The sequence below is a fragment of the Carcharhinus amblyrhynchos genome, unplaced genomic scaffold (assembly GCF_965287045.1).
Source record: "Carcharhinus amblyrhynchos unplaced genomic scaffold, sCarAmb.v2.hapA scaffold_45, whole genome shotgun sequence".
NCBI lineage: Eukaryota > Metazoa > Chordata > Chondrichthyes > Carcharhiniformes > Carcharhinidae > Carcharhinus > Carcharhinus amblyrhynchos.
The window spans coordinates 422,200-530,037 of NW_027649786.1; the positions used below are offsets into that span (position 1 = coordinate 422,200).

The 107,838-nt window shown below is 45.4% G+C and overlaps 2 protein-coding genes across 2 annotated transcripts; one reads left to right on the forward strand and one right to left on the reverse strand.

Moving 5' to 3' along the window:
- Positions 1-20,729: 20,729 nt before the first annotated feature.
- On the reverse strand, positions 20,730-68,656 carry LOC145337285 (zinc-binding protein A33-like). Its single transcript, XM_080182077.1, has 7 exons — positions 67,995-68,656; positions 67,809-67,904; positions 67,483-67,716; positions 64,896-64,918; positions 64,683-64,798; positions 43,677-43,688; positions 20,730-21,301 (listed from the first exon to the last, which is right to left on the reverse strand). Exons 1-7 carry the CDS (start codon positions 68,403-68,405, stop codon positions 20,730-20,732), a joined length of 1,464 nt encoding a protein of 487 aa, XP_080038203.1. The 5' UTR covers positions 68,406-68,656.
- Positions 68,657-82,687: 14,031 nt separating this feature from the next.
- On the forward strand, positions 82,688-107,080 carry LOC145337282 (zinc-binding protein A33-like). Its single transcript, XM_080182074.1, has 6 exons — positions 82,688-83,062; positions 95,901-95,996; positions 97,537-97,770; positions 100,416-100,438; positions 102,562-102,677; positions 106,503-107,080. The coding sequence occupies exons 1-6, from the start codon at positions 82,688-82,690 to the stop codon at positions 107,078-107,080; spliced, it is 1,422 nt and encodes a 473-aa protein (XP_080038200.1).
- Positions 107,081-107,838: the final 758 nt, after the last annotated feature.

Below are 107,838 nucleotides of genomic sequence, written 5' to 3' on the forward strand. Positions count from 1 at the left end.
CAGCAAGACATCTTTACTCCTATACTCAAATCCTCTTGTTATGAAGGCCACCATTGCCATTAGCTTTCCTCACCGCTTGCTGTACCTGCATGCCAACATTCAGTGACTGTTCCACCATAACACCCAGGTCACGATACACTCACCCTTTTCCTAAAATGCCACCATTCAGATAACAATCTTCCTTCCTGTTTTTACCACCAAAATGGGTAATATCACATTTATCTATAATACATTACATTTGCCAAGTATTTGCTCACTCAGTCAGCCTGTCCAAGTCACCCTGCAGCTTCTTAGCATCCTCTTCACAGCAAACACTATCAGCCAGGTGAGGCTCATTTGCAAATTTGGAGATAATGCATTCAATTCTTTTGTCTAAATCATTAATGTATATTGTGAACAGCTGGGGTCTCAGCACTGAACCCTGTGGTATCCCACTAGTCGCTGCCTGCCACTCTGAAAAGGACCCATTTATTTCCACTCTCTGCTTCCTGTCTGCCAGCCAGTTCTCTATTTATGTCAATACATTACCCCCCAATGCCATAAACTTTAATTATGCTTAATAATCTCTTGTGTGGGACCTTGCCAAAAGCCTTTTGAAAGTCCAGACATACAACATCCACTGGTGCACCTTTGTCCACTCTACTAGTCACATCCTCAAAAATTCCAGTAGATTTGTCAAGCGCAATTTCCCTTTGATATCTCCATGCTGACTTGCACTGATGCTATCACTGCTTTCCAAATGCTCAGTTATTATTACATCCTTAATAATTGACTCCAGCATTTTCCACGCTACCAGTCCCATTTTCTCTCCCTCCTTTTTGAAAAAGTGAGGTTACATTAGCTATCCTCCAACCAATTGGAGCCCTTCCAGTGTCTATAGAATGCTGGAAAATGATCACCAATGCATCCATTATTTCTTGGACCATTTCTTTAGTATTCTGGGATGCACAGCATCAGGCCCTAGGCACTTATTGGGTTTTAATCCCAGCAATTTCCCCAATGCAATTTCCTGACTAATAAGGATTTCCTTCAGTTTTTCCTTAATGCTAGACCCTTTGTCTTCTCATATTTCTGGAAGGTTATTTGTGTCCTCTTTAGTGAAAATATTCTCAAAGTATTTGTTCAGCTGGTTTGCCATCTCCTCATTGCCCATTATGAATTAACCTGATTCTAACTGTAAGGGACTTACATTTGTTTTCACCAGTCTTATTCTCTTCACATATCTATTGACGCTTTTGCTGTCAGTTTTTATGTTTGCTGTAAGCTTACTCTGTATTCTATTTTCCCTTTCCGAATTAAACCCTTTGTCCTCCTCTGCTGAATTTTAAATTTTCCCAGTCCTGGGATTTGCTGCTCTTTCTGGCCAACTCATGGGAATTGCCAGGAATTCCAGTATTACTGAAATCTGCTCCAACCTGAGGGTTACATTTCTGGGATCACTCTGACTGTCCAATGTGGTGAGAGTTGAGCAGGGACTGGGTCCACATTCTGTTTTATTTTTACAGTTTACAATATTAATCCTGGAGGTGTTGATACGTACATAAGAAATACATAGTTACATGAACAAGAGGCCATTTGGGCGGCAGGTTGGCACAGTGGTGAACACTACTGCCTCACCACCTGGTACCCAGGTTCAATTCCCAGCTTGAGTCACTGTCTGCGTGGAGTTTGCACATTCACCCTGTGTGTGGGTTCCCTCCAGGTGCTCTGGTTTCCCCGCACAGTCCAAAAGACGTGCTGGTTAGGTGCATTGGCCATGTTAAATTCTCTCTCAGTGTTCCCAAACAGGCGCTGGAGTGTGGCGATTAGGGGATTTTCACAGTAATTTCATTGCAGTGTTAAAGTAAGCCTACTTGTGACACTAACGAATAAATGAGGTTCCTTGTCGCTCCACCATTTAACAAATTCTAATAGTTCTCAATCCACATCCCACCTCCCACAATATCAACATGCCCCCTTGCTCACCAAGAATCTATCAACCTCTGCCTTAAAAGTATCCAAGACTTTGCTTCCATCGCCTTTTCAGGAAGAGAGTTCCAAAGACAACCCTCTGAGCAAATACATTTTGCCTTATCTCCATTTTAAATAGGCAATCCTTATTTTAAAATAGTGACCCCCCCTCCCTCCCATCTCTGCTCCCTGCCCCTCCCCCATAGTTCTAGTTTCCCCCACAAGAAGAAACATGTTCTCCATATTCACCCTGTCAAAACCCCTCAGGATCTTATATGGCCAATCAAATGATATCTTATTCTTCCAAACTCCAGCAGATACAAACCTGGTCTGTCCAACATTTCTCCATAAGGCAACCTCCCCATTCCAGGAATTGGTCTCATAAAACCTATCTGAACTACTTCCAATGCATTTACATACTTAAATAAGGTGACGCGTACTGTACACAGTACTACAGATGTAATCTCATTATTGCTCTATACAACTGAAGCCTAACCTCTCTACTTTGGGATTCAATTTCCCTCACAGTAAACAATAACATTCTATTTGCTTTCCTAATTATTTGCTGTCCCTGTGTATTAGCCTATTGTGATTCATGCACAAAGACACCAAGATCCCTCTGCACCTAGGAGCACTACAATTTCTCACCATTTAAATAATTTTTTTATTCTTCCTGCTAAGACGAACAAATTCACATTTTCCAACATTATACACCATTTGCTGGATCTTTGCCCACTCACTGAACCATCAATATCTTTTTGTAGCCTCTTTATGTCCTCTTCACAACTTACTTTCCGACCTATCTTTGTGTCATCAGCAAATTTGGCAACTATCCTATCTACCTCTTCATACAATTTATACAAACTGTAAACAATTGAGGTCACAGCATTGATCCCTGTGACATTACTTGTTGCAAACCTAAAAAAGACCTATTTATGCCTACTCTATGATGTCTGTTAGACAAACAATCTTCTATCTGGCCAACGTTACCCCTATAACATGAGCTTTTATTTTTTTGTAATAATTTTTGGTGTTGCACAATATTAAGTCCACATCCACAGCTCCTTCCTCAAAAAACTCTGGTAAGTCGGTTAAACAACATTTCACTTTCACACAGCCATGTTGACTCTGGCTGATTATGTTGAACTGATCCAAATGCCCTGCTATAACTTTTTTTAACAATACCTTCTATCATTTTCCCAATGACAGTTGGTAAGCTAGCTGGTCTGTAGTTTCCCCTTTCTGTCTTCCTCCTTTGTTTTAATAGAGTTATATTTGCAAAATTAAAACCAAGACAACAACTATCTCAGTAGCCACTTCTTTTAAGATTCTCGGATGAAGTCTATTAAAACCCAAGCTCCGGTCAGCACATCGATCAAAGATTTACTCAGTACCACTTCTCTGGTGACTGCAGTTTTCCTGACTTCCTTTCTCCATTCCATTTCCAGGTTTACAGGATTCTGGAATGTTACTTCTATCTTTTGTAATGAAGACCAATACAAACTATCTGTTCGATTCACTTGCCATCTCCTTGTTTTCAATTATTAATTCTCCATTTTATATAGGATTAACACTCACTTGTTAACTACTTCCATTTTTAAACATTGATAAAATTTAGAACATAAGAACATAAGAAATAGGAGCAGGAGTGGGCCATCTAGCCCTTCGAGCCTGCCCCGCCATTCAGTAAGATCATGGCTGATCTGTCGTGGCTCAGTTCCACATTCCCGCCCTCTCCCCATAACCCTTAATCCCCTCTCTTATCAAAAACCCATCAACCCGCGTCTTAAAAATATTTAACGAGGTAGCCTTCACCACTTCAACGGGCAGAGAATTCCAGAGATTCACCACCCTTTGAGTGAAGAAGTTCTTCCTCAACTCCGTTCTAAACCGCCCCCCCTTTATCTTGAGGCTGTGCCCCCTAGTCCTACTGTCCTTTCTGAGCGGGAAGAGTCTCTCCACCTCTATCCTATCCATCCCATTCATCATCTTATACGTCTCAATGAGATCTCCCCTCATTCTTCTAAACACTAATGAGTACAAGCCTAGTTTATTCAGCCTCTCCTCATAGCTCAATCCCCTCAACTCCAGCATCAGCCTAGTAAACCTCCTCTGCACTCCCTCCAAGGCAAAATATCCTTGCGTAAGTATGGCGACCAAAACTGCACACAGTACTCCAGCTGAGGCCTCACCAATGCCCTATATAGCCGCAGCAAGACCTCCCTACTTTTATATTCAATCCCCCTCGCTATGAAGGCCAGCATCCCATTAGCCTTCCTGACCACCTGCTGCACCTGCAGGCTGGGTTTTTGCGACTCATGCACAAGGACCCCGAGGTCCCTCTGCACCGTCGCCTGCTACAGTTTTTCGCCACGTAAGTAATAGTCCTTCCTACCATTATTCCTACCAAAGTGGACCACCTCACACTTGCCAACATTAACTTCCATTTGCCAGTTCCTGGCCCATTCACCCAGCCTATCTCGATCCTTCTGCAGACTCTCCACACCCTCCGCGCAATTTGCCACTCCACCAATCTTGGTGTCATCAGCAAATTTTGACACCATACACTCGGTTCCCTCCTCCAGATCATCTATATAAATGGTAAATAGCTGAGGCCCCAGCACCGACCCCTGGGGCACTCCACTAGTCACCAACCGCCAATCCGAATAGCACCCATTGACCCCCACTCTCTGCCCCCTATTTGACAACCAATCCTCTATCCACGCTAACACCCTACCCCCAACTCCATGCCCCCTTACCTTCTGCAATAACCTCTTGTGAGGTACCTTGTCAAACGCCTTCTGAAAATCAAGAAAGACCACATCCACCGGCTTTCCTCTATCCACCGCCCCAGACACATCCTCATAGAACTCCAATAAATTTGTCAGACGCGGCTTCCCCTTAACGAAACCGTGCTGCGTCTGCTCTATCAAGCAATTCCCCTCACGATGCCTCGCTATTTCCTCCTTGATGACGGATTCGAACATTTTACCTACCACAGACGTTAAACTAACCGGCCTATAATTCCCTGCCTTTTGCCTGGCACCCTTGCTATATTTTTGGCTAATTCTGACTAGTTTTCTCTTGTACTCTAATTTTTCCTTCCTTATTAATCTTTTAGTGTTCCTTTGCTGCCCCTTATATTCTGTCCAGTCTTCTGATGTTTCCCCTGTCTTTGCACAATTATTTGTTTTTTCCTTAAGTCTCATTCCGCCTTTAACCTTTCTAGTTAACCATGTACGTTGGGCCTTTCGTTTGTAGTTTTTCTTACTAGTTGAAGTGTATCTATTATGTGTATTCTGAAATATCCTGATAAATGTTTGCTACTGCATCTCTATTGATCTGTCACTTAACCTAATTTGCCAGTTCACTTGAGCCAGCTCAGTTTTCATGTCGCATAATTTCCCTTACTTCAGTTTCAAAAACATAGTCTCAGGCCCACTGCTCTCTCCTTCAAACTGAATGTAAAATTGCGTTCACTGTTATCTAGAGATACCTTCACTGTGAGATCGTTAATTACTTCCATCTCCCTACACAATGCCGGATCTAATATAGCCTGCTCTTTGGTTGTTTCCAGAATATATTCCAACTATCCTGAAAACATTCACTAGACTACCTTTGCCCATCTGACCTTTCCCTTCTATATATAAATTAAAATCTCCCATAATTATTGCCATGCCTTTCTGACAAGTTCTAATTTTTTTTATGCTCGATCCTATGAAGTGGTTACTGTTACGCAATCTGTACATGTGACTTCTTGCCTTTACCATTTTTCAACTCTGCACAAATCACATTCTGGTTTCCTGAATGTTGGTCATCTTTCTCTATTGTGCTAATATCATTATTAACTCACACAGCCATCCCTTTATCTTTTCCTCTCTTCCTGCCCTTCATGAATATTCCATCCCCTTCAATATTTAGGTTTCAATTCATGTTCTTCTGCAACCATGTCTCCATAATGGCTATCAAATCATCTTTACTTCTCTAATAAAATAAACGCAAAATACTGTGGATGCTGGAATCTGGAACAAAAACAGAAAAATGCTGGAAAATCTCAGCAGCTCTGACAGCATCTGTGGAGACACAGTAGAGCCAGCATTTTGAGTCTAAATAACCGTTCGACAGAACATCTTTATTTCTATGTGTGCTCCCAGTTCACTTGTCCTGTTTGGAATGCTACATGCATTCAGATACAGAACTTTTAATTTTATGCTTTCATTCTTTTTTATAATCTTTATTCTCATCTGTTGATTTACTATAGGATTTGATCTATATATTGCTTCATGGTTTTTATTTCCAATAACAATACCTTTCACTTCTGCCTTGTCTCTACTCTGCAGTTGCTCCCACTGTTTAGTGGCCACAGTGTCAAACCCTGATTCCTTTCCTGGATAATGGGGAAAAGACATTCGTTTAGGGAGAGTGGTATATTCCCTCAGGATAACTGAGGAAATAAACCTTGGTGACACTTTCAGGGAGTGGGTTACAAGCCAGTGCTTGTTCTCCATGCCCACAGTGAACACAGCTAACTCCATATCACCCTGTAACTTCTCTCCTCTCAGCATGGATAAACAAGGCTTCATTCCCAGGCTTTCTGCCCAATCTTATTCATGATCGTGAGTTGGATATACAAGGTGGAAGTACATCGGGAGAAAGCTATATTGTGGAAAAGGCAAGATTCTGTGAGGAAGGAAAGGTCGTAGTTGGGATGAGGGAGGTAAAATGGATGAACTGTCTCTTACTGAATTCAGGAAAGTATTGCAGGTTTTTGGAGGCAGTGCTTCAGCCCAGGATCCATGAGTTACTGCTGTTGGAGAAGCTGAAATATTCAGGTGACTTGTTGAAGGCCTTTTAGAAGTTGAATCTGGTGAATGAATAACACTTTAATTCCATTGAAGGTTGTATTTAACTGGGATGTTAAACAACAGATTGGTACTAAAACCTAGTCTGGTTGATATCTGATTCACAACATAAAGATATGAGTTATAAAGCAGACAAATGAACATATATGAGCTTTACCAGGGTTGAAGGTATCGAGCATTTCTCTCCACACTCTGTACTGCAAAGAGCTGAAGAATTTTTCAGTAGCTGGGGTGGCATATTATAATCCTCCTGAATCCTGTAAATGTCAAAGAGTTGGTTAGAAATTGACTTTTCTCGTTATTTTATCAAATTGCGCAGAGTTCCAGCAAAGACGATTCCCGACCTCCTTTTCCTGTCAGCTTCCTCCTGAAATAAATAAAACACGTGGCTGAGTTGACAGAGGCTGATTGTCTCTATCCAAACAGCAATACTAAAATACATATTCTTAAAAACTGCTGAGAATTTCTCATTTCCATTGCAGCAGACACCAGACAGAAAGATGATTTAAATGTAGGATAGAGGACAACCTGTGAAATGCAAACACGTTACAAGAATGTTATCAGAGCTGATAGATTGGAACTATTGGAAGGTTTGAACAGACTGCCTTCTCTCCTCGAGAAATGGGATTACTGGGAGGTGATGCAGTCAAGTTTTGCATCAAGGGACAGATTGGTTGACACTGACCAAGGCAGTAGAATTTGTTACGGGAGTGAGGTGGGGTGGGGGGGTTGGGGGGGATGGTGGTGGTGGTGGGGCCACCAGTTCTGGACCACTCATGAAACACACATGGAATAACGCCCGGCTGACTTTTAGGACCGAGCTGATAGTTTATAGGCCGATGTTCTCAGCACCTTGCTGTGTGACGGAATCAGGGACAACTTAACAGCCAGCAGGAAAAGAAGCTCAACGATTTCCATCTTCACTGTCTGCGGTGTAACCTGACTGGACAAAATGGTAAATGTGGTCTTCCTCCCAAAGGCAGAGCTTCGAAGTTTGTTACTGCTCGTGAAGCAGAGGTGGTTTAATTGGCTAGAACACACCCACATGATGGAAGTCAGTCATATACACAAGGACTTCCTGTACGCTGAGCTCGCTGGAGGGAGACAACCAGTCAGATGTCTAATAACGATAATGAACAAATATTCTTCTTCTCACTCAGATGCGTCTTTTTCATGTCAGAAAGTCCATTTGTTGTTGTTTATCATCAGATGACTCTTTAGAGAGACAGTAGCATATTATCATTGGTAATCTACAGGCCCAGGTTCTTGTTTTGGACAAAGGTTTAAATCAAACCACAGCAGATGGTGCAGTTTAAATTCAGTCAATAAAATCGAGAATTGAAAAGCTAATTTCAACGATAATGACCATGAAATATGATCAATTGCTATAAAAACCCATTTGGTTTATTAATGTCCTTTAGGGAAGAATATCTGTCACACTTATCAGTGTTGTAAAAATCAGTCTGTTTTAACCCTTATACGGTGGACAAATAACTTTGAGTAGACGTCTTATTGTACAAACAATATTTATTTAAACCCACACAATCAATAATCACCCACCCGACCAACAATAAGTTCACTTACAGAAAATACCAGAATTCAAGTACAATACAAGACCTTGACTTAACTTTGCGTGACTGACAAGTCCCCAAACAGATATTGGCCTTTATCTCTGCACTGGTCTTGGTAGTTGTCTGCGTAGTCTGGTCCTTTAGTCTGGTGTGGCACTCTGGCTCTGATCTTCTTTCTTTCCTTCCTTCTCAGGTGTGGTGGCTCTCCGTCGTTGTAGCTTGTTCGTGGGGTCAGAGAGAGAGATTCCTGGTTGTGCAGCATCCTTTATACCCCGTTTGGTTTCATGCCCTTTTTTTGGCCATTGCCAATCAATCGATCAGGACTTGATCACCCTGATCGATAAGAGTCCAATCAGGTGCTACCACACCGATCTCTGGGTGTGTTCCCGGCGGCCATGCCTGTAGGTGTTGTAGGCACATAGGTCACAAACCTTCCTCCTAAATAAGGATTCACGGTGCCTTTACGTCTGGCACACAACCCAGTGTGACCAGAAAGTCTCTTTCATCCTGGAGATGGCCCATATCCTGTGTATTCACTCATCAGGGTTGCAGCCTGTTTGTCTGTCTTTAAACTGCAGCCTGTCAGTTTAGTTTCTTGCCCAGTTGTCCCAGAGTGCTTTACAAAACACCATTTTAGATGGCCTGTTTGGCTACACCAGGTTTGGCCTACATGTGACTCCAGACCCACAGCGATGTCTTAACTGCCCTCTGAAAAGGTCCAGCAAGCCACTCAGTTCAGGGCAATTAAGGATGGACAATAAATGCTGGCCTTGCAAATGATGCTCATATCCCAGAAAAGAACAAATAAGGGAGAAGGAACCTGAAACAAAGCCTTACTCACCTCACAGTGGAATGGATTCCCTTCCAGTGTGTCTTTGTGGATCTTGTACACATTTCTGTGGGAAAATTCTTCTTCACAAAGTTTCTCCTAGCAATGGATAATTCTATGTGCATTCACAAGGCTGGTGAATGGTGTTAAGGAAAATGCTCATTTGGGAAGCTGTTGTAGACATGATGGGCTGAATGGTCTCCTGTGCTATAACAATTCTGTGATTCTACGATTTAGCTATTTGAAAGGTAATTTTCCTTTTGTGACAGTATATTCATGCAGTACCTCACTCAGGAAAAGGCTATTCCATGTGTCAAACCGATAATAAGGCTATTCCATGTGTCAAACTGATTTAACTTCAGAGCCTTGCTCATATCATCGATGTTCAATGAGAAGATAATGGAGTCGTTCAGCTACCAGACCCCAGAGAAACACATTGAGCATCAAGTGGTGGGTGGATCCTCATGCATATGACACCAACGGGGAGCAGCTCTCGGAAGGTGGGAGGTCTCCATGTAACCAGTTCAGCTTCACTGAGGTGGGATTTGCTTCAGAAATTCAGGATCTCCTCCATGCACTGGTAAGGATGCAGCAAATGTGTGGGTTGGAAAGGAGGGCCTAAGAGTGGGTAAAGCTGGGATGGGGCTGATGAAGGTGTTGAGGATGGCGTTAAAGCTGGAGGAGGGTGAAGGTATTGGGGGGAAAGCTGAGAGATTGGGGGGCAGGAGTGACAGGAGGAAGGAATATTGTGTTTCTCCAAATACGTAGTCATGTTTCCAGATTTTGGGGCACAGGAATTCACATTCCGGTTTTCTGGCTGGCATGGGCACTGAGTGTCAATTTGGGGAAATCATTCCTAAGTGTTTAGAGAGCAGGCAGCTCAAAGTGTGAGCAGTGGAGCCTAATGTCCACCTCCAGGAAGTTCTGCTCCTTTCTTTGACGTGACTTCCCTTTGTCTCTGTTCCCTGCTCACCTTCCATTGCCATCTCTGACGCCTCTTGTGTTTGATCAGGTTTGTGTCCATCAATCTCAGATCCAGCAGATTCAATAGGAACTTTCAAAAGAAAATTGGATCAATACCCGAGAAGGGACAGGGGAGTGAAATTATTGGATAGCTCTTTCAAAGAGCTAGAACAGACACAGTGGGTTGAATGGCCTCTTTTTCTGTTGTATGACTCTCCAGTTCTATAAATAGAATGGGGAGGCCTGCGGAACATTAATTGATTGGACAGTAGAGCACTGAGTGAGAATTAAAATTTCTGATCAGATTTGGGTCAGTTTAGTGATGTCGATCAGAGCTCCAAACCACTGGTGACTTTATTCCTACTCTCCCTCCCAGTGGAGTAGCACGGTCTTTGTAATGTGTGCGCAGTGAGTTAAGGAGGTGACTCAAGGCACAGATTGGTTGTAAGTACCTGGCATCTGAGTCATTGGGTTTCATCATTTGACTGATCAGCTTCTTCTCTGCTGCCATCAGATGTTTGAATGGATCTACCTTATCTTAATCTGATCTTTCTCTACACCTTAGCTATGACTGTAACATTATATTCTTTATTCTTTCTTTACTTCTCCCCTATATACTCTGAATGGGATGTTTTGTCTGCATTGCATGTAAGAAACAATACTTTTCACTGTGTCCCAATACATGTGACAATAATAAATTTAAAAGGTGATATAAAATAGGAGGAGGCCATTCAGCCCTTCAAGCCTGGTCCGCCATTCATTACGATAGAAACATGGAGACTAGAAGCAGGAGGAGGCCATTCAGCCCTTCGAGCCTGCTCCACCATTCATTTCGATCATGGCTGATCATCGAATTCAATTTCGTGATTCCCCCCTCCCCCCAGATCTCTTGATCCCTTTTGCTCCAAGAGAGACATCTCTTGCCGAAGAATCCATCAAAGGTGCCAAAAGAGAGTAATGGACCAAGCTGGAGTCCCAGGCTAGCCACACATACTCCCACCGATTATGGCAAGGGTTGCAAGACATAACAGGCTACAAGATACAGGCATGTAAAATTGCTGGTTCCAATGCACCCCTTCCCGATGAGCTTGGCGCGTTGAATGCCCGTTTCGAGTAAGAGGTCAGTGAGAGCGTGTCCTCCACCTCAGAAGCCTCAGATGAACCCACATCCGATATCAGAGCAGCCTTCTCGAAGGTCAACCCATGGAAAGTGACTGCCCCAGATGGGGTATGATGAGGAGATGCCGGTGTTGGGCTGCGGTAGGCACAGTAAGAAGTCTCACAACACCAGGTTAAAGTCCAAAAGGTTTATAGCTGAATGTACAGGGCTATCAAGTGTTTAGGAAGGATAGGCAGGAGGAAAGAGGGGGTGGCGTAGCTCTGCTGATTAAGGATAGCATCAAGGTGGTAGCAAGGGATGATATTGGAGCCAAAGAGCAGAAAGTGGAATCGTTGTGGGTGGAGATTAGGAACAGCAAAGGGAGGAAGACGCTGGTGGGTGTCGTCTATAGGCCCCCGAATAATGATCTGGAGGTGGGGCGGGCTGTTAACGCGCAAATAAGTGCGGCGTGCAGGAATGGGACGGCCGTAGTTATGGGGGATTTCAATCTGCATATTGATTGGTCGACCCATGTTGGATGCGGTGGGCTCGAGGAGGAGTTCTTGGAATGCTGCCGGGATAATTTCCTTGAACAGTGTGTTGGAGCCGACGAGGGAGTGAGCTATCTTGGATCTGGTGCTATGTAATGAGGCAGGTAGAATTAGGGACCTTGAGGTATTGAATGGCGGGGCAGGCTCGAAGGGCTAGATGGCCTACTCCTGCTCCTATTTCTTATATATGTTCTTATATTTGGCAGCACAAGCTTTTGGAGCGCTGCCCCTTCATCAGGTGAGTGGGAGTTGTGTTCACATATAGGGTATATATAGACACAAATTCAATTTACAAGATAATGGTTGGAATGTGAGTCTTTAAAGGTAATCAAGTCTTAAAGGTACAGACAGTGTGAATGGAGAGAGGACCAAGCATAAGTTAGAGAGATGTGTATTGTCTCCAGCCAGGACAGTTAGTGAGATTTTGCAAGCTCAGGCAAGTCATGGGGGTTACAGATAGTGTGACATGAACCCAAGACGAGGTATCCAGATGAGCACTCAGATCCTGCGCAGACCAGCTGGTGGAGTTTTTACACGCATTTTCAACCTATCTACTTCAAGGAGACAGCCATCATTCCTGTACCAAAGAAAAGCCAGACAGCTTAATGACTATCACCCTGTGGCTCTGACATCCATCACTGAGAAAGGTTATTCATGCCCAGATTCAATTCTGGCCTCCCAGAATGCCTGGATCCACTAGAGTTCACCTTCTGCTGCTACAGATCCACAGCGATGCCATCTCCCTGGCCCTGCACTCAACCCTGGAACACCTCGGTAACAAAGACATCTGTGTCAGACTCCTATTTATTGACTGCAGCTCATCTTTCAACACGTTATTCTTATGAAACACATCTCCAAACTCTGTGGCCTGGGGCTCAGTTCCTCTCTCTGCAACTGGATTCTGAACTTCCTAACCCACAGACTGCAATCAGTAAGGAGAGGCAACAACACCTCCTCCATGACCATCCTCAACACCGATGCCCCACAAGGCTGTGACCTCAGGCTCAGGAGGGATTCCTCATGTTAGTGTCGTCGGCCCAACCATCTCCAGCTGCTCCACCATCGCTGTGCTGATGATTACTCCAGTGTTCAGTTTCATTTGTAACCTCATAGATACTGAAACAGTCTGTTTCAGCCCAAGGCCTGGGCTGATAGGAGCAAATAACTTCTGTGCCACACAAGTTCCAGGCAATGATCATCTCCAACACTATAGAATCTAACCATCCCCTCTTTAATCACAGTACAATCACTGAAACTTCCACTGTCAATATCTTGGAGTTTACTACTTACCAGAAACTGAACTGGCCCAGCATATAAATACTGTGGTGACACGATAAGATCAGAGACTGGCAATTCACCAAGGCACGTTTGACAACATCAGGACAGCAAATATCTCAGTTCCTGGACATCACTGCAGGAGTTCTTCAGGATAGTGGCCTAGACAGCAATATGTTCTGTCTACAAGATGCACTGCAGGAACTCACCAATTCCAAACTCACCGTCATTACAGTTTTGAAGGTAAAAAGTACCAGATGAATCCCTCCCTCTCCCCGACCCCCACCCCGACCTTTGAGGGGGAAAGCTCACTGGTGGTGATTTAACCTGACAATCACCACACCTTAGGTGAGGGGCTAGGATGAGAAGGCAGGCCTTCAAAAATAACCTCAACCAGTATGGAAATTGAACCCATGCTGTTGGCATTACTGTGCACAATGAACCAGCTGTCCAGCCAACTGAGCTAACTGACCTCCAATTATCTTGGCCTATCCCCATGAGAGCAGCAGATACCTGTTAAAACCATCACCTGGAGGTTCCTCAAGGTCTCCTGTAATTCAAAGAACAAAGAAAATTACAGCACAGGAACAGGCCCTTCGGCCCTCCAAGCCTGCACCGACCATGCTGCCTGACTTAACTAAAACCCTCTATTCCCATCCTATTCATGTACTTGTCAAGACACCCCTTAAAAGTCGCTACTGTATCCACTTCCACTACCTCCCCCAGCAATGAGTTCCAGGAACCCACCACTCTCTGTGTAAAAAAAATCTGCCTCATACATCTCCTTTAAACCTTGCCTCTTGCACCTTAAACCAAAGCCCCCTTGACTCTTCCACCCTGGGAAAAAGCTTCTGACAATCCATTCTGTCCATGCCTCTCATAATCTTGTCGACTTCTATCAGGTCTCCCCTCAACCTCCGTCGCTCCAGTGAGAACAAACCAAGTTTCTCCAACCTCTCCTCATAGCTAATGCCCTCCATACCAGGCAACATCCTGGTAAATCTTTTCTGTATCCTCCAAAGCCTCCACATTCTTCTGGTAATGTGGGTGACCAGAATTGAACACTATATTCCAAGTGCGGCCTAAGTAAGATCCTATAAAACTGCAACATGACTTGCCAATTTTTAAACTCAATGCCCTGGCAGATGAAGGCAAGCATGCTGTATGCCTTCAAATACTGGATTTGTGGAGATATTTATTCAATGTCACAGAACCTGGCCAGTATTGTCAAGAACTATGTAAACAAGTAATAGATAAGACTTGATTGTAGAGATATTAGATATTACCAGCTTAATACTTGTGGATATCAAAAACCTACCCAGTGTCCAAACATGGTCGAGCCTCCCCCTGATGGGTTAGTTAGGATTGGGAAAGCTAAAACTTTATTACATGATGTGACAATGGTGTCTCTCGGGGTAACCAACAATACTTACAGAATTGCTCCTGAATCACAGATATGAGATATACTGGGTGATATTGGGGGATTGTTTGGGAGTGCAAACTTGGTATTTAATTCAGTACAACTGTCTGAACTGAATGGCTATTCCTCCTGGGTTGTCACGGAAAGGAATGACAGTGTGGAGGCTATAGAACCGAGAATGCACTCACTGCCACAGATCTACAGGGTGATGGACTCATAAAAACATTGAATCAGGTAACTGAAGGGTTAACTAAGACCACTGGGGCCTCAGTCAAAGGGTGGATGAAGGGTGAGATTCTTGCCAGAGATCTGATAGATGAGGTTAGATCTGAAACTAAAGATTTGAGATTTGGAACCAGTCCTCAACCTTGATTTGAACTCCGTGATTTGGTCTGGTTACTTGAAGGGTACAAATTTAAAGGCTGAATGTCAAAGCCTTCAACAATTAATAATCTTTCCTCCCTTGTTGTGCTAACAAAGAGCTTGTGTTCAGTCAAAATCCAGACCAACATTCACAGAAGACAACAACATCTGGAAGAACAAAACTGATCGTTATGTGGCAAAATCCTGGCCAGGTTTCGGATGCAAGTGGAAATCAGCCTCAATTTCAGTAACGGATAGAGAGTATTTATGCATTGCAGGTATTGACTAGTTTCTAAGTAGCAAAAAATAAAGAAACAAAAACAAAAATGCACGAAAATCTCAGTGGGTCTGACAGATCTGTGGAGAGAGTTAGAGCGAACATTTCGAGTCTGGATGAACCTGTGTTAGAGACCAGAATAAAGAAAGTTGTGTTTAAACATTTAAAGTCGACTTAGTGTCTTCATTCGCTATTAGAGGTTAAAACACACAGGTTTGAAGAACAAAGTAAACTAAATATCTTGTGTCTCTCCTTCCTTCATTTACTCCCTGCTTCAGTCAGTCAAACCACCCAGTCCCATCCTCCATCTCTTCCCCTGTTTCCCAGTCTGTAGCTGGGATTTCTTCTCCGTTTCCATTTCTCACTCTGCTCCCACACTTGACTCCAACGCCTGTTTTGTGAGCGGTGATCAGAGTGACCATTCAGCCCAGAGTGTTGAACTTTCCCTTGCAGTTCATTGTAGTGCCGATTTCAGCCAGAAGATGGTGATGTCGACCTGTTCAAAGATAGTAAAGTTTAACGGTGCAATGTCGCCTCCTGCTGCTGGATACCTGGTACTGGCAGCAATCCCAAAAACACAAAATGCTGAAACACTCGGCTGATCAGACAGTTCAGCAGCACCTTTCTTCACAACTGAAAGAGAATTAGATCAGAAAGAAAGGAGGGAAAATAAATTTCCCAATTCCATGTTCCTGTCACACACCGAGTCCCTATTGGGAAATTCCACACTGCCAGTCTGGACAATGTTCAAAAAAGCCCAGGTTGGGAGAGTGAAATTCCCCAGTTTGGGATCTTGCTGTGTGTCAAGAGGCGAATTCAAAAATCTGGGCCTGTTTTCCGAGTACAGAAAAGATAAGAAAATTCTCCTGGATTAATAACTGGGGGATTGGTGGATAGTTAGAATGTGAGAATGAAAGTGAAATCAGACAGAGCAACACCACCTCCCTCTGACTAAGAATGGTATAAAGTCTGACAAAACACCAGGTTTTTATCCAACCGATTTATTTGAGAATAGACTCACAAGGTTTCGGGGCTTTTTGGTTCGCCCCAAAAGCTTGTGAGTTGGACTGAAACCTGGTGTTGTCAGACTTTTTACTGTGTTTACGCCAGTCCAACGCCAGCAGACCCACATTAAGAATGGTATTGCAGCAATCAAATTAGATTTTTAAAATCCATGCAGCAGCTCCACCTAATGGCTTCTGGTGATACTGCAATAACATGTTTCCTTGTTCAAGTGTTGCAACAACATTATTTGTCAACAAAATAGTAAATCTAAAACCACAAACTGTCTATGGATTTATTTTTAACCCAGTAATTTCTCAGAATCCTTATGTGCCCCAGGGATCTGTTCTAGGACCCTTGCTGTCTGTCATTTTCATAAATGACCGAGATGAGGAAGTGGAGGGATGGGTAAGTAAGTTCGCTGATGACACGAAGGTCGGTGGTGTGGATGGTCTGGAAGGATGTCAAAAGTTGCAGCAGGACATAAATAGGCTGCAGGACTGGGCGGAGAAGTGGCAGATGGACTTCAACGCGGATAAATGTGTAGTCGTCCATTTTGGCAGAACCAACGGGATGAACGAGTACACTCTCAAGGGCAGGAGTCTTAGTAGTGTTGAAGAGCAGAAGGATCTTGGGGTCCGGGTCCACAGGACTCTTAAATTGGCCTCGCAGGTGGAGGATGTGGTCAAGAAGGCGTATGGTGTACTGGCCTTCATTAATCGAGGGATTGAGTTTAGGAATCGGGAGGTAATGCTGCAAATTTATAAGACCCTTGTCAGGCCTCATTTGGAGGACTGTGCACAGTTCTGGTCGCCTCACTATAGGAAAGACGTAGAAGCTATTGAAAGGGTACAGAGGAGATTTACAAGGATGTTGCCTGGGCTGGGAGGCATGCCTTATGAAGTTAGGTTGAGGGAGCTGGGACTCTTTTCCCTGGAGAGACGAAGGTTGAGAGGCGACCTGATAGAAGTTTATAAAATGTTGAGAGGAATAGATAGGGTGGATTCTCAGAGGCTATTTCCCCGGGTTGAAATGGTCGCTACGAGAGGACACAGATTTAAGGTGCGGGGAGGAAAGTACAGAAGTGATGTTAGGGGTAAGTTTTTCACTCAGAGGGTGGTGAGTGAATGGAATCGGCTGCCGTCAGTGGTGGTGGAGGCGAACTCGCTGGGGTCTTTTAAAAGACTTCTGGATGAGTATATGGGGTTGAATGAGATTGGGGGTTATAGATAGGTCTATAGATTGGTAGGTGTTGATGTGATCGGCGCAACTCGTGGGCCGAAGTGCCTGTTTGTGCTGTAGTGCTCTATGTTCTATCTCCCCTGGTCTTTTTCCATCTCCCCTGCTCTTTCTCCCTTTTCTCCATCTCCCCTAGTCTTTCTCCACCTTCTCCATCTCCCCTAGTCTTTCTCCTTTTTCTCCATCTCCCCTAGTCTTTCTCCACCTTCTCCATCTCCCCTGGTCCTTCTCCATCTCCCCTGCTCTTTCTCCCTTTTCTCCATCTCCCCTGCTCTTTCTCCATCTCCCCTGCTCTTTCTCCCTTTTCTCCATCTCCCCTGCTCTTTCTCCATCTCCCCTGCTCTTTCTCCCTTTTCTCCATCTCCCCTGGTCTTTCTCCATCTCCCCTGCTCTTTCTCCCTTTTCTCCATTTCCCCTGGTCTTTCTCCATCTCCCCTGCTCTTTCTCCATCTCCCCTAGTCTTTCTCCATCTCTTTCTCCACCTTCTCCACCTCCCTTGGACTTTCTCCACCTTCTCCATCTCACCCAGTCTTTCGCATCTTCTCAGTCTTCCCTGGTTTTTCTCCACCTTCTCCATCTCCCCTGATATTCTACCATCTTCTCCATCTCTTCTGACCTTTTCCCATCTTCTCCATCTTACCTGGTATTCTGCAATCTTCTCCCTCTCACCTGGTATTCCTCCACCTTCACCATCTCTCCTGATCTTCTACCATCTTCTCCATCTCCCCTGGACTTTTTCCATCTTCACCATCTTTCCTGCTCTTCCTCTATGTTAAGTTTACCTTGTGTCAATCACTTGTTTGAACTTTCTAACCAATATATGCAGGGCAGGTACCCAAAATGTCAGGCTGGTCACACCATCAAACTCTTTCTCCTGATCCAGGTGGGATTGGTCAGGGTGGATCCTGTGGGCCAGCACAGTGCCAAGGTGAGCAGACATGGTCCTGACAAAGATCCTGTAGTCCGTGCTGAGGGAGACTGGGCACCACTTCATAAACAGGAGGAGATCGTCCCTCTTGGGCAGGAGGACAATAATGGAAAGGAACATTTCTCCGGTCACAAGATTTTCCCTCAGGACCCGTGTGTAATCTCCCCGGCCACCCCCCAGGACATCCCAGAACCTGCTCTATGGTCAGCTTGTCCAGCCCCGGGGACTTGCCCCTCGAGAGCTGGTCAGGGACACTGGTCAGCTCAGTCAGGCTAAGGGGTACCCTCTGCACTGACCCTCAACAGATCCTCCCACAAACCTCTGTCAGCATCATCACTGGACAGATCCAGAAAGAAGAGAGCTCGGGAGTAGGCTGGGGCCTCAACACTGATACTCTCCGATTCAAGACCAGGGATCCGTCATCGTGCAGCAGCCCCAGGAGCTGCTTACGGAGTCGCTGCCTTTTTTCCAGTGAGTAGAAGATGGGGAGACAAGGTCCAGGTTCTGAAGGAACCGGATCTGTGATCTCACAAACACATCACAGAATTCGATAACCTGCTGCTCTCTCAGAGCGCTGTTCTTCTCTCCGTACACCTTCCACGGGGCCGGATCCTTGTTGTGGGGCTTCTAGGATGCTTTGCTCGTTAATGTCGTTATAATCACCATTCCCCTTAAGTAGCCAGACAAAGTCACAGAATGGTTCAAAATGATTTATTGAAGACTATAGCAATTGGACCCTCTTTCAACGATAAAGGCGAGACAGAGTTCAGAATTTAGAAATACACAAGCAGTTATAGTTTCAAATTTGATTACAAGTAATTAACATATACCAATCAATGTACAGGCGTTATCTCTATCCACTCACAGTTATAAATTAAGGTTACATCATTCATAAGATACAGATATTGAAACAAATCACAATCACATTACGCTTGCTTAATTGTAATATCCAATCAGAGTTAAGTTTTGATTGTAGGTTATTGTTCCAACTATCTTTGGACACTCCAGCTGTGTCTGACTGTGAGAACACAAATCAATCCTCCCATTCCAAATGTCTGCTTCAATGGCCTCTCCCAGACAAAGGCATCTTCCTCCCCTTCTGTTTATATGAAAGGTCTGTAACTCAGACACTCGGCCTTTGCCTGGCAATAGCAGCTTACTATCCTGATATGCATGTCTCTGCTGTTAAACTGTGTGCAGGCTTTTTTGTGGTTTAACCTTTCACTTGATAGTTATTAATATGGCTGCTATTCACTTCTATAATTATTAGTATGGGTACTACTCCCCCTCAGTCCTCAACTCAGAGTGAACTCCAGGTCGAGCACCTCCTGCTCCCACCCCTCGATCCTGGTCTTCTGTCCCCTCATTGAACCCCTCACAGTCTCCCAACAGAAGATGTGAACCTTCTGCGAGACGTCAGCTCCAACCATCGGTTGAGGGTCAGCTGGACTTTGCCACGAGCTGTCAGCTCGGAATTCCCAGAATTCCCTGAGGGAGATGAGGGGGAGTCCCCCACTGATGATGGACTCTAAATCCTCCTCGGTGCCCTCCACTAAGTCCCAGTCCTCCTCAGTCTTCTCACTATCAGTGACCACCAGCCCTCACCCCAGTCATACCAGCCTCTGTCACCATCCCACCCCCAGGATCGAGGGCAGAGAGCCCCTCCCTGGGCTGCTCTGGAGGTTCTGGGTCAGAGAGTGACAGTGGTTCTGGGCTCCGCTCCACCTCAGGCACCGGGTCACACAGTGACTGAGGGAAAAGCTCTAACCCCAGAATAAGCAACCCCAGGTTTAAAATCAGAGATGGAGAATGGGGGCTTTCCCCCTTCCCCACCCCCCCAACCGAGTGACCCAGTGTGTGGGGCCTTCCCCTCCCCCACCCAGTGACCCAGTGCGTGGGGCCTTCCCCTCCCCCACCCAGTGACCCAGTGTGTGGCACCTTCCCCTCCCCCACCCAGTGACCCAGTGTGTGGGGCCTTCCCCTCCCCCACCCAGTGACCCAGTGCGTGGGGCCTTCCCCTCCCCCACCCAGTGACCCAGTGTGTGGGGTCTTTTTAATCGATTCCTCGATCAGGCCGAGCAGGTCCTGGGGGATATCAGCCCGTGTCCGGGTGGGATCAGCCTCATCGACCTCGCCCGTCCCAGCCTCCAGTGTGTCCGACTTGGTGACGAGTGACTGGATTATATCGAGTGGATCCTCCGGCCCTCCCTCAGGCAGGGGTCCTCACACATCCCCGGGAGGTACAGGCCGGACCGGAGGAATCCGCCTCACCCTCCCGAGGAATGGACGGCCCCCCCGCTGACAGTGTGTGATAATGGGAGGGGGGCAGGATCTGCGAAGGACCCCAACCCCTCTTCCACAGAGGAACAAACCCCCTCCCCCACCGACATGAAACTGTCTTTATTTGGATGAAGGGTTAAAACCCTCATCCTCCTGGATTGTTACTGTCCGGGGACAGATTTTCAGGGGTTCTGTGTTTTTACCCCCAGCAGTGTTACATGGACTGAAGAAAGGATAGAGTTTCTCAGTGAATGTACCAGTGAAAGTGTAGATATGGGACTTGTTATCCGGGTTATAAAAGGACACCTTCCCTCCCTCATAATCCAGACAGACTCGAATCTTTCTCGGATTCACACTCAGATATAAACGTTTCAATGGTTCCTCACAAGCCCAGTATTTATTCCCCTCTCTCAGTCTCATTGCCCAGTATCCGTTATCTGGATTCAGGGTGATTTTCCCTTTCCTGTTGATGGATTCCTTGACCACACCCACATCCCACTTTGTCTTGTTTCCCACCTCCACCTCCCAGGAATGTTTTCCTGATGTGAATCCCTCTGATCCCAGGACATTGACACAGGAATCAAATCTCTCCGGATTGTCGGGGAGCTGCTGCCGTTTCCCGGTGTGTCTCACGGTGCTCAGGTCCTCAGACAGGAGAAGTTCAGGATGGGCTGTATTAGGGTCGAAGGTGACTGGAGCTGGGAACAGATGGACACGGATAAAATGTTAGTCAGACTCACTGTAACTTTCACAGCCGGTTAGTGATTGGGAAAATCAGCAATGATCCAGAATTAGAAATTCATCCCCCGGGGAAGAGTTTAAACAGCGCACAGGGGAAAGGGGAAGACACTGCCCGGGGGGAAGGTTTTACCCGGACACCACACCCTGCAGTGAGGCTGAGGAAACCCCGTTACAGAGAGAGAGAGAAATGGAGACCGGCTGGGGGCGGAGCCACGGTAAGGGGCGGGGCTACTCGGGGGCGGGTGCAGGCTGGGGGCAGGGCCTCAATGGGGGGGCGTGGCATGGTCAGGGGCGGGTCAATGCTGGGGGTGGGGCCGGAGCCGGAGGGAGTCAGGGGGCGGGGGTCAGATTGGGGGCGGGGCCAGGCTGGGGGCGGGGTCAGATTGGGGGCGGGGCCAGGCTGGGGGCGGGGTCAGATTGGGGGCGGGGCCAGACCCCAGGAGAACTGAATGAGGGATCTGTAAAAACGATGGAAGAGAAACAGAGAGAGAGACAGAGAGAGACAGAGAGACAGAGACAGACAGAGAGAGACAGAGTGGGAGACAGAGTGGGAGACAGAGAGAGAGAGAGACAGAGAGAGAGACAGAGAGAGACAGACAGAGAGAGATGGAGTGAAGGCAACATCAGGTTGTTACAGAAACAAGCAGCCACACTTGGACCGTGCTGAATACAAGAGACGGATTAAAGAGCGAGAGAGTCAAGTCAATGGTGGTTTAGTCTGTGCCGTGTCCCCGGGGCTGGTTGGAGAAGTGAGTGTTCCTCAGTTTGAGGGATAGTGAGTTAGAAACCGGACAGTCCGGCAGCCCCTGTTAGAAGCCCCTGATCCACCAAAACCTGTGGCTCCCCTTGTACAGCGGAGGGAAACTCCAGTCACTGATGACGGGGCCCCACCGAGGGGGCAGCGAGAGGGGAAGCGCTTTAAACCCGGGGAAAAGCAGATCATCCCGACCTGTTTCAATTGTGGGGGAAGTGGACAGTTTGTCCGAGAGTGGAGGAAACCAATGAAGGGCCAGAGTCAGGGGACTCGGAGTCAAGAGACACCCGAGACAAACACCCCGAGTTTCCAGAAATCCCACAGATGAATGAAATGGTGTCAGCACGAAAACACTCCCCAGGGTCAGGTCCATGTGGCCCAGGGAGAGGGTGTCCTGGGAAATTCAGCAGGAAGGGACTGTACCCAGCCTGAGTATCCTTGTCCACTCAGGTATGATGAGTGTGATAGACAATGTGTAGATATTATAGTGGAGGGAGAGAAAGGTAGTTGAGACAGGAGTGTCTAACACGGGAGTAGATTCACCCTCTCCTATGATCAACAGGAGGATCCATTATATTGGGAAGATTTACAGCTGATACAGGGGCTGGAGCGATATCCAAACCCTAAGGTTTTAGGGTGGGACCCCCTCCAGACAAAGTGGACATGGGTTTTAGTGAGATGGCGGCCATCGGGGTGCCGGATCGGCGATCAGAGGCCGGGTCCGGTCATCGGGAGGCCAACAGATACCGGGTCTGACCATCAGGCAACCGGGGGAGGTGAGGGGGGGGATGCGCTTGTCAACCAATCTCCCGGCAGACTGAGAAATCAGTGCATGTGCACTCGCCCCACCAACGGAAATCCCTTGACTCTGTGATACACTCAGTGCCGGAAATTCATTCAACTAAACTCGCCCAAAAAACAGATGGGAAAATCTCCCGTGTTCCCACCTGTTGGGAGCTTAGTTTTTGGGGAAAATCATCCCGCCCCGTGTCCCAGCCGCAAAACCAACAGACTTTCCTTAAGGTCGTGGAGAAAGAGCTGGAAAAGGCAGTAGCCTCTCTAGTGGAACAGGGAGTATTGGGACTGAGATGACAAATGTGAAAAGGCTTTCATTAAACTGAAAATGGACTTGCAGACTGGCCCAGCTCTGGGAGCTGTGGACCCCGACAAGGACTTTTATCTGGAAGCTGCAGCCACTGACATCAGTTTCAGTGAAGTCCTTCTGCAGGAAACAAACAGTCACTTGTGACCAGGAACCGATGTGAGCAGAGTCCCAGCAGACCTGGAAAAGGGATTTTCCACCTGTGAGGGACATCTGTTAGTGAGCTGTTGGACAGTGAAACATTTTACTGTTTTCACCCACACCCAGTCTCTTACATTACTGACCCACCACAATCCAATCCAACTATTGTTAGACACAAAAACCACAGAAGGAACAGGATCTAGTGTCAGAATAACCAGCTGGACTTTACTGCAATGTGGGAAAAACATTAAGGTAAACAGAATGGATGACCCGAAACTCACAGCTCATCTCAACTATCCGGGAGAAGCTCATACGAAAGGCATTTAGATTTTGTTTTCAGTGTGTGTGTGTGTGTGTGAGAATGGATGGAAAGTTTCTGTCTGCAGAATGAAAGTCTGTCTCCAGAAAATTCTCTGTGTGTTGGCAGTATACACCCTGCTCTGCACAGCTATAAGTCATTAACTCTTTCTTTCATTTCCTTTAATGCTGCCAATTTAAAATTTGTTATTTTTCAGAGCTTGAATTTAGTTTTGCTGTTGTGAAATGTACCAGAGAGTTTGTTTTTATAAAAGATAAGCTTCAGTTGTGAAGCTTTGAAGATATTCGGTCAAAATTCAGTTTTGAATTTCTCAGAACACTTTGCTTTCATTGCATTCACGGTGTTTATATAAAGAAAACTGCGACCGTTTATGACAGATATCAGATTAAAGACATTTCTGACTTTCTCCAAATGAGGTTCAGTGATAAACATCAGAAACTGAAAACCGGCTGAAGGGAGAGAGAGGATGAAGGAGATATTGGAAAGATTCTGTCCCCTTCTTCATGTTAAAGACTGTCAGGATGTTGTTATATTGTTACTTTATTCCAAAATGATTTTGATTCTCATTGTTTGACCGGAGCAAGGCAGAGAGGAGCGATGTGTGGCTGGAGTAAAAAGGGGAAGGGATTGACTTTTTTCCTTACTTTATCGCGGGGTTTCTTTTTCCGCTGGTTTAAGTGAAAAGCGGAAGTAGGCCAGCCGCGGGGTGACCTGGGAAAGATTTTAAAACTTTTTTTAAGCACGCGGGAGGTTTAAAAAGCAGGCCGCACTATCCAGCGGGCAGCATCGTTAGCGGACAGTGGAGTGAGCAGATAGCAGAGTGAGGGCTGAAGGGCTTTGGTTCAATGGGCTTAGGCAGAAACGGGTGAGGCAGGGTAGGTTTAGTTCTTAGTTAAACTTAAAAACTAAGTAAATAAAATAAGGATGGAGGGTCAGGTGATGTGTTGTTCCTGCATGATGTGGGAGCTGGCGGACCCCATTGTGGTTCCCAGTGAGCATGTCTGCAGTAAGTGTTGGTTGCGTGAGGAACTCCGGCTCAGGGTTGATGAGCTGGATTCTGAGCTTCGGACACTGCGACACATCAGGGAGGGGGAGAGTTACCTGGACGCTGTGTTTCAGGAAGCAGTCACACCCCTTAGACTAAATAACTTGAATTCAGCCAGTGGTCAGGGACAAGAGGGTGTGGCTGCGAATGAGGCAGGTAGAGGGATCCAGGAGGTAGAGTTCCAGGAAACTCAGTCCCTGAACCTGTCCAACAGGTTTGAGATTCTTGCTGTCTGTGTGGACAGGAACGGGGACTGCAGGGAGGATGAGCAAACTGACCACAGCATCGTGGTACAGGGAGCCGTTCAAGTGGGGGGAGAAAAAAGAAATGTAGTTGTAATTGGGGATAGTATAGTTCGGGGCATTGACACAGTTCTCTGTGACCAGGATCGAGAATCCCGAAGGTTGTGTTGCTTGCCTGGTGCTTGGGTTCAGGATATCTCATCTGGGCTGCAGAGGAACTTGGAGTGGGAGGGTAAAAATCCAGTTGTGGTCCACATAGGTACCAACGACACAGGTAGAACAGGAACAGAGGTTCTACTGAGGGAATATGAAAAGCAAGGAGCAAAATTAAAAAGCAGAACCAAAATGGTAATAATCTCTGGATTGCTACCTGAGCCACGAGCGAATTGGCACAAGGTCAATAAGATTAAGGAGGTAAATACGTGGCTCAAAGATTGGTGTGGGAGGAATGGGTTTGAATTCATGGGACATTGGCACCAGTACTGGGGAAGAGGGGACCTGTTCCGATGGGATGGTCTTCATCTGAATCGTGCTGGGACCAGAGTCCTGGCGAATCGTATAACTAGGGCTGTAGATAAGGCTTTAAACTAAATAGTGGGGGGGAGAGTTCAGTTGTTTGGAGAATTAGAAAATCAAAGGTAAAGGAGAGGGTAGGAATGCAGGTTAATGATGAGGACTTTCAACTAGTTAAAGGAGCCGAGGGCTCAGGAGAGGTTTGTAAAGTTTCCAGAGCACGTAGTAGAACAGAGAGTATAGAAGGTGGCAGGAATCTAACCTCAGGCAGAGTCAAAAAGGTGACAGGCATGAGAAGGGAGGTGTCAACACAGTGCAGGGAGATGGTCTGGGGAAGAATAACCAGTCTGTGACAGGAAGGGACAGAGCGTGCAAACAAAGGAATGCACTAACAAATCGGGTCCAGGTAAGAAAGACTAACATAAAGACACTTTACCTGAATGTACGCAGCATTCGAAACAAAGTGAATGAGTTGACAGCACAAATCAGTGGCCATTACGAAACATGGTTGCAGGGTGACCAGGACTGGGAATCCAGGGGTATCAGACAATTCGGAAGGACAGACAGGAAGGAAAAGGAGGTGGGGTAGCTCTGTTAATTAAGGATAACATCAGGGCAGCAGTGAGAGACGATATAAGCTCTAAGGAGCAAAATGTGGAATCAGTGTGGGTGAAGATAAGGAATAGTAAGGGGAAAAAGTCACTGGTGGACGTAGTGTATAATCCCCAAATAATAACTTCAAGGTGGGGCGGGCTATAAACAAACAAATAACAGATGCATGTAAAAATGGAACAGCAACAATCATGGGGGATTTTAACCTCCATGTTGGTTGGTCAACTCAAGTCAGATGCGGTGGACTTGAGGAAGAGTTCTTAGAATGCTGTCGCGATAGTTTCCTCGAACAGTATGTTACAGAACTTACGAGGGAGCAAGCTATCTTGGATCTGGTCCTGTGTAATGAGACAGGTAAAATTAATGATCTCCTTGTGAGGGATCCTCTTGGAATGAGTGATCACAATATTTCTAATTCAGATGGAGGGTGAGAAAGTAGCGTCCCAAACCAGTGTCCTCTGCTTGAACAAGGGGGATTACAATAGGATGAGGGCGGAGTTGGCTAATGTAGACTGGGAACACAGACTAATTGGTGGGACAGTTGAGGAACAGTGGAGGATTTTTAAGGAGATTTTTCTCAGTAGCTAGCAAAAATATATTCCAGTGAAAAAGGAATGTATAAAAAGGGATAACCAGCCATGGATAACTAAGGAAATAAAGGAAAGTATCAAATTAAAAACCAATGCATACAGAGTGGCCAAAATTAGTGGGGAACTAGAAGATTGGGAAAGCTTTAAAAAACAACAAAGAACTACTAATCAATAAAGAAAGGAAAGATAGATTATGAAAGGAAAGTAGCACAAAATATAAAAACTGATAGTAAAAGGTTTTACAAATATATAAAACGGAAAAGAGTGGCTAAAGTAAATGTTGGTCCCTTAGAAGACGAGATTTAATAATGGGAAACGAGGAAATGGCCGAGGCCTTAAAGAAGTTTTTTGTATCGGTCTTCACAGCGGAGGACACAAATAACATACCAATAATTGATGGTCATGGGACTGTAGGGAGGTGAGGACCTTAAAACAATCACTATTACTAAAGAGGTAGTGCTCGGTAGGCTAATGGGACAAAAGGTAGACAAGTCCCCTGGTCTGGATGGAATGCATCCCAGGGTATTAAAAGAAATGGCAGAAGTAATAGCAAATGCATGAGTTGTAATTTATCAAAATTCACTGGACTCTGGGGAGGTGCCAGCTGATTGGAAAACAGCGAATGTAACGCCACTGTTTAAAAAAGGAGGTAGACAAAAGGCAGGTAACTACAGGCGGGTTAGCTTAACATCTGTAGTTGGGGAAATGCTGGAATCTATCATTAAGGCAGAAATAGCAGGACACCTGGAAAAAAATGGTTCAATCAAGCAGACGCAGCATGGATTCATGAAGGGAAAGTCATGTTTGAGTAATTTACTGGAATTTTTTGAGGATATAACGAGTGCAGTTGACTGAGGGAAACCGGTGAACGTGGTGTAGTTAGATTTCCAGAAGGCATTCGATAAGGTGCCTCATAAAAGGTTGCTGCATAAGATAAAGGTACACGGAGTTGGGGGTAAAGTGTTAGCGTGGATTGAGGATCGGCTATCTACCAGAAAGCAGAGAGTTGGAATAAATAGGTGCTTTTCTGGTTGGCAGTGACTAGTGGCATTCCGCAGGGATCAGTGCTGGGGCCTCAACTATTTACCATATACACAGACAATCTGGAGGAGGGGACCGAGTGTAGGGTAACAAAGTTTGCAAATGATACAAAGATGAGTGGGAAAGCAAATTGCGTGGAAGACACAAAGTCTGCAGAGAGATTTGGATAGGCTAAGTGAGTGGGCAAGGATCTGGCAGACGGAGTATAATGTTGGTAAGTGTGAGGTTATCCACTTTGGAAGGAATAATCGTAAAATGGACTATTATTTAAATAGTGAAAAATTACAACATGCTACTGTGCAGAGGGACCTGGGGGTCCTTGTGCATGAATCATAAAAACTCAGTTTGCAGGTGCAGCAGGTGATCAAGAAGGCGAATGGAATTTTGGCCTTTATCTCGAGGGGGATAGAATATAAAAGCAGGGAGGTCATGCTGCAGCTGTACAGGGCACTGGTGAGGCCGCACTTTGAGTATTGTGTATAATTTTGGTCCCCTTATTTAAGAAAGGATATATTAGCTTTGCAGAGAGTAAAGAGAAGGTTCACCAGGTTGATTCCGGAGATGAGGGTGTTAGCTTATGTGGAGAGATTGAGTAGTCTGGGCTTGTACTCTTTGGAGTTTAGAAGGTTCAGGGGAGATCTTATAGAGACATATAAGATAATGAAGGGGCTAGACAGGGTAGAAGCAATGAGGTTATTTCCACTTACAATGGAAACAAGACCTAGGGGACATAGCCTCAAAATACAGGGGAGTTAATTTAGAACAGAGTTGAGGAGGAACTTCTTCTCTCAGAGGGTAGTGAATCTTTGGAATTCTCTGCCCAGTGAAGCAGTAAGAACATAAGAAATAGGAGCAGGAGTAGGCCATCTGGCCCCTCGAGCCTGCCCCGCCATTCAATAAGATCATGGCTGATCTGTCGTGGCTCAGTTCCACTTTCCCGCCCTCTCCCCATAACCCTTAATCCCCTCTCTTATCAAAAACCCATCAACCCGCTTCTTAAAAATATTTAGCGAGGCAGCCTCCACCACTTCAACGGGCAGAGAATTCCAGATATTCACCACCCTTTGAGTGAAGAAGTTCCTCCTCAACTCCGTTCTAAACCGCCCCCCCTTTATCTTGAGGCTGTGCCCCCTAGTCCTACTGTCTTTTTTGAGCGGGAAGAGTCTCTCCACCTCTATCCTATCCATCCCATTCATCATCTTATACGTCTCAATGAGATCTCCCCTCATTCTTCTAAACTCTAACGAGTACAAGCCTAGTTTATTCAGCCTCTCCTCATAGCTCAACCCCCTCAACTCCGGTATCAGCCTAGTAAACCTCCTCTGCACTCCCTCCAAGGCCAAAATATCCTTGCGCAGGTGCGGCGCCCAAAACTGCACACAGTACTCCAGCTGCGGCCTCACCAATGCCCTATACAGCTGCAGCAAGACCTCCCTACTTTTATATTCAATCCCCCTCGCTATGAAGGCCAGCATCCCATTCGCCTTCCTGACTACCTGCTGCACCTGCAGGCTGGGTTTTTGCGACTCATGCACAAGGACCCCGAGGTCCCTCTGCACCGTCACCTGCTGCAGTTTTTCGCCACGTAAGTAATAGTCCTTCCTACCATTCTTCCTACCAAAGTGGACCACCTCACACTTGCCAACATTAAATTCCATTTGCCATTTCCTGGCCCATTCGCCCAGCCTATCTAGATCCTTCTGCAGACTCTCCACACCCTCCGCACAATTTGCCTTTCCCCCAATCTTGGTGTCATCAGCAAATTTCGACACCCTACACTCGGTTCCCTCCTCCAGATCATCTATATAAATGGTAAATAGCTGAGGCCCCAGCACCGACCCCTGGGGCACTCCACTAGTCACCAACCGCCAATCCGAATAGCACCCATTGACCCCCACTCTCTGCCTCCTATTTGACAACCAATCCTCTATCCACGCTAACACCCTACCCCCAACTCCATGTCCTCTGACCTTCTGCAGTAACCTCTTGTGAGGTACCTTATCAAACGCCTTCTGAAAATCCAGAAAGACCACATCCACCGGCTCTCCTCTATCCACCGCCCTAGACACATCCTCATAGAACTCCAGTAGAGGCTACCTCGTTAAATGTATTTAAGTCACAGACAGATTTTTATCCAATAAGGGATTTAAGGGTTATGGGGAGCAGGTGGGTAAGTGGAACTGAACCCACTATCAGAACAGCCATGATCTTACTGAATGGCAGAGCAGGCTCAAGGGGCTAGATGGCCTACTCCTGCTTCTATTTCTGATGTTCTTATATTTTAACACCTCGGTAAACATGCTTATCCAGAATACCACGTCACTCACTACTGTCTGACAGTCAGTGTACCAAAGTGACAGTGACACACACAGAGATCAGGAGAAATACACTTTTAAACTCAAATATTGGAGCTGAGACAAAGTGTAATTCTTTCAGATTCTGTGAACCATAAGATGGCAGCCAGAGTGTGTGAGTAAAACTCAATCAGTATAAACAAAATGAATGTTGAATTAGATTGAGAAAAATCAACTTGAATTCATAGCAGAGAGAACAAACTGACTGAAGTGCAGGAGAATGAAATGATTACTGCCACAGCAATGAGCTCACAGCTTCAGATCAGGATGAAATGGGAGGCTGATGATGTTGTTGGAGACCTTTGTGAAATTTTGTTTTGTGCAGATTGACATGCAGTAAGTTTCTAAAAGACACTATAGTGAAGAGGAAAGGGTCAGCTACATCCTTTATGGGCAGGACAGAAAGGATTCATCTTCCCAGCAACTGGAAGATGAGTGAGGAGTTCCCCGTCTGTCATTGCTACTGTATGGCTCATTGATTCTGTACATAGTCTACACTGGGTTAATGGGCATTGAAGGGCCATTGAGTTCACATGGGTGGATGGGAGGAGTGACTTGGCATTGAGAAGGCGTATGGTGCACTGGCCTTCATTAATCGAGGGATTGAGTTTAGGAGTCGGGAGGTAATGCTGCAACTTTATAAGACCCTAGTCAGGCCTCATTTGGAGGACTGTGCACAGTTCTGGTCGCCTCACTATAGGAAAGACGTAGAAGCTATTGAAAGGGTACAGAGGAGATTTACAAGGATGTTGCCTGGACTGGGAGGCATCCCTAATGAAGTTAGGTTGAGGGAGCTGGGACTCTTTTCCCTGGAGAGACGAAGGTTGAGAGGCGACCTGATAGAAGCTTATAAAATGTTGAGAGGAATAGATAGGGTGGATTCTCAGAGGCTATTTCCCAGGGCTGAAATGGTCACTACGAGAGGACACAGATTTAAGGTGCGGGGAGGAAAGTACAGAAGTGATGTTAGGGTTAAGTTTTTCACTCAGAGGGTGGTGAGTGAATGGAATCGGGTGCCGTCAGTGGTACAAAGAACAAAGAACAACCCAGCACGGGAAACAGGCCCTTCAGCCCAACGAGCCCGCGCCGCCGCATCACCCTACACCTATTCTACCCTGCGTGTCTACGAATGGAACCTCTAACTTAGCCAGATTCAGGGGAGAATAGTGCCAATTTGGTAAAACCAATCAGCCTAAGAGCGCATCTTTGGGGTGTGGGAGGAAACCGGAGCGCCTGGAGGGTGGTGGAGGCGAACTCGCTGGGGTCTTTTAAAAGACTTCTGGATGAGTATATGGGGTTTAATGGGATTGGGGGTTATAGATAGGTCTATGGATTGGTAGGTGTTGATGTGATCAGCACAACTCGTGGGCCGAAGGGCCTGTTTGTGCTGTAGTGTTCTATGTTCTATGTTCCATGAGATGGAATGGAGTGATGGGGGGAAATGATGGGTGCATGGAAGGAGCATGGGGACACAGCGGAGAACTTTTCACCTTAAAAACAATTCAGCACTCATCTTCAGCCAAAGTCAAACCAATGGATTCACCAATGTGAATTTCAAATCTTGAGGTGAACCTGTTGATAATTTCTGAATGAGACTGAGAAACGTGGCCAGAAAATGTAAATTCAGAGAAAGCGATGAAAGTTGGGAGATCAGCTCATTTGCGATTCTACACAGCCTGATGTATAAAAAGATCTGATTAGAAAGAACAAGTTCAGAATATCAGAGACTGTAGATATTGCCAGAGTACATGGAAACAGGAGCAGAGATATGAAGACGCTGACTATCCAAACAGCTGGTATTCAGTTAAATTACGGGAAAGGCAGCAGTGAAACATTTACAAAAGGTTGCAAACCAGACAGAAAGATAAGAGCTGTGAATGTCCACATGAGTTCACTGGCAGAAGGAAATGTCCCACCTGAGGATCAAACTGCGGACTTTGTAGAAAGCCCAAATCACTGGGTAAAGATGCACAGAATAAATTAAGAGATTGGTAAAGTTACTAGACACAGAGCAACAGGGGAACTGAGAAGAAACTAAAACATTGATTTGATGCTGGGATTCCTGCCCCATTCACAGCATCCCCCCGCCCAACCCCCAGGCCCCCCAATTCTTTGCTGATACAAGATAAGGTTGCGAGTTGCATCTTGCCAGATCCATTGTGGAGTCAGGCATCTCATAGCCCTCCCTAATTTTTGTTGAGTTGGGCCAGTCTCTCCATTACTTATGGTCCACGGCCCCTGTTACAGTCAGGATTTGGGGACAGATAAAGTAAAAGAGTCTTAGCTGTGCCCCCATGATCCTTCCATGCACCCACCATTCACCCCTCACTCCATTCCATCTCAGTGCCAACTCACTCCTCCCATCCACCCATGTGAACTCAATGGCCCTTCAATGCCCATTAACCCAGTGTAGACTATGTACAGAATCAGTGAGCCATACAGTAGCAATGACATTAGTGGAACTGCTCAGAAATAAAACACCTATTCACTAATCGTCTTTTCAAAAAATATTATGGTTTCTACAGTCCAAGTGGTTGAGAGCCCAGACTCTCAAAAGGATTATCTCAGTGGGGTTCTGTTTTCCCACCTGGACAAAAAGGTTGACTTTTCTTGATTGACATCCTTAAGTGGTTACAATAAATTATTCTTTCAGTGATTGTGTTCATTTGCACAATTTAAGAGGTGCTGAAGCTGTTGTGTTTGATTCTTTACTGGCCTGTCTGAAGCCTTTATATACTGTTATGAAAACAATAATATTTTTTCAAAAGAAGATTTGTGAATGTGTGTTTTGTGTTAGCAACTCCACACATGCCATTGTTATTATCTGTCTCATCAATTCAGTACATATTGTACACTCTGTGGATGGGTACACAGGGCTATAAAGTAACATAAGTTGGTATAGGACCTCGGAGCAGGAGTAGGCCATTCAGCCCTTCGAGCCTCCTCCATCATTCAACAACATTCTCACTGATCTGATTGTGGTCTCAACTCTACTTTCATGTCTGTATCCCCACCCCCATAATGACTCCCTTGTCAATCAGAAATCTATCAAATTCAGCTTAGAATAAATTCAATGACCCAGCCTCCAATGCATTCTGGAAAAAATAATACAGACGACTGACTCTCAGAAAAATAATCTCCTTATCTCGATTTTAAAAGAGAGACCTCTCATTTTTGGAAGTTTGCAAGGTGTTGCCTATGGAACCTTGCTGAGTTTCTGCAGTGCATCTTGTAGATGGTAAACTTGGCTGAAATTTGTTTGTTGGTGGTGGAGGGAGTGAGTGTTTGCAGATTGGATTCCAATTAAACTGGAGGGGGATAGAATATAAAAGCAGGGAGGTCTTGCTGCAACTGTACAGGGCACTGGTGAGGCCACAGCTGGAGTACTGTGTGCAGTTTTGGTCGCCGCACTTGCGCAAGGATATTTTGGCCTTGAAAGGAGTGCAGAGGAGGTTCACTTAGGCTGATACCGGAGTTGAGGGGGTTGAACTATGAAGAGAGGTTGAATCGACTGGGTTTGTACTCGTTGGAGTTTAGAAGGATGAGGGGGGATCTTATAGAGACGTATAAGATAATGAAGGGGATGGATAGGGTAAAGGTAGAGAGATTCTTCCCGCTCAGAAAGGACAGCAGGACTAGAGGACACAGCCTCAAGATAAGGAGCGGACAGTTTAGAACGGAGTTGAGGAGGAACTTCTTCACTCAAAGGGTGGTGAATCTCTGGAATTTTTAAGACGCGGGTTGATAGGTTTTTGATAGGCAAGGGGATTAAGGGTTATGGGGAGAGAGCGGGAATGTGGAACTGAGCCACTTCAGATCAGCCATGATCTTATTGAATGGCGGGGCAGGCTCGAAGGGCCAGATGGCCTACTCCTGCTCCTATTTCTTATGTTCTTATGATGTTTAATATGCAAGTCATCCTGTGTTGCAGTTTCACCAGGATGACACCTCACTTTCAGGTATGCCTGGAGCTGCGACAGGCAGGTTGATGAGGGTGAGGTTAATAAGTTTTTCCCTTTTGTTGGTTCCCTCACCACCTGTCCCAGTCTAGCAGCTATGCCCCTTAGGACCAGGCTAGCCTGGACTGTGGTGGTACCACAGAGCCACTTGGTGATGGACATTGAAGAGCCCACCCAGAGTACATTTTGCCCCTTGCCACTTTCAGTGCTACCCCAAGTGGTGTTCAACATGGGGGAGTACTGATTCACCAGCTGAGAGGGGTGGGCTGGGGTGGTACATTTGGAGCACAAGTTTCCTTGCACAAGAGATTTTCTTTCCTGTGTGTGACCTGATGCTATGAGACGACATGGGGCTCAGAGTCAATGTTGAGGATTGTCAGTGCAAATTCCTCCTGAATGTGTTACCTTTGCCGGGTCTGTCCTGCCAGTGGAACAGGACATGCCCAGGGATGGTGATTGTATTTTAAATTAATTTATGGGAAGAGGACGTCACTGGCTGGGACAGCATTTGTGGCCCATCTTTAACTGCCCTTGAACTGAGTGGCTTGCTTGGCCATTTTGGAGAGGCAGTTAAGAGCCAACTACATTGCTATGGCTCTGGAGTCACATGTAGGCCAGAGCGGGTAAGGACGGCAGATCTCTTTCCCTTAAGGACAGTAGTGAACCAAATGGGTTTTTACAAGAATCGACAATGATTTCATGGTCATCGTTCGACTTTTAATTCCAGATTTTTTGTTTGAATTTAAATATCACTCTCTGCCATGGTTTGAACCCAGATCCCCCTGGGTTTCTGGATTACCAGTCCTGTGATAATGTCACTACACCACTGCCTCCCCAGTGTCTGGGACATTGTCAGTAACGTATGGTTCCATGAGTATGACTGTTGCTTAACCAGTCTGTGAGACAGCTCTCACAATTTTCACACTAATCCCAGATGTTTGTGAGGACTTTGCAGGGTTGACAGCGTTGTCATTTCGGGTGCCCAGTCGATGCTGGGTAATCCGTCCAGTTTCAAAGCTTTGAAACTTTTTTTTTTAAGCAGTTTTATCTAACAGAGCGGTTTGCTCGCCTACTTCAGAGGGCAGGGTAGTTACAGGTCAGTGGAGTGAGAAGGGAGCAGAGTGAACTGTAAGGGCTTTGGCTCACAGGGCTTGGGCGAAAAGGGCAAGGTAAGTTTAAATTCTTTGGGTTTAGAATACACTCGGTGACTGAGATGGAGGGAAATGTGATGTGCTGTTTCTGTATGATGTGGGAGCTGGTGGACCCCAAGGTCCTTCCCAGTGACCATGTCTGCAGTAAGTGCTGGTTGCTTGAAGAGCTCCAGCTCAAAGTAGACAAGCTGAACTCTGAGCTTCAGACACTGAGGCTCATCAGGGAGGGGGAGTGTAACCTGGATAATGGGTTACAAGAGAAAGTCTCACCCTCTAAACTGATAAACTCAGAGTCAGGAACAAGAGGGGGTTGCTGAGGGGAGGAAGGAGGGGGGTTGCTGAGGGGAGGAAGGAGGGGGGGGACCCAAAAGCCTCAGCCCCTGAATCTGCACAACAGGTTTGAGATTCTTGCTCCCAGTGTGGACAAGAACGAGGACTGCAAGGTGGACGAGCAAACTGCCCACAGTACAGTGGTGCAGACAGAGGTCAAAGCAGAAGAAGTAAAGAGGAATGTAGTGGTAATTGGGGATAGTGTAGTTAGGAGCATAGACACAGTCCTTTGTGACAATGATAAAGAATACCGAAGGGTGTGTTGTCTGCCTGGTGCTCGGGTCCAGGATGTCTCAGCTGGGCTGCAGAAGAACCTGGAGTGGGAGGGTGAGAATCCGGTCGTCATGGTTCATGTGGGTGCCAATGACACAGGCAAAATAGGAACTAAGGATCTGCAGAGGGAGTATGATAATCTGGGAACCAAATTAAAAAGCAGAACCGACAAGGTGGTTATCTGTGGATTACTACCTGAACCACGCACAAATTGGCGCAGGGTAAATAGGATTAAGGAGATGAATTTGTGGCTCAAGGATTGGTTTGGGAGGAATGGGTTTGAATTTAGGGGGCTTTGGCACCAGTATTGGGGCAGGTGGGACTTGTTCAGATGGGATGGTCTTCGTCCGAATCATGCTGGGACCACAGTCTTGGTGAATCGTATAACTAGGACTGCAGAGAGGGCTTTAAACTAATTGGGGGAGGTGGCGGGGCGGGGGGGGGGGGGGATTACAAAATCTAAAGGGGAGGGTACGGGAGCAGGTAAATGTTGAGGATGTTCCGCTAATTAAAGGAGTAAGGGGCGTGAGAGAGAGGTTAGTAACGTTTCTATAAATAAGGTCCAGATAAAGGCTGGTATAAAGACACTTTACCTGAATGCACGAAGCATTCAGAACAAAGTCAATGAGCTGATGGCGCAAATCAGCACAAATGGATATGAGGTAGTGGCCATTACGGAAACGTGGTTGCAGGGTGACAGGGACTGGGAACTGAATATCCAGGGGTATCAGGTGTTTAGGAAGGATAGACAGGAGGATAAAGGAGGTGGGGTAGCTCTGTTAATAAAGGATAATATCAGGGCGGTAGTAAGGGAAGATATAGGCTCCAAAGAGCAAAACGTGGAATCGTTGTGGGTGGAGATACGGAATAGTAAGGAGAGGAAGACACTGGTGGGTGTGGTCTATAGGCCCCCAAATAACGACTTTGAGGTGGAGCGGGCTATAAACAAACAAATAATTGATGCGTGCAGAAACAGAGCGGCTATAATTATGGGGGATTTTAATCTGCACGTTGATTGGATGACCCAAGTCGGACGTGGTGGGCTTGAGGAAGAGTTCTTGGAACGCTGTTGGGATAGTTTCCTTGAATGGTTTGTTACAGAACCTACGAGGGAATGAGCTATCTTAGATCTGGTACTGTGTAACAAGGCAGGTAGAATTAGGGATCTTCTTGTGAGGGATCCTCTTGGGACGAGTGATCATAGTATGGTTGAATTTCTGATGCAGATGGAGGATGAGAAAGTAGGGTCCCAAACCTGTATCCTCTGTTTGAACAGAGGGGAATATGATAGGATGAGAGCGGAATTGGTGAATGTAGATTGGGGACACAGATTGGTTGGTAGGACGGCTGAGGAACAGTGGAAGATTTTTAAGGAGATCTTTTTCAGTTCTCAGCAAAAATATATTCAGATGGTAAAGAAGGACTGCAGGAGAAGGGATAAACAGCCGTGGTTATCGAAGGAAATAAAGGAGAGCATTAAATTAAAAGTCAATGCGTACAGATTGGCTAAAAATAGTGGGTGATTAGAAGATTGGGAAAGATTTAAAAAACAACAAAGAATGACTGAGAAAGCGATAAAGAAAGGAAAGATAGTATATGAAGCTAAACTAGCTCTAAAAATATAATAAAAAAGATAGTGAAAGTTTTTACAAATATATAAAGAGGAGACTGGCTAGAGTGAATGTTGGACCCTTGGAGGACAAGAGGGGGGGATTTAGCGGTGGGTGATGAGGAAATGGCTGAGGCTTTAAATAAGTTTTTTTGTGTCGGTCTTCACGGAGGAGGACACAAATAGCTTGCCGGATATTAAAGGATGGTAGGAGATAAGGTCCTTAATGTGATTACTGTCACTAGAGAGGTAGTGCTTGATAGACTAATGGGACTGAAGGTAGACAAGTCCCCGGGACCGGATGGAATGCATCCCAGGGTTCTGAAAGAAATGGCAGAGGTGATACGGATGCCTTAGTAATTATTTATCAAAATTCACTAGACTCCGGGGAAGTGCCAGAAGATTGGAAAATGGCTAATGTTACACTGCTGTTTAAAAAAAGGTAGCAGACAAAAGGCAGGGAATTATAGGCCAGTTAGTTTAAAGTCCATAGTTGGAAAAATGCTAGAATCCGTCATCAAAGAAGAATTAGCGAGGCACCTAGAAAAGAACGGTTTGATCAAGCAGACGCAGCACGGATTCGTGAAGGGGAAGTCGTGTTTAACGAATTTATTGGATTTCTATGAGGATGTGACTAGTGCGGTAGACAGAGGGGAACTGGTGGATGTGGTGTTTTTAGATTTCCAAAAGGCGTTTGTTGAGGTGCCTCACAAAAGTTGCTGCAAAAGGTTAGGGTGCACGGAGTTGGGGGTAAGGTGTTAGCGTGGATAGAGGATTGGCTGTCTAATAGGAAGCAGACAGTTGGAATCAATGGGTGCTATTCTGGTTGGCAGTTGGTGACTAGTGGAGTGCCACAGGGATTGGTGCTGGGGCCTTAACTGTTTACCATTTACATAGATGATCTGGAGGAGGGGGCTGAGTGTAGGGGAACGAAATTTGCTGATGGCACGAAGATGAGTGGAAAAGCAAATTGCGTGGAAGCGCGGAAAGTCTGCAGAGAGATCTGGATAGGCTGAGTTACTAATTCTCACTGAGTGAGTGGGCGAGGACCTGGCAGATGGAGTATAATGTTAGCAAATATGAGGTTATCCACTTTGGTAGAAATAATAGTAGGAGGGATTATTATTTAAAAGGCGAAAAGCTGCAGCATGCTACGGTGCAGAGGGACCTGGGGGTCCTTGTGCATGAATCGCAAAAACCCAGTCTGCAGGTGCAGCAGATGATCAAGAAGGCGAATGGAATGTTGGCCTTTATAGCGAGGGGGATAGAATATAAAAGTAGGGAGATCTTGCTGCAACTGTAGAGGGCACTGGTGAGGCCGCAGCTGGAGTACTGTGTGCAGTTTTGGTCGCCGCATTTGCGGAAGGATATATTGGCCTTGGAGGGAGTGCAGAGAAGGTTCACTAGGCTGATACCGGAGATGAGGGGGTTAGCTTTTGAGGAGAGATTGAATCGACTGGGTCTGTACTCGTTGGAGTTTAGAAGGCTGAGGGGGGATCTTATAGAGACATAAGATAATCAAGGGGATAGATAGGGTAGAGGTAGAGAGATTCTTCCCACTTAGAAAGGATAGCAGAACTAGAGGGCACAGCCTCAAAATAAGCGGGGGCTGGCGGGGGAGCAGTTTAGAACGGAGTTGAGGAGGAACTTCTTCACTCAAAGGGTGGTGAGTCTCTGGAATTCTCTGCCTGTTGAAGTGGTGGAGGCGATTTCGCTAAATATATTTAAGTCACGGGTAGATAGGTTTCTGATAGACAAGGGAATTAAGGGTTATGGGGAGAAAGCGGGAAAGTGGAACTGACCCACTTCAGATCAGCCATGATCTTGTTGAATGGCGGAGCAGGCTCAAGGGCACAGATGGCCTACTCCTGCTCCTATTTCTTATGATCTTATGTTCTATAAAATAAAAAACAGAAAAATACAGAGAAAAGCAAAGGATCACAATATGCTTCAAAATGTTGGTAAATGTAATGGAATAGTGTTCTGAACAAACAAACATACGGATTAGGAACAGGAGGCCATTCAGCCCCTCGAACTTGCTCTGCTATTCAATAAGATCATTGCTGATCTGATTATGGTCTCAGCTCCACATTCCTGCCCACCCACCCCCGATAATCTTTGTTTTGCTTTGCTGAGTTACAGAGAGAGATTAAATGGGTTAGGACTTTATTCCCTCGAGCATAGAAGAATGAGGGGAGATTTGATAGAGGTGTATAAGATTTTGATGGGTATAGACAGACTGAATGCAAACAGGCTTTTTCCACTGAGGCTGGGGGAGCTAAAAACCAGAGGGCATAGATTAAGGGTGAAAGGAGAAAAGTTTAAAGGGAATATTAGTGGGGGCTTCTTCATGCAGAGAGTGGTGGGAGTGTGGAATGAGCTGCCGGATAAAGTAAATGTGGGGTCACTTTTAACATTCAAGAAAAACTTGGACAGGTACATGGATGAGAGGGGTGTGGAGGGATATGGTCCAAGTGCAGGTCAGTGGGACTCAGCAAAAAAATGGTTTGGCACAGACAAGAAGGGCCAAAAAGGTCTGTTTCTGAGCTGTAAATTTTCTATGGTTCTTTGGTTCTAGTGAAGAATCTAACATTGCCTTCAAAATATTCAATGATCTTGTCTCCTCTGTGCTCTGGGGGAGAGAAAATAACTCCTCATTCCAGTTGAAATGGGAAACCCCCTATTTTTAAACTGTGTCACCGAGTTCCAGTCTCTCCCACAAGGGGAAACATCCTTTCAGCATCCACCCTGTTTCCTTTAAATTACAACATTGGACATGGAAGCTGCATCATTCAGAACAAGTTAATGTCTGTCCCACTGCTCTCCCATTGTAACTAATTCTTTTTCCATTTCATATGGGAGAGAATTCAAACAAACTAAAATGTGGAATTGGATCTCAAAACAACAATTAAAAGTTCTGAAATTCAATGCAAAATGAATTTCACTTGTTTGGTCTCACTGAAACTGTGGCCTTTATGTTAGATCTTTACTGAAGACAATTTTCCAGCTTTTTTTTATTGATTTGTGGGTCATGGGCATCGCTGGCTGGCCAGCATTTATTGACCATCTGTATATAAAAGCAAATTACTGTGGATGCTGGAATCTGAAAACCAAAAGAGAAAATGCTGGAAAATCTCAGCAGGTCAGGAAGCATCTGGAAGGAGTATGGATGCTGCCAGACCTGCTGAGATTTTCCAGCATTTTCTCTTTTGGTTTCGTTGTCCATCTCTAGTCACCTTGAGAAGGTGGTGGTGAGCTGCCTTTTTGAATTGCTGCAGTCCATGTGCTGTGGGTTGCCGTTAGGGAGGGAATTCCAGGATTTTGACCCAATGACATATTTCCAAGTCAGAATGGTAAGTGGCTTAGAGGGGAACTTGCATGTGGTGGTGTTCCCATTTATCTACTGCCCTTGTCCTTCGAGATGGAAGTGGTCGTGGGTTTTGAAGGTGCTGTCTAAAGATCTTTGGTGAATTGCTGCAATATGTCTTGTAGATAGTACACACTGATGTTACTGAGCGTTGGTGATAGAGGGATTGAATGTTCGTAGATGTGGTGCCAATCAAGCAGGCTGCTTTGTCCTGGATGATGTCAAGCTATTTGAGTGTTGTTGGAGCAGGTCATCCTGGCAAGTGGGGAGTGTTCCATCACACTCCTGAGTTGTGCCTTGTAGATGGTGGATACGCACTGGGGAGTCAGGAGGTGAGTTACTCACCGCAGTATTTCGAGCCTCTGACCTGCTGTTGTAGCCATTGTGTTTATGTGGTGAGTCCAGTTCAGTTTCTGTCAATGGTAACCCCAAGGATGTTGACAGTGGGGGATTCAGTGATGGTTACACCATTGAATGTCAAGGGGCAGTGGTTAGAGTGTCTTTTATTGGTGGTGATCATTGCCTGGCATTTGTGTGGCACTTACTTGCCATTTACCAGCCCAAGCCCAGATCTTGTCGCATTTGAACATGGTCTGCTTCAGTATCTGGGGAGTCACGAATGGTGCTGAACATTGTGAAATCATTGGCAAACATCCCTACTTCTGATCTTATGATGTAGGGAAGGTAATTGATGAAGAAGCTGAAGATTGTTGGGCCTGGTCTGGTTTATTTTTTAAGCTGTCAGTTTTTTGAAACAGTTTCAGGTTTTGCATTGATTTATTCTTTCTTATTGTGTTTTACAATAATAAAGGTCTTACCTTCACATTCACAAATTCGCTTCCACTCTGAAAACACAAACAAATTAGACAGGAATTAATTCACTCTGTCCGAAATGTTCTTTCTCTCAGTCTTTCTCCATGACTTAATCTGTAAATAACGTCATAGCAAGTGTTTTACAGACATTTTAAATGCAGTTGATACAGGAACACAAGAAATAGGAGCAGGACTAGACCAGGTGGCCTGTTGAAACTGCTCTGCCATTCAGTATGATCACGGATAATCTTAGGTTTTGAAATCCATTATCCCCTCCTCTCCATACTCCTTAATTCCCTGAGAAACTATAAATCTATCTATCCCAGCCTAAAAAGTTCTCAAATGAAGCACTACAACCTCTGGGATTGAGAATTACAAAGATTCAGAACTCTGAGTGAAGAAATTTCTTCTCATCTCAGTCCTAAATGATCGGCCCCTTATCCTGAGACTGTGCCCCTTCATTTTTGTTTCCGCTGGTTGCGGAATCTATCTCTCAGTATCCACCCTATCAAATCCCTTCAGAATTCTGTAGGTCCTCCTCATGGACCTCCTGTGGCTTTACTCATTTTAAAGTGGAAGTTAGGTTTGCCCAGATGGCCCCATCAGGGACCAAACACAAGAGTTTTGCCTGATGGGAGTGCCGGTCACAGATTCTTCCATAAATGAAACTTCATTGACAAATTGTGGGCAGCTTGTGTCCAAATTTCACCATCAGCCCATTCAGCTCGGCAGTGCTCCCGTGCCTGAGCTCTGAATGTGAGAATCTGAAATATACTGTTCAGAATGACAGGTGAAATAGACTGTGTAAATATAACACCGAGGCCTTGAGGAAAACTGTTCACTTGTTGGAGTGAGGAGGTTTCTGAGTGTTGGGAACATTCGGGGTAACCCAATGCAGAGTCAGTATCTGATAGTATTCGGGATTGCTCGGATGTGTCTGTGTTCTGTCGCAGCGTCTTGTCAGAGTTCAGTTGAACCAATCTTAAAGGATTCTCAGGATCAGCCTGAATAGTTTTGGAGTCCGAATTAGACCTGTCATTGGGATTAGCAGGAAATAGTTACACAATAGCTCCTTAAACGGATGAAACAAGGCACAGGTCTGCTCTTGTTTCAATGTTTTGTTGGATATCCTATTGTAGTTTCTGTACCAGAGGAGACTCCCTGATAAATCAGGATAGCTGCCTGTGTTAAGAAATATCTGAGCTTAGCTGACAGAGTCAATGCACTATCACCATCCAGAGAATCTGGAAGTAAATGTGTTTGACAGTAAATATCCTCAGGAAATGAGTCTAACCAACACTGCACTAATCCATCAATCCCACCCTCCCAGAGGGAGAAATACTCAAAGGGTGTAATTCAACACCATGATATTGTATCCTGGTCTTGAGGTGCTTGAAGCTGATCATTTATTACTGAATGTTTTAAGGCAGATATGTAAAGGCAAGAACAACTAATAATGTCAAATCGGATTGCGGAGGTGGGGGGGGGCGGGGAATGGGGGGTGTTGAGGGAGCTCTGAGGACGTAACAAGGTTGTGGACACAAGGTATCGATGAAAACAGGTGGCGTAATTCTCACCTCCAAACTAGTCTGAAACTTCCCCATCTTCCCACTGTGTTAACAGATCCCAGCAATCTCCAATAACAACGACTACTCTGAACATTGTCAAATCTCCTCCCAGTCTGGCGAATGTCAGAGCATCTTTTCTGTAGCTTCTCGTTACCCACCCCCAAACTTCCAGAACCTGGGACTGTCTCAGTGATCACAGATCCCTAGTCCCCAGGTGAAGAATACAGCAAGACACAGACTTCCATCCCAAATCCTTGGACCCCACTCCTTGACCCTTCATCACGGGTCTTGTCATTATTCTCAGAACCTTCCTTGGAACTTTTCAAAATTCTGCATCTGGAGACTGGATCCCATGCTGTCCCAGACACTCTCCTTAGTGCCCTCCAACCCAGTGATACCTCAATGCCAATTAGTCAATGTCCCTGGTCTTATTTGACAAAACACCTTGATCCTATTACAGTTCTGAATAACAATGATAAGCCCTCGGAGATTTGTTAATTAATACATAACAGTTTATGTAAAATACTTTCATTCTGATTCAACAAGAAGCTTCCACTGATCTACAAAATAAAAGGGAATTTAGTAAAATATTTTACTTGTCTGATTATCATTGTCTGATTAAACATTGTCCCATTCCTCAGTTTTATAATGCTTTGAATACTGTTTTCAATCAAAATCAAACCTTATAATAATTTCTGAGCAATTATACAAGGCAAGGTAAAGTCACCATGTCTCAGATGACCAGAGCCTCAAATGGGAGTGCTGACTGGTGGTGAGTTTAGCCTGAGGATAGCCGTACCTCAGGTGAGGGGTAAGGTTGAGAAGGCAGACCTTCATGAATAACCTCAGCCAGTACGGACAGTGAACCCACACTGTTGGCTTTGTTCTGTGTCATGAACCAGCCATCCAGCCAACTGAGCTAAACTACCTTTATTCAGTACTTTTGACATCCTCAAGATGTTCCTGAATGTTTTACTGATAATTTATGCACAGAAATGTTCCACAAATAACAATCAATAATTAAGATTGTCAGACTTTTGAATGGACCTACCTTATATTAAGTTGATCTTTCTCTATACCCTAGCTATGACTGTACCACCACATTCTGCACTCTCTCCTTCTCTCTGAGCCATATGCTTTGTCTGTATAGTGCACAAGGAATATACTTTTCACTGTATACTAATATATGTGACAGTAATAAATCAAAGATGATACAGTTTAGTGATGTTGCTTCAGAATTAACTATTGACCAAGACATTGAGCAGAAACGCTCCATTCCTTTCCAAAATAGTGCTTGATCTATTTAGCACTCACCCAAGAGGGTGGATGGAGCCTCAGTTAAACATCTGAAAAGGATGGATTCTCAGACAGTACATGTGCATGAGCATGAATAAAACAAAGGTTTTGCAGCCATTTTTGCATATTGATGATTCATTTTTTTCTTAAAGGGAGAGGTCTGATGCTAAAGGAAATATATTTTAGTCATATTTCTTGTGCAGGGTTTGTTCCAATCATTCAGAGCCATTTTATCCGGATCCAGCAGCACTATATTGATATTGCAGCAGCATAATTGATCTTAATTGCTACAATCTTTGTTCTAATCTAGACTAATGCAGGGTTCTGTTATTTTGTGTTTTCTGCTGAGATATTTCTGAGTCGAGCTTGATTGACAGGAAAGATCATATGACTGGGTACAGCTGGGCTTTCAGAGAACTCAAGGCAGTCTGCATTTTGGAATCTTTAGAGAGAGATCACTTTCTCTGTATCTCTTGCTCTCTGAGGTCTGGAGACTGGAATCTGCTAAGAAATTAGTCTCTTTCTCTGAGATTCTACTGTCTGTGGTGGAACTTTCTCTGAAAGTTGCGACATGAGAATTATAAGACAGAAGTTTGTATGGATCACTCTCCACAAGTGGCAAAAGGTTGGAAATCTAGTACCTATATACATAGCTTTGGTTTCAGTGCTAACTCGTTCTAAAGAAGGGATTTATATCTATGTGGGAAATTGTTAAATTGGAACAAAATAGATAGCTAGCAGTAAAGAATTATACTTTGTCATGTTTTGGTATTTTAATTTGTAAAAGTTATGCTAATTCCCTTTGTTATGTTCCAACTGTGTTCTTAAATAAAGTTTGATAAAAGCTTACTAGTGGATCACTTGAATCATACCTGGTGTGAAGCATCCTATGCTCACCCTAATACTAAAATCAAATGTAAAAGATAGGCCTAGGCTAATTTCATAAAATGCCTTGGAGTTTCTGATCTGGTCTTTAACACTGGGCTAGTTGATGATTCCTTTGAGAATTTTTGGTATTGGTTCTTGTTATGCGTTGTAAAGAAATGCATCTTTGTGTGGTTGGTCACTTGGTGTGCTGTGACATCACCAGAGTCATTTTCAACATTGTTGAAAAAAAAATTGTGAGCAGATGAAAGAGAACATTTACTTACCACTTTGAAATTGGACAGATTTCCAGGCTGTGGGGTCCTCGCACATGATGGGCTGCAGCAACAGAGGCACTCAAAGAGAGAGAGTCTCTGTACTCTTAAAGGGGAGTTACTACTCCAAAAAAAGGAATAATTATAAGCAAAACCTTCTTTGCTTAGTGAAGTGGAGATTTATTGCCTAAAAGAAGCAGTTGAAATTTTCTAAAAAACTACAAGTCCAACAAAAGTGTGAGGAAGTCAAAGAAAGTACAATTTAATAACCAGTAACTGCAATGGTGGGCAAAGGCCAAAGGGTACATAGAGGCTTTCGAAGAAAATGCGGAAACATGGATTGCTTGCAAAGAGAGATTTCAAATTTATCAAGCTATTGGATGAACTTAAAGTAGTCATTTTCCTATGTGTAGTAGCATGTAAACCCTTTACATTGCTACAGAGCCTTGTCCATTTTGAGAAGCCTACAGAAAAAACTTACAAGGAACTGACAAAGTAATTTTTCATCTAAACCACTAATAATTGCTGAGAGATTCCAATTTCATTGATGCAGCCAAGAAGAGGGCAAAAAATACTGCAATGCATTGTAGCCCTGAGAAAGTCAATGAAGAATTGCAAGGTTGGCTCGACCCTCAAAGACACTCTTGTGAGACAGACTTGTTTGTGGACTTTGAAATGAAACAATTCAAAGTGATTGCTCATCAAAGGTTCTTTAACAGTAAAGCTTGCTGTTGAGATTACATTGTCCATGAAAGAAACTTCCCAAATTGGAGCCAAAATGCACAAGATGGAAATGGACAAGAAGAAATGTCTTAAAATGCAGGGATGCCATAGGTGTGCTCGGGCCGGACACTTGTCACATGAATGTTGGAGTAGAGAAAATTGATGTAAAAACTGTGGCACACAATGGAGATATTTTGGACATAACAGACTTCTCAAACCTCAAAAGGTATGCAAATGCAAGAACATATCAAGATGCAAAAACATAGGTCTACAAAATATTTGATCAGGACAAAAATTTCCAAGATGATACAAGATTAGAAAAGATTCAAGAACTTAAATTAGTACTGTGTGCAGTTTTGGGCGCCGCACCTGCGCAAGGATATTTTGGCCCTGGAGGGAGTGCAGAGGAGGTTTACTAGGCTGATACCGGAGTTGAGGGGGTTGAGCTATGAGGAGAGGCTGAATAAACTAGGCTTGTACTCGCTAGAGTTTAGAAGAATGAGGGGAGATCTCATTGAGACGTATAAGATGATGAATGGGATGGATAGGATAGAGGTGGAGAGACTCTTCCCGCTCAAAAAAGACAGTAGGACTAGGGGGCACAGCCTCAAGATAAAGGGGAGGCGGTTTAGAACGGAGTTGAGGAGGAACTTCTTCACTCAAAGGGTGGTGAATCTCTGGAATTCTCTGCCCGTTGAAGTGGTGGAGGCTGCCTCGCTAAATATTTTTAAGAAGCGGGTTGATGGGTTTTTGATAAGAGAGGGGATTAAGGGTTAAGAAAAATGTGAATATTTCAAATCATCTATCAGTTATTTTGGTCACGTAATAGACACAGATGGCCTTCACAAAGAAGCTTAGAAAATGACAGTGATGCTCGATGTGCCAAGACCACAGAACATGTCACAGTTGTGATCATTTTAAGGACTAATCAATTATCGCAGGAATTTCATCCCAAACCTTGCAATAGCACCAAAGCCACTTCATAATTTATTGTGTGCTAACCAGCAATGCAATTGATAAAGAAATGTGAAAGTGTATACAAAGGAGTTAAAGGATGCTCATGCAAACAACAATATTGGTTCACTGTAACCCAGAGTTGAATATTTAACGAGCTCATGAAGAGAAAGAGGTTGGTAAAGACAAATGTAGGTCCCCTACAGGCAGAAACAGGGGAATGTATAATAGGGGACAAAGAAATGGCTGAGTAACTGAATCCATACTTTGTTTCTGTCTTCACAAAAGAGGACACAAATCAGATCCAGACACATCGGAGAATGCAAAATTTAGTGAGAGGGAAGAACTGAGGGAGGAGATCAATATTAGTAGAGAAATAGTGCTGGGAAAATTGATGGGATTGAAGGCAGATAAATCCCCAGAGCCTGATAATCTACATCCCAGAGTACTTAAGGAAGTGGCTCTAGAAATAGTGGATGCATTGGTGATTATCTTCCAGGAATGTATAGACTCTGGAACAGTCCCTACAGATTGGAGGGTATCTAATGTCACTCTAATATTCAAAGAGGGAAGCAGAGAGAAAACAGGGAATTATAGGCCAGTAAGCTTAACATCGGTAGTAGGGAAAATTCTCAAATCCATATCAAGGACTCTGTAGCGGAGCATTTAGAAAGCATTGGCAAGATCAGACAGAGGATGGATTTATAAAGAGGAAAATCATGCTTGGCAAATCTGTTGGAATTCTTTGAAGATGTAACCTGTAGAGTTGACAAGGGGGAGCCAGTCGATGTAGTATATTTGGACTTTCAGAAAGAGTTTAACAAAGTCCTGCATAAGAGATTATCATGCAAGATAAAAGCGCATGGGACTGGGGGAAGTATATTGAGATGGACTGAAAACTGGTTGGCAGAGAGGAATCAAAGAGTAGGAATTAATGTGTGCTTTTAAAATTGGCAGGCGGTAACTAATGGGGTGCCACAGGGATCGATGCTGGGACCCCAGCTATTCACAATATATATTAATGATTTGGATGAGGGAACAAAATGTAACATCTCAAAGTTTGCAGATGATACCAAGTTGGGTGGGAGGGTGAACTGTGACAAGGATGCAGAGACCCTTCAGAATGATCTGGACAGGTTAGGTGAGTGGATAAATCAGTGGCAGGTGCAGTATAATTTGAATAAGTGTGAGGTTATTTGCACTGGAAGCAAAAATGGATTACTACCTGAATGGCTGGGTCCTGGGTGTCCTTGTGCACCAGTCACTGAAGATAAGCATGCAAATGCAGCAGGCAGTAAAGAAGGGAAATTGTATGTTGGCCTTCATTGCGAGAAGTTTCGAGTACAGGAGCAGGGATGTGTTGTTGCAGCTATACGGGGCCTTGGTGAAGTCATACCTAGACTATTGTGTGCAGTTTTGGTCTCCTTTTCTGAGGAAGGAGGTTCTTGCTCTCGAGGGAGTGCAGCAAAGGTTTACAGGCTGATTCTGGGGATGGCAGAACTAATGTATGAGGAGAGATTGACTAGATTAGGATTGTTTCCGCTGGAGTTCAGAGGAATGAGCGGGTATCTCAGAGAATTATAAAATTCTAACAGGACTAGACAGGGTAGATGCAGGAAGGATGTTCCCAATGGTGGGGGAGTCCAGAACCAGGGGGGGTCACAGTCTGAGGATTCAGGTAGACCATTTAGGATGGCAGCGAGGAGACATTTCTGCACCAAAGAGTGATGAGCCTGTGGAATTTATTACCACAGGAAGTAGTTGATGCCAAAACACTGAATGTATTCAAGAGGTGGCACTTGGGGTGAATGGGATCAAAGGTTATCGGGAAAAAGCAGGATTTAGGCTATAGAGTTGGACGATTCCCCATGATCGTAATGAATGGCGGAGCAGGCTCGAAGGGCCAAATGGCCTCTCCTACTCCTACCTTCTATGTTTCTATGTGATGCACCACCCTACGGGGTGGGTACTACGGCATCTCACATTATGGCCACTGAGGAGGCATTGTCAATAGCATTTGTATCAGGAATGTTATTAAGCACAGAACGAAATTTTGCACAACTTGAGAAAGAACCCCTCATTTTTGGCATTAAACAATTTCACCAGTACCTGTCTGGCCAACAAGTTACTTCATTAACTGACCCCAGGATATTGACAACTATTTTTGCTCCATTCCATTATTACCCATAAGTTATCTATAATGTTGGGCATTGATACTACCAGCACATAATTACAAAATCAAGTATTCGAGATCAGAACAGCAAGCTAACGTATTTCCACGACAAGACAAAACCAAAACCAAGAGACAGCTACATCAGCAAATTATATTTCTCCCAGGTAGAGAATGTCCCAGTAGCAAAGGCAGACAAGGAATAACCTGGTAATTAGTAGGGTCATAGACACGATACTAAGAGGTACGTCAATGAACAAAAGAAGAATCCTGAATTCAGTCCTTATATAATGAAAGAACTTGAATTAACTGTCCAAAATGGAGTATTGCTATCAGGGAGATATCCCTCCGTGCTTACGAAGCTGAATCCAGGAACAGTGCAGATGAAAGAGCTAGCACAAGTTTATTTTTAGGGGTTGGGCTTTCCTCACAAATAAAAGAAAAAGTGGGGCAATGTCAGTCATGCACTAGAACATGGAATACTCCACCTCTTAGAACCGTTTCTCCATGGGACAGGCTAAAACAACCTTGACAGAGGATATATATCACTCCGTGGGATCCACTGAAGGCTACATTTTACTTGTCCTGGTGGATCTGCATTCAAAGCAGCCCAAATGCAGGAAAATGAAATCCATCATGATGGAAAGAACCATATAGAGGTTGAGTGCATTGTTCGCAAGATTTGGAGACTGAACAACTAGTCAGTGATAATGAGACACATTTCACATCCCAGGAATTTGTGGATTACCTGAAGGTAATGGTATGCAACACATATCATCCATCCACTCACGGATTGGCAGAAAGACTAGTACACTCACTGGATTCTTTCATGTCATGTTTCAAAGAAGAAGGTCCATTATCCATGAGAGGAAACAAGCTTCTCATGTCCCATTGGAACACAGCTCATCTCACCACACAAAATTCACCAGAAATTCCTGAGAAGGAAACTGAGAACTGGATTTGATCTACTGATTCTACAGGAATAGAGCAACAACAAGCACAAGTTATTCACTGTGAACAAACATCAAAACAAAATGTTTATAATTTTAAACAAGGAGAAGAAACTACTTGGCAAGTGAGAAGTGGCACCTGCAATCATCCCAGCGAAGACAGGGCTGATTTCTTATTCAATGCAACTTGATGATGAGAGAATATGACGGAGACACACAAATCTAATCCTCGATTCAATAAGTGAATTAGCGGAGACGGTATCAGTACGTCAGAAACCCAAGGTTGAGAAATTTCTGAACCAAAGATTACTATAGAACCAAGTTCAGATTCTACTCCAGGAGAACAGCCAAAATCTCTGGAAGCAACTTCACAAGATGAAGTACCTGATAATTGAGAGGAACAGACCAGCGAAGATGTCAAAGATCAGACTCCAGAATGTTGTATCTCACCAAAGTGGAATCAATGTCCACCAGAAAGACTCTCAGATTAATTGTACATATGTAGACAATAGCACTTGGCAATGTAACTGATGTTCATTGGGGATAATCATTAATTTTTAAAAGTTTGTTGTCGGACTAGTGAAGTAAAGGGTGAGGGATGTCATGTATTGTAAAGCAATTCATCTGTGTCATGGGTCACATGATATCACCAGAGTCATTCACAGGTTCTTATCTCTGTGTTAGACTTCATCCTGGCAATGGCTCTCAAAATAAATCTGCATTTAACTGGTTCAAAACCCACATCGTGGCATCTTATCACCTTTTAGTACTGCCAGTCAAAACATCTGACATAGAACTCTTTTTTTTCTGTTTTCCACAGAAAACCTTTCTAAATTTACTAACAATTCCAACAGGGTTCCACAGCACAATGGACAGAGTTCACTGTAAAGTGGATATATTTAGTTTACAACAGGAGTAATTTGTCTGTGTGGTTGCACTCTAAAATCAAAATGCTCTGCATTAAGTCCAAAGATCACTAAAAGTCAAGAGGACAGGTAGATAATGTGATTAAGGAGGCATATGGGATATTTCCCTTTATTATCTGAGGCACAGAATATAAGAGCAATATGATAGAGCTGTATAAAACACTGGTTAGGCCATAGCTAGAGTACGGTGTACGGTTCTGGCCACCATACTAGAGGAAGGATTTGATTTCACTGGAGAGGGTGCAGAGAAGATTCACCAGGATGTTGCCTGGGCTGGAGCATTTCAGCTATGAAGAGGGGCTGGATAGGCTGTGGTTGTTTTCCTTAGAGCAAAGGGGGGGACCTTATCGAGGTGTACAAAACTATGAGGGATATCGATAGGGTAGATACAAAATAGATAGGACAATGCTTTTCCCCTCAGTAAAGGGGTTAGTAACAAGGGGGCGTAGATAAGGTAAGGAGCTGGAGATTTAGAGGAGATTGGAGGGAAAGCTTTTCACCCAGACGGTGTTGGGAATCTGGAACCTGAAACAGCTGAAGAAGCGGGACCCCTTAACATTTAGATGAGCTCTTGAAACGTCTTGGCTTACAAGGCTACGGACCAAGTGTTGGATAATGGGATTAGAATAGATTGGTATTTGATGGCTGGCAGAGACCCAATGGGCTGAAGGGCCTCTTTCTGTGCTGTAAAACTCTAGTACATAATCTAGAGCATAATCCAAGTTGAAATTTCACTGCAGTATTGATGCAGCATTACATTTTTGGAAATACCAGCTTTTAGATGTGATTTTATGCCAACCACGAAAAGCTGGCATTTCCAAATTCAACTGTGGCAAATGTGGAATTCATTTCCACAATGTAGTTCAGACCAAAACATTGCCTGATTTCAAGAAGAAATTAGATATAGCTCTGAGGATGTGTCTAGGGCGGTATTAGGGCAATGGATAGAGGAGAGCCGGTGGATGTGGTCTTTCTTGATTTTCAGAAGGCGTTTGACAAGGTACCTCACAGGAGGTTATTGCAGAAGGTCAGGGGACATGGAGTTGGGGGCAGGGTGTTAGCGTGGATAGAGGACTGGTTATCAAATAGGAGGCAGAGAGTGGGGGTCAATGGGTGCTATTCGGATTGGCGGTTGGTGACTAGTGGGGTGCCCCAGGGGTCGGTGCTGGGGCCTCAGCTTTTTACCATTTATATAGATGATCTGGAGGAGGGAACCGAGTGTATGGTGTCGAAATTTGCTGATGACACCAAGATTGGTGGAACGGCAAATTGCGTGGAGGGTGTGGAGAGTCTGCAGAAGGATCTAGATAGGCTGGGCGAATGGGCCAGGAACTGGCAAATGGAATTTAATGTTGGCAAGTGTGAGGTGGTCCACTTTGGTAGGAATAATGGTAGGAAGGATTATTACTTACGTGGCGAAAAACTGCAACAGCCGACAGTGCAGAGGGACCTCGGGGTCCTTGTGCATGAGTCGCAAAAACCCAGCTTGCAGGTACAGCAGGTGGTCAGGAAGGCGAATGGGATGCTGGCCTTCATAGCGAGGGGGATTGAATATAAAAGTAGGGAGGTCTTGCTGCAGCTGTATAGGGCATTGGTGAGACCGCAGCTGGAGTACTGTGTGCAGTTTTGGGCACCGCACCTGCGCAAAGATATTTTGGCCTTGGAGGGAGTGCAGAGGAGGTTTACTAGGCTCATATCAGAGTTGAGGGGGTTGAGCTATGAGGAGAGGCTGAATAAACTAGGCTTGTACTCGTTGGAGTTTAGAAGAATGAGGGGAGATCTCATTGAGACGTATAAGATGATGAATGGGATGGATAGGATAGAGGTGGAGAGACTCTTCCCGCTCAAAAAAGACAGTAGGACTAGGGGGCACAGCCTCAAGATAAAGGGGGGGCGGTTTGGAATGGAGTTGAGGAGGAACTTCTTCACTCAAAGGGTGGTGAATCTCTGGAATTCTCTGCCCATTGAAGTGGTGGAGGCTGCCTCGCTAAATATTTTTAAGACGTGGGTTGATGGGTTTTTGATAAGAGAGGGGATTAAGGGTTATGGGGAGAGGGCGGGAATGTGGAACTGAGCCACGACAGATCAGCCATGATCTTATTGAATGGCGGGGCAGGCTCGAAGGGCTGGATGGCCTACTCCTGCTCCTATTTCTTATGTTCTTATGTTCTAAACCTCCTCTGCACTCCCTCCAAGGCCAAAATATCTTTGCGCAGGTGCGGCGCCCAAAACTGCACACAGTACTCCAGCTGCGGCCTCACCAATGCCCTATACAGCTGCAGCAAGACCTCCCTACTTTTATATTCAATACCCCTCACTATGAAGGCCAGCATCCCATTCGCCTTCCTGACCACCTGCTGCACCTGCAAGCTGGGTTTTTGCGACTCATGCACAAGGACCCTGAGGTCCCTCTGCACCGTCGCCTGCTGCAGTTTTTCGCCACGTAAGTAATAATCCTTCCTACCATTCTTCCTACCAAAGTGGACCACCTCACACTTGCCAACATTAAATTCCATTTGCCATTTCCTGGCCCATTCGCCCAGCCTATCTAGATCCTTCTGCAGACTCTCCACACCCTCCGCACAATTTGCCGTTCCACCAATCTTGGTGTCATCAGCAAATTTCGACACCCTACACCGAGAGTCTGAAAACAAGATTATTGCCACCTCGGCCTTCTCCAAGAGATTCCTGAAATAACTGAGAAAAACAATCTGTGAGACTGGCTGTGGGTCATCGCCTCCGATAAGGAAAACTACGAACCCCATTATTTCCAGCCAGGATGAAGAGGAGTCTGAAACTGAGGATTAAAGGGAGCTCTGTATCTGCGGGTCAAGGACTCGTACAGAATAAGTGCTGTTTTTCACCAGGAACTGATTAAAGTCTGGAACCTGGTCACCTCACTCCACAGCTCTCCTCTGTCTGGAATAGTGGCTATCGTCAGGGAGTCGCTGCTCAGGAATCTGCAGGTCCATCAATACCATCACCAGCGGCTGGTGGGGGGAAGGGCTGGGACTGCTGGGGTGACCAGGATCAGGGACGGGCTGAGTGGTGGAGGAGTGGGCTGGATGACCTCATTGGAACCGGCGTGTCAGGTATCAGTGGTTATCCAGTTTACAGCCGATGCCCTCCAACGCCCTGAACCGGTGGTGCTCCGAGGCACACGAGGTCTGGAGGAGGCGCAGACGTGCGGTGAACTCCAGTCTGAGTGCACCCCTGCTCGGACAGAATTTCACATCAGCCCCAAAGCCGAACTGTCCATCAGGAGCTGGAGTCCCACAGCTCGAGGAGCCTTGTGGAAATGTCCTCTGTGTCCTTTAGCACAGCACAGAGGGGTTTCCTGTACGGGCTGCTGCTGCACACCTTTCACCTTCTTACCTTTGTTCACCATCCAGACACACCTTGCTGCTGTCCAGCGGTGGAGGTCCCTGGTGGAGGGCTCTCTGTGAGGGAATACTCCTATTTACCATCGGGGACTCTGGGCAGAGGGTGTTCCACACGACCGTCCCATACAACCACAGATTGTTTTGGTTCACAGATTCCCAAGATGCCTGTTGTCTTTTGCAGGCTTGTGGAGTTTGCAGACCATGTAAATGTTAATTATTTTCATCCCTTTTTAATTTCCTGGAAACCTTTTCCTTGAGTTTTGTTTTCACTTCAGCCCCACATTCCTGGTCTTCAGGCACCCGGTGTGGAGAGGGGTGGGGAGGGAGGAGGACCTCCTCAAAGACCTGCTCCTGGGTCAGGCCAAGCTTGTCATCAACAGGTCCAGGCAGTGGGTGATCGAGGCCAAAGGTGAGGGCGGACAGACTGGATTTTAAAAAAATGCAATAGAGGAAAAGGGGCCACTCTCTTTGGGGGCTCCATTTTAAGATGGGGAGGGGGTGGTTGCCAAAGATAGAAACACTTTTCCTACTGGTTGCAGCCTAAAACCCAATCCCCATCCTCAACTCCTCACCCACCCCACACTGTCCCGAACCTGCCCAAACCCTTCCTGCCAATCCCTGCATTTGCCCATTCACAGGGTCCATGAGGCTTCTTCTGCTTTCATTGTGCCCACTAATACCCACTTGGCACTGCTGGAACTGATGGAGCTGCCAGTCAATGCAATTGTCTGAAATATTGTTCAAGTGCACGATTTCACACACTCGCCAGAGTGATGTAAAGTTCTGGTTTAAGATTCACAGGAAGATCAGTTTATTAACCTTTGGGTTAAAGCACAGTCACATCATCAAAATGTGGAATTAACTGATCCTGACAGATAAATATAATTCGTTAAACTTGTAATTACTCCAAAACAAATATACGTTGTAGTTTGTAAATATTTCATTATTCAACTCTTACCATATTCTGCAACAAATTCCCGAAGTTCGAGCTCTGAAAAAATAACAAGAAAAACATAGTTTTGAATGTTAGAAACCATGATTTCATTAAAGCGAAATATTGCAGACGTTGGAAACTGGAAATAAAAACAAAAACTGCTGGAAATACTCAGTGAGTCAGGTGGAGTCTTTGAGAGAGAAACAGGTTGATGTCCTTTTGTTAGAGCTGGAAATAATAGAGATTTAACAGGTTTTAAACAGAGACAGAAACAGAGAAAGGGGCAGGGAGGAAAGAACCAAATTCAAGTGAGGGGAACAGATGAGAAATAACAGAATATCAATAATTAATTCATTCCTTTACCTCTCTTTTGGTGAAATGATGTAAAGACCAGCCAAGTCCTTTAAAGGATAGATAGATGGATATTATGGAGCATCAGGAAATGGCAGGTATGATACATGGATTGTCCATATCAATCCTAATAGGTTTAGACTGCGGATAAATCCCAGATCCAAGGGGTGGAATTTTCCGTGATGATTTTAAGTGGGATGGTGAGGAGGTACTGCCGTGTGCTTCCTGCTGGGTGGTGTGGCAGGGAATCATGCCTGATTTCACACTCGTTCACTCATTAATTATTCATGGGTGAGTTTCACACTGAATCATGTGCCGGGTCTGAACTGACTCACCCGTTCCGCTGTCACCAAATGGACTCCAAGTTCCAGGTACCACATTTAAACCTCACCTCACTCTCTCCAGACCAGCTTTTAGAAGAGGTTATTAGGAAATATCTGCTACAAAGAAGAAAACTGCTTCTTGGTTCTGCAATGACTCCCAGGAAACTCTCATGAAATGGGATACCCTTTACCCAAGGGATGGCCCCAGGAAACACACCAGCCTCACCTCGCTGGGCCGGGAGGCCATTGAAGGGCAGCTGAGTGGTTTGGCCAGCCGCCCCTCAAAATACAATCCAGTGCAGGAAGAAGATGAACGATCTCCTCCACTCCACCAGGGTAAACCATCCTTCTCTTGACTCCAATCTCACTCTCTCATTATAGCGTCATGTAGTCAAAGTGTTACATTGTTCAGAAAACTCACACAATATTTACTGACAGACATCAGCACTGATTGTCTCACGGACACTTTAACATCATCTCATCTATCATGCTGCAAAAACACCATCCTCAACCCATCCTGGTGAGGGTTTAGCACACACAGCAGGCATGGATCCTTCCCAACCCTCTCACCACAATTGTAAGAACATAAGAACTAGCAGCTGGAGTGGGCAATTCAGCCCCTCGATCCTGCTCCGCCATTCAATCCAGTCGTGACTGAACTTGTCTCAGTCACAAGTCCATCTTCCTCCCCGTTCTCCATAAGCCTTCAATCCATTGCCAATTAAAAATCAGTCAATCTCCTCCTTGAATGTGATTTGTGTTCCGGTATCCACTGCACTCTGGGAAGTGAATTCCACTGATTCACGACTTGTTGAGAAAAGTAATTTCTCCTCATTCCTGTTTTAAATCTGCTGCCCCCTTATCCTAAAACTATCATCTCTTGTCCGAGATTGCCCCACAAGGTGGAACATCCTCTCTCCGTCTACCCTGTTAATCCCCTTTAGCGTGTTATATACCTCAGTTAGATCCACTCTCATTCTTCTGAGCCCTGGACCGTGTCGGCCTACACAGCCCAACTTCTCTTCATTAGTTGTCACTAATAGTTTTGCACTGGAGTTTTCCAAGGACTGAATGATGGAGCTGACTTTCTTCCCACTGAAATCCCTACACTGTGTGTTGGAGACAGGGACCCAGACACCCTTAACTTAGACACTGTCACAGTAATACAAGTGAACAGAAACCACTGCTTACAAAAAAAGATTCTCAAAGCTGACTCACAAATATTGATCAATATCTTAAGATCCAGATATTTCAGGTCTAGTCCATAAAAACAAATAATATTTGATTTGAGGCCACATGTGGAAGTGGTTATTCAATGTGATTCTCCACAGTCAAACCTCAAACTTAATCCTGTTCTTGGATGTATAGAACATAGAACATAGAACACTACAGCACAAACAGGCCCTTCGGCCCACGAGTTGCGCCGATCACATCAACCCCTACCAATCTATAGACCTACCTATAACCCCCAATCCCATAAAACCCCATATACTCATCCAGAAGTCTTTTAAAAGACCCCAGCGAGTTCGCCTCCACCACCACTGATGGCAGCCAATTCCATTCACTCACCACCCTCTGAGTGAAAAACTTACCCCTAACATCACTTCTGTACTTTCCTCCCCGCACCTTAAATCTGTGTCCTCTCGTAGCGACCATTTCAACCCGGGGAAATAGTCTCTGAGAATCCACCCTATCTGTTCCTCTCAACATTTTATAAACTTCTATCAGGTCACCTCTCAACCTTCGTCTCTCCAGGGAAAAGAGACCCAGCTCCCTCAACCTAACTTCATAAGGCATGCCTCCCAGTCCAGGCAACATCCTTGTAAATCTCCTCTGTACCCTTTCAATAGCTTCTACGTCTTTCCTATAGTGAGGCGACCAGAACTGCACACAGTACTCCAAGTGAGGCCTGACAAGGGTCTTATAAAGTTGCAGCATTACCTCCCGACTCCTAAACTCAATCCCTCGATTAATGAAGGCCAGTACACCATACGCCTTCTTGACCACCTCTTCCACTTGCGAGGCCGATTTAAGAGTCCTGTGGACCCGGACCCCAAGATCCTTCTGCTCTTCAACACTACTAAGACCCCTGCCCTTGATAGTGTACTCGTTCATCCCGTTGGTTCTGCCAAAATGGACGACTACGCATTTATCTGCGTTGAAGACCATCTGCCACTTCTCCGCCCAGTCCTGCATCCTATCTATGTCCTGCTGCAACTTTTGACATCCTTCCAGACCATCCACAATACCACCGACCTTCGTGTCATCAGCGAACTTACTTACCCATCCCTCCACTTCCTCATCCAGGTCATTTATGAAAATGACAAACAGCAAGGGTCCTAGAACAGATCCCTCGTGCTGTCCCTGTCCTGGGAGTGTTTGATGGGGACAGTGTAGAGGGAGCTTTATTCTGTATCTAACCCCGTGTTGTACCTGTCCTGGGAGTGTTTGATGGGGGGACAGTGTAGAGGGAGCTTTACTCTGTATCTAACCCTGTGCTGTACCTGTCCTGGGAGTGTTTGATGGGGGGACAGTGTAGAGGGAGCTTTACTCTGTATCTAACCCCATGCTGTCCCTGTCCTGGGAGTGTTTGATGGGGGACAGTGTAGAGGGAGCTTTACTCTGTATCTAACCCCGTGCTGTATAATAGACACTTCTCTAGAGTGAGTGGGTGGCACGGTGGCACAATGGTTAGCACTGCTGCTTCACAGTGCAGGGACCTGGGTTCGATTCTTGGCTTGGGTCACTGTCTTGTATGGAGTTTACACATTCTCCCTGCGTGGGTTTCCTCCGGGTGCTCCAGTTTCCTCCCACATCCTGACAGATGTGCTGGTTAGCTGCATTGGCCCAAAAGCCGCCGGACTGTGGTGACTTGGGGAATTTCTCAGTACTTTCATTGCAGTGTTAATGTCAGCCTTACTTGTGATTAATAAAGTAACTTTAACTTAATGTTTCCTCAAGGCAATTGAGAAAATGGCCTTTGCTGCCACTTACAGCAAATGGATTGCTATCCAGTGCTTGCTCCCCAGGTCCACAGTGAACACCAGCTGACTCCATCCCCCTCACCGCTCCTCCTCTCTCAACAGGCAGACAAAACCTATTCCCAGGCTTCCTGTCCTAACCTTGATCATGGACATGAGTCTGGTCCACAAGGTGGAGATGTACCAGGAGAATGAGGATTGTAGAGGAGGACAGGTTCAGGTGGGAATGGAGGGTTTCCACTTGCTGAAGTTTGTAAATTATCGATGTGTTCTGGAGACAGTGCTTCACCTGACAGTTCCTGTATTGGGGATGTTTAGGGAGATGACAGTTTCAGCTGAGCAAGCTGAAAATGGTTTTTCGAAGGTGGATTAGGTGCATAAATAAAACTTTAGTTCTATTCAGGGATATTTTTAGTGACATTCCTTTAGAACTAATTACTTCAAGTTACTGGGTGGATTTTATGCCCTCCCCTGCAGTGAATTTGATGGTGTGGACATTTAATCAGACAGGAGGGTGGAGACTGGGTCACCGCCACCACAATTATGTCCACGGTGGGAAGGCCCATGGACGGCCTTCCCGCTCCGCCACCAATTGAGGATTTTTAATTTGCTCCCACAGGGAGGTGTCCCTAGGAGGAAGGAGGGTGGGGACCGGAGGGAGGAGGGTGGGGACCGGAGGCCTCAGCCTCTCAATCTGCATAACAGGTTTGAGGTTCTTGCTTCCAGTGTGGACGAGAACGAGGGAGGTGAGGTTGGTGAGCAAACTGCACACAGTACAGTGATGCAGACGCAGGACATAGGCAAAGAGAAGGTGATAAGGAACGTGGTTGTAATTGGGGATAGTGGGGTGAAGGGTATTGACACTGTCCTTTGTCACAATGACAAAGTGCACAGAAGGGTGTGTTGTCTGCCTGGTGCTCGGGTCCGGGATGTCACATCTGGGCTACAGAGGAACCTGGAATGGGAGGGTGAGAATCCGGTCGTTGTGGTACATGTGGGTGCCGACGACGTAGGCAAAATGCGAACTGAGGATCTGGGGAGGGAGTATGAAAAGCTGGGAATGGAATTAAAAAGTAGAACCGACAAGGTGGTTATCTCTGGACTACTGCCTGAACCGAGTGCAGACGGGCGTAAGGTTGACAGGATTAAGGAAGTGAATGGGTGGCTCAGAGATTGGTGTGGGAGGAATGGGTTTGAATTTATGGGGCATTGGCATCAGTATTGGAGTAGGTGGGACCTGTTCGGGTGGGATGGGGTTGGTCTGAACCGTGCTGGGACCAGAGTCCAGGCAAATCGTGTAAATAGGACTGTAGGTAGGGCTTTAAACTAATTAGGGGGGGGAGGGTGCGAGGGTAGGTGACATTACAGGGTCTAAAGTTAAGGAGAGGGTACAGGTATGGGAAGAGACCGAGGATGTCCCAATAATAGAGGGAGTAGGGGGCGTGAGTATGGTTGGTGGCATTCTGGCAAATCGGGTCCAGGTGAAGGCTGGGATGAAGGCACTTTATCTGAATGCACGAAGCATTCAGAATAAAGTGGATGAGCTGGTGGCGCAGATCGACACAAATGGATATGATCTGGTGGCCATTACAGAGACGTGGCTGCAAGGTGACAGGGACTGGGAGCTGAATGTCCAGGGGTATCAAGTGTTTAGGAAGGATAGGCGGGAGGAAAAAGGGGGGAGCGTAGCTCTGCTGATTAAGGATAGCATCAGGGTGGTAGCAAGGGATGATATAGGAACCAAAGAGCAGAAAGTGGAATCGTTGTGGGTGGAGATTAGGAACAGCAAAGGGAGGAAGACGCTGGTGGGTGTCGTCTATAGGCCCCCGGATAATGATCTGGAGGTGGGCCGGGCTGTTAACGCGCAAATAAGTGCGGCGTGCAGGAATGGGACGGCGATAATTATGGGGGATTTCAATCTGCATATTGATTGGTCGACCCATGTTGGACGCGGTGGGCTCGAGGAGGAGTTCTTGGAATGCTGCCGGGATAGTTTCCTTGAACAGTGTGTGTTGGAGCCGACGAGGGAGCGAGCTATCTTGGATCTGGTGTTGTGTAATGAGGCGGGTAGAATTAGGGACCTTGTGGTGAAGGATCCTCTTGGAGAGAGTGATCATTGTATGGTGGAGTTTCTGATGCAGATGGAGGAGGAGAAAGTGGGTTCCCGGACACGCATCCTTTGTCTGAACAGAGGGGAGTATGGTAGGATGAGAGAAGAATTGGCAAATGTGGACTGGGGGAGCGCGTTGGAAGGTAGGTCTGCTGAGGAGCAGTGGAGGATCTTTAAGGAGATCTTTCTTGGTGCTCAGCAGAAATTTATTCCGATGGTGAAAAAGGACCGTAGGAGGAGAGGTAATAAGCCGTGGATAACGAAGGAGGTGAAGGAAAGTGTTAAATTAAAAGCGGAGGCGTTTAGAGTAGCTCAGAGTAGTGGGCGAGAAGAGGATTGGGAGAGGTTTAAAAGTCAACAAAGATTGACAAAGAAGTTGATAAAGAAGGGTAGGATAAACTATGAAGCTGGGCTAGCGCTTAATATAAAAAAGGATAGCAAGAGTTTTTATAAATATATAAAAAGGAAGAGGCTGGCTAGGGTGAACGTTGGACCCTTAGAGGATGAGAGGGGGGACTTAGTGGTAGGGGATGGAGAAATGGCTGAGGCCTCGAATAACTTTTTTGTTTCGCACTTCACAGAGGAGGACGTGAATAATTTGCCGGGTGTTAGCGATGGAAAGATGGTAGGACAGGAGGGTCTCAATGACATTATTGTTACTAGAGAGGCGGTGCTCGACAGACTGGAGGGACTGATTGTGGACAAGTCCCCAGGACCGGATGGAATGCATCCGAGGGTTCTGAAAGAAATGGCTGAGGTGATAGTGGATGCCTTGGTGGTTATTTTCCAAACGTCGCTGGATTCTGGGGAAGTGCCGGAAGATTGGAAAACGGCTAATGTTACGCCGTTGTTTAAGAAGGGTGGCAGGCAAAAGGCAGGGAATTATAGGCCGGTTAGTTTAACATCTGTTGTAGGTAAAATGTTAGAATCCATCATCAAGGCGGAAATAGCGAGGCATCTTGAGGGGAATTGCTTGATAGAGCAGACACAGCACGGTTTCGTCAACGGGAAGTCGTGTCTGACAAATTTACTGGAGTTCTATGAGGATGTGTCTAGGGCGGTGGATAGAGGAGAGCCGGTGGATGTGGTCTTTCTTGATTTTCAGAAGGCGTTTGACAAGGTACCTCACAAGAGGTTATTGCAGAAGGTCAGGGGGCATGGAGTTGGGGGTAGGGTGTTAGCGTGGATAGAGGATTGGCTGTCAAATAGGAGGCAGAGAGTGGCGGTCAATGGGTGCTATTCGGATTGGCGGTTGGTGACTAGTGGAGTGCCCCAGGGGTCGGTGCTGGGGCCTCAGCTTTTTACCATTTATATAGATGATCTGGAGGAGGGAACCGAGTGTATGGTGTCGAAATTTGCTGATGACACCAAGATTGGTGGAACGGCAAATTGCGCGGAGGGTGTGGAGAGTCTGCAGAAGGATCTAGATAGGCTGGGCGAATGGGCCAGGAAATGGCAAATGGAATTTAATGTTGGCAAGTGCGAGGTGGTCCACTTTGGTAGAAATAATGGTAGGAAGGACTATTACTTACGTGGCAAAAAACTGCAGCAGGTGACGGTGCAGAGGAACCTCGGGGTCCTTGTGCATGAGTTGCAAAAACCCAGCCTGCAGGTGCAGCAGGTGGTCAGGAAGGCGAATGGGATGCTGGCCTTCATCGCGAGGGGGATTGAATATCAAAGTAGGGAAGTCTTGCTGCGGCTGTATAGGGCACTGGTGAGGCCGCAGCTGGAGTACTGTGTGCAGTTTTGGTCGCCGCACTTACGCAAGGATATTTTGGCCTTGGAAGGAGTGCAGAGGAGGTTTACGAGGCTGATACCAGAGTTGAGGGGGTTGAACTATGAGGAGAGGCTGAATAAACTAGGCTTGTACTCGTTAGAGTTGAGAAGAATGAGGGGAGATCTCATTGAGACATATAAGATGATGAATGGGATGGATAGGATAGAGGTGGAGAGACTCTTCCCGCTTAGAAAGGACAGTAGGACTAGGGGGCACAGCCTCAAGATAAAGTGGGGGGGACGGTTTAGAATGGAGTTGAGGAGGAACTTCTTCACTCAAAGGGTGGTGAATCTCTGGAATTCTCTGCCCGTTGAAGTGGTGGAGGCTGCCTCGCTAAATATTTTTAAGACGTGGGTTGATGGGTTTTTGATAAGCGAGGGGATTAAGGGTTATGGGGAGAGGGCGGGAATGTGGAACTGAGCCACGACAGATCAGCCATGATCTTATTGAATGGCGGGGCAGGCTCGAAGGGCTAGACGGCCTACTCCTGCTCCTATTTCTTATGTTCTTATGTTCTTTCATATCATACTCAGTACCTTATCTCGTACCTAACATTGGGAAGTAGGGGACCTCATGGCTTCCAACACTCATCACCACAAACCCATCCCACAAACTCCCCCACCATCCCTCCCCTGTGACAGAGCTCTGTTCATAATCATAAGCCTCAGGTGGGTGTTGTACACTACACTCGCTGGAGTTTAGAACAATGAGAGTGGATCTAATTGAGGTTTGTAAGAGGCTAAATAGGGATTCACAGGGCAGACGTAGAACAGATGTTTCCCCTTAGCCATAGGTTTCAGCTAAGCGGAGGCAGATTTCAAACAGAAATGAAGAAGAATTAATTCATTCAAAGCAGCATGAATCTGTGGAATTCTCTATCCTAGGGCGAAGTGGATGCAGGAACACTAAACTATTATAAGGTGGAGATAGATAGGTTTTTAATTTGGATAAGTCTGTTAATTCCCATTGCTGCAGACATGGAATAGAAAGAGGATGTTACACAAGGATATCGGAGCACAGGAGAAAAGATTAAAAAGATTGACAGCAACTGAGAGGATTCAACTCACAGCAAAGATTGATTAACTTTACTCTCGGATGAAGAGTTAGGAAGGTGGAGATGAGGCCGGAATGAGATCAACCATGATAGTATTGAATGGTGGAACAGGCTCGATGGGCTGAATGGCCCACTCCTGCTCCTAGTTCTGATGGAACAGCAGCAGCCACTGCCTCCCCTGTGACACTGCTGTTCTATAGGGATTCCAGATTATGATTGGCCAGCAGCTCTCAGTGGGTGGGACTTCCACACCCGGGGTTCCTGATCCTGGGGAAGGGCCCTCACTGTCCTGCCGAGTGTCTGAGTGACCCTCGATGTGATAGATCCTCCCGAAAAACAGTGACACGGGGTCCTCAGCAGCTCTCCAGCCAGCCAGCAACAAACCCAGTAAATATTACCCACTCTCTTTGATATTTATATGTACAATGATTCAAATATCAGATATAAATCAGGACAAAGGAACTTATCTGAGTTTTACCAGGGTTAATGGTATCCAGCATTTCTCTCCACACTGGGTACAGGAAAGGGCCGTTGAATTTTTCTCGGGGCAGGACACCATCTGCCAGTGACAGCATTTTACCCTCATCACTAATCCTGTAAGTATTAAAGAGTTGGTTATAAGTCGACCATAAACACTTTGCTGAGTAATTTCACCAACTTGCTCTGAGTTCCAGTAAAGTTCATGTCCTACCTTCTCTTCCGAGATGCTTCCTCCTGAAATAAACAAAACCCAAACCTGAGTTGACAGAAACGGACTGTCTAAATCCAGAAAGCAGAAATGACATTCACATTGTTACAAACTGCTGAGAATTGTCAATTCCCATTGCTGCAGACATGGAATAGAAAGAGGATGTTACACAAAGGATATTGGAGCACAGGAGAAAGGATTAAAAAGATTGACAGCAACTGAGAGGATTCAACTAACAGCAAAGATTGATCAACTTTACTGTCGAAAAGAGAAGACCTGACAGAGGTCTTTAAAATGATGAAAGGGATGGGATTTGATCCATTCAGTGAAGCTCTTTCCACTTGTAGAGATTCCAGAAATAGGGATTTAAACATGATATAGTTACAAATAAATCCTTTCGGGAGTTCAGGAGAAACTTCTTCACCGAGAGAGTGATGAGAATGTGGAACTCACTATCACACGGGGTGGAATTTACTCCAATCTGTCACAGCAGCTGGCATGGTGTCCGGACAGAGGGAATCACACCAGAGGCCACATGGCAGGAAAACCTCCTGGGATTCAGTTGGAGATGGGAAGGGGAAATGTGCTGAAGTCGGTGGCAAGAGGCAGAAAGATTTTCAATCCAATTTACTACCCATGGATTGGATTTTATGGGGTTCCGCAGTTCACATCTCACCCTCCACCCCAGCGAAAAACCCTGTGGGGAACCTGTCCAGGGGAACAACTACTACCTGGCAGATATTTAACAGGCAATTGGCCTTTAGGAGGATGGAGATGAGATTTCCGCCACTCTGGGACAGTCTAGACTGAGAGAACTGCTGGTCGACCATCAGGCTCAAGGTCTTAAAGTACTGGAAACTCCACCAGAGAGAGTTAACACTGCCGGAACCGCACTCGGGTGATGAGGAGACAGGCTATAATGATCAGAATTTTAAAGGTGCTTTGCTGGTCATTGAGAAGGGTGGGGTCCATCAGGAGAGTGAATGATGGGTTTGTGGGGGGGTGGGGGTGGTTTCACCTTGGCATTCCCTCCAATTGGCCCAAGGGAGCAGTTAAGGCCCCTTCATCCCATCGCCCCAGCCCATTGAGGGAAACTGTCGACCGGCTACTTGGCATGGACCTCTCAGGGCTGAGGCCCCCGAGTTGGCATTAGCTGCCCACTTACTGTTCCCATCTGTCAACAAGTGGACAGGATATCCAACACCACCCCTGCTGCTGGTGTAACTGTGTGGGGCAGGTCGGAGGTGAGTATTTTATATACCCCACCCACCCTCAAACCCGCTGGTGGGGGGAGATAAAATCCAGTCCACGGAGTCACAGTGTGGAAGTTAATGAAGGTGACAAGTGTCTCACACCCCGGCTGGAGAGCTGGTGAGAGCCTCACACTGACACTTAACATAGAATCATAGAACTCCTACATTGCAAAAGGAGGCCATTTGGCCCATCAAGCCTGCATGAGCAACAATCCCTCCCTGGTCCTATCCCTGCAGCCTCACATATTCACCCTGCTAGTCCCACTGACTCGAAGGGACAATTTTGCATAGTCAATCCCAACCTAACCCGCACACTTTTGGACAGTGAGGGGAAACCGGAGAACCCGGAGGAAACCCACGCAGACACAGGGAGAATGTGCAAACTCCATACAGACAGTTACCCGAGGCTGGAATGGAACCTGGGTCGTTGGCGCTGTGAGGCAGCAGTGCTAACCACTGTGCCACCGGGCCACCCCTATATCGGGAAGGGTTATCATAATAAGAACCAATCAGGCAGCAGAGGGCCTTCCCCTGGATCAATGATTGGAGGTTTGTGGGTGGCAGTCCCACCCACCCAGAACTGTTGACCAATCAGAGGCTGTAAACCCTTCATTGCTCAACAGTGCCACGGCTGTGGTGGTGGCTGCTCTTGGTAATGCACCCAGTAGAGACCCAGGATCACAGAGGGACCCAGGCAGTGTGAGTGATGGAGGCAGGGAGTGGTGGTTGTGGGGGAGGGTGATGGGGGTCAGCAGCAAGAGCAGAGGGTGGCTCTCACTGCCCCTGCCCCCGCTTCGTGATTCCTGATCCCTTAAATGGGCAGTGAGTGCAGCTGACAAGGGAATTCCCACCACATCCTCAATCCCCCGGAAATTTAGTAACACAAACAGGGTTTACTTTTTGTGCTTCCCGTGTGGTAAGATCCCTGCCTGCTGCAGGATGAATATAGTGGGATGAGGCCCTTATGTAGACATTAATTGCTCTCTCATGGGGAAAACTGGCTGCAGTCAGACTGTCCACAAGACTTCCCACCACAGACTTAACAGGGGTAGAGGCAGCAGAAACCCCACACAGTGTCATTCCCATGACTCCCCCCCTCCAACCCAGCCCCCACCTCCTGCCCAGTGACTAAATACTCTCTGGGTGCAGTCGGATTAAATTCCACCCGCCCAGTGAAGCCATGGATACATTTCAGGAGAAGTTGGATAAACACATGAGGGAGAAAGGAACAGAGGGATATATTGACAGAGGAAATGAAGTAGGATGGGAGGAGGCTTGTCTGGATCATGTTGTTACTGTGAACTTTCACTGACCTAAACTGAAATATAATCCCTCACCTTCAGAAATGTCACTCCGTCTTTTTGTTCCAACTGTTTCTCCAACTTTGAGAGTTTCTCCTGAATAGAATTTAAATTCTGCTGAATTTCACAAAGATTTTCCTCCATTGGTTTGAGAATTTTTTCCTCTTCTTCCCTGAGATCTCGGATTAAACGCTGCTCTTTCTCAGTGAGAACCTGGTGCATTTTAGTGAACTCGGACGTGATGTGGCTCTGCAGACTGATCGACTGTTTCTATAAGGAGAAACATGAAAATAATATGTTTCTGTAATAAAAACGACCAAATAATGAATTAAATTTCGAAGCTCAGAACAGGGAGACTTTACCCTAATTTGGGAAATCTTCTGTTTCTGCTGCTGCTCCATTTCTAGAACTGTCGATTTCTTCTTGGTGAGAGAATCTGAGGAAGATTTCACCCCATCCTGGGATTGGGAGAGAAAAGCAGAAAATCAAAGTGTTCGACCCTGAAAATGTGATCAAATAATCAGGTGATCAAACCTGTTCCCTTTTACCTTGTAGATTTCAACAGCTTCTTTAATCGGCAGGAAGTTGTGAAATTTGTGTTCCCGTGAATCTCTACAAATCACACAGATCAATTTCTTGTCAGTTTCACAAAACAGCTTCAGTTCTTCCTGATGTTCCTCACAGTAAAGTTTACTTTCCTTTTCTTTCTGATTCAGATTTAATTTTCGAGCTTTCTCGGCCAGATTCGCCAAGACCCGATTTACCCTGAGGTTTCTTTCAGGAAACTCCTGTCTACATTCCGGGCAGGAGCTTATCTCCTTCTTTTCATAACACTGGGTAATACAGGAGCGGCAGAAGTTGTGTTCACACTCCAGTGAAACTGGATCAGTGAAGAAATCGAGACAAATGGGGCAAATTGCCTCCTCGGTCCAACTTTCTTCTTGCTGTCTGGAAGCCATGTTCACACTCAGCACTTCCTGATTCAAACCACTTTCAGTTTCAACGTTCCTGCGCTGCTGCTGAACACATTCAGTTCAGGAATTTACTCATGATGTTCACTCTCATACTCAGAGCATTATCATTGTACACGAATCTAATTCCACTTTCACAGAGTAACCAAACCCAGATCAGAAGTCAGGAGAAACAGAGTGAGAGGGCTGGAGGAGAATAATTCAACACAGAGGGAGAGGGTGAAATTCCCTGGAGGGTTGGGCAGTGGGAGGGGCTGGAAAGGGGATGGGAGGAGGTGGAATTTTAACCCTGTGAGTGACAGGAATCCTGCTGCTCTCCTTCATATACTCCTCCCTCAAAGCAACTGCACCACCCCAGGAGTGGGTGTTTAAGATGTGTTTAAACATGTGGGACACATGAATTGAAATGTATTGTACAGTGCATCGTGTCCTTTAAATCCACAATGATGATCATTCTCTCGCTGCTCACTTTGAGACAGACATGTGGCTCTGCTTCATTCGACTGGAATCATGCAGATTATAACAGGGAATTTCTTTCTCCGTCGAGAAGCTGGGAGGATATCCCGATATTTTTTCAAGGTGCCAGTATCAGTGAGAAACCCGGGGAGAATCCGGTCGGTGTCTCCAGTGAGAAAAATCAATATATTTTCAGTCACTTAATATTTTTCTCACGGGTTTCACACTTGTGGTGACCTGCCTCTGATTGGCTCACCCCAGAATAACTTGATTTGAGCAATCTGGGTGTGAGGGGAGGGCACCTTTTAAACACCTCCCCAGCACTTATTCCAGGTCCAATCGGGGACGTGCAGCCAGGGCTCTCGAACGATCAGACAGCCCCACAATTCTCTGAGAGAGCCCCCACCAAGATGCTGGATGGGGCGGAGCAGAAGGGTGACGTCCTCAAACCTGACAGGAGCTCACCGTCTGTCAGCAAGGTCACCAATTCCTCGGGAGGGTGAGACGGATCCCTCCGGTCCGGCCTGTACCTCCCGGGGATGTGTGAGGACCCCTGCCTGAGGGAGGGCCGGAGGATCCACTCGATATAATCCAGTCACTCGTCACCAAGTCGGACACACTGGAGACTGGAACGGGCGAGGTCGATGAGGCTGATCCCACCCGGACACGGGCTGATATCCCCCAGGACCTGCTCAACCTGATCGAGGAATCCATTAAAAAGACCCCACACACCGGGTCACTGGGTGGGGGAGGGGAAGGCCCCACACACTGGGTCACTGGGTGGGGGAGGGGAAGGCCCCACACACTGGGTCACTGGGTGGTGGGGGAGGGGAAGGCCCCACACACTGGGTCACTGGGTGGGGGAGGGGAAGGCCCCACACACTGGGTCACTGGGTGGGGGAGGGGAAGGCTCCACACACTGGGTCACTGGGTGGGGGAGGGGAAGGCCCCACACACTGGGTCACTGGGTGGGGGAGGGGAAGGCCCCACACACTGGGTCACTGGGTGGGGGAGGGGAAGGCCCCACACACTGGGTCACTGGGTGGGGGAGGGGAAGGCCCCACACACTGGGTCACTGGGTGGGGGAGGGGAAGGCCCCACACACTGGGTCACTGGGTGGGGGAGGGGAAGGGTGTAACACCCTTCACCCCCACACTAAAGAGGAAGGGAGAGCTCTCTTCTCTCCGGATCTGTCCAGTGATGATGCTGACAGAGGTTTGTGGGAGAATCTGTTGAAGGACAGCACAGAGGGTGCTGAGTGACTGAGTGCCTAATCCAGCTCCTGTCCATGGTTCCGGAGTGTCTGATTGAGGGTAAATCCCCTCTCTGCCATTCCACTCTATCCGGAGGGGTTTCCTGTACGGGCTCTTGCACAGCTTCCTCTCCCTCGATCTCATCACCCATCCAGACACTCTGTGAGGTTCTGTCCTGTTGTCCGGAGGAGGCAGAGTCTCCCAGTGGGATGCTGTCCATGTGGGATCCTCCTTCTGTCCATCGGGGATTTGGGGTGAAGGGTGTTACACACGGCAGTCCCGTGCAATGGAGAGTGAAATCAATTCACTGATTCCCAGGCTGCCTGTAATTTCTGTAACCTGGAGGAGTCTGTGTTTAATATTTCTATCGAGTGTGAGAGATTCCAGCTCCTCTTCCATTATCTGAAGGGGCTGCTGCTCAATTTCTGGCTGCACTTCAGCCCCACTCTCCTGATCTTTGAGCAGACGGTGCTGAGGAGAGCGGGCAGAGGATCTCCTTATTGGTCTGTTCCTGGGCCTGGTAAAGGTGACCATTAACAGGTCCAGGCAGTGAGCAGTCAATGGGATCATTTGGTGTAACTGCCTGCCTCTCTTCCACAGCTACACCTGGGTGTCCCTCAAGGATGAGGTGCACACCTACCCACTGGTACACTTGAGGACTTCCATGACCACAGAGCGGGGGTGGAGGTTGGGGTGTGGAGGGGAGGGGGGTGGAGATGGGGGTGTGGAGGGGAGGGGGGGAATGGGGGGGAGATGGAGGGGGATGTGGTGTGGAGGGGTTGTGAGGGTGGTGGGGGCAATGTGGAGGAGTGGTGATTCAGTGCAACATCAGCCTTGTAAAGTAACCGTAATTTGAATTTTAAAGTTTCAAAATTTTAAACTTTCTTAAAGTTCAAATGTTAAGTTTTGGCTCTTTGATCCAGTGGGTTATTCCTGCCCCGTTCAAATGGGACACTTCATTGTTTAGATTTCTCAAAAGAGGAATAAATAGATACAGACTGAAACTGTCATTGTTGGGTTCGGAGGCACATGCTTTTAATGTGTAATTCTGTAAATAAATGCAGATAAAAGTGTGTAAAGATTGGCTCCAGTTCTATCCTCTTTGGAGGAGAGCGACAGTGAATCCTCCACACAAGAAGCTTTGGTTGGACAGAGTCTCACCCGGAATCACTGATTGGTTCAAAGGGGATGTTTCACTTTGATATTATTTATCTCGCTTACATTTCCATTCCATTCCCAATCTTTTATCGCTGTTCTGTCTTTCTACTGTCACTGAGCCTGGGCTGATTTTAGAATAAACTCAGACAAAATGGTTTGAAATGTTAAGATTGATACAAGACTCTGAATCTTTAATTTTATAGAATCATAGAAACAGTATAGAAAGAGGCTATTCGGCCCATTGAGTCTGCACCAACCACAATCCCACCCAGGCCCTACCCCCATATCCCTACATATTTTACCCACTCGTCCCTCTAATCTACGCATCACAGGACACTGAGGGGCAATTTTAGCATGGCCAATCAACCTAACCTGCATACCTTTGGACTGTGGGAGGAAACCGGAGCACCTGGAGGAAACCCATGCAGACACAAGGAGAATGTGCAGACTGCACACAGACAATGACCCAAGCCAGGAATCGAACCCAGGTCCCTGGAGCTGTGAAGCAACAGTGTTAACCACTATGCTACCATGCCACCCCAAGTGTCGCATTTAAAATTTACATGCAATTTTAAGTAATTTCCAAATTCGGGTGTGCAATCTTAAACTGAAATTAATAAACTCAATCTGTCACATTTTACTGTGTTATGATCTCAAAGTGTCAGTTTTTAGTTGATATTACCAGGCCAGGAGTCCAAGAAATATTGACATGCATATTGAAAAAAGAGACATGCTGTCAAAGCATTTCATCTTGTACTCATCAGAACAAATGCAAGAATACAAAATTTCAAAAGGGAACAACGATTTATGCTGCATGAGGAAAAAGGTGCTGATTGGTTGGCAGAGAGACTCTGATTGGTTGAGGCACTGCCATGGAGAATGCAGTAACAGGAAAGTTACTGTTTTTGCTTCTTTCCAAAAGTAAGCATACTTTGCCATTCTTGTGTCTGTCCCGATGAGTGCAAAATGAAAAATTTTGACAACATGTCTCTCTTTTGAGCAATGCCCAAGTGTATTACCAAACAGCTATTTAAATACTCACAGACCCAGAGGAAACAATCAGCAATACATGCTTTGCTGATAATACATTGATTAAAATGTTTGAAATTCTATTAGCTCTATGGGCAGACATTCATTACTCAGTCAATGCCGTCTTTGCTGACTCAGTCACCTTCATCAGATGGACGACGGCCAATTACCCAAAATCTTCTGCATAGTGAATTGGCCACTGTCTCATCTGTTGTAAGTCCACGCCTCTGCTACAAGGATGCCTGCAAGTGAGATATGAAGATTATTGGCACTGACAACTGGGAGTCACTTGTCGATGGCCGTGACTGCTCGAGTCTGACTGTCGGTAAGGACAGTGGAAGAGGTGAGCAGAAAGGGAAACCTCAACGGACTGAGAAGAGAGTCCCGAGAAATCAGAGGCTGGAGAATCGTGCACTTCTCAGCCCTACTGCGCTCCTCTGCAGGAAATGCAGCAGAGACTGGACCTTGTCAAAGTGAGGCTCCTGAGATACACCAGATGATATTTAATATGGAGTTGACCATCACAACGTCAACCATCGTCTCACGTGATGGCAAACTGCCAGAAGATCTGTGTATAGAACAGGAGGCGGTGCTGACAGTAACAGACACTTTTTAAAGGCAGACTTTCAAACAAAGTATGATATAACTTATTAAACATTATTAAACACACTTTCACAAATACTTTAATACAAAGTGTAATTGCAGCTTGCCTTACATTTTTAAATCAATCAGTAATTGTTTCATTTTAACCAGTATGGAAGCTGACTCAATTTCCCACAAACTTTAATGACAGTTTCGATTTTAATCCTTTTTTTTCATCTTGTGAAACGACATCTCAGCTTTTCATTTTGATTCTCAAACTCCTTGTTCTTTACATTCATTCCCTAAATCCCCAGAACACGTGCTGCTATTAAAATAAATAATAACTTTGACTTCTTTGATAGTATGATGTGAGAGTGAGGATCTTATTTGACAATGAGCTTCAAATTTTCCAATAAATTATCCATCTATCAAAATTGGACATGTCTGTCATTATTAATTGCTATTTGTTGTTTTTTTAAACTGATGTTTTATTGCAATTATTGAAGAAACATTCCTCTGAACAACATCCCCGATGAGCTGTTTGAAAACTTGCAGACTGCACAGTTACCTGCGAGGGGGGTTGGGGGCAGATGGACACTCCCGCTGCCTTTCCACCTCTGCACTGGTTTAGTCTGGAGGAGGAAAGGCCCATGTACATCTTTACTCCCACGCTGCCAAAATCTGCCCTGATGTGAGCAATTACTGCCCCGTTAAGGGCTTCTTGCCGGTGCGAGACTGCTGGAGGTTACTCGTGGGTCTCCAGAAATGTTCCTTTTCAGAGGCACTTACTACCCAATCACGGAAGCAGCATCAAGGTGGAGAGGGTTGAACAGGTGCCGAGACCACTCCCAACATTGCTGCAGCCCCCTTACTCCACCACAGCCTCACTCCGTGAAGCCCCCTTCCCTTGATCATTCACATGTGCATTTCTCCTTCAAATCCTGTGCCTCCAGTGTGTGTAGTATCAGCAACAGCCACTTTCATCTCAGTGCTGAACAATGAGGAGTTGCTGCCCTCTGATTGAAGACCGACATTATTTATCACCTCAAATCTCCAACTCTCTTGGATGGAGAGTTTGTGAATTGTTATTCCTGGCTGTGACATCAGACTTCTGAGAAATCAGCCTGTGGCTTAGATTGCGAGGGAGATGAAAACTGATTGGGAAGAAAAATAAATCAACTTTAGGAGACAAATTTCACTCAGTGGTCAGCATAGACACAGGCCATTTGGAGCTGTGTTTTAGAGCAGGAGGCGAACAGTTCAGTTTCTGTGAGTGTAAGGCAGCCAATGTAGAAAGTCATGGCCCAGAAGGTAAAGAAACTAAAAGAGCTGGTCCCAGGAACAGAGCTGAGAAGGTTCCAGAAAGGTGAGCCCTTTGGTGAACATTGTCCCTTTGGAAGTCGGGTGTAGTTGAGCTGCTGTGAGATGGGATTTGTGCCTAATTCCAGCAGGAACTAAAACTTTACCTGGAAAGAACAACATTTTGAGGGACTCCATACGGTGCCAGATGTGCTGGAGGAACGATCAGTAAATCTGTGAAATCTTTGTTGCATCAGCAGTTTAAAGTGCATCCTCTCTACTGTATTCAATTTGCTTTTAATTTATGTTTAATTTCAATTGATTTTGGTTTGATTGTTCCAGTAAAATTTTTTAAAAGTGAAATTTTGCCCATTGGTGCCTTCCATTTGGGTTATTTGGGAAATTTGATTCATTTATGTTATTGGTCTCCATGGTGATCCATGGTAACAATGGGTAAAAGAGCAAATATATCATAGAAATCATAGAAACCCTACAGTACAGAAAGAGGCCATTCAGCCCATCGAGTCTGCACCGTCCACAATCCCACCCAGGCCCTACCCCCATATCCCTACATATTTACTCACTAATCCCTCTAACATACACATCTCAGGACACTAAGGGCAATTTTTAGCATGGCCAATCACACTAACCCGCACATCTTTGGATGTGGGAGGAAACCGGAGCACCCAGAGGAAACCTACGCAAAATCTCAGCATTTTGTGGCACAAATGATTAAAAACAGAATTGCATATCAGCAAAAATAAAACTGTTAACTTAGAACTTGGAATGATTTCTGGGGCTATAGAATTCAACAGCAGTGAAGTGATTTTAAACTTGTGTAGGATTTTATTCAGCTTTCACTCAGTGCTGTGCACAGTTCTGATCTTCACACTAAACATGGACCATAGAAACACTGGGAAAAGTGTAAAAAGTTTTTCCAGCACCTGGATATTACAGTAATTGGGAAAGATTGAACAGTTCAGCCTCATTGATCTCCAGAAAATTGGAGCCTGAGAGGAGATCTGAGCGAGGTGAATAAAATTGAATGAGTTTTAAAGGGTAGATGTGAAGAGAACGTTTTCACTTGTGGGAGAATCAGATCATCAGGGCCATAAATACAATAAACCTATAGAAGATACTAATAAATCCAACAAGGAAATAAGGAGTTATTTAATTACTCAAAGTGGTTGGAGTGTGTAAATCATTCTATAGTTGAACTGACTCCCTATAGATGAGCTCAGACAGAATATACCAAATTCATGATCCCATCACAACAGAAATGTCAGAATTGTCAACCAAAAATGCTATTGTGCCATAAATAACATGCTGGTTGTCACACCATTGGTTGGGATTTTAAGTCACCAGCAACTTCTGGTGTAAAGCTGATGGAAAGCTAAATTAGGAAGTGAAAGGCCTACTTCTCTGTTCTATTGTTTCTTGAGTAATTGGATGATTAAGGTAACTGGAGATTTCATTGCACTCTTGATACACTTTCTGAACTTAGACTGAGTTATCCCTTGTATAAATGTGTTTGTGCTTTTAATTAATTTAAGTTAATTTCCTGCCTGAAAGACGATATCTGCATTTCAGTCAGTACTATTTGATGATATCTCTCCAGGGTGTCTGTGAATTGATGTTTATTAAGGTAAATGAATGAAAACATTTTTAACATAAAAATCCTATTTTACATGGAGCAACACCGCCTCCTGCTGCCTGAGATCAGGACTCTACAGATTTATTTTTCCTGCATTACTGACTTTGGCCACCTGGTGGTGCTGGAACACCGTTGTTTCATTCCGGGAAGCTGATTCTGTAACTGGTTTACTAACTGACAATAACTAGTGAAGGGTGCATTACAGTTTGTGTCAGTGAATGGCTCCATTAGTCTGTGTAGATATTAGGGATGGGCAACAAATGCTGGCTTTGTAATTGACACCCACTTGTTCTGAGCTGCCACCATGTTCTGAGATTGGGTTCTTTGGTTTGCACTCTGGGCCTCAGACTTGGTTCTTCGACAGACTGTAAGCAGACAGCAGCATCTGCTTCAACACCTGTTTGCCAAATCTACTTCTAAACAGGCTACAGAGTAGGCATGGAGCTCTTCGACATACAACCTTCCCTTGAGGCTTCAACAGATGACTGAGCAGTGTCAGTGCTATACCATCATCAATGTCACACATTAGCTTATACCATCTGTTAACCCTTTTTACATATTGCACATTAACCTTGAAACAACATGTTAGCTCTTTACACCTCATATTAACACTTTATACTACACATTAACTCTTCATGCAATACGTTACCTGTTTATGGTACACCTCTCCCAAGGATGCTATCCTACTTTTTAACAACAACATGAAACTATGACTTGAACTATTTACATTGCATTTCTGTAGTTCACTTTTTACAATGAGATTCTCGCAAACTCAAACCCCCATTCTTCTCGTGCTCAGATCACAGTGTTGGGGGATTCAATCTCCCTCAGTATTCTCAGCTCTCAGAGACGACAGTTTGGAGACATGAGAACTTGCTCTGTATCTGACAGGAAATAATCATCTGCAGAACAGGACAACTCTTTCTCAGCTTTGCCGTCAGCATCGCTGGGAAGCTGAGTCTAGGTTTCAAAATGATTGAACTGCAAGAACAACAAAGATCTTTCCACCAAAAAACTGATCCAAAGGAGAAAATTGCAGAGAATCAGTCTTTGGACTCTCTGGGTGTAGAAAAGAAGAACTCAGGACACTCTGAAGAACTCATTTCTCCCTCGAAGGACTCTGGGAAGAAGGTTCTGAAGAGGAATGGTCTTCAATTCCAGGGAAGACTGTCACAGTTGCATCATTGACTGCGGTATAAGGATTGAAAAGAATGAAGATCTGAGACTTCAATGAACTCCGCCTTCCCAATGGTTTTCCGAGAGGACATTTACTTTCTGTAAGCAATGGTAAGAGAGCCAGACTTCTCCCTGTGAGAGGCTGTTCCACACTGATCAATGGCAAGAACTGCCCAGAATCTGGAGATGAGACAGCCTCATCTTGAAACGAGAGGAGTTTTTTGTGGATAATCAACTCAGGGATAGGATCGCTGGACAGAACTCTGCAGCTTCGAAGTGTTAAAGATTCTGCCTCAGCTTCTGTGCTGCCCTCCAGCTCTGGAAAGAAGACGGCCAGCTGGGACTGAAGTCTGGCTGTGAATTGACTTTCACCCTGGGAAGTTCCCAGCTCAGTAAAAAGTCTGACAACACCAGGTTTTAGTCCAACCGATTTATTTGATAATAGACTCACTAGCTTTCGAGGGGTTACCCTCTTCTTCAGGTGAATGGAGAGTTCTGGCCTCAGACAGAGCATATAAAGCACAGACAGTTTACAGATTACTGATTAGAATGCGAATCTTTACACCTAACCTGCTGTTCAAGTCCTAAAGTGGCTGACAATATGTGTGGAAGGAGCACTGATCACAGGTTAAAGAGATGTGTATTGTCTCCAGACAGTACAGTAAGTGAGGTTTTGCAAACCCAGGCAAGTCATGGGGGTTACAGATAGTGCGACATGAACCCAAGATCTCTGTTGAGACCGTCCTCATGTGTGTGGAACTTGGCTACTCTTGCAACTCGGCCAACATTGTCGACCTGATACGTTGCAAGAAAGGATGTCCCGAAGCATGGTACATTGGGGAGACCATGCAGACGCTACGACAACGGATGAATGAACATCGCTCAACAATCACCAGGCAAGACTGTTCCCTTCCTGTTGGCGAACACTTCAGGGGTCATGGGCATTCAGCCTCTGACCTTCGGGTAAGCATTCTCCAAGGCAGCCTTCACGACACACGACAGCGCAGAGTCGCTGAGCAGAGACTGATAGCCAAGTTCCGCACACATGAGGACGGTCTCAACAGAGATCTTGGGTTCATGTCGCACTGTCTGTAACCCCCGTGACTTGCCTGGGTTTGCAAAACCTCACTTACTGTACTGTCTGGAGACAATACACATCTCTGTAACCTGTGATCAGTGCTCCTTCCACTCACATTGTTAGCCACTTTAAGACTTGAACAGCAGGTTCGGTGTAAAGATTCGCATTCTAATCCGTAAACTGTCTGTGCTTTGTATGCTCTGTCTGAGGCCAGAACTCTCCATTCACCTGACGAAGGGGGTAACCTCAAAAGCTAGTGAGTGTACTATCAAATAAATCGGTTGGACTTAAACCTGGTGTTGTCAGACTTTTTACTGTGTTTACCCCAGTCCAACGCCAGCATATCCACATCAGAACCCTTAAGAGCATTGATTGGCAAAGGGATCTAGGTGTACAGATACACAGGTCACTAAAAGTGGCAATGTAGGTGGAGAAGGTAGTCAAGAAAGCATACAGCATGCTTGCCTTCATCAGCCAGGGCACTGGGTTTCAAAATTGTTAAGTCATGTTGCAGCTTTATGGAACCTTAGTTAGGCCGCACTTGGATATAGTGTTCAATTCTGGTTGCCACACTACCGGAAGGATGTGGAGGCTTTGGAGAGTGTACAGAAAAGATTTACCAGGATAATGTGAGGTATGGAGGGCATTAACTATGAGGAGTGGTTGGAGAACTTGGTTTGTTCTCACTGGAATGAAATAGGTTGAGGGGCGATCTGATAGAAGTCTACACGATTTTGAGAAGCATGGACAGAGTGGATAGTCAGAAGCTAGTTCCCAGGGTGGAGGAGTCAATTACAAGGGGGCACAGGTTTAAGGTGCGAGGGGAAAGGTTTAAAGGAGATGTACGATGCAGATTTTTTTTTACACAGAGAGTAGTGGTGCCTGGAACTCATTGCCGAGGGAGGTAGTGGAACTGGATACGGTAGTGACTTTGAGGGGCATCTTGACAAATACATGAATAGGATGGGATTCGAGGGATATGGTCCCCGGAAGGGTATGGGGTTTTAGTTCAGTGGGGCAGCATGGTCAGTGCAGGCTTGGAGGGCCGAAGGGCCTGTTCCTGTGCTGAAACTTTCTTTGTTCTTTCTTCCACACAATCGCCCAAGCCAGGAATTGAACCCAGGTTCTTGGCACTGTGAAGAAACAGTACTAATCGCTATTCTGCCCATAATGAATAATAAACCATTGCTGTCTTGAAGTAAAAATCAGAAAAACAAGGTAAACAGGCACAGGGAAAGAAAAGGAGACAGAAGGGGTGGTGAGTGGGTAGACACAGAGATTATATTCTAAAATTGTTGAACTGAATGTTGGTGTCTGTACAGAGTTTAATTGAAAGATAAGCAGCTGTTCCTTGAGCTGGCGTTGAGCTTCACTGGAACAGTGCAGTAGGTGAAGATAGGGATGTCAGTGTGAGAGCACGGTGCAGAATTAAAATGACAAGGCACCATAAACTCAGGGTCACGGCTAGACTAAAGAGAGGTGTTCAGCTAAGTGCTCACTTAATCTGCATTTGGTCTCTTCAGTGTAGAGGAGACTGCATTGTGAACAGTGAATACAGTTAAATTGAAAGAGGTTTCAGTAAATCACTGCTTCATCAGAAAGGAGTGTTTGGAGCTTTGGAAGAATGAGGTGGGAAAAGGGCAGGGTTTACATACCCGACCTTTCTATGGGTAGGCACCTTGGGAAGGGACGAGGAGTTGGTGTGATTGAGGAGTTGGGATGATTGACTGGATCAGTGTCACTGAGGGATTGGTGCCATCTGAATGTTGAAAAGGGGAGGGGAAGACGCGTTTGGTGGTGACACCCTCTTGGAGATGAGAAAATGCTGGAGAATCTGTTAAATATACAGGCTGGTGGGTCAGAAGGTAAGAACAAGGAGAACCCAATCATGGTTCTGGGAGGGCTGGGGCAGAGTGAGAGCTGTTTGCTCAGAGTCAAGATGTGGGGGTGGGTTTGCAAAGGGAAATCCTCAGTTGAAGAAAAAGGGCCGAATATTGAATCAAATCCTCATTTCTTCTGGAATTTTGGGGAGAATCAAGTTCCTGAGAATCTGCTCCAGTTCCAATGCGGATCTGTAAAAGTGACAGGGTCTCAGCTTTAACTGATCAACAGCTGCTGGGAAAGTGAGAAGTTTAAATGTGAGAATAATTAGCTGTAATTCTGGAAGAGGGGAGATAGTGCATTTCCCCGGAGTCTGTGAATATGGTCATTGTAAAAAGTCTGACAACACCAGGTTTTAGTCCAACCTATTTATTTGATAATATACTCGCAAGCTTTCGAGGGGTTACCCTCTTCGTCAGGTGAATGGAGAGTTCTGGCCTCAGACAGAGCATATAAAGAGGGTAACCCCTCGAAAGCTTGCGAGTATATTATCAAATAAATAGGTTGGACTAAAACCTGGTGTTGTCAGACTTTTTACTGTGTTTACGCCAGTCCAACGCCGGCATACCCACAATATGGTCATTGGCAGAGTTCAACTTTCACATTCAAAATGAATTGCTTCACTTTGGGAGTGTTTATTTACAATTAGATTCCTGATCTGAAACAAGGAATTAAAAAGTGACCCGGCAGAAAAAAATCAGCAATTCCCCCCAAAGTCAGCAGCAGTCAGCAGCCCAGAACCAAACTGACAGCATCCAAATGCATCAGGGAAGCTGCTCCCTCCCTCCAGAGGCAGTTCACAGAGACACTGAAACATCCAACTCAGTCCCCAGCCTGGAAATGGGAGTGGAAAATGCTACAAAGACACAACTCACTCGCTATCAGCTGTGGAGAGAGAGAGAATCCAGGTTAACATTGCGGCTCGAAAGCCTGTCTGTGAACTGGGAGCTGAGAGATCGTGATGTGGATGTGCCGGCGTTGGACTGGGGTAAACAGTAAAAAGTCTAACACCAGGTTAGAGGGGTTTCCCTCTAAGCTAGTGAGTTTACTATCAAATAAATCGGTTGGACTAAAACCTGGTGTTGTCAGACGTTTTAGCTGAGAGATCAGCAAGGATCAGTGTAGAGCTGGGGGAAAGAAGGAGGGGGAGTGACCAATCACAGCCTCTGTCTCTCGGGACCGCTCACTGATCCTCCAATCACAGCCTCTGTCTCTCGGGGCCGCTCACTGATCCTCCAATCACAGCCTCTGTCTCTCCAGGCCGCTCACCGATCCTCCAATCACAGCCTCTGTCTCTCGGGGCCGCTCACTGATCCTCCAATCACAGCCTCTGTCTCTCGGGGCCGCTCACTGATCCTCCAATCACAGCCTCTGTCTCTCCGGGCCGCTCACTGATCCTCCAATCACAGCCTCTGTCTCTCGGAGCCGCTCACTGATCCTCCAATCACAGCCTCTGTCTCTCGGGGACACTCTCTCCAGCCGCTCGCGCTGTGACCGTTGGTCTTTGAGCGCTCAGCTCGCGGCCGATGTTCAGCCGCCTTCACTCACTCTGCAGCGGGGCCGCGCTCCTCTGCTCGGCAGTTAAACACCGTTTAAAATCACACACATCTGATCAGAAAAGGGGCAGCAGGGAAATGGAAAAGCGGAGGGGGTGTTGGTCAGGGAGAGCTTCAGCTTCACCCCTCACTCTGACATTTCACTCACATCATTCAGGGAAATGTCTGAATCCAGCAACAAAACTCCACCGCAGCCCTTTCCCATCGCTCCCCCATTCATTTCTATTCAAACAGCAGATACAAGTTGTCTTCCCTCAGAGAATCCCGACAGTACAGGAGGAGGCCATTGGGCCCATCCAGTCTGCACCCACTCTCCCAAAGAGCATCTTAGCCAGGCTGATGAAGATGTGACATTTATTCCTGGGGGCTGCCTGGGGGAGACTTCAGGTCAAAGTGAGTGGAAACAGTTAGTGAATGATCAGAGACAGTGCCCGAGGTTTGTGTCAGACTCTTACTTCAGCCCTTGGCCCAGGATTTGACTCAAAACAACAACAATTTCCATTTGGACGGCAGCTTCAGCAGAGTGAAATGTGCCAAGGTGCTTCACGAGATGATTATCAAACACAATGTGACACTGAGACACATCAGGGCTGTGGGTCGGGTGCAGGAAGGTGGGATTAGGAAGGGCACCTGGGTGTCCTCAGAGTGGCACGGACAAGATGGGCCGAATGGCCTCCTGTGCTGTAACTTTTCAAAGGTTCTGAAGTGACCACAACACAACACCTAGAAAGTGACACAGCCTAATTCAGTTCGCTTTCTCTTTGTTTATAAACCTTTGATCTTCAGTAAAAGAAATTTATTGTCCTAGCAACAATTTACATTCTTTCCTGCTCTGATCAAAAGTCTGTGAGAACAATTTAAATGAAATCTGCCCAGATTAACTTCTGTCTTTGCTCTTTATTAGAATAATGTAAAAATATGTCGACATTTTTACAGGAGCAAAGATTGAATGAAGCCTGTCGTGGTGGTGATTTCTGGAATAAAATTAGTGAATAAATCTTGTTTATCAGTAATCTGTTTAGATTGCTCATTTTCTCCGCCCCTTTCTGGGTGTGGTTTAAAATGCTGCTGTGGGAAACTGAAAGTATTTCACTGAACATTCGTCACCATTTTACTCAGAGCAGAGACAAGGTGATCAGCCTGTCGAGATGGAAGATGAACTTTCCTGTGCTGTTTGCCACAATCTGTATAAAGATCCTGTTTTAATGGACTGTGATCACAGCTTCTGTCGATCCTGTATAACCCAGTACTGGGAGAAAGCTGTCACTGCCTCCTGCCCCATCTGTAGAAAAGAAACTTCCTCCAGGGATCTGAGACCCAATCGCACTCTCTCCAACATCGTGGAACTGTTTGTAAAAAGTGACAAAGGTGATAAAATTCAGCAGGAATGCAGCCGTCACCAGGAGAAGCTGAAAGTTTTCTGTAAAACTGACAATCAGCCCATCTGTGTCGTTTGTCAGATTTCAAAAAATCATCAAAACCACGAGATGCTGCCAGTGGAAGAAGCTGCTGAAGAGTTTAAGGTGAGGAGATCCTGTGTAAAATAAAGAAACAGATAACATGACAGATATCTTTGCATCCTCTTTGGCCACAGGTGAGGTTCAAAAGGACTGAAGAATGGCCAATGTTGTTCCTTTGAGAACAGAAACAGAGACAATCCCTGTAATTACAGGCCAATGTCAGTGGTGGGGAAGCTGTTGGAGAAGATACTGAGAGACAGGATTTATTCACATTTGGAAATGAATGGATTTGATGGCAGCATGGTTTTGTGCAGGGAAGGTCATGTCTCACCAACTTGATTGAGGTTTTTGAGGAGTTGACAAGAATGATTGATGAGGGGAAAGGCTCTGGATATTTTCTATTTTCTATAAAATGTTGTAAGGCATTTAACAGGCTGCTACAAAAGGTAATGTCTCATTGGATCTGGGGTGTGCTGGCTAGATGGATACAGAACTGGCTTGGTCATAGAAGACAGAGAGTAGTGGTGGAAGGGTGCTTTTTGGAATGGACATCAGTAATTAGAGGTGTTCCACAGGGATGAATACTCGGACCTTTGTTGTTTGTAATATATATATAAATGATCAGGAGGAAAGTGTAAGTGGTCCGATAGTAAGTTTATGGATGACACAAAAAATGGCTGAGTTGCAGATAGTGATAGGGGTTGTCAAAGGATACAGCAAGATATAGACATATTGCTGGCTTTGGCAGAGAAATGGCAGATGGAGTTTAATCCGGACAAATGCAAGATGGTGCATTTTGGAGGATCAAATTCAGATGCAAACTAGGTAGGAAATGATTTGGTTTGATTTATTATTATCACATGTATTAGTATACAGTGAAAAGTATTGTTTCTTGCGCGCTATACAGACAAAGCATACCGTTCATAAAGGAAACGAGAGCGTGCAGAACGTAGTGTTACAGTCATAGTGAGGGTGTAGAGAAAGATCAACTTAATGCGAGGTAGGTCCATTCAAAAGTCTGATGGCAACAGGGAAAAAGCTATTCTTGAGTCAGTTGGTATTTGACCTCAAACTTTCGTATCTTCTCCCCGAAGGAAGAAGGTGGAAGAGAGAATGTCCGGGATGCATGGGGTCCTTAATTATGCCAGCTGCTTTTCCGAGGCAGCAGGAAACATTGACAGTGTCAATGGATAGGAGGCTTGCGTGATGTATTGGGCTACATTCATGACCCTTTTGTAGATTCTTGCAGTCTTGGACAGAGCAGGAACCATAACAAGCTGTGATACAACCAGAAAAAATGTTTTCTGTGCTGCATCAGTAAAGGTTGATGAGAGTCATGGCTGACATGCCAAATTTCCTTAGGCTTCTGAGAATGTCGAGGCATTGGGGGCTTGCTTAACTATAGTGTCGGCATGGGGGGACCAGGACATGTTGTTGGTGATCTGGACACCTAAAAACTTGAGGCTTTTGACCATTTCTATTTTGTCCTCTTTGATGTCGACAGGGGCCTTTTCTCCATTACATTTCCTGAAGTCGATGACTATCTCCTTCGTTTTGTTGACATTGAAGGAGAGATTATTATCGTTGCAAAGTTCACCAGATTCTCTGTCTCATTCCTGCACTCTGTCTCATTACTGTTTGAAATCCGACCCACTATGATGGTGACATATGCAAACTTGAAACTTGAGTTGGTAGGGAATTTGGCCACACGAGGAGGCTGAGAACATAGCCTTGTCGGGCACCGGTACTGAGAATGATTGCGGAGGAGGTGTTGTTACTTATCCGAACTGATTGTGGTCTGTTATAAAACATTAGTTAGGCCACATCTGAAGAACTGCGTTCAGTTCTTACTGCTACACTACCGGAAGGACATGGATGTTTTGGAGAGCGTGCAAAGATGATTTACCAGGATGTTTCCTGGTCTGAAGTGTTTTAGGTACGAGGAGAGGTTGGATTGACTTCACTGTAAAGACGGGGGCTGAGGGTGACTTCATAGAGATCTATTAGGAGTCATAGATAAAGTGAATAGTCAGAGGCTTTTTCCAAGGGTGGAAAGGTAAATTACAAGAGGGCACAGGTTCAAGTTCAGAAGTGGAAAGTTGAAGGGAGACGTACGGGGAAAGTTTTTCACACAGAGGGTGGAGGGGGCCTGGAACTCACTGCCAGTGGAGATGGTGGAATCAGGCACATTAGCAAAGTTCAAGGTACATCTTGATAGACACATGAACAGGAAGCGAACGGAGGGATAGAAACCACAAATGGGCAATAAGCAGTAGGTCTAAATAAGGATTAGGAATCGGTGCAGGCTGGATGGGCTGATGGGCCTGTTCCTGTGCTGTTTTGTTCTTTGGAATCCTGAACAGGGAACATAGATTTGGGTTTTATTGTCTCTCAATTTTTATCATTTAATTACTCAGTCTTTCGATGAACTGCCAGTTGTATTGCTGCTTCAGAAACCAGGCAGAGATTTTAGGGTGTGTTTAACTTCCAAATCTGAATCTGCCCTCATTCAATAGTAATTTGTTCTTTTGAGACTTTAACAATTTAGGTAATAGGAGACAATAAGAACTAGGAGCAGGAGTAGGCCATCTGGCCCCTCGAGCCTGCTCTGCCATTCAATAAGATCATGGCTAATCTTTTCGTGGACTCAGCTCCACTTACCCGCCTAGTCACCGTAACCCTTAATTCCTTTACTGTTCAAAAATTTAGGAGGCATAGATAGAGTGGATAGTCAGAGGCTTTTTCCTAGAGTGAAAAGGTAAACTACAAGAGGGCACAAGCTCAAGGTGAGAGGAGAAAAGTTGAAGGGAGACGTACGGGGAAAGTTTTTCACACATATGGTGGAGGAAGCTTGGAATGCACTGCTTGTGGAAGTGGTGGAAGCAGGCAATCTAGTGATGTAACTCAGAAAACATTTATTAAGCAACAAACATAATATTTAACAAACTAGGCAGTGACTTTCCTGACTCAACATGGTTCTTCCTGATTCAGTCTCATGCAGAATGTAACGTGTGGTCCAATCGCTCTCTCTCTCCGTCTTTGTCTGTCTCTATCAATTCTGAGTTCTGCTCTTCTCTCTCTCTCTGTCTGTCTCTATCAATTCTGAGTTCTCCTGCTCTTCTCTCTCTGTCTGTCTGTCTTTGTCCATTCTGAGTTCTCCTGCCCTTCTCTCTCTGTCGGTCTGTCTCTTTCAGTTCTGAGCTCTCCTGCTCTCCGTTGGGTAGCAGTCTCTTTGGTTTCAAATTCAGCAGTTCAAAGCTTTTCATTCTTTCAAACCACAGCCCATCTGCCTGATTAATCATGTTTTTGAATTCTGATTGGCTTGAGCAGCACACTATCAGTCCCTGATTGGTTTAGATCGTAAAAAGTCTGACAACACCAGGTTTTAGTCCAACCGATTTATTTGATAATAGACTCACAAGCTTTCACAACCCGAAAGCTTGTGAGTCTATTATCAAATAAATCGGTTGGACTAAAACCTGGTGTTGTCAGACTTTTTACTGTGTTTACGCCAGTCCAACGCCGGCATACCCACATCATGGTTTAGATGGTGCAGGATCAGTTTCTGATTGGTTTGTCAACATCTATTGATCATTTCCTGTTGACTTCTGATTGGCCCTCTAATGTGTCAATTGTTTGTGGGATCATTCCTCCCTTTATATCTTTTTGTGTCATTTTATTCAATTTTATGATTTTCCACTGAGATTACAGATGTCTTTAGATTGTTTCGGCAGCCATGTATTTGGTTTTTTGATTTGATTTATTATTGTCACGTGTATTTAGCATACAGTGAAAAGTATTGTTTCTTGTGCATTGTACAGACAAAGCATACTGTTCATAGAGAAGGAAAGAAGAGAGTGCAGAGTTTAGTCTTACAGTCATGGTTAAGGTGTAGAGAAAGAGAAGGATTTGAGATACAAGCTTGTATTCTGTCAGTAATACTCAATGTTTGGGCTCTTTTTCCCAGGTGCCTAATTGATGTAAAGATATCAATATTGTTTGTTCAGTAGAGCTCTCATTAAGACAGATGTTTATCAGTGTGCTTTGAAAGAACAAATTTGTAATTACCTGTTTTTGTCGTATCTGCCAGTGTTTGATATGAAATAATTAAAAATGAGAGAACTGAGTGGTGCATAGCCTTACAAAAATCACAAACTTCCAGAAATTACAGGAAGTGTATATGTATTTTATATAGAATCAGCGCAGAAAGATTATTAATGTGTTAAAGTTGGTTACAGGACACACATATAAAAACAGCAGAATACATTCTATGTTCATCGAAATAAAAGTCAAGAGAACTACATTGTTATAAAAACTGATTACAGAACTTAACAGAACCAAAGATGATTACTTTTAATACTAAAGTGATCAGATCACTTCAACAGCAAAGACAGAGTAATGAAAAGGTTGCCACATGGTGGGTTACATAACCAGTTAGTGGAGCTTTATTACAGAGGTGTTGCTTGCTTACAACCCCAGATAGAAGCAGGGGAAAATCTTCCAAATGCCTCTGATAATATCACCACGTATTCATGTGACACACTTTACACCAAAACATTGGTTTAAAATACATAACATCCCTTCCCTTTTACTCCAATAGCATAACTACTGACATTAACTTTAACGCTGATTCACTATGAACAATAATTATTTTACCATATAAGAACATAAGAAATAGGAGCAGGAGTAGGCCATCTAGCCCTTCGAGCCTGCCCTGCCGTTCAATAAGATCACGGCTGATCTGAAGTGGATCAGTTCCACTTTCCCACTTTCTCCCCATAATCCTTAATTCCCCTGTCTATCAGAAACCTATCTACCCGAGACTTAAATATATTTAGCGAGGTAGCCTCCATCACTTCAACAGGCAGAGAATTCCAGAGATTCACCACCCTTTGAGTGAAGAAGTTCCTCCTCAAATCTGGCTGTGTCCCCTAGTCCTGCTATGTTTTCTAAGCGGGAAGAATCTCTCTACCTCTACCCTATCCATCCCCTTCATTATCTTATACGTCACTATCAGATCCCCCCTCGTCCTTCTAAACTCCAATGAGTACAGACCCAGTATATTTAGTCTCTCTTCATAGGCCAACCCCCTCATCTCCAGTATTAGCCTAGTGAACCTCTTCTGCACTCCCTCCAAGGCGAATATATCCTTCCGCAAGTGCGGCAACCAAAACTGCACACAGTACTCCAGCTGTGGCCTCACCAGTGCCCTGTACAGTTGCAGCAAGACCTCCCTAGTTTTATATTCTATCCCCCTCGCTATAAAGGCCAGCATCCCATTCGCCTTCTTGATCAACTGCTGCACCTGCAGACTGGGTTTTTGCGAATCGTGCACAAGGACCCCCAGGTCCCTCTGCACTGTAGCATGTTGCAGCTTTTTGCCTTTTAAATAATAATCCCTCCTACTATTATTTCTGCCAAAGTGGATAACCTCACACTTGCTAACATTATACTCCATCTGCCAGGTCCTCGCCCACTCGCTCAGCCTATCCAGATCCCTCTGCAGACTTTCCACACCCTCCACGCAATTTGCTTTTCCACTCATCTTCGTGCCATCAGCAAATTTCGTCACCCTACACTCAGCCCCCTCCTCCAGATCATCTATATAAATGGTAAACAGTTGAGGCCCCAGCACCGATCCCTGCGGCACTCCACTAGTCACCAATCGCCAACCAGGATAGCACCCATTGATACCAACTCTCTGCCTCCTATTAGACAGCCAATCCTCTATCCACGCTAACACCTTACTCCCAACTCCGTGCACCGTGACCTTCTGTAGCAACCTTTTGTGAGGCACCTTATCAAACGCTTTTTGGAAATCTAAAAACACCACATCCACCGGTTCCCCTCTGTCTATTGCACTGGTCACATCCTCATAGAAATCTAATGAATTCGTCAAACACGACTTCCCCTTAACAAATCCATGTTGCATCTGCTCGATCAAACCATTCTTTTCTAGGCGCCTCGCTATTTCTTCTTTGATGACGGATTCCAGCATTTTTCCAACTACAGACGTTAAACTAACCAGCCTATAGTTCCCTGCCTTTTGTCTGCTACCTTTTTGAAACAGCAGTGTAACATTAGCCGTTTTCCAATCTTCTGGCACTTCCTCGGAGTCCAGCAAATTTTGATAAATAATTACTAAGGCATCCACTATCCCCTCTGCCATTTCTTTCAGAACCCTGGGATGCATTCCATCCGGTTCTGGGGACTTGTCCACCTTCAGTCCCATTATTCTATCAAGCATTACCTCTCTAGTGATAGTCATCACATTCAGGCCCTCAACTCCTACCACCCTTACCATCCTTCTATCTTTAACAGCCTGCAAGCTATTCGTGTCCTCCTCCGTGAAGACCGAGGCAAAAAACTAATTTAAAGCCTCAGCCATCTCCTCATCGCCCACCGCTAAATCCCCCCTCTCATCCTCCAAGGGTCCAACATTCACTCTAGCCAGCCTCTTCTTCTTTATAGATTTGTAAAAATTTTTACTGTCATTTTTTATATTTAGTGCTAGTTTAGCTTCATACTCTATCTTTCCTTTCTTTATCACCTTCTTAGTCATTCTTTGATTTTTAAATCTTTCCCAATCTTCTAATCGCCCACTATTTTTAGCCACTCTGAACGCATCAGCTTTGAATTTAATACTCTCCTTTATTTCCTTTGATAACCATGGCTGGTTATCCCTTCTCCTACAGTCCTTCTTTACCATCGGAATATCTTTCTGCTGAGAACCGAAAAAGATCTCCTTAAAAATCCTCCCCTGTTCCACAGCCGTCCTACCAACCAATCTGCGCCCCCAATCTACATTTGCCAATTCCGCTCTCATCCTATCATACTCCCCTCTGTTCAAACAGAGGACACAGGTTCGGGATCCTACTTTCTCATCCTCCATCTGCATCAGAAATTCAGTCATACTATGATCACTCATCCCAAGAGGATCCCTCACAAGAAGGTCCCTAATTCTACCTGCCTCGTTACACAGTACCAGATCTAAGATAGCTCGTTCCCTCGTAGGTTCCGTCACATACCGTTCAAGGAAACTATTCTGACATCATTCCAAGAACTCTTCTTCAAGCCCACCGCGTCCGACTTGGGTCATCCAGTCAATATGCAGATTAAAATCCCCCATAATTATTGCTGTTCCATTTCTGCATGCATCAATTATTTGCTTGTTTATAGCCGGCCCCACCTCAAAGTTATTATTTGACCCCCAGTTACTATTCCTTATCTCCATCCACAATGATTCCACGTTTTGCTCTTTGGAGCCTATATCTTCCCTTATTACTGCCCTGATATTATCCTTAATTAACAGAGCTACCCGACCCCTTTTTCCCTCCCGTCTAAACACCTTCCTAAACACCTGATACCCCGGGACATTCAGTTCCCAGTCCCTGTCACCCTGCAACCATCTTTCCGTAATGGCCACTAGATCATATCCATTTGTGCTGATTTGCGCCATCAGCTCATTCACTTTGTTCCGAATGCTTTGTGCATTCAGGTAAAGTGTCTTTATACCAGCCTTTATGTGGACCTTATTTGTAGAAACACTACTAACCTCTCTCATACCCCCTACTCCTTTTATTAGTGGGACATCCTCAACATTTACCTGTACACGTACCCTCTCCTTTACTTTACATTTTGTAATTTCGCCCCCCCGCCCCCAATTAGTTTAAAGCCCTATGTACAGTCCTAGTTATACGATTTGCCAGGACTCTGGTCCCGGCACGATTCAGACTAAGACCATCCCATCTGAACAGGTCCCATCTTCCCCAATACTGGTGCCAAAGCCCCCTAAATTCAAACCCATTCCTCCCACACCAATCCCTGTGAGGATGTAAAGAGGTTTTTTTTAGTGTTGTGGGTGTGTGCTTTGGGAGCTTTGTAGTATTGTATGTTGTAGGCATAATCAGATAATTGCAAGTTTTGTAGAACAAAGAATAATGGCTGCTGATCATTTTACTGAATGCAGTCACTGACCGCCATGTGGGAAGAAGCGATGTGCAGCAGAGAGTGATCGGTTAAATACGAGACCTGGTGTTGTGTAATGAGGCAGGTAGAATTAGGGACCTTCTTGTGAGGGATCCTCTTGGGATGAGTGATCATAGTATGACTGAATTTCTGATGCAGATGGAGGATGAGAAAGTAGGGTCCCGAACCTGTGTCCTCTGTTTGAACAGAGGGGAGTATGATAGGATGAGAGCGTTTTGCAGCAGAGAGTGATTGGTTAAATACGAGGTAAGTATGAATGGAGCATAACTACCTTATCTGGAAAAATGTGTGTTGGAAATGAGTGATAGGTTGTTCCCTTCATGCATGCTTCAGCGGGAAAGGAGTATAAGTCCTTTGTGTAATCGTAGTAAGTTGTGTCTTTCTACAGTGGAGTGGGTATCACTTACCCACCTCATGTTAGGTGGAGGACCAACCCGACGTTGTAAATCACTTGCAATAAATACTTTAAAATATAACTGGAGTTGAATTGATTATTGTTGAACCGAGCCTGATGAGTTATCACCTGAGCCACCCATTCATCTCCTTAATCCTATTTACCCTGCGCCAATTTGCACGTGGTTGAGGTAGTAATCCAGAGATAACCACCTTGTCGGTTCTGCTTCTTAATTTGGTTCCCAGCTTTGCATACTCCCTCTGCAGATCCTTAGTTCCTATTTTGCCTATGTCATTGGCGCCCACATGAACCACAACGACTGGATTCTCACCCTTCCACTCCAGGTTCTCCTGCAGCCCAGATGAGACACCCTGGACCCGAGCACCAGGCAGACAACACACCCCTCGGTATTCTTTATCATTGTCACAAAGGACAGTGTCTATGCCCCTAACTACACTATCCCCAATTACCACTAATTCCTCTTTACTTCTTCCGCTTTGACCTCTGTCTGCACCACTGTACCGTGGGCAGTTTGCTCGTCCACCTTGCAGCCCTCGTTCTTGTCCACACTTGGAGCAAGAATCTCAAACCTGTCGTGCCGATTCAGGGGCTGAGGCTTTTGGGTCCCCCCCCTCCTTCCTCTCATCCTTCCTCCCCCCACCCCCCTCCTTCCTCTCATCCTTCCTCCCCCCACCCCCTTCCTTCATCCCCACACCTTTCTCCTTCCTCCTCTCACCCTTCCTCCCCACACCCCCCCTCCTTACTCTCACCCTTCCTCCCCACACCCCCCCTTCCTTACTCTCACCCTTCCTCCCCCACACTCTCACCCTTCTTCTTATCCTTCCTCCCCTCAGCAACCCCGAGTTAGTCAGTTTAGGGAGTTTGAATTTCTCTTGTAACCCATTATCCAGGTTACACTCCCCCTCCCTGATGAGCCTCAGTGTCCGAAGCTCAGAGTTCAGCTTGTCTACTTTGAGCTGGAGCTCTTCAAGCAACCAGCACTTACTGCAGACATGGTCACTGGGAAGGACTTTGGGGTCCACCAGTTCCCACATCATGCAGAAACAGCACATCACATACCAAGTATCATTATATACAGTTTTTTATCTTTACAATCAGTTCAAGAGTCTTTTAGATGGATGTCAGTTCCGCTTAGGAAAAACTGTTGTTTGGGAGTCTTTGCTTTCATGCTCTCAATAATCTGTTCACCACTCAGCTCAGGTACATTAGCTGGTAAAATTGTTTCTTTTTCAGCTTCTACAGATGCTGTTGGTCCAACCGGTGTAGAATCTGAATTCAGCTTATTTGTGATCATAGGTTCAGGGATTTCCAAACCTTGAGGGTCATCAGTTTACCGTATAACTGGAGCACTGTGTGCGGTTTTGGTCGCCGCATTTGCGGAAGGATGTATTGGCCTTGGAGGGAGTGCAGAGAAGGTTCACTAGGCTGATACTGGAGATGAGGGGGGTTAGCCGATGAGGAGAGATTGAATAGACTGGGTCTGTACTCATTGGAGTTTAGAAGGCTGAGGGGGGATCTTATGGAGACATATAAGATAATGAAGGGGATAGATAGGGTAGAGATAGAGAGATTCCTCCCACTTAGAAAGGATAGCAGGACTAGAGGGCACAGCCTCAAGATAAGGAGGAGGCAGTTTAGATTGGAGTTGAGGAGGAACTTCTTCACTCAAAGGGTCATGAGTCTCTGGAATTCTCTGCCCGTTGAAGTGGTGGAGGCTGCCTCGCTGAATATATTTAAGTCACGGATAGATAGGTTTCTGATAGACAAGGGAATTAAGGGTTATGGGGAGAAAGCAGGAAAGTGGAACTGAGCCACTTTAGATCAGCCATGATCTTGTTGAATGGCGGGGCAGGCTCAAAGGGCTAGATGGCCAACTCCTGCTCCTATTTCTTATAAGAAATAGGTCCCGCCTGCGAGTGTTGTGGCAGATACCCACCTCTCTCTTATTTAATCATTAACTGAGTTACCAACTAATTCTAAATAAGTATTAAACCTAAACTTTTGTACAACAGAGAGTGAAAGATTCACTTTAAATGGAGTTTCACTTCTGATGAACAACAAAATATTTGTTTAGCATCTTTAATGTAATAAACCATCCTGAGGCCCTTCACAGGAATGTTATAAAGTTAAATGAGCTACATCAGGCAAATTGGGAGAGATGGAGCAAAACTTGGAAGCAGGAAGCAAATCACAGAGGTGGGGTTTTTGGGAATGTTTTCAAGGTTGAGAGGTGGAGAGTCGGAAAAGTTTAGGGAAAAAATTCCAGAGCTCAGGACCTCAGCAGTTAGAAGTGTAGTTAGCAATAGGGGAAGAATTAAAATCAGGGATAATGAAGAGGTCAGAATTTGAGAGCAGATTTCTCAGAACATTGTGGGGCTGAAGGAGATTACAGAAATAGAGAGGAGCAAAGACATGGAGAGATTTTAAACAAAGAATGTGGAAGATTTAAGCTCCTGGAGGCTCAGATTGCCCCAGACAGATGACCAAGAACTCATGAGTGACTTTAGGATAGTTTAAGTGTATTAAGAAATTTAGATATGATGTACAATCTAAACAGGCAGAAAAGGCATACGACCCGAAACAAGTTTGTCTGTTTACTGTATCTTTATATCCATGATGGGTTTTTTTTTACCCGTTGGGGAATAGTGGAAGATTTTTGAGCTGATTATTAGCCTGTTGAACCACATTGAATGCTGCTTCTGTGGCCAACAAGTGCTAGTGTTGGGACTTGAACCCAGAGCTTCTGGTCCATGGTAGGGGCGGTACCACTACACCATAAGACCTCCTGTCCAGAACAAGTGGGGAGAATTTACTGGTCCAATTGGACAAATGAAAGGGAGAATCAGCAGGACAAATCCAACCCGACCAATTTCCGCCCAATCAATCTAATCTCCATCATCAGTAAAATGAGGGAAGGGGTCATCGACAGTGTTATCAAGCAGCACCTGCTCAGCAATAACCTGCTCAGTGACACCCAGTTTGGGTTTCAGCAGGGTCACTAGCTTAATTCCAAAGGTGAGGTGAGAATGACAGTCCTTGAGATCAAGGCTGCATTCGACCGAATGTGGCATCATGGAGCCCTAGGAAACCTGGAATCAATGAGTATTAGGGGGCAAACTCTCCATTGGTTGGAGTCATATCTGGCAGATAGGAAGATGGTTGTGGTTGTGGAGGGTCAGTCATCTCAGCATCGGGACATTCCTGCACGAGTCCCTCAGGAATCCCCATTGTCAATATCCTTGGGGTTACCATTGACCAGAAACTCATCTGGACTTCCACATCTATGCTCTGTCCGAGGCCAGAACTCTCCATTCACCTGACGAAGAGGGAGTCCCCTCGAAAGCTTGTGAGTTTACTCTCAAATAAATCGGTTGTTCTAAAACCTGATGTTGTCAGACTTTTTACTGTGTCTTCCACATAAGCACAGTGGCTGCAAGAGCAGGTCAGAGACTGGGAATTCTGTGGTGAGTAACTCACCTCCTGCCTCCTCAAAACCTATCCACCTTCTACAAGGCACAAGTCAGGAGCGTGATGGATTGTTTGGATGGGTGCATTTCCAACAACACTCAAGAAGCTCGACACCATCCAGGACAAAGCAGCAGACTTGATTGGCACCACATCCACACCCTCCACCACCGACGCTCAGTAGCATATCTATAAATTACTTAGGACGTTATAGAGTTATTATATGGTGATTTCTTACAAATAAAATCCAGGAGTTGTTTAACCAGGAGCCAGTGTAGGTCAGCAAGCATCAGGTAGTGGGTGATTGGAACTTGGTGTGAGGAAGGAGAGGGGCAGCAGAGGTTTGGTTGGTCTCAGGAGGGTAGAATGTGGGACAGCAGTCAGGAGGTGAGTTGGAATATTCTGGACGGAGCAATGGTGTGACTGAACTTTTGTTCAAAATTCAAACTTGACAGGTTTTTCTCTATTGGTCAAGGTATTGCCCTGGGGGAGTGAACCGGGGAATATTTGTTCCTCAAACTTTTGTTTGAATGTAAAAGGTGGGATGTGTGGATATGCTCCTTGTGTCGGTTAAGGACAGGGACTGTGTGTGAATATTTGTGGCTTCCAGTATATCAGTGAGCCATATTGTGAGCCTGACTGATAATCCTAAATTGGGCAATGTAATTCTGAACACAATCAGGATTGTTTCGAAATATTGGTGAACTGCAGATTCAATCCAGGAAGTTACCTGTTACATGCTGCATTCTCCATGGCAATGACTCCAGCAATCAGAATTGACTTGCCAACCATTCAGTACTCTCTTCTCATGCAGTTTAAATTGTTCCCTGACTGTTGGTAATTTCTTGTGAGTTGTCCCATGAGTGCAAGGTGAAAAGTTTTGACAGCATGCCTCTTTTTCAGTAAAACTGCTGAACGTGAAACAAAAAGAGCCTCATAATAAAAGTGTTCAGAGTTTTAATTTGAACATTATGGTATTCAATTTGGGGTATTTAATTCTGAAAATGTACAAACTAATCATTCTTTGTTCAGGAGGAACTGGAAACCGAACTGGATCTGATCCAAGAGAAGCAGGGCGAATGTGATGATATAAAGAGTGACTTTGAGGAAACATTAACCCACATTCAGGTAATTCTCATCTTTTGTTCTACATTTTGTACAGAATTATTGATGTCCAGAATTGTTCTGTGCAGAATTCTGATCTCCATATTGTAAAATGGAAAAGGTGCAAAAGATATATGTATATGATGATCCCAGAAGTCAGAGATTATACCTTCTGGAAAGATCAAACCAGCTGGAAAAAAGAAGCTGTGAGGTGACCCAATTGAATTCTTTGAAATTATGCAAGGGTTTGATGGTGTAGATACAGGGAAAATGTTTTATTTGAAGTTTAAATTCCAAGATAGTCACCAATAAACCAAACTGAGAAGTCAGCAAATTGATCCTCAGTTAGAGATTCCTCTCCTGAATAAATTATCATCTGGTAATCTATTGTCCAATGCAACTAATCTATAATCAATTATTTCACTGCATTCATTTTATTAATATAAAATAAACTCCATCTTCTGAATCATTATCATCTGGTAATCTTGGTCTTGCTGTATTAGAGAATAGTTTTTTCTGCATATAATAACGCATATTCATTTCAATAAAGTTTAAAGTTTTTAAAGTTTACTTATTAGTGTCACAAGTAGGCTTACATTAACACCACAATGAAGTTACTGTGAAAATCCCCTAGTTGTCACACTCCAGCACCTGTTCAGGTACACTGAGGGAGAACTTAGCATGGTCATTGCACCTAGCCAGCACATCTGGTGAAGAAAACATTCGGCATGCTTGGTTTCGTTAGTCAGAAAATTGAATTACAGGAGTTGGACGTCTTGTTGCACTTGTACAAGACATTGTAAGGCCACACTTGGAATACTGCGTACAGTTCTGGTCACTCTATTATAGAAGGGATATTATTAAATTAGAAATAGGGTGGAAAAGATTTACTAGGATGCTACTGGGACTTGATGGTTTGAGTTATAAGGAGAGGTTGGATACACTGGGACTTTTTTCTTGGAGCGTAGGAGGCTTAGGGGTGATCTTAAAGAGGTTTATAAATAATGAGGGCATAAATAAGGTAGACAGTCAACATCTTTTTCCAAAGGTCTGGGAGGCTAAAAGTAGAGGCCATAGGTTTAAGGTGAGAGGAGAATGATACATAAGGGTCCGGAGAGATAAGTTTTTCATGCAGAGGGTGGCGAGTGTCTGGAACGAGCTGCCAGAGTTAGTAGTAGAGGTGGGTACAATTTTGTCTTTTACAAAGCATTTAGACAGTTATGTGGGTATGACTGGTATAGAGGGATATGGGCTAAATGCGGGCAATTGAGACAAGCTTAATAGTAAAAACTGGGTGGCATGGACAAGTTATGTTGAAGGGCCTGTTTCCATGCTGTAAAGCTCTATGACACTATGACTCTATCTTTCGGACTGTGGGAGGAAACCGGATCATCTGGAGAAAACCCATGCAGACATGGAGAAGAAATAAATAATCAGGATTGGGAATTAACAGGATTGGGAATGTTTTTCTCTCTAATATTCTGATATGGACAGAACTGCTTAGGCTGAACAACCTTTTAAACATCCTCATTTGATTTTTCAATCTCACTGATATTTTCTAAAGGACCAAAGTGTAAAGATAGAGAAACAGATTAAAGCTGAATTTGAAAAACTTCACCAGTTTCTCCGTGAGGAAGAGAGGATTGTGTTGGAAGATTTGAAACTGGAGAAAGAGAAAAAGAGTCAGGAGATGAAGGAGAGGATTGAGAAGATAACAGAGGAAATCTCATCGCTTTCAGTCACTGCTCAGGATATTGAACAAGAGCTGAGTGAACAGGACAACATCAAGTTTTTAACGGTAACTTTCTTTATTTTTCTCTACTTCACCGTCTTGAAGAATGAGGAGGTTTTGTCGTCAAAATCTAGAATATAAAACTCACAGCCCAAAATTACCCCAATCACCTGTGACATTTGGATTTCTCTGTCTCACACCCAAGATCACTAATGGCTGTCTTTAACATGGAAATGACTAAATCTGGAGCTTGTTTCTTGTAATATTACAGAGGGATAGTTTCATCAAATTAAACAATGCAGAAAATCAGCTTCATATAGAATGAGAAACCCTCAGAATGGTCAGACCATCTCCCCTGAGTTGGCCTGTGTGATGCAAGTGTCCACTCCCTTCGCCCGCCATAGGAATTGGCACGGGTGAGGGAGCGGACAGTGGGAAGGTCCATTGACTTTGGGCGTGACTTTATGGTTTCGGGATGAGTGAAGCTGCAAAATCCCATCCACGGCAGTTTTTCATGTTTTGGGGAATGTTTTTAAGTTCAGCTTTTTTTCTAAAGGTGATTAGTCTGACTGGAGGGAATACAGTTCAGGTCCTGGGAGAGCAGAATAATTAGTCTTCAACCTGACAAGTGATTAGGTTAAGTAGAGTTAAGTTTGTTTACTTAAGTTCTCCTGGGATTTCAGATTAGAATGACTGACAGGGTTCGGTGATATTGTGGTTTATGTGTAGACCTGGATCTGTAGCAAGTAGAAAAGACTTTTGCAGAAAGGGGTTGAAGTTTGGCAGTTCAGGTTGAAGTTAGGAGAGCTTTGCAGGCTTCTGAAAGCTCTCTTTGAAAACTCCAAGGCTGTCCACACTCATTCTAGCAAATATATTTGTAATTGCTAACTGTATTTAAACTGGTTTTTAAGACTGTAAGAATAATGTTGCTTATTTGGAACTGAAATCGTGATATGTTGGAAAGTAGAGTTGTTTCTTTTTATGTTTGAAGACTGTTCAACTATTAAGAGTTGGTTAAGCTGTTCCATTTTATGAGAGTCACACTTCTACCGTGTTGTGAATAAAACTTGTTTTGACAAAGGATACCTAATTTGTTAGTGGAAAGACTCCTAGAGTGAAGTATCCTTTCCTCACAGTTATGCAAAAATGGAAAATTTGTTGGGGTCTGGTCTGGCTTCATAATATAGGGTTCTGGTCCAGGACTCTAACGGTCTGTGACACGTGATCCAGGATCCACTCAAGCAGTACTTTTGTATCTGCAAAAATATAACGCCGGCATCTCTACATCATGACGATGAAACCCAAGACAGGTAGTGAGAAGCCTGTCTTGTCAGCTTGGATCGGGAATGTCTCACTTGCTGAGACTCTGAATTGGACTTTGATTGGGTTGGACACAAACAAAAAATATATCTTTTCATTAAAGAGAGAGCAATTCATTTCAAACAATAGACATTGGTCATGTTGCACTCTGCAGTGTTTCAATACATTTCTACAGAGTTAGAATTAAGCACACAGTCTGAGGGGTTTGATCGTTACGAGCCCCTTTTGTCAATGGCTGAATGGTCTTACACAATGGCCTTTCTCCATTGTGCCACTGCGGTGGCTGTCCCTGTGAACAGCTCGTAGAGCACAGAGTCCCGTGTCATGGAGGTACTTGGGATGAACCTCAACAAATACCACTACATCTCTCTCCAGACTGTCATGCAAAGGCACATTCCTTGTGACTGTCTCTTTGCCCACAAATAACTTCAACAGTCTGCTCAGGGAACCATCCGACAGGATCCATCATTTCCATTTCCCTCAGGGCCTCGAGGACATTCAATGTAGACTGCTGCTTGATGGACTTATGGATTAAAAAAAGTGCTTTTTCTGGACACATTTTTCTATGAGGGACAGGTGATACAGCATAATTCAACTACTTGGAGCATTCTGTGGAAATGTGACCAGATCCATCCTTTGCAACATTGGGGGTAGGTAGAACCTCAGTACTTGGCAGTACTTTGTATTTGTGTCCTGAGGAACTATATACAGCTTGATTCAGCCATGTATAAAGATGACCATCAGGATGAAGGTACATATTTTCCTCCCTTATCCAGAGATTTGTGAATGGTATCTATTCAGACGCAATCCATCTTGGATCTCCAGATGAATCTGAAGAAGGCTCAGGTGACTGTTATGGGGGAGGATCGGGGTATGGGCCTGACTTGCACCACATACAGCAACCCTAACAGTATCTCACACCTGGTGACCTGGTTTTTGCCTGCAATGGAGAGGGATCATTGATCCCACATGCACAATTTCTACTTTACCTTAGCAATGCGGTCTTTCCAAATATTGGCGCCCACCCCAGCTGCCCTGAACCATATACCCAGCATTTTTGGGTAATCAGACCTGATGGTGAAAGGGACAGAGGACTGGTTGGAATGGTTCCCAACGAAAATATTAAAGTGAATCTCGTTAAACAATAAATTAAATCCAACAATTGGACTTTGTTCAGGATTTTACAATTGGATTGTAACTCTGTGAGTTGTGTTGTGCAGTGAGATTGAGAAATTTGTAATATTGTGGAGTAACTCACAGTCCAGTGAGGACAGGAAGAGGCAGTCCCATAACTTTCTATATTTTAAATGTACTTTTCTGTGGAATTCAGTCTCTTTTTGTGATAAAATGTTCTCCAAACACAAACAGTAATAATTGTTCTTGTTCCACAGAAATTTCCAGATATACAGAAAAGGTAAAATTTACACCCTTGATGTGATTTTTATTTAACATAGAACATAGAACATAGAACATTACAGCGCAGAACAGGCCCTTCGGCCCACGATGTTGCGCCGACCAGTTACAAAAACAATGACCCACTAGCCTATACCAATCCCTTTTCGTCCATAAACCTATCCAGAGATCTCTTAAACGCCCCCAAACTAGACGCATCTACAACTGCAGCAGGCAGGGCATTCCAATCCCTCACCACCCGCTGGGTAAAGAACCTACCCCTGACATCCGTCCTGTAGCTACCCCCCCTTAATTTAAAGTCATGCCCCCTCGTGCTAGCTTTCTCCATCCGAGGAAAAAGGCTATCACTATCCACCCTATCTAAATCTCTAATCATCTTATATGTTTCAATAAGATCCCCTCTTAGCCGCCTTCTTCCCAACGAAAACAACCCTAGATCCCTCAGTCTCTCCTCATAGGACCTCCCCACCATACCAGGCAACATCCTAGTAAACCTCCTCTGCACCCTCTCCAACGCCTCCACATCCTTCTTGTAATGCGGGGACCAGAACTGCACACAGTACTCCAAGTGCGGCCGCACTAGAGTAGTGTACAGTTGCAACATTACACTGCGACTCCTAAATTCAATCCCCCTACCAATAAACGCCAAGACACCGTACGCCTTCTTGACAACCTTATCTACTTGATTCCCAACTTTCAGGGATCTATGTACACACACACCTAGATCCCTCTGTTCATCCACACTATTCAAAGTCCTCCCGTTAGCCCTATACTCGACACATCTGTTGCTCCTACCAAAGTGAATTACCTCACACTTCTCCGCATTAAATTCCATCCGCCACCTCTCGGCCCAGCTCTGCAACCTATCTAAGTCTCCCTGCAGACTATGACACCCTTCCTCACAATCTACCACACCTCCAACTTTGGTGTCATCAGCAAATTTACTAATCCACCCAACTATACCCTCATCCAGATCATTAATAAAAATTACAAACAACAGTGGCCCCAAAACAGATCCCTGAGGCACACCACTCGTAACTGCACTCCATGATGAATATTTACCATCCACCACCACCCTCTGTCTCCTATCTGATAGCCAATTCCTGATCCAACTTCCTAGATTACCCACAATCCCATACATCTGCATTTTCTGCAGAAGCCTACCATGGTGAACCTTATCGAACGCCTTACTAAAATCCATGTATACCACGTCAACTGCCTTACCCCCATCCACCTCTTTGGTCACCTTCTCAAAAAACTCAATAAGGTTAGTAAGGCACGACCTACCTGCTACAAAACCATGCTGACTATTTCTAATCAATTCATTACACTCCAAATAACTATAAATCCTATCCCTAATAATTTTTTCTAAAACCTTGCCCACAACAGAAGTAAGACTCACCGGTCTATAATTCCCGGCAAAGTCTCTGTTCCCCTTCTTAAACAATGGGACAACATTCGCTATCCTCCAATCCTCCGGGACTACACCAGAGACCAATGACGACCTGAAGATCTGAGCCAGAGGCTCTGCAATCACCTCTCTAGCCTCCCAGAGAATCCTAGGGTAGATCCCATCCGGACCAGGGGACTTATCTATTTTCAGCCCCTCAAGAATTTCCAGCACATCCTCTTTATCAACCGTAATACTGTCTATTTTACACCCCTGCAACCCAATGTCCTCCTCAGCTATATTCATGTCCCCCTGCGTGAACACCGAAGAGAAATATTGGTTCAATACTTCTCCAATCTCCTCCGGTTCCACACACAACTTCCCCCTGCTGTCTGTAACTGGCCCTAATCTTGCCCTGACCAACCTTCTGTTCTTGACATACTTATAGAACGCCTTAGGATTCTCCTTAATCCTATCAGCCAAAGTCTTCTCATGTCCTCTTTTAGCCCTTCTCAACTCACTCTTCAACTCCCTCCTAGCCAATCTAAAGCTTTCTAGTGCACTATCTGAGCCCTCCAATCTCATCCGAACATAAGCCTCCTTTTTCTTTTTAACCATCGACTCAACTCTTTTAGTGCACCACGGTTCCCTAGATCTACCAAATCCACCAATTTCTAACATATTTCTCCCCCAGCCTGGAATGATCCAACACTGACCTTTATCTCCTGTTTCAGAGTGAAGCGAACTCTCCCAGAACCACAGAAGGTTTACCCTTTAATAAATGTGGGGAAGTACATTTGCTCACTGCAGTACAGAGTGTGGAAAAAGATGCTGATGGTGATTAATACAGGTGGGTGTGAGCTTCCTGACACCAGCTATTAAACAGCTGTCTATTATTAGTAGAAGGACTGGTCGCTTTAAAATAAATATATCATTGTATTTGTAACGGATTAGATTTTACTTCAGTCAGTTTTCTGTTAAAATACAGAATTGTTTGATCATGGGGGCGATTTTCCAACCTCACCGCGCCTGGCGCGCATTGTGCCACTCCCAGAAAATCGTGTGTGGGATTAAAAATCAGTTTCACACTCAGTGCCAAACTTGCAATCATCCCGTTCACTTTCTAATGGAGCAAACCGGATTGCACTCAAAAATTCTAAGTGCTGAATGAGCAGAAAGGAGCTGTCTTTAAAATAAATATATAATTGTATTTGTAACAGATTAGATTTTACTTCAGTCAGTTTTCTGTTAAAATACAGAATTGTCAGGTCAGAGAGTCACAGGACCAGCTCCACCTGCTGAACACTCAACAGTATTGGGAAGGGATATTGTCCATTCAACCTCCTTTTGTGGATCATTAATCCAGCATTCTGTTTTTCTTTTTCCCTTCTTCCAGAAAACTAGAGCCATCAACATAAATATCTCATCCCTCAGGGTGGATTCCTGCCCTGCATCCTCCCCCAGTTTCCCAAACACCCTGTACGGTACAAGTATGGGCTTCTCCCGGATAGTTGAGATGAGCTGTGAGTTTAGGGTCATCCATTCTGTTTATCTTAATGTTTTTCCCACTTAGCAATAAAGTCCAGCTGGTTATTCTGACACTAGATCCTGTTCCTTCTTTGATTCTTCTGTCGAATTTGTGTTGGATTGTGGTGGGTCAGTAATGTAAGAGACTGGGTGTGGGTGAAAACAGTAAAATGTTTCACTGTCCAACAGCTCACTAACAAATGTCCCTCACAGGTGGAAAATCCCTTTTCCAGGTCTGCTGGGACTCTGCTCACATCCGTTCCGGTCACAAGTGACTGTTTGTTTCCTGCAGAAGGACTTCACTGAAACTGATGTCAGTGGCTGCAGCTTCCAGATAAAAGTCCTTGTCGGGGTCCACAGCTCCCAGAGCTGGGCCAGTCTGCAAGTCCATTTTCAGTTTAATGAAAGCCTTTTCACATTTGTCATCTCAGTCCCAATACTCCCTGTTCCACTAGGGAGGCTACTGCCTTTTCCAGCTCTTTCTCCACGATCTTGAGGAAAGTCTGTTGGTTTCGCGGCTGGGACACGGGGCGGGATGATTTTCCCCAAAAACTAAGCTCCCAACAGGTGGGAACACGGGAGATTTTGCCATCTGTGTTTTGGGTGAGTTTAGTTGAATGAATTTGCGGCACTGAGTGTATCACAGAGTCAAGGGATTTCCGTTGGTGGGGCGAGTGCACATGCACTGATTTCTCAGTCTGCCGGGAGATTGGTTGACAAGCGCATCCCCCCCTCACCTCCCCCGGTCGCCTGATGGTCAGATGAATCTACTCCCGTGTTGGACACTCCTGTCTCTACTACCTTTCTCTCCCTCCACTATAATATCTACACATTGTCTATCACACTCATCATACCCGAGTGGACAAGGATACTCAGGCTGGGTACAGTCCCTTCCTGCTGAATTTCCCGGGACACCCTCTCCCTGGGCCACGTGGACCTGACCCTGGGGAGTGTTTTCGTGCTGACACCATTTCATTCATCTGTGGGATTTCTGGAAACTCGGGGTGTTTGTCTCGGGTGTCTCTTGACTCCGAGTCCCCTGACTCTGGCCCTTCATTGGTTTCCTCCACTCTCGGACAAACTGTCCACTTCCCCCACAATTGAAACAGGTCGGGATGATCTGCTTTTCCCCGGGTTTAAAGCGCTTCCCCTCTCGCTGCCCCCTCGGTGGGGCCCCGTCATCAGTGACTGGAGTTTCCCTCCGCTGTACAAGGGGAGCCACAGGTTTTGGTGGATCAGGGGCTTCTAACAGGGGCTGCCGGACTGTCCGGTTTCTAACTCACTATCCCTCAAACTGAGGAACACTCACTTCGCCAACCAGCCCCGGGGACACGGCACAGACTAAACCACCATTGACTTGACTCTCTCGCTCTTTAATCCGTCTCTTGTATTCAGCACGGTCCAAGTGTGGCTGCTTGTTTCTGTAACAACCTGATGTTGCCTTCACTCCGTCTCTCTCTCTGTCTCTCTCTCTCTGTCTCTCTCTGTGTTTCATGTCCCTGTTCTCCCAGTCCAGCTTTCTCTCTCTTGCAGCCATTGGACAGGATGGCAGGTCCCTCCGGGTCGCATCAGGACACAGGAGGGGAGGCACCTTCAGGGGTCGCATTCGTGTCACCAGCAGACGAGCCCCCCTCTCTCTGCCTGTCGCTCTGTCTCTCTCTCTGTTTCTCTTCCATCGTTTTTACAGATCCCTCATTCAGTTCTCCTGGGGTCTGGCCCCGCCCCTCCACAGTAAAAAGTCTGACAACACCAGGTTTTAGTCCAACCTATTTATTTGATAATATACTCACTAGCTTTTGGGGTTACCCCCTTCGTCAGGTGAATGGAGAGTTCTGGCCTCAGACAGAGCATATAAAGCACAGACAGTTTAGAGATTACTGATTAAAATGCGAATCCTTACACCTAACCTGCTGTTCAAGACCTGAAGTGGCTGATAATGTGAGTGGAAGGAGCACTGATCACAGTTTAAAGAGATGTGTATTGTCTCCAGACAGTACAGTAAGTGAGGTTTTGCAAACCCAGGCAAGTCATGGGGGTTACAGATAGTGCGACATGAACCCAAGATCCCTGTTGAGACCGTCCTCATGTGTGTGGAACTTGGCTATCAGTCTCTGCTCAGCGACTCTGCGCTGTCGTGTGTCGTGAAGGCCGCCTTGGAGAATGCTTACCCGAAGGTCAGAGGCTGAATGCCCATGACCACTGAAGTGTTCGCCAACAGGAAGGGAACAGTCTTGCCTGGTGACTGTCGCCAGGCAAGACTGTTCCCTTCCTGTTGGCGAACACTTCAGTGGTCACGGGCATTCAGCCTCTGACCTTCGGGTAAGCATTCTCCAAGGCGGCCTTCACGACACACGACAGCGCAGAGTCGCTGAGCAGAGACTGATAGCCAAGTTCCGCACACATGAGGACGGTCTCAACAGGGATCTTGGGTTCATGTTGCACTATCTGTAACCCCCATGACTTGCCTGGGTTTGCAAAACCTCACTTACTGTACTGTCTGGAGACAATACACATCTCTTTAAACTGTGATCAGTGCTCCTACCACTCACATTATCAGCCACTTCAGGTCTTGAACAGCAGGTTAGGTGTAAGGATTCGCATTTTAATCAGTAATCTCTAAACTGTCTGTGCTTTATATGCTCTGTCTGAGGCCAGAACTCTCCATTCACCTGACGAAGGGGGTAACCCCGAAAGCTAGTGAGTATATTATCAAATAGATAGGTTGGACTAAAACCTGGTGTTGTCAGACTTTTTACTGTGTTTACACCAGTCCAACGCCGGCATACCCACATCCCGCCCCTCCACCCAGAGATACGACCGGCCTCTGGCCATGCCACGCTCCCCCATTCGGGCCCTGCCCCCGCCTAGCCCCGCCCTGGCTCCGCCCCCAGCCTGACCCCGCCCCCCAGACTGTCTCCATTTCTCTCTCTCTGTAACAGGGTTTCCTCAGCCTCACTGCAGGGTGTGGTGTCCGGGTAAAACCTTCCCCCCGGGCAGTGTCTTCCCCTTTCCCCTGTGCGCTGTTTAAACTCTTCCCCGGGGGATGAATTTCTAATTCTGGATCATTGCTGATTTTCCCAATCACTAACTGGCTGTGAAAGTTACAGTGAGTCTGACTAACATTTTATCCGTGTCCATCTGTTCCCAGCTCCAGTCACCTTCGACCCTAATACAGCCAGTCCTTACCTTCTCCTGTCTGAGGACCTGAGCACCATGAGATACACCGGGAAACGGCAGCAGCTCCCCGACAATCCGGAGAGATTTGATCCCTGGCCCTGTGTCCTGGGATCAGAGGGATTCACATCAGGAAAACATTCCTGGGAGGTGGAGGTGGGAAACAAGACTGACTGGGAACTGGGTGTGGCCAAGGAATCCATCAGTAGGAAGGAGGGCATCACCATCAGTCCAGATAACGGATACTGGGCAATGGCACTGGAAGAAGGGAATGAATACTGGGCTTGTGAAGAAACGCTGAAACGTTTAGATCTGAGTGTGAAGCCGAGAAAGATTCGAGTCTGTCTGGATTATGAGGGAGGGAAGGTGTCCTTTTATAACTCGGATAACAAGTCCCATATCTACACTTTCACTGGTACATTCACTGAGAAACTCTATCCTTATTTCTATTCAGGTCTCAGTGATGGGGATAAAAACACAGAACCCCTGAAAATCTGTCCCCGGACAGTAACAATCCAGGAGGATGAGGGTTTTATCCCTTCATCCAAATAAAGACAGTTTCATGTCGGTGGGGGTGGGGGTGGGGTTTGTTCCTCTGTGGAAGAGGGGTTGGGGTCCTTCGCAGATCCTGCCCCCCTCCCATTATCACACACTGTCAGCGGGGGCCGTCCATTCCTCGGGAGGGTGAGACGGATTCCTCTGGTCCGGCCTGTACCTCCCGGGGATGTGTGAGGACCCCTGCCTGAGGGAGGGCCGGAGGATCCACTCGATGTAATCCAGTCACTCGTCACCAAGTCAGACACACTGGAGGCTGGGACGGGCGAGGTCGATGAGGCTGAGCCCACCCGGACACGGGCTGATATCCCCCAGGACCTGCTCAACCTGATCGAGGAATCGATTAAAAAGACCCCACAGACTGGGTCACTGGGTGGGGGAGGGGAAGGCCCCACACACTGGGTCACTGGGTGGGGGAGGGGAAGGCCCCACACACTGGGTCACTGGGTGGGGGAGGGGAAGGCCCCACAGACTGGGTCACTGGGTGGGGGAGGGGAAGGCCCCACACACTGGGTCACTGGGTGGGGAGGGGAAAGCTCTTGACAATGGGTCACTGGTTGGGCACGAAAAGGTCCCACACACTGAGTCACTGGGAGGGATGGAGGGCCATAAAACATTAGACAGGGATCGTGGGTAGAGAGGTGGACTGGTGGTGTTGAGGTGGCGGCGCGGGCTCGTTGGGCCGAAGGGCCTGTTTCCCGGGCTGATTTTGTTCTTTGTTCGTTTGTGATGGGGGGGGAAGGCCCCCATTCTCC

What these genes read in the sequence shown, in the direction of transcription:
- LOC145337285 (XM_080182077.1), bottom strand. Translation starts at nt 68,405, where the DNA reads ATGGCTTCCAGACAGCAAGAAGAAAGTTGGACCGAGGAGGCAATTTGC. An exon ending in AAGCTGTTGAAATCTACAAG is followed by an intron (nt 67,905 to 67,994) that starts GTAAAAGGGAAC and finishes TCCCAATCCCAG; the next exon opens with GATGGGGTGAAATCTTCCTC. An exon ending in GAAGCATCTCGGAAGAGAAG is followed by an intron (nt 64,799 to 64,895) that starts GTAGGACATGAA and finishes TAATACTTACAG; the next exon opens with GATTAGTGATGAGGGTAAAA.
- LOC145337282 (XM_080182074.1), top strand. Translation starts at nt 82,688, where the DNA reads ATGGAAGATGAACTTTCCTGTGCTGTTTGCCACAATCTGTATAAAGAT. An exon ending in AAACATTAACCCACATTCAG is followed by an intron (nt 95,997 to 97,536) that starts GTAATTCTCATC and finishes TATTTTCTAAAG; the next exon opens with GACCAAAGTGTAAAGATAGA. An exon ending in TTTCCAGATATACAGAAAAG is followed by an intron (nt 100,439 to 102,561) that starts GTAAAATTTACA and finishes CTCCTGTTTCAG; the next exon opens with AGTGAAGCGAACTCTCCCAG.